The following is a 142254-nucleotide window of genomic DNA, read 5'->3' as shown; positions in this document are numbered from 1 at the left end:
CCTTAGTTTCATGCCCTGTTGTCTTAAACTTCCAAGTTTCCAATGGGTGGCACGGTAGCCCAGTGGTTAGCCCTGCTGCCTCACAGCACCAGGCACCCGGGTTCAATTCCACCCTCGGGTGACTGTCTGTGCGGAGTTTGCACATTCTCCCCGTGTCAGCGTGGGTTTCCTCCAGGTGCTCCGGCTTCCTCTCTCAGTCCAAAGATGAGCAGGTTAGGTGGATTGGCTAAGCTAAATTGCCTGTAGTGTTCATGGGTCTGTAGATTAGGTGGGTTACAGGGGGATGGGTCTGGGGTGAGATGCTCCAAGGGTCAGTGTAGACTTGTTGGGCCAAAGGGCCTGTTTGCACACTGTAGGGATTCTATGATTCAAACCAGTAGACGTAGTTTTTGACCAGCTACTCAACGATCTCACTTCTTACCTTTAAAAACTTTCAGATACGCCATCGTCTTAAATTCCAGTCCACACAGTTGTACTCTGTGTACTCATGATTTGCTTCAATCCTTAAGTCCAAATATTGTTCCCATAAATTTGCACCAATTTACATACATCCTAAAATGTTGTGCCTCGGCATGCCATAAGCAAGGTTTTGTAAGGCTGAAGTCTGATCTCTACCTGCACCCCCGCCCCTTGCTGTAGTCCTCCTGTCATGAAGGATGGTGTCCTTTGGTCCTTTGAGTTTTTTTGAACCTCTTCAGATTTTAATGGTCTGTGTGTGGGAGCCCCTAAATTCCTTTGATCTTCTGCAGATTGTAGTTTTTCGCCCATTCAGAAAGTACTTTCTGCTGTTATCTGAATCCATTCTCCAAGGTTCAGTAGTAGGGGCCGAACAGCTTCATCCTGTTCATTCATTCTGTTGTATGTGTTGTTGACTGGGATCTTGAACTTTTGGAGGCATCACCAGCCAAGACTGATTATCAGGATCACTCTGGATATTTACACATGTTCAGTCCCGATTTGGATTGGGGGTTGCAGTCCATAAGACCTTAAACATTGGAGCAAAAGTAGGCCCTTCAGCTCATTGAGTCTGCTCTATCATTCAATGGGATCATGGCTGATCTGATAATCCTGAAACCCATTATCCTGCCTTTCCCCATAACCATTGATTCCTTTACTAATTAAAAATCTATCTGAACCTTGAATTCGTTTAATGACTGGCTTCAACAGCTGTCTACAGTAAAGGATTCCACAGATTCCAACCCTCAGAGGAGAAATTCCTCCTTATCTCAGTCTTAAATGCACACCCCCTTATTCTGAGATTACACCCATTTTTGTCCAAGACTGTCCCATAGTGGGGGAAAGTAGCATTTCCATATTTGCTCCAAGAAATCAAGTCCTTTAAGAATCTTGCATCTGGTTTGTTTTTGATTCTTCTAAACTCCAATGAGTACAGGCCTAACCTACCCAACTTCGTCTCTTAAGAAAATCCCTTTCTAGTGAACAATCTTTGGAATGCCTGAATGAAGTATACTTTTCTTAAATAAGAGGACCAAACTTTATAGCATTCAGCTGTTTTCTTACTCGTCCCTTGTCTAGCTTTAGCAAAACCTCCCAGCTTTGATACTCCATTCTGTTTGGAAAAACAATCCAGGTGTCTCGCCTAATACCTGCTGAACTTGTATGTTAGCTTTTTGTGATTCCCTCTCTAGTGTTCTGCAATCTTTCTCCATTTAAAAAAAAATTAAGGTCTTCTATTCCTCCTACCAAAGTATTTAACCTAACCCCAGTATATTCCATCTGCCCAGTTTTCACCCCACTCTCTTAACCAGTCTGTTTCCTCTGCAGACTACTTATGATCGTCAGCGCTCGGCTTCTCTGATTTTTTTTTAACCATCTGCAAACTTGGCTGTAGTACATTCAGATTGGACCGTGGAACGCCAGGCTGGAATTTATCCCTGGTCTGCATGGTGGTTCCACTTTCGCCTTAACGGTGCCCCAGCCTGATGTATAGCGGCTGTGGAGCAGCTGAATTTCTGGTCAGCGATGCAGTGAGGCACTATTAGTTCTTTGGTTGCAGTCACACAGAATGCAGATTGTAGCACAAGTAAACTACCATTAGAGGTCAGTGTTACATTAGTGAAATTGAGATATGCCAACAGAGGTAAAGATCATTTGGTACTTTTTCTTTCTGGCATCAGGGAGGCAGCACACCGTCCAGATGCCTCATTGTCGGCTGCAGCCTGTTCCCCAGGTTACAGAGCCCCCTGTGCAATCGATTGCTTGGAACCTGGTATACCCTCATTACAGTACAGCCAGTCTCAGTACCAGAAACCTGGCTATCGGTACTAAACTCCCCCAAGAGGACACCCCCACCATCCCCTAAAACACCATACCTGTTTGAAATGGGGATAGCCACTGGAGACTTCTGCTATAACTGGCTACCGCTCCTATCATTCCTCGCGGTCAACCACTTACCTGCCTGTATCAGTGGTGTCTCCACCTTTGTGAAACTGTCATCCATCACACTCCCCTGCTGGTGTGACCTTCTCATTGCCTCTCACTGCCATTCCATCCAATCCATGCGATCCGGTGGGATTCGAACCCAAGCACACACGTAATCATCAGTAACATGGAAATTCTCCCACAACTGACCGGAGGAGCACGCCATTTCAGCCCCTTTAACAATCCACAGACCGTGAAATTACCTAAAGCCAAACACGTCACACTTTGCCCAAAAATGCAGTGTTGGCACAGTCTTACTGCTCTGGGATAACTTAATACCAATCCTTAATATTAAACGTCAGTCAAGATACAGATTGCAGAACAAACATAAGAGCAAAATGCCTTCACCGTATTCACTATTATAGATTTTCAAAAACAAAACAGATTAAGATTTAGAAATTTCACAAGTCTTAAAAATCAAGCACTTAAAATACATGAAGGGCAATTTTTTACACACAGGGTGGTCCGTGTTTGGAACGGAACTTCCTGAGGAAGTGGTGGATGTGGGTAAACTTACAACTTTTAAAAGACGTTTGAATATGTCAGGTTCGTTTTCAGAGACCCTCATGGACTTGATGCAAAAACAAGACACTGACCTGTTTAGAAAAACACAAATCCTTTTTATTACAAAGCAAGTACAAGCTGTGGAGAATCACTACTTAACCCGGCACAGAGTGGAGTCTCATAAGTAATTCTCCCTGAGCAGCGGACAGTCCCCGCTTTTTATACTTTAGTAAGTGCATAATACATAAAACAATTTCACATTTCACAATGACATGATACATGAAACAATTATTACAACAGATAAAGACAGGATACAAAACAATTATTACATCAAGAACATGAAAGACCAGGATATAGTATCGATTGTTTGTGAAATGACTGCTAATGGCAGGAAACAATTTCAAGTTGTTAATGTGACAGAATGTAATTTCAAGTTGCTGATTTGTCTGGCTAGAACAAAATCAGTGCACTGGCCGCTTTGTCAGAGACAGAAGTTACATACTTCAGAAGTCTCACACCTTTACAAATGTTGCTCACTTATCCTTATTTGAGACAGTTTAACTCTAATTCTATTCAGTCAGGAAGCTTAAGGCAGTGTCTGCATACCGATGTGAAGGAAGATGAGTTACAAAGCCTTACACCTAATTCCTAGCTGGGCAGGAAGTTTTAAGGCAGTGCCTGCATACCTATGTGTCAGATAAAGGACATTAATTTATAGAAGTATAGAAATCAATGGGATGTTATCCTAATAACATCTCAGATAGATACATGAATAGGAAAGGTTTGGAGGGATATGGGGCAGGAGCAGGCAACTGGGGCTAGTTTAGTTTTGGATTACATTCAGCATAGATGGGTTGGACCAAGGGTCTGTTTCTGTGGTGTATGACACCTTGACATAGTTAATCAAAAACCAAAGATCATCATCTTCTCCTGTAGTTTTACAGTGATTTTTGTTTTTACGTCCTTTCTTTTATGTTAAATTCCTCTCATAATAAAGGATAGCCTTCTCGATTATGTAGTGTGCCTGCATACTGACTTATTGTGACTCATGCACTATAAAACCTAAATTCCTCTGCACGTTGGAATTCTGCAGCCATTCTCCATTTAAGTGGTTGACTGCTTTTTATTGAATGAAACTCTGTACTCTGTCCTTCCAAAGTGAGGAACTCCACATTTTTCCAGATTTGTGCCCCCTCACTCAATATTTTGTCTGCCTGCAATTCGATTATGTCCTCTTCACACCATTCTGTCTTTGTTTAAATTGTAAATTTATCTACCATACCTTCAGTCCCTTCATTTAACTCATTGAAACCAATTGTAAATAGAAAATTGAGACCTGAGTTCAGGCCTCTTTAGGACTGTACTCACCACATCCTGCCACTCAAACAAAGACCCGTAGGTGCATACCCTCTGTTTCTTATCCGCCGACACATCATCTAGCTATACTGGTATGCTCCTCCCTACACAATGAGGTCTCATTTCCTGCAATAACATTTGGTGTCACACCTTATCAAATATCTTTTGAAATCCAAATATGGTATGCCTACATGCTCTCTTGTACCCACAGCATATGCTACTCATTCAAAGAACCCAGTCATACTGCTTCCTTAGCCAGCCTATTCCAATACAGTTACAGCACCAGCATTTACCTGACAATGTGGAACATTGCCCAGGTAAGTCCTGTATACACAAACTGTGATGAGTCTAACCCGGCCAATTCCAGCTCCATCAGTCTACTCTCGGTCATCAGTGAAGTGATGGAAGGTGTCACCAACAGCATTATCAAACAGCACCTGCTCAGCGATGCCCACTATGGGTTCTGCCAGGGACACTCAGCTCCTGACCTCATTACAGCCTTGATTCAAACATGGATTCCAGAGGTGAGGTGAGAGTGACAGCCCTTGACATCCAGGATATATTCAACAGAGGGTGGTATTAAGTAGCCCTAGCAAAACTGGAATTAATAAGAATTGGGGGACAAACTCTCCGCTGGTTGGAGTCATACCTGGCAGATAGGAAAACAGCAGGTCGTGGTTGTTGGGGGTCAGTCATCCCCACTCAGGACATCTCTGCAGGAGTTCCTTAGGATAGTGTCCTAGGTCCAACCATCTTCAGCTGTTTAATCAATGAAAGTCCCACCATCTGAAGGTCAGAAGTGGGGATGTTCGCCGATGATTGCACGATGTTCAGCACCATTCGTGACTCCTCAGATACTGAAGCAGTCCATGTTCAAATGGCCAAATCCAGGCTTGAGCTGACAATTGGCAAGTAATACAAATTCCAGACAATCGTGACATCTCTAATAGGAGATAATCTAACCACCGCCCATTAACGTTGTTCTAAGAAAGACACAGTTAAACTGGAAAGTGTGCAAAGAAAGTTTACGAGGATGTTGCAGGTAGTCTAGTGGATGAGTAGTCCTGGGTTATAGGGAGAAATTGGCCAATAGACGACTTTATTCCTTGGAATGGAGGAGACTGAGGGGTGACCTTACTGAGGTGTATACAATCATGAGGGGTATAGATAGGATGCATGTATATAGTCTTTTTCCCAAGGATGGGGAATTGAAAATTCGAGGGCATAGGTTTAAGGTGAGAGGGGTTAGATTTAAGAAGGACCTGAGGGGCACTTCTTTATGCAGAGAATGGTGGGTTTGTAAAATGGGCTGCCAGAGAAAGTGGTTGGATCAGGTACAATAGCAACATTTAAAAAACATTTAGATAGATATATAGATGGGAAGGGTTTTTAGGAATACGGACCAAATATGGGCAGTTGGAACTAGCTGAGTGGTTAGTCAGCATGGAATAGTTTGGGCTGAAGGGCCTGTTTCCATGCTGTATTGCTCTATGACTCGATGACTTTAAGAGTAAGTCAGAGAACAAATTACTCTGAAGAATTAAACTGCATTTATTTTCATGCAAAGGGGGCTTACAGGTAGGCTGATAAACTCAGGGCATATTTGGAAACAGGAGACTGGGATGTTATAGCTATTACAGAAACCTGGCTGAAGGATGGAAAGGACTGGCAGCTCAATGGTTTCAGATTCTATAGGAAGGATATTTCTGAAAAATCGTCTAGTGAAAATGAATGATTTGAAATTAGAAGTAAACAGGAAATGATCACCTTGATGGGATTGTGCTACAGGCTCCCCCAGTAGTCGGAGGGAAATTTAAAAATAAATATATAGAGAGATCTCAGATGGATGTAAGAATAATAAGGATGTAATAGTAGGTGATTTTAATTTTCCTAACATTGACTGGGTCTACCATACTGTTAAAGTTATGGATGGTGAAGAATTTGTTAAATATGTTCAAAAATTTTTTCTTTATCACTATGCAAATATTCCTATTACAGAAGGAGCAAAACCTGACCTCTCTTGGGTAATAATGCAGGACAGTGACTGAAGAGGTCTAGTTTTTAAATAGTTGTGGAAAAAGATAAGCCTTCCATAAAAGTTAGTTTTTAATTGGAATAAGGCAAATTTAATAGAATGAGACAAGAACTTTTAACAATTGATTGGAGTAGCCTGCAGGTAAAGAGATGTCTGATAAGTGTGAGGCTTTCAAAAGTAGATAATCAGAATTCAGTGTTAGTCTGTTCCTGTTAGAGTAAAAAGATAAGGCTGGGACGATTAGAGAACAATGGGTAAATAAAGAATTGAGGTTAATAAGAAATAAAAAGGAAGCATGTGTAAAGTACACACATAGGGGCCCCCTTAAAGATGCACAAGGCCCCCTGTGTGATGAACTGCAGGGGATGGGGGAGATACTAAATGAGTATTTTGCATCAGTGTTTACTGTGGAGTAGGATATGGATGATAGACAATATGGGAAAATAAATAGTGACCTCCTGAAAAGTGTCCGTAATTCAGGGGAGAAGGTGCTGGACTTCTTAAAATGCATAAAGTTGGATAAATCCCTGGTACCTGATCAGGTGTACCCTAGAATTCTGCAGGAAGCTAGGGAAGTGATTGCTAGGCCCATTGCTAAGATATTAGAATCATTGATAGCCAAGGAGACTGGAGGTTGGCTAATGTGGTGCCAATATTTAAGAAAGGTGTTAAGGAAAAGCCAGGAAACTATAGACCGGTGAGCCTGACATCAGTGGTGGGCATCCTGAGGGACAAAGAGACAGCTGCACTATCAGGACCAACAATACTAATACTTTAAAGATGAGAGCAAGTGGATAGTGTGGAGCAGTGTTGTCTAACCTTTTCCACATGGTGATGGAGGGGGCCACACTTCAATTTTTCTCTCTTTGGGCGGTGGGTGGCAAACAAATTTCAGAAAGTTAAGGTCTGGCATAACTGTAAACAAGACTTTCAGAAGAGTAGAAAAATCTAAGCAATAAACTGCTAGCATAATTGAGCAAGTCATTAATAAAAATGGCTAATAAAAGTGTCAAATGGCATGACTAACATAATTTTTGCATTTTCAGTTAAAAAGTACAGTTAGAAATATACAAACTAGACTCTCCATCCCCAGTTCTAATCACCGGGAATGGCAAAAGCACTAGAGAGTAGTTCAGGATTTGGATGTAACATTGACCTGGTAATTACTCCCTGGTGACATAAAGCTAGCCTCAGGAGAGTTTATAGAAATGTGAAGATTAGAAATGGGCTGTCTTTCAGCCTAGGTTTTCCTCCTCTCCCAGCCTGCTTTGTGAATAGACTTCTGGGGAGAGAGAACGACTGGGCGCATGTCTATTCGCTCTCAGTCGTGGTGTTTATGCATTTTCTCTCTCTCTCTCTCTCTCTCCCTCTCTCTCACTCTCTCTCTCTCCCTCTCTTCCCCCCTCCCCACTTCAGTAAACATTCTCTCCCTTTCTCGTTCACCTGCATACTTTTTCTCTCACCTGAACACACATTCTGTCTGCCATTTGCTCACAAACTTGCTCTGGCTCTCTCGTGTTCTCCTTCCCTCCCATACTCTTTCTCTGTCCTTCCTATACCACTCACCGTTTCCTTTTTTACCATTCTCCCACCTCCATCCCATTGCTACACAGTCTCTTTTTCTTTCCCACCCCGTTCCCCTCCCATTCTCTTTTGCTCCTCCCACCCTTTTACTCTGCCTCCAAATCTCTCTCATTCCCTCGAACCATTTCTATCACCCTTCCACCTTTATCTCCACAGGGCTAGAGAACTGATGGAAGGAGCGCATCATAATTCTGAGGTAATGGGACCAGTTTTGAGGCAGATGGGAGGGTTTCTCCTTAGCAGGACTGGAATTAATATTTGCACAGGCTGATTTGCTACTGCTGTTGGACACGTTGAAAACTAGATTAATGGGCTGATGGGAACTTGAGCATAAGCTCAGATTCAGGGGAAGAAAAGCTAGTAAAGGGAAGTAAAAGTGTAAGAAAAAATAGAAGATGGATAAAGTGAAAGGATTTATATGTATTTGGAAAGGGCAAGGAGTGATTAGGGACAGTCAGCATGGCTTTGTGTTTGGGAGATCATATCTCACTAACTTGATTGAGTTTTTTTGATGAAGTAATGAAGACCATTGATGAGGGCAGAGCGGTGGACATGATCTATATGGACTTCAATAAAGCCTTCAACAAGGTTCCTCACAGTAGGCTGGTTAGCAAGGTTAGATCACATGGAATACAGGGAGAACTAACTATTTGGATACATAACTGGCTGGAATGTAAAAGACAGAGGGTGGTAATGGAGAGTTGCTTTTCAGGCTGGAGGCTGGTGACCAGTGATGTGCCACAAGGATTGGTGCTGGTTCCACTGCTTTTTGACATTTATATAAATGATTTATATATGAACATAGATATGATTAGTGAGTTTGCAGATGATACCAAAAGTGGAGGTGTAGTGGACAGCAATGATGGGCCAATGAGCCAAGGTGTGGCAGAGGGAGTTTAATTTAGATAAATGTGAGGTGCTACCTTTGGAAAGGCAAATCAGGGTAGGACTTATACACTTAACGGTAAGGTCCTGGGGATGTCCTTGTTGATGAACGAAGAGATCTTGGGGTGCCAGTTCATAATTCCTTCAAAGTGGAGTCGCAGGTAGATATGACAATGAAGAAGGCGTTTGGCATGCTTGCCCTTATTGGTCGGTGCGCTGAATCTAGGAGTTGGGAGGTCATGTTGTGGCTGTATAGGATGTTGGTTCGGGCACTTTTGGAATATTGTGTGCAATTCCTTTTTCACTCCTATGGGAAGGATGTTGTGAAACTAAAATGGGTCCAGAAAAGATTTATAAGGAGCTAGGGTAGGAGGGTTTGAGCTACAGGGAGAGGGTGAATAGCCTTGGGCTATTTTCCCTGGAGCATCGGAGGCTGAGGGGTGACCTTATAGAGGTTTATAAAATCATGAGGGGCATGGATAGGGTGAATAGCCAGATCTTTTCCCACGGTAGGAGAATCCAAAACTAGTGGGCATAAGGTTAGAGAGGAAAGATTTAAAAGGGACCGAAGGGGCAACTTTTTCACACAGAGGGTGGTGCATGTGTGCAATGAGCTGCCAGAGGAAGTGGTGGAGGCTGGTACAATATTTAAAAGGCATCTGGATGGGTATGTGAACCAGGAGGTTTTAGAGAGATACGGGCCAAATGCTGGCAAATGGGACTAGATTTATGTAGGACAGCTGGTCGGCATGGCTGGGTTGGACTGCAGGACCTGTTTCTGTGCTCTGTATCTCTGTGACTCTGAAGTTCTAGTGAAGAATAAAAGAGAATCATATATTAGACATGAACTTCTTGAGCTGTCTTAAGAGTGTAGGTGCATTTTTAAGGAAGACAAAGAGAAGCTATGAGATAGCCTCAGCAGATTAGGTTAAGGATAATCCAAAGAGATTCCACAAGTACATTAAGAGCAAGACAGCAACTAGTGAGGAAACAGGGCCCCTTAAAGATCAATAGGTTGTCTTTGTGTTAAACCTTAAAAGTTGGGAGAGATATTAAATGAATATTTTGCGTCAGTTTTTACTGTTGAGAAAGAAATGCAGGCCAGAGAACTCGGGAAATAAGCACTGATGTTTTGAAAATTAGTTCACATTACAGAAGAGGATGTGCTGGAGGTCTTCAATGATATAAATCTCTGGGACCTGGTTTAGTGTATTCTGGGATGTGGTGGGAATTTAGAGAGGAAATTGCAGGGCCCCTCACAAATATTGACATCATCAGTCACTATGAGTGAGGTACCAGAACTGGATAGTGGCTAATGTCGTGCCTTTGTTTAAGAAGGGAACTATAGACCTGTGAGAGTTTGGTGGTGGGTAAGTTGTTGTCTGAAAGGTAGGATTCATATGCATTTGGAGAGGCAAGGAATGATTAGGGATAGAAAGCATGGTTTTGTGCAAAGTGTGAGGGTTGGGTGGGTGTGGGAATCATGTCTCATAAATCGTATTGGGTTTTCAAGGAAGAACCAAGAAGATTAATGAGGGCAGAGTGGTAGATTTTGCTTATTTAAACTTTAGAAAAGCCTTTGGCAAGGTTCCGTGTGGTAGATTAATTAGTAAAGTTAGATCAGGCCAAACTTGCCAGTTGGATGAAGAATTGGCTTAACAGCAGGAGACAAAGACTGGTGATAGAGGAAGTAGGAACTGCAGATGCTGCAGAATCTGAGACAACAAGATGTACCGTTGGATGAACATAGCAGGCCAAGCAGCATCAGAGGAGCAGGAAGGCTGACGTTTCGGGCCTAGAAGGGTCCAGCTGTACACCTTGTTATCTCTGTGATAGAGGGTTGTTTTTTGGTTCTGGAGGCCTGTTACCAGTGATATTCCACAATGGGATCAGTGCCAAGTCCGCTGCTTTTCACCAATCATGTAAATGACTTAAAAAGCATATAGGAAGTGTGGTTAGTAAGTTTGCAGATGACACCTAAAGTGGTGGTATAGTGGACAGTGACAAAGGTTTCTAATATTACAAAGAGATCTTGATCAATTGGGTCAATAGGTTGAGGAGCGGCAGACACAGTTGTATTTGAATAAATGCATTGTATTGAATTTTGATAAAACAAACAAGGGCAGAACTTACACAATTAAATGTAGGGCCTTGAGCAGTGTTGCCAAACAGAGACGTCAGGGTTCAGGTAGAAGATTATTTGAAGTTTGTGTGACATGTCGAGAGGGTGTTTAAGAAGCACACTTGCCTTTATTGCTCAGACCTTTGAGTATAGGAATTGGGACATCATGTTGAGGTTGTACAGGGCATTGGTGAGGTCTCTTCTGGGGCACAGTGTCTCGTTCTGGTCTCACTAAGCTGGAAAGGGTTCAGGAAAGATTTACCAGAATATTGGAGAATGAGAGATGACCTTGCAGAGGTTTATAAAATCATGAGGGGTACAGATAAGGTGAAAGGCTGGTGTCTTTTACCCACGGTAGAGGATCTCAAGACTAGGGGACACATTTTTAAGGTGAAAGGAGGAAGATTTAACAAAGCCATGGGGGCAATTATTTTTTATACAAGGGGTATAAATCCGGAGGAAATAGCGCATGCGGGTACACTTGCAACGGTTTAAAAACTTTTTACATAAGCACAGTATGTAAGAAATGTTTGAAGGGATGTAGGCCAAGCGCAGCTCGGTGGAATTAGTTTAACTTGAGGAAATATTCGGCATGGACTGGCTGGACCAAAGACTCTGTGCTGTATGACCCTCCAATTCTACATAACTGCCTACCTGCCCCCGCTGCTGTGTGGGTTGTCCCTCACTCCAAACAGGGGTGTGAACTGACAAGCAAACTGATGGGTATTCGTCCAGGTGATGCCACTGTTTACATTTTGCAAGGACGGAAGCTTCTGTTCCTGGAATTAAGCGTGCTCCCAATATGACACAGTGTTCCGTGTCGTTGACAGTGTAGAGGGCTGTTGTAGGCTGCAGCGGGACATTGACAGGATGCAGAGATGGGCTGAGAGGTGGCAGATGGAGTTCAACCTGGATAAATGCGAGGTGATGCATTTTGGAAGGTCGAATTTGAAAGCTGAGTACAGGATTAAGGATAGGATTCTTGGCAGCGTGGAGGAACAGAGGGATCTTGGTGTGCAGATACATAGATCCCTTAAAATGGCCACCCAAGTGGACAGGGTTGTTAAGAAAGCATATGGTGTTTTGGCTTTCATTAACAGGGGGATTGAGTTTAAGAGTCGTGAGATCTTGTTGCAGCTCTATAAAACTTTGGTTAGACCGCACTTGGAATACTGCATCCAGTTCTGGGTGCCCTATGATAGGAAAGATGTGGATGCTTTGGAGAGGGTTCAGAGGAGGTTTACCAGGATGCTGCCTGGACTGGAGGGCTTATCTTATGAAGAGAGGTTGACTGAGCTTGGACTTGTTTCATTGGAGAAAAGGAGGAGGAGAGGGGACCTAATTGAGGTATACAAGATAATGAGAGGCATAGATAGAGTTGATAGCCAGAGACTATTTCCCAGGGCAGAAATGGCTAGCACGAGGGGTCATAGTTTTAAGCTGGTTGGTGGAAAGTATAGAGGGGATGTCAGAGGCGGGTTCTTTACACAGAGATTTGTGAGAGCATGGAATGCGTTGCCAGCAGCAGTTGTGGAAGCAAGGTCATTGGGGACATTTAAGAGACTGCTGGACATGTATATGGTCACAGAAATTTGAGGGTGTATACATGAGGATCAATGGTCGGCACAACATTGTGGGCTGAAGGGCCTGTTCTGTTCTGTACTGTTCTATGTTCTATGTTCTATGTTCCGGATGTTTACCTGTCCTTTTCCCACGAAAGTTGAGTCAGCTAAGAGGCGGCTGAGCGTCAGTTCAGGGGGAGGACTTGTGTCACTGAAATTCACCCAGAAGCGAAGAGGAAGGAAGCTGACAGTCAGGAGGAGGCGGGGACCACGCGTCAGAAACAGTATAAAAGGGCGGCGGGTTGCGTGCCTTTAGTCAGCATCCACTATAAATCAGAATTTACCTTTTTGGGGTTTCCCCCCCGCCCCCCACCTTCTGGTTTTTGCGTTTTGTAAATTTCACACCCTCGTTCCTTCGCTAACCTCCGTGTTATTTGGGAAAAGCCGGGATAATCATGTGTCTGGTCAGACCACACACGGGAATCCAGGCTGGCAAACTCCCCGGGGGTCCCAGCCGAAAAGACCCGGCGCTGGTTTTTACTTTCGAGCCGATCCCGGAGCGTGAATGTAAACTGAGAGTGCAGAAGAAACGGGCTCCTCGCGTCCTCTATCCGCCACACCAGGTACCCACGGCACCACTAATATGCCATTGGGAATACTGTGGGTTTTCGGTGCAACTCAACGCCGTAACAGGTTTGACAATCTCTCATCTAACGCATTCTGTTTGTCCCCTCTCTCTCTCTCTCTCCAGGTTAGGAAACCAGTTCCTCCCAAAAAAGATGCCCCCAAGAGGCTGCTGCTGCTCTTCCTCTCCATCGTCCTCCTCCAAGTCTACACTGCCACCGAAGACGAGACTCCGGACCTGAAGGTGGCGGAGCAGCTCGGTTTTGCTGCGGCTCCCCATCTCTCCTCCGCGGACGACCGGGCTCTCCCTCCCGCCTTCCCGGGCGCCGAAGGTAACTGCAGCCGGCAGCAGCCCGCGGGAGGGTTCTCCTGCCACGTCGTGGTTTGTCCCAATCCTCTGCGGCCGTCCCCGTCCCGCCTCGCCTGGGGCGGCTACCCGATGACTCTCATTGCCGTGTACACTTCAACTGGTCACTCACGCAAGTGAGACAAGATAAGGACTTCAGGAACTGCAGCAGGAGAGCACCAGTCTTCGACTTGACACCGAGCCGTGTTTCATCCTGGGGGATCTGGCGAGCTGGAAGAGAGCTTGGGACTGGGTTATGGAAGCAAATGTGCTTCTAAGGCTCCTCCGTCTGATTTCTCCGGAGTCCTAACGGAGTTCAGGGCTTTAAACAGGATCGGACCTTTTTTTTTATTGCTGATGTGACTACCCTGAATGGCTCACTTTATTTCCGTGAATTGCAACTTTTTTAAAAAAAGTTTACAATTATTTATTTATTATTTATTTATTATTTACTACGGACATTGCTGTATTTATAAAGATGATCTCGACACGTCCAGTAAACTGTCTTCACAGATCTTTGTGATCTGACCAATTACGTGAGGCTCGACACGAACTTTGTGACAAAGTTTCCGATTGCAGATAGGTCAAACCACACAAGCCCTGAGGCCTCTGATTTTGTTTTCTATCTGATGCTATGTCCTATGAATATTATGACTCAGTATTGCAATAAATGGCAAAATGGATATCACTTAGTGGTATACTGTCTTCTGTAAAGGGGCAATGTTTTCATATCCCCTAGTAATATCATCACAGTCCCAGAGGACCGGAGGCTGCTCTCATTAGACCGAGAGACGACTGGTGGTGGTTTAACCCGAGGGTCACCACGCCTCAGGCAAGGGGAGAGAGGTAGACTAATAGGGTGCCGCATGGTAATCTCAGCTAATGCAGGAATTGAACCCACGTTGTTCGAGTCACTAACCAGCCCACTGAGTTTTAGGGGGGGAAAAAGCACAAGGGGTCTCTTTCTGAGTTTTGTAAATAGAGAATGAGAGTGTAGGAAGTGAAGGAACCGTCCAAGTCACTCACCATCCTGAATCGGAAATATATCGCCGTTCCTTCACTGTCGCTGGGTCAAAATCCTGGAATTCCCTCCCCGATGGCATTGTGGGTCAAACTACAGCAGCATTCAAGAAAGCGGCTCACCGCCACCTTCTCAAGGGGCCTACGAGGGACAGGCAATAAACCCTGGGCCCAGCCAGCAACACCCACATCCCACAAAAAATGAATAGAAAAGTTACATTAACCCCTTCCGTATGAGTTGGTGGTTAGACTCTCCATTCCTTATTCAGTTCGGGCCACTAGACTTTCAGAAGGGGCAACATGGTGGCCGAGGGGTTAGCACGGCTGCTGCACAGCATGAGGGACCCAGGTTTGACTCCAACCTCAGGTGACTGTCTGTCTGGAGTTTGCACATTCTCCCTGTGTGCGGGTTTCCTCCTAAAGTTCGAAGATGTGCAGGTTAAGTGGAAGGGTAATGGTGTCCAGGACATGTAGGTTGGATGGTTTAACTGTGGGAAATGTGGGGTTTAATGAATAGGTCTGGGTGGGATACTGTTTGGAGGGATGTTGTGGACTCGGTGGGCTGAATGGCCTCCTTCCACACTGTAGGGATTCTATAACAATGCCTTGGGCAAAATGTGGGGAAGATTTATCAGCAGCATTCCTAGTGATGAGGTATTCCAGTTATTGAGAGGGGCTGGAGTTGTTCCCATTGAGCAGGGATGTTCAGGAGGTGGTTTGAGAGAGGTGTTCAGCATTATGAGTGGCCTTGACAGTCTGAGGCATGTGGGTAGGTATTTTCAGGATATACGTTCCAAGGTCAGTGCCAAAAGTCACGAATGTTCAAATTCTAAATGGCCAGTACTCACCCTATGCCTCTTTCAACAATGCAGGAAAATGGATAGGCTAGATGAATGGGCACAATTTGGCAGACAGAGTTGAATATAAGTATAAGGTTCTCAATTTGGTCAGAAGAATAGAAAGGCACGGTGGCTCAGTGGTTAGCACTGCTCCCTCACAGCACCATGGACCTGGGTTGGATCCCAGCCTTGGGGGTCTGTGTGGAGTTAACACATTCTCCCCATGCCTGCATGGGTTTCCTCCGGGTGCTCCGGTTTCCTCCCACAGTCCAAAGATGTGCAGGCTGGGTGGATTGGCCGTGCTAAATTGCCCGTAGTGTTCAGGGGTGTGCAAATTAAGTGTGTTAGACGTGGGAAATGAAGCACTAGGGGGATGGGCTTGGGTGGACCTGTTGGGCTAAATGGCCTGTTCCCACACTGTAGGGATTCCATGCAACTTAGCTATCTAATTGGATAGAAAATACAGATTGCTTGAGTATGGGGGCATCTGGGTGTCCTTGCGCATGAACTGCAGATAAATGCCAGTGGTAAAATTCCTCTCCATTAAGTAGCATTAACAGTCATAATCAAATTTATCTCAGGTATAAAATTTAGTTTGAGATGAAACTAGAAATGGATGGCTGAGTGGAGGAGTAGTTGTTGCTTGAATGGCTGTGTCCAGAAGTTTTCAGTGGACCATGAAGCAAGCTGCCAACTTGCCACACATTTTCAGGAACAAAAACAGAAGTTGCTGGAAAAGCTCAGCAGGTCTGGCAGCATCTGTGAAGGCAATAAAAAAGACTTAATGTTTCGGGTGCAGTGACCATTCTCAGAACTACTCCCATGCATTTTCATCTTTTTGAGCAGGGAGGGTCAGCAAGGTTCAAATCCACTCCAACCAAAACAGGGTTGATCTGTACCAGCTGATTGAGACAGCCAACCAAGGAGCTCAGGCTGCTGTGGTAACATACACTTTCACTCACTAAGTTGTGTTGGGGGGTGGGGGGTGGGGGGGGGGTGTTGGTGCGGGTGGCAGCATAGTGGTATGATCACTGCCTGTTGATCCAGAGCCCCAGGTAATGTCCTGGGGACCCAGGTTCAAATCCTGCCATGGCAGATGCTGGCATTTGAATTCACTTAAAAAAAAATCTGGAATTCGAAATCTAATGATGGTCATGAATCTGTCATCAATTGTTGATATCTGGTTCACCCTGGGTTTATGGATAGTGGCAGCACAGGCTCTAATTTCTTTCCAAAAACTGTTGCCCAGGAATCTCTTCCACACACATTACTGGCTGTTAGCGTATGGAAGAATTTGTAAGTTGATATTCAACCAAGTTTGGCTGCATTACAAATTCACTTCTTTTGATAATCAGGTGCAGGAACCTTGCTCTAGCTGAATCTGAAGCATCTAGCTCTGAGGCAGGGACACTACCCACTACGCACAGGATCTAATGGAGAGTAGGGACATTCTTTGGTAGTTCCCATAGCCCATGTTGCCTCCCTCTAGAAGAATGTGAAGATTCTTCTTTTTCTCCAATTTTCAGGGACAGCTGTTGGAGATGACGGCTGGACTCTGCTCCTCCAAGTTTAATGATCTCCACTGGAATCCCCATATGCTGCTGCAGGTTTTCCATTCTTCATGTATCTAACGGTGGCTTCAACTTTTGCCACACGAGGTGGGAGTCCATGATCATCTTCAATGGGGCAGCCGTGCGATTTCCTCAAACATGTCCTCGTCGATGAATATATCGAAGTTGAGAAGTTCTTTGAAGTGTTCTCTCCATTGGTGCATCATGATTTCTCTGTCTCTCGAAAGAATGCTACTCTTAGTCTGCACCAGACTGAGGCTGAGGTTGTTGTATTGTATATTGCCTTGGTGGCCCCAAAGAAACCCAAAGTGTTGTCAGCAGGTAGGTGCATCTCCTTAGCTCTCTCAGTCCATCATTCATTCTTGATACCCCTACTTTTCCTTTGTAACATTGCCTTTGCAGTTTGATGTGTTCTCCTCTTTGTCTCAGAATCTCTACAGTGTGGAAGCAGGCCATTGAATCCACACCAATCTTCCAGAGAGCATCCACTGCACCCCCCCACCAACCGCCCAATCCCTATAACCCTGCATTTCCCATGTGCTTCCCTGGACACTATGGGACAATTTAGAACAGCCAATCTACCCTAACCCACACATCTTTGGACTGTGGGAGGAAACCAGAGCAGCAGGCAGAATGTGCAAACTCTGCACAGACAGTTGCCTGAGGTTGGTATCAGACCCAGGTTTCCCTAGCACTGTGGTACAACATTACTAACCACTGAACCACTGTGTCACCCGCGCTGGCCATGTTGTGTGCCCAGGCATGGAGAGTTTTCCTCTTCTTGTTGATGAGACCGTTTTGATGTGGCCATTCTTGACAAGCCAGTCCTGGTGTTTCCTGGTCTTGTAGTCAATTATTTAAAGTCAAAACTAAGGATTCGCCAGAAGATTGGCTAAAAAGTGTCAGAACTGGGCAGTATTTCGGATGTGGAATTGACAGTTATTGATAGGCAGATCAGTGTGTGTGTGTGTGTGTGTGTGTGTGTGTGTGTGTGTGTGTGTGTATTCATCTGTCTCTTTAACAGGATATGACACTTTCAAGATTCATATCTATTTTCTTCAGAATAACTTCTGTGTCAAGCTGACTAATATCCTGTCTTACATGACTTCAGGCCTTCTGAGCTCAACTGTCCACATCTTGAAATATGCACCAGCCCCCTGAGAGGTGTAGTGGATTGTTGTAACCAGGGTAATTCTGCGCACGTTGCTGGTGGGAAAGTCCACCATCATGGAAAAATTAACAAGAAATTGTAAGGGTCTCAGAAGACAGTGCAACCGACATTTGGACAATGACTATCTTGCACTCAATCTTCCACCAGCTCTAAGCATTTGTTGCAATTGTTTCAGTGTCTTGCAAACTGCAAATTTATCTCAGATGTGCATCAGTGCCAAAGGGGTTATCTGCAGGAAGGTGACATCTATACTGTGGCAAGTGAGTAGTATCAGGCATAGTTACAAATGGAGGATTGTGACGCCTAGGCCCCAGATTTCAGTTCCATGTTATCCAATACCATGTTGGCAAAGCTTCTTTTGCAGGTGGTCATTTCAGGTCTGGTCTCCCAGCTGTAGGAAAGATGTTGCGAAACTTGAAAGGGTTCAGAAAGATGTTGCTGGGATAGGAGCGTTTGAGCTACAGGGAGAGGCTGAATAGGATGGGGCTATTTTCCCTGGAGCGTCGAAGACTGAGGGGTGATCTTGTGGAAGTTCATAAAATCATAAGGGTCATGGATGGGGTGAATAGTCAAGGTCTTTTCACCAGGGTAGGGGAGTCTAAACTAGAGTGCATTGGTTTATGGTGAGAGGGGAAAGATTTAACAGGGACCTAAGGGACAACTTTTTCACAGGGAGGTTGGTGCGTGTATGGAATGAGCTGCCAGAGGAAGAGCTGGGCGCTGATTCATTTACAGCATTTAAAAGACATCTGGATGGGTATATTAATAGGAAGGGTTTAGAGGGATATGGGCCAAAAGGGACTGGATTAATTCAGGATATCTGATCGACGTGGACAAGTCAGACCGAAGCGTCTGTTTCCATGTCATGCATCTCTACGACTCTATACCCAGAGTACTGTTTCAATTCCCCTTACTCTATGTCATCCCTAGGCTTTTTTTACAGTAACCCTGATGATCATAATATTTAACTGTAAACATTTAGCACTTTTACAACTTTTTTTACACAGTCATTGTCCACTTATCCTCCGTGAAGCCACAGATAAATTGTGCTTGAGAGGCTAATGTTCCACAAAATGTATGGTTCTTCTAGAGGAGTGATTGATTGATAAGTCCCCAGGGCCAGACCAGATTTATCCTAGGTTGTGCCAGGTAGCGAGAAAGGAGGTTGCTAAGCCGCTGGCGAAGATCTTTGCTTCCTCACTCTCTACGGGAGTTGTACCGGAAGATTGGAGGGAGGCAAATGTTGTTCCTCTTTTCAAGAAAGGGAATAGGGAAATCCCTGGAAATTACAGACCAGTCAATCTTATCTCTGTGGTCAGCAAGGTTTTGGAAAGAATTCTGAGGGATAGGATTTATGACTATTTGGAAAAGCATAGCGTGATTAAAGGGAGTCAGCATGGCTTTGTGAGGGGCAGGTCATGCCTTACAAATCTTATTGAGTTCTTTGAGGAAGTCACGAGACAGGTTGACAAGGGCCGAGCAGTGGATGTGGTGTACACGGACTTCAGCAAGGCATTTGATAAGGTTCCCCACGGCAGGCTTATTCATAAAGTCAGGAGGTATGGGATACAGTGTGATTTGGCTGTCTGGATTTAGAATTGGTTGGCTGACAGGAGGCAGAGAGTGGTTGTAGATGGTAAGTATTCTGCCTGGAGGTCAGTGCTGAATGGTGTCCCACAGGGCTCTGTTCTTGGGCCTCTGCTCTTTGTAGTTTTTATAAATGACTTGGATGAGGAGGTTGAGAGGGGGGTTAGTATGTTTGCTGATGACACAAATGTTGGAGGTGCCGTTGATAGTATCGAGGGCTATTGCAGGCTTCATCGAGACATTGACAGTATGCAGAGCTGGGCTGAGAAATGGCAGATGGAGTTTAAATGCGAAGTGATGCATTTTGGAAGGTCGAGCTTAAATGCTGAATATAGGATTAAAGGCAGGATTCTCGGCAGTGTGGAAGAACAGCGGGATCTTAGTGTTCAAGTGCATAGCTCCCTCAAAATTGCCACCCAAGTGGATAAGGTTGTTAAGAAAGCATATGGTGTTTTGGCTTTCATTAACAGCGGGATCGAGTTTAAGAGCCGCGCGGTTATGCTGCAGCTCTACAAAACCCTGGTGAGACCACACTTGGAATATTGTGTCCAGTTCTGGTCGCCCTATTATAGGAAAGGTGTGGAGCCTTTGGAGAGGGTGCAAAGGAGGTTTCCCAGGATGCTGCCTGGACTGGAGGCCTTGTCTTATGAGGAGAGGTTGACTTAGCTTGGACTTTTCTCTCTGGAGAGAAGGAGGAAGAGAGGTGACCTGATCGAGGTGTACAAGGTAATGAGAGGCAAGGATAGAGTCGATAGCCAGAGACTTTTCCCCAGGGCAGGATTGACTGCCACGAGGGGTCATAGTTTTAAGGTGTTAGGAGGAAGGTATAGAGGAGACGTCAGTTCTTCACCCAGAGAGTTGTGAGTGCATGGAATAGTTTGCCAGTGGTAGTCGTGGAAGCAGAGTCATTAGTGACATTTAAGTGACTGCCGGACATGCACATGGACAGCAGTGAATTGAGGGGAATGTAGGTTAGGTTATTTTATTTTTGGATTAGGATTAATCCACGGCACAACATCGTGGGCTGAAGGGCCTGTACTGTGCTGTACTTTTCTATGTTCTAGGACTTGCATGTTGTAGGTGATGTCTTGCCATTTCATTGGAGGGTTAATACATTAGCGAGAGTGGAATGGCTACTTCTGTTGATGGCTGATTTTTGATCTGTTAACCACACAAAGACTTGAAGATGTGAAAACTTCTCCCTCTCTTTTCGATGTGCTTCATCTCTCTGATCCAGAGACGAAGATGAAGATGGGAAGATGAACAAAATAGTACACCGGGGACAAGAAGATGAACTATTCTGTGGCAGGAATTACTCTTTCTAAAGGCAATGGCATCACATAGAGTTGTACAGCATGGAAACAGACCCTTTGGCCCAACCAGCCTGTTGTCTGATTTGCCTGCTCCTAGCCCATACCCCGACAATCATTTCTTATTCATGTACTTATCCAAATGTCTTTTAAATGTCGTAACTGTGCCTGCATTCACCACTTGCCCAGAAAGTTCATTCCACATGCAAACCACCTGCTGTGTAAAATATTTGTCTCTTGTATCTTTTTCAAATTATTTTCATCTCACCTTAAAAATATACGCCCTAGCCTTGAAATCTCCCTTCCTAGACAAAAGACACCCACCATTAATTGCAGCTATGTGTCCTATGACATTATAACCCTCTATAATGTCATCTCTCAACCTCTTATTACCTTGAAACTTGCTTCAGTGTGAGCTTGAGGCGGGGTGCAGGCAAGATGACTCCATGAGAAAGTCAGATGATACCATCACACGGAAACAAAATACATGGAAGGTAATACTCCGATTTCAGAGCTATATGAAAAGCCACAGCATATCCCTATCAGTTAAAGAAGGAGAGAAGGTTCTTGTCTCCAAAATTTCTTTGTGACAGATGATTAGGTTAGATTCCCTACAGTGTGGAAACAGGCCTTTCGGCCCAACACATCCACACCGCCCCTTGCAGCATCCCAACCAGACCCATCCCCCTATAACTCACACACCCCTGAACACTATGGGCAATTTAGCATGGCCGATCCACCTAGCCTACACATCTTTGGACTGTGGGAGGAAACCGGAGCACCCAGAGGAAACCCACACAGACACAGGGAGAATGTGCAAACTCCACACAGACAGTTACCTGAGGTTGGAATCGAACCCGGGTCCCTGGCGCTGTGAGGCTGCAGTGCTAACCACTGAGATGCCGTGCCACCCTATTACACCATTAGTAGTCTACCATTAGCAGAGAGGCTTCTTCAGCTAGTTGTTCAACATGATCCTGGAACCTGTCAGCAAAAGACTTCTTCCATTTGTGAGAGACTTGAGTGAATAGCTTTTCTGATGAAGGGTCTAGGCCTGAACCGTCAGCTTTCGTGCTCCTATGATGCTGCTTTGCCTGCTGTGTTCATCCAGTTCCACACCTTGCTATCCTGGATTCTCCAGCAACAGCAGTTCCCATTATCTCTGATGTTTATTTTCCTGGTGTGAGATATCTGCAAATCTTCTGCAAGCTCCTCATTTTCATGCTGTAAGGTATATTGTGCTATTTGACTGCTAACAGCTGGACTTTAGTAACTTCACTGAGGTAGTTAGGCAATGCTATTCTTGCTACAGAGTCATAGTGGTGTGCAGCATGGAAATAGATCCTTTGCTCAACTTATCTATACTGTCATGATATCCTAAATTAATTCAGTCCCATTTGCCAGCATTTGGCTGGTGTCCCTCCGAACCCTTCCTATTCATAAGTCCATCCAGATGTCTTTTAAGTGTTGTAATTGTACCAGCCTCCACCACATCCTCTTGCAGAGAAAAAAAATTAATCAAGAGGCAGATCTCAGTAAATCATGAAAAACAATTACCCTCATCCTATTCATTATTGTAGATCTGCAAAAGACAGATTAAGATACATAAGTTTTATTGGCCTGAGCTGCTCAAGCTCATTGCCATGTTGAACACAATGAGTCACAAACACATTCTGTTATCATCGCTTGTAATCTCACTGCGTACGTGCAGTTATATAAAGGAATAGTAACTGATGAAGCATAAATCTGATTTATGCCAGACAACAATTAAACATGCAGCTATGCATTGAGTGGATGTAGAATAGGCTGATATATTATTTCCAGATGCACATAAAGATGTGGTGTGTGTGATGGGACGATGATAACAGGCAGTTCTAAAATGGACTGCTGCGTAACATTCAGTTGTTTAGGTATATAATATTCATATGTGCAGTTACAGACGTGTGAAGAGCAAGAACAAGCAGGGGAGTGGTGTAAAACAGGTGAGCTCATAGAATCTCTACAGTGTGGAAACAGGCCATTTAACGCATCAAGTCCACAGCAACCTCCAATACTATTACTGTATTTCCTACAGGTAATCCACCCAGCCTATACATCCCTGGTCACTACGAGCAATTTAGCATGGCCAATCCACCTAACCCACACATCTTTGTACTGTGGGAAGGCACCATAGCCCCTGGTGGAAATCCACGCAGACAGGTGGAGAATGTGCAAACTCTGCAGAGACAGTCAGCTGGGGCTGGAATTGAACCTGGGGCCTTGGTGCTGTGAGGTGTCAGTGCTAACCACTGAGCCACCATTCATTACCTGCATTGCCCAAACCGGGGTGGGGGGGGGGGGATAAACAAAAGCTAAAAACAAGAATTATGGTGAAAGTGACTCTACTTGACATCCAAGTAGCACTTAGTTAACTATGGCATCAAGAGAGCCAAGCAAAATAGAACTCAATGGGAATCACGGAAATCTTTCCATAGTTTGAAGGCATACATAGCAGAAAGGAATTTGATTGTGGCTGTTGGAGGTCAAAGATATAGCTTTAATATTAATTCATGAGATGTAGGCATCATTGATTAGGCAATGCTTATCGCCCATCCCTAGTTGCCCTGGAAGAATTCTAGTAGCCTTCGCGAACTGCTGCAATCCATGGGGAATGTGAAGTAGGTGCACCCACAATGCTGTTAGAGAAGGAATTCTAGGACATTGACTCAATGACAATGAAGAAATGACAATATCAATCCCTGGCAGGATGGTGAGTGTCTTGGAGGGGAATCTGAAGATGGGTGATGTTGAAATGGATCTGTTGCCTTGTTCTTCCAAAAGGAGAGCTCCAGGGCTTGAGAAATGCTGACTAAGGAGCCTTGGTAAAATTTTGCAGAGGAAATGGGTCATTTGGTGGCTCCGTGGTTAACGCTACTGCCTCACAGCATCAGGGACCCGGGTTCAATTCCACCCTCAGGTGACAGACAGCCTGCGTGGAGTTTGCACATTCCCTCCATGTCTGTATGGGGTTCTTTTGGGTGTTTTGGTTTCCTCTCACTGTCCAAAGGTGTGTAGATTAGTTGGATCAGCCATGTGAAATTGTCTGTAGTGGCCAGGGATGTGTAGGCTGGGTGGATTAGCTGTGGGAAATATGGACTCACAGCGATAAGGTAGTGCTCTGGGTGGGATGCACTTTGGTGGGTCAGTGCACACTTGATGGATTGACGGGCCTTCTTCTGCACTGTAGAGTTTCTATAGGACAGTGGTCAAGTGAGTGAATATTGAAGATGTTAGATGGGGTATTAATCAGCTGCGGTGCTTTGGTCTGTCTGGGATCAAACTTCTTCAGTGTTTTTGGAGCTGCACTCATCCAAGCAAGTGGGGAATTGTCCACTGCACTCTTGCCTTGTGTCTTGTGGATGGTGGATAGGCTTTGGGGAATCAGGAACTGAGTTACGTACTGCAGAATTCCCAGCTTCTGACCAGATCTTGTAGCCACAGTATAATTCAGTTTAGTTTCTGGTCAATAGTAACCATCATCATGTAGATATTGGGAGTTTAGCAATGGTAAGACCATTGAGTGACAAGAAATGATAGTTTGATTCACTTTTGTTGGAGATCGTCATTGCCTGGCACATGTGTGGTGTGAATGCCATTTGTTTCTTACCTGTCTAAGCCTGAATATTCTCCAAGACTTAGCTATATTCAGACACGGACTGCTTCAGAAGCAGAGGAGTAGTGAATGGTGCTGAACATTGTGCAATTATCAGAGAACATCCCCGCTTCTGACCTTATGATGGAGGGAAGGTGATTGATGAACCAGCCTACGATGCTACCCTCAGGAAGTCCTGCAGAGATGTCCTGTGGATGAGATGTTTGACCTCCAACAACAACCACCGTCTTTCATTCGAAGCATGACTCTAACAGATAGATTGCTCAACTCCCACTAACACCCAGTTCCAGTTCTGCAGCCAAATGAGGTTATACTCAGTCAAATGTTGTCTATATGTCAAGGGCAGTTACCCTCTTGAGTTCAGTTCTTTTGTCCATGTGTAGTACAAGGGTAGCGCTGAGATCAGGAGAGGAATGGGCCCGATAGAACTTGGGATATTGATGAACGAGCATCTCTTGACATTATCAACAACAACCTCCATCACTTTGCGGACGATCAAGGGCAGTTTGACGGGGCAGCAATTTGCCAGATGGGACTTGTCTTACGTTTTTGTGGCCAGGACATAACTGGACGATTTTCCACATTGCCAGGTAGGTGACAGTTCCGTAACAGAACAGCAACAACCCGGACAGCTGTACGGCTAGCTCTGGAGAACAGGTCTTGAGGACAGTCCCTGGAATGTTGCCAAGGCCGATTGCCTCAGCAATATCCTGTGTCTTTAGCAATTCCATGAGGGGATTGAACTGGCTGAAGACCGACATATGTGATACTGGGGCCTTCAGGGGAGCTCAAGATGGATCTTCCACTCAGGTCTCCTGGCTGCTTTGGCCCTGCAGTATGATGTACTGCCCTCCCCTATCACTGAAGAGGGTGATATCTTTAGACCCTTCTATTCCAGTGAGTTGCTGGATTGCCCACCACCATTCATGGCTGGATGTGGAAGGACTGCAGAGCTTAGATCTGAATTGCTGGCTGTGGGATGGCTCAGCTTTGTCTATCATTTGCTGCTTGACCTGCACCCTCACCAGGTTAACACCTGATTTTGAGTTATGCCTGGCATTACTCCTGTCATGCCATCTGTCACTCTTCATTAAACCTGTGTAGATGCCCAGGCTTGATGGTAGAATGTGATAGAAGAGAGAATATGCTGGACCATGATGTTACAGATTGCTTTAAGAGTACAATTCTGCTGCTACTGATGGCTCACAGTACGTCATGGATGCCCAGTCTTGAGTTGCTACATCTTTTTGAAGTCTGCCCCATTTAGCACAGTGTTGGTGCCTCACAACAATGTGGAAGGCATTCTCATTGTGAAGGTGAGATTTTATCTTCATGAGAATGGTGTTGTAGCGACTCCAATCAATTCTGGTGTGGGCAGATATATCTGTTTGGTGGCAGATTGGTGAGGATGAGGTCCCAGACAATTTTCCCCTGATATTGGTTCCCTCACCATCTGCCTCCAGGCCCAGTCTAACAGCTATGTCCTTTGGTACTCAGTCAATAGTGACACTACCGTGCTGCTGTTGGTAATGAACATTGAAGTCTTCCGCCTGAGTGTATTCTGCATTGTTGACACCCTCAGGGCATCTGCCAAGTGCTGTTTGACATGGATTCATCAGCTGAGGGGGACAGGGTAATTGGTATGTTGATAATCAACAGGAGGTTTCCTTGCCCAAGCTTGACCAAGCATCAGGAGATTTCATGGTGCCCGGAGGTAACGTTGCGGGGACAATTCCATCCTGACTGTACTCCACCGGATTCTGCCACCTCTGCTGGGTCTGCCCTGCCAGTGGGACAGGACATATCCAGGGATAGACATGTTGGTGTTTGTGACATTGTTGGCAATTCAGGATTCTATGGGAGTGGCGCTGAAAGGCTGACGTTTGACTGATCTTTGAGGCAACCCTCCCAATATCTGACACTATCTTCTTTATAAACAATACACCTTACAATGCACACACTTCTGCTTGTTGTGAGAAAGAACATTTCTAGATAGTGAAGTCATTTTTAAAAAAAAAAATGATAGAACTCTTCTGAAGCTCAGCTTTTGCAAGTAGCATTGCTCTAGCAATTAAGTGTGATAAGTGAATGTCCTTAATATTTGTTCCCACTCCTGTTAAACATTCCGAGATATTTTACTGCATTAAATGCGCTTAGTGAAGGAAAGGAATGTTCGAGTAATGGGTGTGAGTTTGTATTGTGCCATCGACCCTGCTGTTTCTGTTTTGATTTTCAGTGAACAAACTTCCTCATACTCAGAGATAGTTCGGAGCTGCAGATGCTGGAGAATCTGAGATAACAAGCTGCATTCCTGCTCCTCTGATGCTGCTTGGGCTGCTGTGTTCATCCAGCTCCGCACCTTGTTTCCTCAATCTCAGCCAATTTTCAACACAGCTTTTGCCAGAGTGCGGCTAAGATGTTGTCAATAGATGTGGAGTGCGAAAAGCACAGCAGGTCAGGCAGCATCCGAGGAGCAGGAAAGTCAACATTTCGGGCCAAAACCCTTCATCAGGATATAGGGAGGGGAAGGGGCTCCCAGAAATACATAGAGGGAGGGATGGGGCTGGTGGGGGGGAGGGTGGGTAGATGCAGATAGGTGGATGCAGAAAGTGGATTATTATGGTTGGTCAGTGGGAAAGGTAGAGTGGACAGGTGAGTAGGAAGACGGACAGGCTGGGGGAGGTAAGATTTCGAAGCTGTTGAAGTGGATATTCAGGCCATTGGACTGTAAGCTTCCAAGGCAAAATATCAGGTGTCGTTTCTCCAGTTCATGTTTGGCCTCACTCTGACAGTGGAGGTGGCCGAGGATGGACATGTCGCCAGGGGAGTGGGAGGGGGACGTAGTGTGGATGACAACCAGAAGGTCAGGTTGGTGCGAGGATAGCGCAGATGCTCAGCAAACCGGTCCCCGAGCCTGAGTTTGGCCTCCCCGATGTAGAGGAGACAACATCGGGAGCTACAGATACAATAGATGAGGTTAGATGAAGTGCAAGTGAATCTGGATGGATTATTTGGGGCCACGGATGGAGGTGAGAGGGGAGGTGGAGGGGCAGGTGCTACACGTCTTGTGGTTGCAGGGAAAGGTACTGGCCAGGATGGAGGGGATGGTGGGCAGTGTAGACCTGACAGGCTAGTCACGGAGGCCCCTGTGGAAAGCAGACAGGGGTGGGGAGGGAGAAATCTTTTTGGTGGTGGGGTTGATTGTAGGTGGCGGAAATGTCGGAGGAAGATGTGCTGCATTCGGAGGTTGGTGGGGTGGTACGTAAGGACTAAGGGGATTGTATCTTTATTGTTGTTGGGAGGAAGGGTTTGAGGGCAGAAGCATGGAAAATGGGGGAGATGCAGTTGAGGGCATCCTTAATAACAGAGAAGGGGAAACTATGGTCTCTAAAGTAGGAGGGTATCTGGGAAGTAGAATGCCTCATCCTGGGAGCAGTTGTGGCAGTGGCAGAGAATTTGGGAGTATGGGATAGCATTTTTGCAGGAGGGTGGGTGAGAGGAGATATAGTCGTGGTCATTGTGGGAATCAATGGGTTTGAGACGGATGCTGGCGGTGAGTCAGAGATGGAGACGGCGACGGGGGTGTGGGGTCCCGGGAGGAGAGGCAGGGGTTGGAAATGGTCCTGGTGAATTTGAGGGCCTGATGAAAGGAGTTGGTGAAATTGATGAACTGTTCGAGCTCCTTGTGGGAGCAAGTGGCATCAGCGATACCATCATCAATAGAGCGGAGAAAGAGGTGAGGGATGGTGCTGTTATAGTTGTGGAAGAGGGACTGTTCCATGAATCCTACAAAGAGTCAGGTATAGCACCGGCCCTTGTGGGTGCCCACAGTTACCTCTTTGGTTTGTAGGGAGCGGGAGGAATCAAACAAAATTGTTGAGGGTGAGGCCCTATTCGGCCAAGTGAATGACAATGCTGGTGGAGGGGGATCTGGGTGGGCCTACGGGACAGGGTGAAGCGGAGGGGCTTGTAGGCCCTCCTTGTTGGGGATGCAGGTGTACAGGGACTGAACATGGTGAAGATGAGTTGTTGGGGTCTGGGGAACTGGAAGATGAGATGCTCTCTGACTTCCTTCAAATATACACGTTCTCAGACTCACAAAGTTAGCGGCTGGCCCAAAGTCCTGTACTGGGACACAGTGGGACTCTGGAACGGACTGCACTGGGGCTGGATTGCACTGGGAACGGCCGTGTGGTATGAATCCATGTGGCATAGATTTAGGCACATTTCTTCCATTGAAAAGTGGAGTGAATCGTGGGATATTTACCTGCAATGTGGAAAGAAGCCATACAGCTGTTATGCTAATGCTGGCTCTTTGAAAGAGCTTTGCAATTCATCCCACTGCCATTTTTGAAGGATCATAAAGAATAGGAGCAGAAGTTGACCCATGGAGAGAGCAATGCCATTTATTTACACTATGGGTGACATGGCTATGGTGGTTCTCATTCCAGTTGCCTGCCTTACACACCATAAATCAACATTCTCTCTCAGTCAAACGTCTGTTTTAATGTTTCCTTGGATGTGTCCATTCCATTATTCTCAGGGGTCAGAATTCTAGATACTCACAAGCGTTTAAGAGAGGCCATTCCTTCTCATTTTTTCCTAAATTGGAGACCTCCCCACCTCAGTTTAAAAATAGTGTCTGCCAGTTCTAGATTCCCCTCGGAGGAGAAACATCACATTGGCAGCCATCCTGTCAAAAGCCGACAGAATCGTAAATGTGTCAAAAATACTATCTCTCATTCTTCTCAATTCCAACACCATACAGACCCAATCTGCTCAGTCTTTGCACCTAACAAAACTCCTCTTAAAGAAGGGCCTAGGCCCGAAACATCAGCCTTTCTGCTCCTCTGCTGCTGCTTGGCCTGCTGTGTTCATCCAGCTCTACACCTTGTTATCTCAGATTCTCCAGCATCTGCAGTTCCTGCTACTTCCTCTTAGGGTCATTGAAACAGACCCTTTGGTCCACCCAGTCCATGCTGAACATAATCCCAAAAGTAACTTGTCCCACCTGCCTAGTCCCTTCAAACCTTTCCTACTGTACTTATCCAAATGTCCTTTCAACTTTGTAATTGTGCCCACACCTCAATCCAGGAATCAGCATGGTTAACTTCACTGAACTGCTTCCAGTGCAACTATGTCTCTCCTTAAGGTGACTAGAACTGCACAAAATTACACACCTAGGTGCTGTCTCACAAAAGCCCTGTACAGTTACTGTAAGATTTCCCAGCTTTTATACTCCATCCAGTTTGCAATGAATACCAATTATTTGTTGCAACTGTACATTCTTTTCATTACACATACTTAATCAAATCCCCTTTCTGAAGCTACGAATGAATTAGTTTCCACCAACCTTTCAAACAGACCAAAACAAGTCACTGTTAAAAAAAATCTCTTTTCTTCCCTTTCATACTTTTTAATCAATCGTTCACAGATGCTAGCGCACACCTCTGAGGCAGATGGGAGCCCCGGCCTTCTGGTTGAGAGGTAGGGACAATACCACTGTGCTACAGAAACCTCCCCTTCTCTGGGTCATTAAGCCTTAAATCAGCAGTCCTCGCACCAAATGAACAAACTTTTCCTAATTCACTTGCTTAAAGCCACTCTACAATTCTACCACCTCATAAAGTCCTCTCTTAACCTTTTGTGTTCTGAAGAGAACAATCCCATTTCTTCAAATCTCTCCACATTAACTGCAGGACCACGTTCCTGGTACCACCCTACCAATTGTATCTCAGAAACCTGTGGGAAGCTGGGGAAGTGATTACTGGGCTCCTCGCCTAGATATTTGTATCATAGACAGCCATGGATGGAGTGTTTGTGGACTGGAGATTGGCTGATCTGGTGCTAATATTTACGAAAGGCTGGAAGGAAGGGCTAGTGAACTATAGACCGGTGAGACAGTACATTGTTGGAGGGAGTTGTGAAGGACAAGATTTATTTGAAAAAGGAAGGGCTGATTAGGAATAGTCAACATGGTATTGTGTGTGGGGCAAATCAGTTCTCACTAACTTGATCGAGTTTTTTTGAAGAAGTGACAAAGAAGATAGATGAAGGCAGAGAGGTAGATGTTGTCTAATAGGGCTTTTGTAATGCATTCGGCATAGTTCCACAAGGTAGTCTGGTTAGTAAGGTCAGATTACATGAAATCTAGGGGGAGCTCACTAATTGGATACAAAATTAGCTCGAAGATAGGAGACAGAGAGTGGTGGTAGCGGGTAACCTTTTGGACTGAAGCCCATGGTGTGCCATATGGATTGGGCTGGGTCCACCACTTTTCATCATTTACATATATGATTTGGACATGAGAAAAGGAGGTACGGTTAGTAAGTTTGCACATGGCACCGAAATAAGTGGTGTAGTTGAGAGTGAAGAAGATTATCTCAAGATCCAACAGGTCCTTGATCAGATGGGCCAATGTACCAAGGTTTGGGTATTTAGTTTAGAGAAATGCGAGGTGTTGCATTTTGGTAAGGCAAACCAGGGCAGGAGTTATGGTGTTAATGGCAGGATATGGAGAATGCTGCCAAGCAAAGAAACCTAGGGGTGTGGGAGTGTATTCCTCGAAAGTGGAGTCAAAGGTCGACAGGGTTGTGAAGAAGGCATTTGGCACGCTTGCTTTATTCATCAGAATGTTGAATATAGGAGTTGGGAGGTCATTTTGTGGCTGTACAGGATGCTGGTGAGGCCCCTTTTGGAATACTGCACACAATTCTGGTCACTCTTCTACAGGAGGGATATTGTTAAACTTGAGAGGGAACAGAGTAGATTTACTAGGATGTTGCTGGGACTGGAGGGTTTGAGTTACATCGAGAGGCTGAATGGGCTGGGGCTTTTATCCCTGGAGCATTAGAGGCTGAGGGGTGACCATACAAAGGTTTTTACAATCATGAGGGGCATGATTGTATATATATATATATATGCAAGGGTGTGGGAGTCCAAAACTAGATGGAAAAGGTTTAAGGCGAGAGGGAAAAGATTTAAAAGGGACCTGAGGGGTAACATTTTCACACAGAGGGTGATGGGTGTATGGAACAAGCTGCCAGAGGAAGTGGTGGAAGGTGGTACAATTAAAATATTTAAAAGGCATCCGATTGGGTTTATGAATAAGAGGGGTTTAGAGGGATATGGACCAAATGCTGGGAGATGGGACTAGGTCAGATTGGGATGTCTGGATGGCCCGGATGAGTGGATTGAAGGGTCTTTTCCAAGATGCATTACTCTATGACTCTAATTCTGCTCTGCACTTTCTGCAAGGCTTTGATATGCTTCCTGTAGAGTAGAGGAGAAACCAGAATTGAATGCAATATTCAGGCTCAGACTCAATACAACTTCCTGCATTAATAAGCTGTTGTACTTATTGAACTTCCTTCTCATCTGATGGTGGCATCTTCAAAGATTTGCACGCACAGATCACCAGGTGCACTATGTCTAAAACTGTACCATCCATTTAATACTGTCTTTGCTCACAAAATCTGAGCAAAACCTTCCACTGAGCACTTGACTGCAACACATTATATCCGGCAACTATCAGTCCATTTCATCAGTCTCTGTCCGTCCTCTTGAATTTTGTTACTAACCTCCCCTTCCTAACTTCTCCTCATTGTTGTCAGCATTCTTTGAGTTAAATATCATCTGCAAACTATGATGGTCTGCATACCCAAGCCCCTGTCATTCTTATGGACCAAAATAGCCAAGATTTCTTGATTGACTGCCTGTGAACTAGAACAATTTGCCTTCCTTCCATCTGAAAAATAAGCATTCAACAATACTTTTGCTTTCTGCCTCTTCGCCACATCCATACCCAGACTGTTACTGACCCCTGGGCTTTAGTTTTACCTACAAAGCTTCTGTTACACAACAAGTTATTATCTGCTTTCAAAAGTGTATGTGCAAAATGTCAACTGTCAACAATTTTGATTCATCATCTCTGTTACCTCATCGTAAAACTTGGGTCAAGATTGTCAAAGCGGATGTATCTAGATTAATTACTTGCTGATTTGAGTTCGCTAACCTGTATTTTACTCATTAGTTATGTCCTCGACTATTGCCTTTCAATGTCCCTCAATATTGACTTGAAGCTTACTGGTGTGAAGTTGTCAGGTTTATCATTCTCCATGTTTTTGAACATGCTCACAAAACTTTTGCACTCCTCCCAGTGACTGACCCTGCTCAAATGCAATGGCAGTTGGAAGAATGTATCCCGAGCCATCACAATTTCCACTCTTGACTTCCATCATCATCCCTTCCAGGTGACCTTTCTATTTTGAGCACTGTCAACATTTTGCGTATCTCTTTTATCTGTTTTCATCCTGCCCAGTAATACAACTGTCTCCCTCCTATACTGCCAGACTGGCAAAATACTTCAGCACATTAGCCTTGTCCCCTGTCTGCACAGGACGATCTCTTTCTCATGACCTAATCATTTCCCAATTTTCCTTTGACTGCCCTTTTGCTCATTATATGCATTTCTAATCTGTCCTCATACTCTCCCTTTGGATCCACATATTCTCTTTTGTTAAAATCTCCTCTGTGCATTCTGTATTCGGCATGGTTTTCAACTCTGTTATAAACCTTAATCTTCTATGTTTCATTCTCATTTTAACCCATTTAGATCTTTGCTCATCCAGGGAGCTGCAGCTTTAGATGCACTTTCTTTCCCCTCATGAAAATGTGACCACCTTACATGTGAACTACTTCACTGAAGGTCATCCTTTATTCAATCAGTCTTTTCTCCCTCCATGTTTGATTCCAATGCAACAGATAAAGATCTCCTTTCAACTCATTGAAACTTGCCCCGGGTAAAAGCTACTCAGTTAATCGTGCTTGATCTTTTCCATGATCGCTCCAAACCTGATGATATTATGATTGCTATTTCCTAAAAAAAAACTACCTGAAGCATACTTCACTTAGCCTGACACTATTGCCCTGAGCTATTGCCAACAAGACAAAACTAAAATTACATGGGCATTTCAAATTTTGGTGGTGAGGTTCAGGTTATGAGTGCAAAGAAACTTTAGCCTCACATGCATCCCCAGTCACCAGGCACCCAATTATCTGGTGTAATGGTTTGCACTATGAACTATTACAATGACAATGAACTGTGGCGATTTTTAAATGATTTTTGTTTGAAAGAAAGCATATAAATGTGGGTTAGTGCTGTGAAAGTTTTGTCTTTTATTTAGAAAGGTCAGAAATTCCTTCTGGAACAGTAACTGCCATCAAGGGCTGGAAGAACACTGGAGTATCAGTGGAATAAGAGTTTTATACCTTTTGTTTGTGACCAGTAGTGCTAAGCTGTTAGTTTTGTTTTCAGTTCAATTCAGGAGACACTAGAGTTTTAGTTGAGATGAACCAAAAGTTAAGCTTTTAAGTTTAGCTTTTATAAAGCAAATTCCAGCTCTATTCATTTAAGAGGAAGCGAGCAGCAACACACTCTCTAGTTTTTGACATTTTCAAGCCAGGTCATTTTGGGACAGAAATATTCAGACTGCAAGATTTGATCAAAGTTAGGCTATGAAATCTGTAAAAGGTTCATACTGCCAGATGCTGAAAAGAATAATAAAATTGTCTGTTGAGTTCAAGAAGCAAAAACTGAAAAGAGGCAGTTAACTGGAAGCTTAAAGAGTTGAGATAAGAGTATAATTTCTCTGCAGCTGAGTCTTTGTAATGGTTGTGCTGAGAAATAGGTAGAATTTAATTTTAATGGTTTTGAGAAGATCTTTCTAACTGTAATATATAGTCACTATACAGCATGGAAACAGACCCTTCGATCCAAACAGTCCATTATCCCAAACTAAGCTAGTCCCAGTGTGGAGCTTAAAGAACACAGCTGGCCAGGCAGCATCAGAGGAGCAGGAAAGCTGATGTTTCAAAGAAGTGTCCCGACCCAAAATGTCAGCTTTCCTGCTCCTCTGATGCTGCCTGACCTGCTGTGTTCCTCCAGCTCCACACTGTGTTATCTCTGACTCCAGCATCTGCAGTTCTTACTGTCTCTAAACTAGTCATTTACGCAATTATCTAAGTGTCTTTTAAACACTGCAACTGTGCCCACGTCCACCACTTCCTCAGGAAGTTCATTCTGCATGCAAACTGCTCTCTGCCCCTCAAGTCTTCTTAAAAACCTCTCTCTTCTCACCTTAAAAATGCACCCCCGAGTCTTGAAATCTCCCACCCTAGGAAAAAGACACCTACCGTTAATGCTATCTGAACCCGTAATTATTTTATAAACTTCTAGAAGATCACTCCCTCAACCTCCCATGCTTCAGTGAAAAATGTCCCGGCCTACCCAGTCTTTCTTTATAATTCAAATCTTTCATTCCAGGTAACATCCCAGTAAATCTCTTCCGAACCCTCTCTAGCTTAATGATGTCCTTCCTGTAATGGGGTGACCAGAACACAGTGCACCAGAGAGGTCTCACCCATGTCAACATGACATTCCAACTCCTATACGCAAAGGTTTGAGCAATGAAGCTTTGTTGTCTTCCTTCTGTGTCACAAACCTATGTGCTATTGTTTGAAACAACTGCGCAGCCTCATGCTGATATATTTCAGAGACTAACCACAATGCTAACTAACAAAAAAAAGTCATATGATCCACCTAGCCAGGTTTTATTCTGGCATTTGGGTACAAAATCACAAGTTGCTGGAAAGGCTCAGCAGGTCTGGCAGCATCTGGGAAGGAAAAAAATCTGAGTTAACGTTTCTGGGTCCAGTGACCCTTCCACATTCTGGCATCTGACCCATCCATCAGCTGAGATCATAGCAGGACTAAAAAGGAAGCTGTGCATTAACTTGCTGAGAACCACATGCTGGAGAAAATAAGCAAACAAAAAAGAGAAGAGATAGTGGGAACTGGCGATGCGAGAGCATCTGAGATAACAAGGTGTACAGCTGGACGAACACAGCAGGCCAAGCAACACCAGAGGAGCAGGAAAGCTGACGTTTCGGGTCTGGATCCTTCTTCAGAAATGGGGGAAGGGGAAGGGCCTCTGAAATAAATAGACAGAGGGGTAGGCGATGATAGAAGGTGGATAAAGGAGCAGATAGGTGGAGAGGAGATGGACAGGTCATGGAGATGTGGATGGAGCTGGTAAAGGTGAGTGTATGAGGGGAGTTGGGATGGGGGTTGGTCAGTTGAGGGAAGACGGACAGGTTAGGGAGGCGGGGATGAGCTGGGCTGGCTATGGGATGCGGTAGGAGGAGGGGAGATTTTGAAGCTTGTGAAATCCACATTGATACCATTGGGCTGCGGGGTTCCCAAGTGGAATATGAAATGCTGTTCCTGCAGCCTTTGGGTGGCATTGTTGTGGCACCGCAGGAGGCCCAGGACGGACATGCTGTCCAAGGAGTGGGAGGGGGATTTGAAATGGTTCGTGACTGGGAGGTGTGGTTGTTTGTCATGAACTGAGTGTAGGTGTTCCACAAAGCGGTCCCCAAGCCTCTGCTTGGTTTGCCCGATGTAGACTAGGCCATAACGAGAACAGCGGATACAGTATACCACATTAGCAGATGTGAGGCTCCAGCATATATGTAGCCCCCAGCCCTGCCATGTCTTCACTATCCCCCCAGGCCTTCCCCTGACTGAGGAAGAATGGTCAGTTCTCAGTGAAGGGCTCACCTTTGCCCCCCTCCACCCGCACATCAATGAATACCACTCATGCCTGGACATCAAACAATTTTTCTGCCTCCACGCTTAGTTCTTTAACCATGAGCCTAACCTTCCCTCTACTGACCCCTTCTCCTACCTCCAACACATCCCCTCCTCCTGGACACCACTCCAAGGCCTCCTATCCTGCCTCGACCTCTTCATCTCCAACTGCCGTCGAGACATCGATAGCCTCAACCACTCCACCCCTCTCACCCACTCCAACCTCTGCTCCACAGAACGGGCAGCCCTGCGCTCCAATCCCAACCTCACCATCAAACCTGCAGGCAAGGGGGGTGCAGTTGTAGTATGGTGCGCTGACCTCTACGTTGCCGAGGCCAGTGCCAGCTCTCTGACACCTCCTCCTACCGCCCCCTGGATCATGACCTCACCCCCGAGCACCAAAACATCATCGCCCAGACCATCCACAACCTCATCACCTCAGGTGACCTCCCACTCACAGCCTCCAATCTCATTGTTCCCCAACCTCGCATCGCCCACTTCTATCTCCTTCCCAAAATCCACAAAGCTACCTGTCCTGGCTGATCCACTGTTTCCGCCTGCTCCTGCCCCACAGAACCTATCTCCACCTATCTCAACTCCATTTTCTCTCCACGGTCCTAAAGGCCTAGAGGCCCTCTGCTTCCTCCTGTCCCTCCGGCTTGACCAGTCCCCCTCCACTGACAACTTCTGCCTAGCCGAACTCGTCCTCACCCTCAACAACTTCTCCTTCACTTCATCGGGGAAACCAAGTGGAGATTTGGAGTTCACTTTGTGGAACACTACTTTCGGTTCGTGACAAATGACTGTACCTCCCAGTCGCGAACCATTTCAACTCCCCCTCCCACTCCTTGGATGACATGTCCATCCCGGGCCTCCTGCAGTGCCACACTGATGCCACCCGAAGGTTGCAGGAGCAGCACCCCATATTTCGCTTGGGAACCCTGCAGCCCAATGGTATCAATGTGGGCTTCATCAGCTTCAAAATCTGCCCTCCCCCTACTGCATCCCAAAACCAGCCCAGCTCGTCCCCGCCTGCCTAACCTGTCCGTTCTCCCACCTATCCCCTCCTCCCACCTCAACCGCCACTCCCACCTCCGACCTACCAGCATCATCCCACCTCCTTGACTTGTCCATCTTCCCTTAACTGATCTATCCCGTCCCTAACTCCCCACCTACACTCACCTTTACTGGCTCCATCCCTGCCTCTTTGACCTGTCTGTCTCCTCTCCACCTATCTTCTCCTTTATCCATCATCTATCCACCTCCTCTTCTCTCTCCCGATTTATTTTAGAACCCCCTTCCCCTCCCCCATTTCCGAGGAAGGGTCCAGACCCGAAACATCAACTTTCTTGCCCCTCTGATGCTGCTTGGCCCACTGTGGTCATCCAGCTCTGCACCTTGTTGTCTCAAAAAGAAGAGAATCCTTGTTTGATGACTAAAATTGAAGGATCGATGCTTTGGGTTACAAAGGAGATTACAGCAAGTTGGTCGCGGTATTTCTGTGCATCTCTGCCAACTTTTGTACAGAGGTAGTACTGCAGCCTCCGAAACACAACTGACAAATGTATCGACTATACAATATCCAAACAAGATCGGAAATTAGAGAGTCAAAATTTAACACATTCAGCTGCTGGGTGTGATACTGCTGAAACCTGCTGGGGTTCACTTTAATTGTAGCCTGTCTATAACCTAACACCTGTTGGGTTACAGTTTTAGTAGCCACTGTTGTAGTACAGAACGGCTAACTCAATATAGGGATACATTGCACTGCCTCATGTGTGCATTGTCACCGAATCCTCCTGGGGTTTAATATCACTGATGCGTTTTGGGTTACAGTTAGATTAGATTAGATTCCCTACAGTGTGGAAACAGGCCCTTTGGCCCAACAAGTCCACACTGCCCCTTGTGGCATCCCACCCAGACCCATCCCCCTATAACCCACATGCCCCTGAACACTGCGGGCAATTTAGCATGGCCGATCCACCTAGCCTGCACATCTTTGGACAGTGGGAGGAAACTGGAGCACCCGGAGGAAACCCACGCAGACACGGGGAGAACGTGCAAACTCCACAAAGACAGTCGCCCGAGGCTGGATTTGAACCTGGGTTCCTGGCACTGTGAGGCTGTAGTGCTAACCACTGAGCCACTGTACTGTCCACTGTCTCCAAAACTTTCTATCACTATTTGAGTAGGACTGGTTAGGCTTTTAATTTGCCCATTGTTATCATTTTAATTACCAGCTTTGCAGTGTCCTTGGATATTTCTTTTGTGACCTAATTCTTACCTCTGTTGCTATAGCCGCGCCTAAAGATAGTGTCCCTGTCTTATTCAGGGAGTAGCCATCCTTTTAGCCCCTGTCTTTTTCTAATGCTATTTCATCCTTGGAACCCCATTAAGCCTCATCTAAACTTACATCTTCAGAAACTTTTTTGCGACTCTTTTCAAAATGCAACCCTCTGATGAGCCTGCTATCACACTGTCCCCTGCTGTAAAACCCAGTTTAACACCCTCAGCCCTGGCCTGTGACCTGTATGTGACCGAATTTCAGCTCCTGCTCACAGAATCAGTGTGGAAGCAGGCCAATCGGCCGATCACAATCACACCAACCCTCCGAACAGCATCCCACCCAACCTCAACCTATCCCTGTAACTGGCCTGCACATCCCAGGACACTATGGGGACAATTTAGCCCGGCCAATCCACCCTAACCTGCACATCTTTGGACTGTGGGAGGAAACCCGCACAGACATGGGGAGAATGTGCAAACTCCGTACACACACACACACACACACACACGCGCAGTCACCCGAGGGTGGAATCGAACTGGGATCCCTGGCACTGTGGGGCAGCGGTGCTAACCACTGAGCCACCCTGGAAAGGAAGGACTACCTATGTTGGCAAGAAATCGAAGCTGGGCTTCCTGTGATTGGGGGCTAGAATTTTACCACTGAACTACCAATGTGGCCACCAATTTTGTGGAGCATAAAACGGGTGGAAGAGAATAATTGAGTGATAAATATTGAAGCGAGCCATGGAGCTGTTGGCACATCCCCAAGGCTGCAACTCCTCAGTGGGAAGGCCCTGAACAGTGACTGAGTGAAATGGAAGGGGCAAACATGCTGGTCGAACTGGGAGTTGCACCCCTCGTAACACTTCCTCTGTTGACGAAACCTACTGCACAGCAGGAGAAGTAGTTTAACTTCCTTTGGTTGATTATTCAAGTAGTTTCTCCTAAATGTGCAGAAGAAGCACCAACATAGATACAGCACCCTTTGTTCTGTATTTTAAATTGATGAGGAACGGAGACTAATGCGCTGATGCCAGCTCTTTGGCGGAGCGATCCAATTGGCCCTGTTTTTCTCCAGTTGGAGCTCAGGAGATCAGTCTCCAGTACGGGAAGAGGCACGATCCTGGACCAAGAGAAGCCCCATGTCCTTTTTCAGGTGGGAATGGGGATGTTCACTGGGGAACATTGACCGGGGCAGGGGGTGCTGGTCTGACAGAATAAGCGTTGCAATTAACTTGGCTTAGCTCCATGTGGCAGAATGTGCCATGCACCCAGTTCATTGCTATGCCTTTTTAAAATGTTTTTCAAGATTTGAAGCAAAATTTAGACTCTCCTACCAGGCACACTAAAGCAACACGCAAAATGCATTCAAGTTCAAGGTTTATGACAAAGACTTTGCTGAAGCAGTTCGGAGATGCAAATCGATTAAACATTTCTCCTATATATATGTGAGCTGTCTTTCAATGCTATTTTGCAGTCGAACAGGTTATCAAATGGAGCATGCATCTTGCAGTGAGGAAGCAGCTCGAGGGATGAGCAACAAAATGTTCAAATGTCGTTACATTTGACAGCCTTCAATTTCAAGGTTTTCAAGGAACTTGTTTAAATCTTCACAGCTTTTCCTGAAATTTGAGCCCCTGCATCTTTCTTCAGAGGGCATCTTTTCAATCCATGATTCTGAGTCAAGAATATACTGTATGCTGTTGGGGTGGTGTGTGGGAAAGGGGAAGGCAGATAGAGCAGGAGAATAATTTAGGTTAGTATAACTTCCAAACACTTCTACGCATGTAAAATAATGTATTATAATTAATTGACAATAATGTTATATTAAAACATGAAGCTTTTCGCAGAGGGAAGATAAAACTTACAATAAAGAAATATATTTTGTCATCTCAGAAAATCCTAAAACAGGCTACAGCTAGTGAAATCTTTTGAAGTACAGCCTGTCTTGCAATTGCTGAGTGTATTGACAATGCCATTGGACTAGCAATCAAGAAGCCCCAAACAATATTCTGGGGTCATGAGTTCAAGTCTCTCCACTGGTTTGGAATTAAACATTTGGAATTATTTTAATTTTTATTGATCAGAAACTTAACTGGACTCATCACATAAACCCTGTCGGTACATGAACAGGTCATTGCGAGGAATACTGCAATGATAGCCCTCCTTCCGACTCCTCAAAGCCTGTCCACTATCTACAAGGCACAAGTCAGGAGTGTGATGGGATACTCCCCACTTTCCTAGATGGCGGAAGCCCCGACAACACAGAAGGAGCTTGACACCATCCAGGACAAAGCAGCCCGCTTGATTGGCACCACATCCGCAAGCATCCCCTGCCTCCACCACTGACGCTCAGTAGCAGCCATGTGTACTATCTACAAGATGCACTGCAGAAAAATCCACAGATAGCACCTTCCAAACACATGACCACTTCCATCCAGAAGGACAAGGGCAGCAGATACATGGAGACACCATCACCTTCAAGTTGCCCCCCAAGACGTTCACCATCCTGACTTGGAAATATATTGGCGTTCCTTCACTGCCGCTGTGTCAAAATCCTAGAATTCCATCTCCAATGGCATTGTGGGTAAATTTGTGGACTGCAGCGGTTCAAAAAGGGTCAAAAACACCACCACCTCAGAGAAAGTCTGGATAGGCAACAAAGACTGGGCCCAGTCAGTAATGCTGATGTCCCACAAATGAGTTTAAAAAATCCTGTGCATATGATTCAGAAATGTCCTACAGGGAGGGAAATGTATCCCTTCTTACTCAGTCTAGCATACATGGAACTCCAGAACCACGGCGATGTGGTTGAATGGCCCTCAGATAATTAGGGATGGGTTCTAAACGCTGGTAATAAATCCCATGACTGAGTGAAAAATACTTGGAAATTTTGCAGCTAACTGGGGTTCAGGTCCCAGATGTGCAACACGAGGGGCATGGATAGTGTGAACAGCCAAGATCTGTTCCCCAGGGTGAGGAGAGTCAAAATCTATTGGGCGCAGGTTTAAGGTGAGAGAGGGCAAGATTTAAAAGGGACCTGAGGGGCAACTTTTTCATGCAGAGGACGGAGCGCCTCTGGAATGAGCTGCCAGAGGAAGTGGTGTAGGCTGGTATAATTACAACATTTAAAAGGCATCTGGATGGGTACATGAATAGGAAGGGTTTAGAGGGACATGGGCCAAATGCTGGCTAATGGGACTTGATTAATTTAGGATATCTGGTCAGTTGAACTGAAGGGTCCAAGAAGGGTGAAGTCACATGGTATCAGGGGTGTGCTGCTGAAATGGATACAGAACCAGCTTAAGTCATCTGTGACAGAGAGTAGCAGTGGGTGGATGCTTTTTGGAATGGAGGGCTGTGACTAGTGGTGTTCCACAGGGATCAGTGCTCCGGAACTCTGCTGTTCCTGGTCGACATAAATGATTTGGAGGAAACTGTGGCTGGTCTAATTAGTAAATTTGTGTATGTTACAAAGATTGGTGGAGTTGTGGATAGATTGTCAGAGGATACAGATAGGCTGGAGGCATGAGCAGAAAAATGGCAGATGGGGTTTAATCCAGACAAATGTGAGGTGATGCATTTTGGAGGATCAATTACAGGTGGAAATTATACAGTGATTGGCAGAACCCTTAGGAGCATTAATATGCAGGCCCACAGACCACTGAAGGTGGTAGCACAGGGAGATGTGATAGTAAAAAAAGGCTTAAGTCATGTTTGCCTTCATTAGAAGGGCATTGAGTATAAGGATGGACAAGTTATGTTGCAGCTTTATAGATCTTTAGTTAGGTCACACTTGGAATATTGCGTACAGTTCTGGGCACTACACTACCAGAAGGATGTGTTCTGGGCACTACACTACCAGAAGGATGTGTTCTGGGCACTACACTACCAGAAGGATGCGGATGCTTTGAAAAGGGCACAGAATAGGTTGGTCTGGGGGGGGATTTTAGCTTTGAAGAATGGTTTGGAGAGACTGGGTTTGCTTTCACTGGAATGCAGGAGGTTGGGGGCTGACCTGATAGATGTTTGGAAGGTTGTGAATGGCATGGATAGAGTGAAAAGTATGAGGCCTTTTCCAAGGGTGGACGGGTCAATTACTAGGGGACACAGGTTCAAGGTATAGGGGAGAAAGTTTAAAAGAGATGCATGTGGCAGGTTTTTCACACAAAGGGTGGTGTGTGCCTGGAAAGTGTTGCTAGAGGAGGTGGTGGAAGCAGACGCAATTGCAGCTTTCAAAAAGCACCTGGACAAATACATGAACAGGACGGGAATAGTGGGATATGGATGCTGTAAGTGAAAACAGTATGGAAGGGGAAAATGTGTTAGTGCAGGCATGGAGGGCCGAAGGGCCTGTTCCTGTGTTGTATTGTTCTTTATCCTTTTGTCTGTTTCCATGCTGTATGACTCTAACATGTGAAAAGGGGTTTGGTTAAAAATGTCTTTCATAAATGTGGGGATGAAAGCTGGATGTAGTATTCCAGATGTCATCAAAACCATGAACAATTTTAGTTCCTCCTCGGTTGGTCTGCTCCACAGCACACTGCCATGAAGCAGCTGTGGAGGGTGGGGATTGAGACTCACACATCTCCTGCTGGAAAGTGCCTTTGCAAAGGAAGTCTGGAGAGAGATGCAGTGGTTATTGTCAAGGTTCATCCCAAGCAGCTCCATGATGCGAGTCTCTGTGGTCTATGGCCTGTTGCCCAGGACGCAAACCGAGACAAACATCAACTGCGCCTGGAGGACCATCAACTCAGTCAAAGACACTCTCTGGTCTGCCCGAACCTTGCTGGCCTTCCAGAACAAGGAGTTAACCCTCACCAAGTGTTAGGACTGGCACATTCCAACGTCCAGGACTATGCGCTGAGGGATGTACTAAAGCTTGGGGCAGCTCCCGCCAAGGGCCAGTGGGTACATACCACTGTCTGAGGTCTTCCTGCTGAAGGTAAGTGGGGGTCCACTTAGTTATCAGACCCTCTTGTGCCTCAAATGCATACAAATATAGTCTGATATATGTAAGTGATGCCTTTGGCTTGTTTGGATAGGGTCAAACTCCAATGTCTGTTTGTTTCCTTGATATGCTACTGTACGGAACCGAACTGTGTGACTATGTATATATACTGTTTTTTTATGAATGAAGTATACTTTTGGAATCAAAACAAAGCGCAATTTAAATTCCTTTGCTCCTGTAGCCTATGCCCTTGTGATAACACCCACCGTGCCAGTTGCAATCCTCACTGTTTGCTGCACTCAGAAGTGGGTCCTGATTCTGATGCGAGATTGTTGCGTACTGAGCCACAGTGGACATTCCACATTGTGAGAACATTCTCAGGCACTTGCAGCCGTGAGGAAAGGGAGAGGGAAAGCTGCTATCCCGTAAAGCTGCCACCTTTACCATTGATCATGACTTAGTGGTACTTACTTTCTGTTCAAATCCTGGGTCTTGCCATCCTTCCCCATCAGGAGGTATGACTCCCCAACCTCCAGGTTAATTGAACATGCTTTCCGTTTCAGTACATGCCGGATGTCATTCATCATGATGTCCTCATCTTTTGCTGTTTTAAAGAAGGGAAGGCAAGGCGCTGTAATTTCTATCTTCATTGGGAAGCAAAAATATAGCCTTCACGGTCTCAGCAACATGCTGAAACGATGAACCCTTGCAAACTTGTACTGGAGCGAATTTATGCTTAACAGCGCGAAATAACAAAACTCTTCTTAAAAGAAGAAAACAAAACTGTAGACGGGCAAAAAAATGCGGAACTTTGCGCTGTTGTTGTGGCTTCTGCTTCCCAGGCTCACAATGCTACTTTCTTTTAGGAGCTGGCTGAGGGACTGGACTTGATGTCAGACCAACTGAGGCACTAAAATTCATCTTCAGAATGAGGGTGCTGCTGGCTAGGCCAGTGTCTATTTGCTCAACCACTTTGCTGCAGGCCTGGAGTAATGTGTGGGCCAGACCAGGTGAGAATGGCAGCTCAGTTCCCTAAAGGACATGACTGAACCAGATGGGTGTTCTTTCTCCCTTTTCCCTCTGACAATGGAGTCACGGTCATCCCTAGATTCTTAATTCCAGATTTTATTTTTCCTTTATTGAATTCAAATTCCACCATCTGCCATGATGGGGTTTGAACCTGGGTCCCCAGGATACCCCCAGGTATCTGGACTAGCAATCCAACGATAATGCCACTAGGCTGCCACCTCCACTTGCCTTGCAAAGCAAGGACAGCCAACCCTTCAACCTTGCCTTTGGCCTCGTCTCCACTCTCCCTGTGTCCCTCTTCCCTGATCTCCTTATCCCACCTGCAATTACTTCTCCTCAGGAATCCATGGTTAGTTGCTACTGGCAATCAGACTGCAGTACCAATGATGGCCATCTCTGCTTTGGGCACAGTTGGCGGTGGAGAATTGCCTTGACCTGATACCAGCTCTCAGGGTGCAGGGAATTACTCCCTGCCCCTGCAGCTTAATGCGGTGGGATGACTCAAAAATATCTGCAGCTGGATCGCCTTGGAATGGCTTCCCTGGGGAAAAGCGCTATTTTTATAGTGACTGGTCTTCCAGCCTCTGAGTGGCTTGTCTACATACACCCAACATTACAGCCTTTTGCCACTCATCAGGATGAAGTTTTACAGCCAGACAGCGGGCGAGCCTGACACAGAATAACCACACAAAGCTTTGGGTTTCGATTCAATGCTCTACACTTATCATGCAATTATTCCAATTGCTCAGAGCAATTCATCAAGTAGTTCGGGCTGATAATGGGGCCCAAACTGCAAAATCCATGGAGAGGAAATGGAGAGGCTGTATTAAGTTTACTTACAACGTTTGACGGGCCTCGTAATGGAGACTGTGTAGACTATGAAACTTCCTTTTGTGTTTATATCGGTCACCTGGACTATATAGGCTGAAAGAGATCCATCATCAGAAGGCTTAGTTCAAAGGTTCAATTTCTTTTAAATAGAGGTTTAAGTCATTAAAATCAGAAAAGGAACGCTACAAGGAACAGTGCTAAGGAAGGGTCACTGGACCCAAAATGTTTAACTCTGTTTCCTCCTCCACAGATGCTGCCAGACCTGCTGAGCTTTTCCAGCAACTTTATTTTTGTTTCTGATTTACAGCATCTGCAGTTCTTTTGGTTTTTATTAAGGAATGCTACAGCCCTGAAGGAGTCCATTTGGCCCATCTGGCTGGAGACAAGATGACCCAGCCAGCCCAATCTACTTAATCCCATTCTCCATCTTGTATCCGACTTTTGGATATCTACTTTACTTGGCTATCTGCCTCTTTTTTTGTGGCAGGTAGTAACTTCCAGGTGAAAATGAGATAGTCCCCAATCTCCTCTCATCCGATTGCAAATTAGATACAATGAGGTCATTTAAGGGGCTTTTAGATAAGCACATGAATATGCAAGGAATGGAGGGACATGGACCAAGGGCGGGGAGAAGGGATTGGTTTAAGTTGGCATCATGTCCTGTACAACACCATGAGTTGAAGGGCCCGTCACTGCGCTGTACAGTTCTGTGTTCAAAATTCCATTAATATAAATCTGTGCCCTTTGGTTATTGTCTCCTCTAATAAAGGAAGAAATATCCTTCTGATTTTATTCTGGGAAAGCCAGTCACATTTCAATTTACATATATAGACTATCCATATACATGTACAATGAACCTTTATATATACAATGTCAACTGTTTCTTTTTTATCTGTCCATTTAACAAGCGATTATAGATTATTTAACACCTCCCTCCACTCCCTGCCTCAAAACCTGGTACCCCGCCAAGATAAATTGGGAGGTTAGTTTATTTTGATGAGCTTCGATTACACTGGTTACACATTCCTCGCTTTCAGTGAGGGGAGTCTGATTGTGATAGATAGATAACCTCGGCCCTCATTCAGTCGTCACACCGATCAGCTGATCAAATGCACCCAACCAGAGACAGTGGGGTGAATCTTACTTTTCTTCTGGCCAAGTGTCAGTTTTGGTGAGTTTTTAAAGAAGGAGATTTCTCGCTGTAGACATGGCCGAACCAGTTACCTATCTCTCCCCTATTGCCAGCTTTTAGCCCATATCGATCACTCGCCCTGGCTGAGAGATCTCACTACAGCCCAGGTATCTCGGATAGGACTAAGATCCCTGGCGCCCAGGTTTAAAAGGCTGTCATGCACCTAGAAGCACACTGTCTGCCCGGGGACGCCAAGCATGGTCCGTGACCTGACCTGGATGTGGCTGGCAGGTGGGATTTGGCATCCACTTTGCAGGCAGGCACCCAGAGGTGGTGTAGAGGAGAAACCTCCTCATCCCCAGGGCTGCCGGAGGAGGCCACAGTGCCAGACCCTGCCAACTTGGTCGGAATCTGGTGGAGTCTCAGCCTTTTGGAGGAACACCTAGCCGAGTGTGAACCAGATCAATGGCTTTGTCCATTCTGACCGTGTTTAGCGCCACTGTCTCCTCTCTGCCACCTCACATCCACTCCATATTCTCGCTCCAAGCCTTCAGAGGGAAGTTAGAGATAGCATCAGATGCAAAAATGAGGCATACACATTGGCAAAAAAAAAACCCTGAGAAGTGGGAACAGTTTAGAGGTCAGCCAGGGATTGATTAAGAAGGAGGAAATAGAACGCTAGAGTTCACTTGTGGGAAATGTAAGAACTGACTGTAAAAGCTTCTTTAGGGTGTGTAAAAAGCAAAACTTTTGATGAAAACTAATGTAGATCCCTTACAGTCAGAAACAGGGGCATTGATAATGGGGGCAGAAAAATGGCTGACAAACTAAATGCTTACTTCGCTTCTGTCTTCACAAAGATGGACACAAATAACATACCAGAAATGATGGGGAAACACAGTTTATAAGATGGAGAAACAGAAGCAAATTTGCATTAGGAGAGAAATGGCTTTGGGGAAATTGATGGGATTGGAGGCTGATCAATCCTCAAAGTCTGATAATCTGCATCCCAGAGCAATTAAGGAAGTGATACAAGAAATAGTCCTTTACGGTCATCTTCCAAGATTCTGGAACAGCTCCTACAGATCAGAGGGTAGCTAATGTAACCCCACTATTAGGCAGGGAGTTCCAGATCTAGAGGGCATAGGTTTAAGGTGAGAGGAAGAAAAGATTTAAAAGGGAACTGAAGGGCAACTTTTTCACACAGATGGTAGTGTGTGTATGGAATGAGCTGCCAGTGCAAGTGGTGGAGGCTGGTATAACTACAGAGCGAGACAGGAGTCATGCAAGCCTGGCATCTCTCTGGTTGAGGGGGCAAAATGTAAAAAGGTGAGGTGAGGTCAGGGGGTGCCATGAGCATCCGGGCAGGCTCAAAGTGAGACACTAAGAGAGCCCTGAGATGTGGCCTGGTCCAATCTGTCTGCCAGGTGCTATGCCTGAAAGCAAAGAGTCCTTGGAGCAGCATTGTGAATGACCATAGTTGCAGCGGTCTAAGGGACAGCTTTACAGTGCAGAAGGGTTCCCAGTGGCCCTTGGAGAATGTCTTGACATGTTGGCCTTGGGTGACCTGACAAAAGTTTTGGAGGAGCAAGGTGTGAACTGATGCTCTGACTTTCATGTCAATGAGTAGTTCCCTCACATCAGACAGTAGGAGAGCAAGCATGTTGATGAAGTGAGATAGGCAGTTAAAAATTTCGGCAGCAAGCAATAATCCTTGTTTATAGGCACCTCACTATTGCTGAGATGCCTCGCTGCACAGGACTTAGTTGGAAAATTTCTCCTGATATGGAGTAATGTCCCTGATTTATCACCATAGCCCATTTCATTCAGAACCCTGTAACATTCTGCCTTCTGAATCCATAACTTATGTGTCTCCTTCCAACTGTGTTAGCAAATCAAGTGCTTTATAGCAGAGCGCTAGGAATTATGGTGCAGGAGCATCCCATCTCAACACTTCCACACTGACAAATCTGAAGCATTTACCGTATTCTACAATTGGGCTGTAGCAGGCAAAATCAATCCGTCTGTCATCGACCACATCCGAGGAAAATGTTCTCTTCAGGCGAGGGCAGCTACCTGAGAGAGATGGGGAGACAGAGAGAGTTAAAGAGATCCGTGTTTACAGCCTCCGACAGATTGTGAAATGGGACAGATTATTTGGCAAATGAATAGAGTGTGGCAATAACTTAATGTTGTGTGAAATAACGGTGAGTATGCTTAAAGTGTCCAGGTGTTGCAGTTGATCAGAAACCAAACTGGTCCAACCATAATGTGGCTCGGTCAAAGCTTAGCAATCCTACAGTGAGTAGCTCACTTCCTGATATCCAAAGTCTATCCATCATCTTTAAGGCACAACTCAGGAGTGTGATGGAATACTCCCCACTTGCCTGGATGAGTGCAGCCCCAGCAACACTCAGGGAGCTTGACGCCGTCCAGGACAAAGCAACACTCATGTAACATTCAGCTCCTTCATGAATGATGCACAATGTGTGTGCTGTCTACAAGATGCATTGCATTAATTCAACAAGGGTCCTCCAACGGCACCTTCCAAACCTACCACATTGAAGATAAGGACAGCATGGATATACCAACACCTGCAAGTTCCCCTCCAAACCACACACCATCGTTGGAAAATATCTTGCTATTCCTTTCAGCGTCATGGGATCATCAAATATAGACAGGGTAGGAACTCCCTTCCTGACAGCATTGTGGTTGCTCTTACTCCCCAAGGACAGCAGCGGTTCAAGAAGGCAGCTCACCACCACCTCCTACAGGGCAATTGGGGATGGGCAATAAATGCTGCCCAGACAATATTGCCCACATCCTTTGACCAAATTAAAAAATTAAAGTTATGGGCCCAGGCGAAAAGTAGTACTTATTTTAAGAGTAATCCAGATTCCACCTCTGGATACCAGTGTGTGGTGACTGATGGGTCAGATAAACCCATTCAAATAATCCAGTTAAAGGCTACCACTGCCCCATGTTCAATTTTATTTTGAAAGTTATACTCAAATTTCCTGCCACTATCCTTTCAGCTGACACAATCCAGCCAGCAGAGAATTGCTGTGATTTTGGTTTGTCAATTGTAGAGTCATAGATTCCTGCAGCATGGAAATACACCCATCAGTCTCACCAGGCCGTGCTGACCATAATCCCAAACTAAACTAGCCCCAGCTGCCCGCTTCTGATCCATATCCCTCCACACCTTTCTAATGCATGTCTTTATCCAAATCACTTTCAAATATTATAACTGCGCCCACATCCACCACTTCCTCAGGAAGTTCATTCCACACGTGAACCACCCTCTGTATAAAAAGCTGGCCCCTCATGTCTTTTTAAATCTCTCTCTCTTCTCACTTTAAAAATGGATCCCCTCGTCTTGAAATCTCCCATCCTAGGGAAAAGAGACCTACCATTTACCATATCTATCTATCATGACTTTTTAAACTTCTACAAGGTCTCCTATCAACCTCCTATGCTCCAGTGAAAAAAGTCCCAGCCTATCCAACCTTTCTTTATTTGTCAAACCTTCCAAACCCAGCAACGTCCCGGTAAACCTTCTCTGAACCCTCTCCAGATTAATAATATCCTTCCACAACAGATTGACTAGAACCAGACACAGTACTCCAGAACAGGCCACACCAATATCCTGTAGACAGCACATCTCAACCCCTCTACTCAAAAGACTGAACAATGAAGTGTGTTAAATGCCTTTTAACTACTCTGTCTATATTTGATGTAAACCTCTAGGAATTGTGTCTGGTAACCAGGTTTCTCCTCCATTACACAGTGACTGCCATGTACGAGTTTGAGTAACTCGATTAATGCACTCATCACCTTCCCTGCTCTGATGGAAAATAATTGCACTTCACCAGTCTCTCTCAGAGAAACATCATTCAATAATGTAGGCACTGCCAGATCTCAGAAGGTTAAACACAGTTGCTAGTCATCATTGACCTCCTGCAGTGCGGGATTCAGCCCAACACAGCCAGACTGCCCCTCCGAAGACCATCCCACCCCGACCCACTCCCCTACCCCTGTATGTCCCATCTCTAACCCAAACATTCCCCGGACACTACAGGTACGGCCGATTCACCTATGCCGCACATCTTTGGACTGTGGGGCGAAATCAGAGCACCCAGAGGAAACCCACGCAGACACAGGGAGAATGTGCAAACTCCACACAGACAGTCGCCCGAGGGTGGAATCGAACCCGGGTCCCTGGCGTCGTGAGGCAGCCAAGCTAACCTCAGAGTCACCAATCTTTGGAATTTCTCACGGAGGAATAGAAACTTACCTTCAGCACATTCACAAACTTCATTCTGGCAGAGCTTTGATACGATGGTGCTTTGTTCTGGAGCATTATAAAATATGGCGCATTTAATACCTGCAACCCAATCAACAAATAACAAGAATTAACTCACCTGCAATACTTGTTTTACTGTTAGTTGCAATGGTCTGACATTCTAAATGCTAGTGTCTGCTAATTGTACATGTTTGTTTATTGCAATCATTTAGCCAATACGCAGAAAGTGAATCAGAGACAATTGCATTAGAGTCAATTTACTCTCTGCGGTATCGTACTGGCACTGGAGGGGGTGCAGAGGAGATTCACTTGGTTGATTCCAGAGTTGAGGGGGTTGGCTTACAAGGAGAGATTGAGTAGACTGGGACTGTACCCACTGGAATTTGGAAGAATGGGTTGGGGGGGGGGTGTTGTGGTGGTGGTGGATATTATAGAAGCATATGAAATAAAGAAGGGAATAGAACATAGAACATAGAACATAGAACAGTACTGCACAGAACAGGCCCTTCAGCCCACAATGTTGTGCCAAATAGATAAGATAGAAGCAGGGAGGTTGTTTCCACTGGTGAGTGAAACAGGAATGAGGGGTCATAGCCTCAAAATAAGGGCAAGCAGATTTAGGACTGAGCTGAGGAGGAACTTCTTCACCCAAAGGATTGTGAACCTTTGGAATTCCCTGCTCAAGTGAAGCAGCTGAGGCTACCTCATTGAATGTTTTTAAGGCAAAGACAGATTTTTGAACAGCAAAGGAATTAAGGGTTCTGGTGAGCAGGCGGGGAAGTGGAGTTGAGTCCATGAAAAGATCTGCCATGATAATTGAATGGTGGGGAGGCTCAAGGGGCCAGATGGTCTGCTCCTGTTCTTTATTTCTTATGTTCCTTCCTGTATGGTTCAAATGTGCCCCTTCCAACTTTTATGTACGTACAGAATATACCAGATAATAGGGTACGATTGATGCCAGTCAGCGTGCAGTGTGCCCCTTAGTGACAGCTCCAGCTCAAATACAATACTCCACAAATGTTCAGCAATGATTTACTGCAACCTGGTAGTCAACAGCCTGGGCATATCTCAGGTTCACTTTTGAAAACTATAAGGGCACAACATGACAAAATGGCAAACTAGTTGTAACCGTAATGTACAACTAGTGTGCTTCACTGTTGGTGTTACAGAGCCCAGTACATAAAATGGAATGGTTTTCTCCTGTCTGGCAATCTCTATCCCCAGTATCAATCACAAAATATCAGTGTCCACTCCTGCATGCGTCCAGTGCACAGTGAGTAAAAGGGAATGATTCACTCTAGTCTGGTGTTGTATTGTGATGATGCTATGGCTTTAAGGGGTATGTTTTGTCCCGGTTTCTTTTAGACAGAGTTTGGGAGACAGAAGCAGCCTGAGTGTGTGTAGTCAAGTTCCCACAGCTCCACGATTTTTAGGTGTAGCTTTCGGCAGTTGTTGCTGGGATCTCAGCAGGTTTGGAAGGCACTGCATCTCTCCCAGTTGCTACATTCTCTCACTCAGGATTGCTTTGTTAATACTCTTTCCTCCTGGATTGGAGAACTGCATGTGAGACAAGCTGTTTTCTGAATGTGCCCTTTGCCAAGGGTGTATTTATGGGATGTTACTATATTAGCATGGTTACTGTTTGGTGGTAAAATAATCTATTGTTTGGATACGTTTTTCCAATAGTTAAGTTGTTCCAAGTTCCTTTTTCTTGTGGTATGTTAACTGTTGTGTTTGAATAAAACATGGTTTGCTTAACGTCCAGCAGTTTGACCAATCGAATTGCATCTGGAACATAGCACCTCACATTTACTTTTCAAATACGAAACTGTTAGGGTCTAGGCTACCTTTTCATTATGCTTTGAGGGAGTCTGGGCTGATTCATAACAGTATGACCAGTATGAGTCTCAGTGTCAGCACCTCAGGCTGCACCTTACATGATTTTTGGCTAAATGCACTTAAAATTTTATAAGGTTTTTTTATTTTTGCCATGCAGTGTAGTGAGATTTCTCACTGCCTCTTACCAAACTCACCTAATCAAGCTACATCCATGCTCCTCATGTCCAATTCCAGCCACATTTTCCCATGCACTGCTGCCAGAAGAACTTGCCACTGCTAGGATATTCCAGGCTTGACTGGCACTCCTGGCACCAGTGCAATCTTTAGATATGAAACTGAATATTAAGGAGGCGAGTTGTGGCTTTTAACAAGCTTTAATACCCCTTCCACAGCAACTTGCTGCTGGATAATATGAGACATGTTTTGTCACTTGACAAAATGTAAAAGACGCAGCAAGATGCTCATGATATTGAGAAAAGCCTTGTGGGTCTCCTCACATAGTTCCACCACTAAATCTCCTTGATATGTTTGGAGGAAGTTTGGACACGCCCAGAACAGTCCACATCACTCAAAGCCTTATTATAGAGTCCACAGTTGGGAAGTGAATGTTCCATGTCATGAAGCATCAACTCAAGAGAAGACCTTGCTATTAATATTCAAATGAAACAATATATTGAGGCAGAGTCTGTACTCACTTGGGTTGTAATAATCATAAAGTGTTGCGCTTGCTGGTTGGATTAATCCAATGGGAATTATTTGCTTAGCACCGAATACAAAACATTCTTTCTGTTCTGTAACCTAGACAGGAAACAATTGACAAAGCAAGTTCACAAAGAGACACATAAAATGCACTCTCCCATGAATTTAAATAGTAATTCTAGGATTTAGACACATGAGGAGATGACTTGCTAATTGAACCTTCAACTCCATTTAGTCTGATCCCAGATCATTGATAATCCCATTCCGCTACCTTTTAGGAACAGGTTCTCTGATATCCTTCCCCAATGAAAAGAAATCCACCGATGTCTTTAAAGGTCCAAATATCTACAGTTCTGCTTTCTTCAGTGGGAAACATTCAGCCATCTACCACACTATGTGTGATAAGTTACTTTCAGATTAGATTCCTGAAAGGTTTAGCTCAAACTTGAGAAATAAAATGTCACTTTGCACTAGGCTCCCCCACTACACAAAATAATACCTTCCTCTCTATTGTTCCTGCAAGAGACTAAAAGCTCAGATATTATTTTTGATGGAACAATAGAGTACAATTCCATCAACATTATTCACAGTGGCCATCATAGCATTGCTGGTGTATAAACTCATGATTCATAAAGCCTCCCTAGTAATGTGCTGACATCTTTCATTTGAAATTCAGTTGTAGATGAAAGCTCCATTTGGTTTGAGGTGAACAGGCCAAGAGGTCACTAAGCTATGGTACTTTGGCCCAAACATTCAATTCTGATAGATTTGGCTCATACTTCCTTATTATCCAGTTATAGTCAGCAAAGAGAGAATGAGCATACATAACATTATTGGCAAACTGTGACATTACCGTGTCCAGATAGAGGAGCATCCTCCCATCTTTGAACTCATATGAATCGATGTACCTGTCAGTGAGATCTTTCAGCTGGAAAGAAACATATTTCCAATTACCACCATTACAAACACTCTTACTCCTGATTGATACGGACACTTTTCATGCTGTGCACTCTAATAAAGGGACGCCACAATAGTAGTTTTTGGGGTCCACATGGTTGCAACAAGAGAAAACTCTTCATTTGGGAAAGAATATTTAAATTTAATTTTGGCCCTCATATACAAATGTTGACAGTTAACGATCAGTCCTGTTCATCAACGCAGATTGGAAAGTAGAGATAACAAAGAAGGAGCTGCAATAGCAGGGGTTGAGCAGAACCATTTAGGAAACTGATGTGGCCTAATGGTGGAACTGAGCATTGCATTGAATGCCACCATTGTGTCTCTGTCCAGTAGTTGGCCAAGGAAAATTAGCCAATCCTTATCATACCTTTGTGCTGTCTCCATTAATTGGAAGTCAATTCTGATTTAACAACTATTTAAGATTTTCACCATCATCTTTTATTGAGTTTAGTCAATCCTGGAGATATGCAGTGCCACTAAGTAGCAGATGTACATACAGGTAGAAAAGACAGGGCTGAATCTTCCCACATTTAAGCAGGTTGTCATTTTTGTTGAGTTTCATGCAGGGTTTCCCCCCTCAAGGCCAAAACAGGGTCCTCATGCAATCATCCCAAACTTATGGGGTGACATGGTGGCTCAGTGGGTTAGCACTGCTGCCTCATAGCACCAGGGACCCAGGTTTGATTCCAGCCTCTGGTGACTGCCTGGGTACAGTCTGTGTGTTCTCCCTGTGTATGTGTGGCTTTCTTGCCCCAGTCCAAAGGTGTGTCAGTGGACTGACTGTGGGGGAATGCAGGGTTACAGGGATAGAGTGTCAGTCTGTAAAACACTTCATGGTTTGAAGCATTTTCCCCAGACATATTTGGTAAGGGGAAATTATGAATGCAGCTGTATCTCTTTTTTTTTGTTAAATGAGTTAACCATTGCACGTCAATAACCTGCTCGCTGATGTTTAGTTTGGGTCTTGCCTGGATCTTTCAGTGGGCGAAAAGGCTGGACTCCAGTGAGAGTGTCTGTGAACTGTAGCATCATGGAGCCTCTCGTAATTGAAGCCAACAGGACTCACTGGGTTATAACTAGTACAAAGGAAGATGGTTGTTGTTGGTGATCAATCACCTCAGATTCAGGGACACAGAAACATAGGAACAGGTCTGAGCCATTCAATCTCTGTTCTAGCATCATAGATCATGGCCGATCATCTATTTCAATGACAGTCTGAGATCTCCATCTCCAGAAATCTATTGATTTCCAGCCCAAGCTCCCACAATACCCTTTGAGCAAGATTCACTACCCACTGAGTGAAGAAATTCCTCCTCATCTCTGTCTTAATTGGCCTACTTCTTATTTTGAAGCTGTGGTCCCTGGCTCTTGGCTTACCACCCCAAGGGAAACATTCTACCTATATCCAGCCTGACTTGCCCTGTTAGAACTTTGTGAGCTTCAATAAGGTTGTCTCTCTAGAGTATATAGGCCCAGCTTCTTCAATCTCTCCTTATAAGGCTTAGAAGTTAATCTGCTAAATCCATGCCAATCTATGGTTACTGCATCCTCCCTTAGACAATGGGACCAAAGCTGAACATATTACTCCAGGTGGTTCACGAGAAGTTCCAACTTAATTGCACAAAGATATCTTTACTCCTGTACTCAAACCCCTTCCTCAAGACAGTGCCATATGTCCAACTGTATTCATTTGCTTTATCAGTGACTACTCTTCCACTGCAGAAACATAGAGACCTAGAGGATTGGAACAGGAGAAGGCATTTGACCTTTAGAGCCTGCTCCACCATGCAAATAATCATGGCTGATCATTGAGCTCAATCCCGTCGTCCTATTCTCCTTGATCATTTCACCCCAAAGGCCTTTTCTACTTCTATCTTGCAAACACATAATATTTTGGCCTCAAATGCTTTTTGTAATAGTGAATTATACAGTCCCTCTAAGTGATGTAATTTTTCATCTTTGTCCCAAAATGTCTACCCCTTAATCTTAAGCTGTGACTAGACTCTCCCATCACCGAGACATCCTTCCTGCCTATAACGTGTCTAATCCTTTTAGCATTTCATAGGTTTCTATGAGATTGCCCCTTCACTCTTCCCAACTCCAGTGAATACAACCTTAACTGACTCAAGTTCTCAACACGTCAGTCCTGCCATCCCAGGAATCAATTCGGAAAACCTTTGCTGCACTCCTATAGAAAGAGGATCCTTCCTCAGATAAGGAGAACAATACTGCACTTAATATGCCAGGGGTGGTCCTACCAATTCCCCGAAAATTGCATGATGTGGAGGTGCCGGTGTGGGACTGGGGTCGACAAAGTCAGGAATCACACGACACCAGGTTGTAGTCCAACAGGTTTATTTGAAGTCACAAGCTTTTGTAACGCTGCTCCTTCTTCAGGTGAAGTCCTAGCAAAGGAGCAGCGCTCAGAAAGCTTGTGATTTCAAGTAAACCTGTTGGGCTATAACCTGGTGTTGTGTGATTCCTGAGCTGATAATTGCAGCAAGACATCTTGCTCCTGGACCTGAACTCTCTCACAATGAAAGCCATGATTTAGTTTGACTTCTTTACTACCTGCTGCACTTTCTAACTTTCAGCGACTGGTACAAAAGGACATCCAGGTCTCACTGGACATTCTCCCCTTTCGGTTTACAAACATTCAAAGAACAATCTGCCTTCATAATTTTGCTACCAAAGTGAATAATCTCACATTTACCACATTATACTTCATCCACCATGCATTTGCCAACTCACCAAGCCCGTTCCAAATCATACTGCAACACCTCTGCATCCTCCTCACAGCTCACCCTTCCCACATAGCTTTGTGTCATCTACAAATTTTGAGATAATATATTTAGTTCCCTCATCTAAATCATTAACATCTATCATGAATAACTGGGGTCCTAGTACCAATTCCTGTGACACCCTACTAATCACTGCCAGCCATTCAGAAACAAACCCTGTGTGCCTACGCTTTGTTCTCTGTGTGCTAACCAATTTTCAATCCAAATCAATACATTATTCTCAATTCCATGTGCTTTAATTTTACACATTAATCTCTTATGTGGGACTTTCATCAAAAGCCCTTTTGAAAATCCAAATAAACTACATTCACTGGCTCTTCCTAATCAATTCTGCCAGTTACATCTTTGAAGAATCCCAGTAGATTTGTCAAGCATGATGTCCCTCTTGTGACTGTGTTAACTCTACCACTGTTTTCTAATTGCTCCGCTATAAATTGCTTGATATTAGACACTAACATTGCTCCCACTATAGACATCAGAATCACTGGTCTATAATTCCCTCTTTTCTCTCTGCCATCCTTTTTAGATAGTGGGATTACATGAGCTACCCCCCAATTTGTAAGACCTGTTCGCAGAGTCTAAAGAATCTTGGAAGATGCCCGCTAAGATATCCACTGTATCTAGGGATATTCCCTGAAGAAGTCTGGGATATAGATTATCAGGCCTTGGGGATTTATCAGCATTCAATCCTGCCAATTTCTCCAAAACTATTCAATAATAAGGTATGCTTCATTTCCTCAATCTTCCTAAATCCTGTGTTCTCCATCACTTCTGGTGTATTATTTGTGTCTTCCTTTGTGAAGACAGAAGTGAAGTACGAATTTGGTTTGACAGCTATTTCTTTGCTCCCTGTTACAAATTCCCCTGTTTCTGACTGTAAAAGGCCTACATTTTTGTTCTCTTCACATACCTTTTGAAATGTTTATAGTCAGCTCTTAAGTTCACCACAAGCTTATACTCTATTTTCCCTTGATTAATCAATACTTTTGGCCTTTTTTGATGACTTCTAAATGTTCTCAATTCTGTAGTTCATTTTTCTTTCCAATTTGTTTGCCTCATGTTTGCATCTAATATTATTTCTAACTCCCTTCATAAGCCATGGTTTGGCAACTGTTCTCTTCCCACTCTCGCTCATGAGAGGAATAAAATTTTTGTGTTGTTTGCCCATTCACTTTTGGAATGTTTGCAATAGCCTATCCACTGTCATTCCTTTCAGTAACATTTCTCAATCCAACCTCACACCATTGTAGTTTCACTTATTGAGATTCAGGACATTAAACTCAGAATTAACTACTTCCCTTTCCATCTGGATGAAAGAGTCCATCATATAATGGTCACTATCCCAAAGGGGTCTCTCACAACAATAATTACCAATTATTCCTTTCTTATTGTATTATACCCGGTCTAAGGCGTTCTGTTTTCTAGGGATTTCCTTTGCTTTGGTCCAAAAAATGATCCTGTATACACTTTAGCGATTCCTCCTCCAACGTATTGACTAATTTGATTCTATATGTAGATTAAAGTCACCATAATTACACATTTTCCATTATATTTTGATGGTTTTTCACGTTTTTTTTTAATCTCTTGATATTTCTTAATTCTACCCACACAGACGCAACATTATACGAGTCCTAGTATCTTTCCTTAATATCCTCTTTAACCAAAATGCAACACTTTTCCACTTCTGTCCTAAATACTAAATTTCCCTGGGTAACAGTTCCCATCCCTGGTCACCCTTGCAGCCATGTCTGCATAATCCCAGCTATACCATACCCATTCACATCTATTTGCATGATTAATTCATCTACTTCATTTTGAATGCTCCATGTATTCAGATATGAAGCCTTAAGGCTTGTCTCTTTTTACATTCCTTGTCCCATTCCCATTTCTTATCTTCTTTATTCATGGGATGAGGGCATCACTGGCCCAACCTCTTATTGCCCAGCAGGCAGTTCAGAGTCAACCACATTGCTGAGGGTCTGGAGTCACAGGTAGGCCAGACCAGGTAAGGATGGCAGTTTCCTTCTCTAAAGGACATCAGTGAACCAGGTGGGTTTTTCCCCTGACAATCAACAACGGATTGTCATAGTCATCATTAGAGTCTTAATTCCAGATATTTATTGAATTCAAATTCCACCATCTGCTGTGGAAGGATTTGAACCCGGGTCCCCAGAACATTATCTGGGTCTCTGGATTAACAACCCTGTGATAGTACCACTAGACCATTGCCTCCCCGCAGTATAGACTTCCTTGATTCTAACCCTTGATCCCTTTGTCAATCACTGCTCTTGCTCTCCTTTCTGTCATTTGTCATTGCTTCCTGTGATGCCTTGTTGCCAGTTTAGTCTAAACCCTTCCCAACCACCATAAAGTTGGAAGTGGGGATGTCCATTGATGACTGTGTAGGGTCCAGCTGTATTTGCAATTTGTATGTAATGCGGCAATCTGTGTCCATCTGGAGAAAGACCACTAAGTCTTGCATTAATAAATGGCAGCTCATATTCTTGCTACACCACTGACAGGAAAAGGCCTATCTTCAAAAGAAAGATGTCTGTTAGCTTATTTGAACTCACTGCCCGGATTGCTGGCCCATTCTAGCATTGGAACAATTCTAACGTTTCCACAAAACAATAAGAAATTTAACATCTTTATCCCAGTTATTATTTCAGAGACTTTTTTCACCCTGAAGATACCCTGAAGATTTTTAAAGACTAATTTGATTTCATGATTCCATAAGAAAAATGGACTGTTTTGTTAATAATTACAATTGTTATCCAACAAGCAATAACCTTGTGAAAACAAAAAAGCCAAACCTTATCCAAATCTGCATTTTCTGGTTCAAAACCACTCAGCATTGAGATGTCCACAATAGCCATTCCAGAGGGTCTCTGTCCATTCTCACCATCTGGCTTATGCCTTTGTGAAAGAAAACAAATATCTCAAATCACACCAATGTAATCAGTTAGCTCCCAGCATACTTAAAGTAAGGTGAATGCAAGGTTCCATTTTAATGTGAGCATTGTTGAAGTATTTCTTTTTCATTCATTCATGGGATGAAGGCATCGCTGGCTAGGTGAGCATTCATTGCTCATCCCTAATTGCCCAGAGGGCTGTTTAGAGTCAACCACATTGTGGTGGGTCTGGAGTCACATGTAGGCCAGACTGGACTGTGGTGATTGTAAAGAGGTCAATTAGGTTAACCTCATAGAATATTGGTTCCCTAATTGTGGCTGTTAATCTCATCCAATCAGGGAGCCCTGGCTGACAGATAGAAACAGCAGCGTCAGAGGTTCTGTTCACACTAGGAACCAGCTCCGATAGAGCTGGATCAGCATCAAGGACCCTGCATGTGTTAATAAAGGGTGACTTGATGACAGGATACTGACCTCTGTGGAGTTATTTCACAGTCAGGTAAGGATGACAGCTTCCTTCTCCAAAAGGACATTACTGAACCAGATGTCAAAAGCCAACAATGCATTTGTGCTAATTATTAGATGTTTACTTTCAGTTTTTTTAATGAATTCAAATGCCACCATCTGCTGTGAAAGGATTTGAACCTGGATCTCCAGAGCCTTCCTTGGATCAACAGTCCAGCAAATGTACCACTAGGCTGTCACCTCCCCTTAATAAGTAAGAGTGTACAAAAACAGAAAAGCTCAGCAGGTCTGGCAGCATCTGTGAAGAAAAAGCCTGAGTTAACGTTTCGGGTCCAGTGACCCTTCCTCAGAACATGTAAAAGTGAACATTGCCAGAGCAACCCGGGCTCCTTCTTTGGTAAACTCAGTTGGCTGGTATGGAGCAAATCAGTGCCAACAACATGAGGCTCAATCGCCATTTTGGCTGGAGTGGATCCGAACCTTACCTCCTTTCCATACCCCTGATGGGTACATAGCTCAAAAAGGTGTGGCAGTAAGATTGGCAGCTTGTTTTGCAGTCAGTTCAAGAGAAAAGACGTTTGGATACATGGTCATTCAGCCACCATCCAGCTGCCTACCCCCACCATCCATTTGTGGTTTCATCTCAGACTAAATTGTGTGCCAGAGATCTGGAGTCATATGTAGGCCAGACCAGGTAAGGATGGCAGTTTCCCTTATTAAAGGACAATAGTGAGTCATAAGTGGGTTTTCCTGACAATTGATATGTTATTAGATCCCTAATATTAGGTTTTACTTTAATTTGGATCCACCATCTGCCGTGGTAGGATTTGAACCCAAATCTCCAGCACATTACCTAGGTCTCTGGATTAACAGTCCCCAGTGATAATACCACCAGGTCTTCACATTACCAGACGAGCAAGTATCTGTCGGGGTTATTTGATTATGGATGCTTATCATTCCAAGCATTAATACATTGTTTAAAGTGAATTCCTTGAGTGCGGTTGGAGCTGCCATCATCCAGGTAAGTGGAGAGCACTGTGTCACACTCCTGCACTGGCGGCTGTACACACACCAAGAAGCACAGGCTAATGTTTGGGGATGGGCTTTCAGAATCATGTCACAGGAGCCAAAAAAGTTCAAATTCGATTTTTAAAATAAGGAATTGAGAGCTACACTCTGGAATGGTGACCGCGGCAACCAAATGATTCACTTGTATCCCTTAGGGATGGAAATCTGATGTCCTTTATGGAGTTTGGCTCCAGTGGGAGTTCAGGTTTGCTAGAATGTGGCTGGCTCTTTACTGCCCGCTGAAATGATTTTGCAAGTCGCTTAATTCAAGGTGGGCAACAAACACTAGCGTTGCCATTGATACTACATCCCATAGAAAAATATCCATTAAAACAGACTTGCGCTTTGTCGGTGATGGGCTGAAGGTTGCAAGGTAATTTGCCCACTGCAGAATTCCCAGACTCTGTTCTTCCCTTGTATCGCTAATATAGCATGAATAATTAATTCAAAACGGTATCTGCAATGTCTGTAATGCTTTCACAGAAATGCACCGTTATTAGAGTCAGGGTCAATTCATGCAAACTTTTTGTACAAGATCAGATTTGATTTTGAGGACAGCAGTGAGGCAACAGGACTCACCACTGACCTTAAAGAAAGTTGTACACGAGCCTAGTGACCTTGTGATGTGGGTTACTCCTTTTCCTGATGATTGTTTAAAAATGACACATAGTCAAGGTGATGCCTTGATATCTATGGTGAGGGAAGCAATGTAAGTAAACTGAAGGATTCTGACACAATATACCAAGAAGTTATAAACTCTCACTATCCTTCAATTTTAATTTAAATATTCAGACTATGAAGTAAACCATTTTTGGCTGGCATTAGATAAAAGCAAGAATACTGACTAAGACTCAAGAAGGTTTGTGCAAAATTCATGAAATTGTGTCAAAAAATAGATTTAGATTTTTGGCACCAGTAAGATTTGCAGCAAGAGATAAACATTCAAACTATATTTCGTTCACCATTCTCATTTTCTCCAAGTATTTGATTTCCTCTAAGTGAGAACGTTCACGTCAATATCATGGCACACCCAGAAAGCCTCTACCATATATTTACTGGAGACATGTCGCATCACTGACAACAGGTACTGGGTTTCTGATTGCGGGGATGGCAGCACTGAGGTATGAGGAGAGACTGGGTCGATTAGGATTGTGCTCACCGGAGTCGAGAAGAATTGGGGTGAGGGAGAGGAGTTCTTATAGAAACATATATAATTCTAATAGGACCAAACAAGTTAGACTCAGGAAGGATGCTCCCGATGGTCAGGGGGCCCAGAACCAGATGTCATAGCTTAAGGACAAGACACGAACGTCTTACGACTAAGATGAGGAGAAATTTCTTCACCCAGAGAGCAGCGAGCCTGTGGAATTCACTACCAGGTTCATGGTTCCTTGAAAGTGGAGTGGCCGGTAGACAGGGTAATGAAGGTGATGTTTGGTACATTTGCCTTTATTGGTCAGTGCATTGAGTAGAAGGATTGGGATGTCATGTAGCAGCTGTACAGGACACTGGTTGAGCCACCCTAGGAACACCGCATTCAATTCTGGGCCTATTTTCGCTTGGAGTTTAGGAAATCATGAGGGACATAGAAGAGTGAATAGCTAAGACATTTTCCCCAAGGTAGGGAGTCCAAATCTAGAGGGCATAGGTTTAAGGTGAGAGGAGAAAGATTTAAAAGGGGCCTGGGGCAACTTACTCACACAGAGGATGATGGGATGGAATAAGCTGCTAGAGGAGGTGGTGGAGTCTCTGTAAAACTAAAAGGCATCTGGGTGGGTACATCAATAGGAACGGTTTAGAGGGATATGGGCCAAATGCTGGTACGGGATTAATTTAGGATATCTGGTCAACATGGACGAGTTGGACCGAAGGGTCTGTTTCCATGACTCTATGAGCGCAGGATGTTGTTGACATTAAAAACATCATGTGTTTTAAAGAAGGAAGTAGATATAGCACTTGTGGCTAAAAGAATCAAGGGAGGGGGCGAGGTTAGGGTATTCAGCTTGACTATCATAACGAGTGGTGGATGAAAACCGAAAGAACTGCGGATGCTGTAAATCAGGAACAAAAACGGAAGTTGCTGGAAAAGCTCAGCAGGGCTGGCAGCATCTGTAGAGAAAAAAAATCAGAGTTAACATTTTGGGTCCGGTGACCCTTTATCAGAACTCAGTTAAATGTTCACTCTGTTTTTTTCTTTACAGATGCTGCCAGACCTGCTGAGCTTTATCAGCAACTTCTGTTTTTCCTTTGTTCCTGATAACGAATGGTGGGGAACGTTCAAGGGGGCTGAGTGGCCTACTCCTGCCAAAGTGCATGCTCCAAAAGTTACACTGCATTTCAGTGAGAATAACAGCAATTATCATTGACAGCTTCACAAGACAACTGCAAATACCACAAATTAGCACTGATTACTGCAGAGGTTATCAGCACTGACCAAACGCAGACTTCATAGTAAAGAACTGTGGCTGCATTATCGATTGGAACATCCCTCTTTCTCCGAGAACGTAGATCAAACCAGCTGATCCCATTCATGGGCTGGTCTGCTGCCATTGGCTCGCCATATTCGCCATAGTCAGGGTAATCTGAATCTCCTGCAAGAATTGAAAATTTTAGCATTATTCCACTCCTTTATTGCATTCAGCAGTAATCAACTGGTCCTGTTCAATGGGACATGGCAAGGAATGACTTGGGAGCAGGGCAAGGTGATTTGGCCCTTCAGCCCTGCTCCACTATTTGGTAAAATCATGGATAATTTGGTTGTGGTCTCAACTCTACTCCCCGTAATGTTTCACATTCTGCTTGATCAAAAATCTATCCAACCCAGCCAGAAATATAGCCAATAGCCGAGCCTCTACTACTTACTGGTGAAGAGAATCCCAGGATCAGGAAAACCACCATGTTACTGGGTTATACATTCCCACTTTCTTTGACGATGTTTTGTTAAATTGCTGCATGAATTGGGCACTTGCATCGTTTTGAGTCTAAAACAGCATCTGCGCAATTCCACACGTTACATAATGAGTGACACAGAAACACGAACACCCAGCCTTCTGGGAAGCAAGGTAACATCCTTTACAGATGGACTTTTAATTAAAATGATAATGCAACATCGTTCAGCACTTGCTAATCTTCGAATGTGCTTTTGAATTGAAAAAATTTAACTCCTCTGCACATTGGTGAGTTTATCATGCCTTTGCAAGTTCTCAATAATTTAGTAGTTGGCGCAGTTGTAGATTTCACGATGACAGGACAGTAAAATTGAAGGAAAAATGACAGATAGCAATAAAAGTGATGAATCGCTTTAGGAGGCCTATTATAGATAAGCTATAGTATGAATAGAATGACTTCAAAAAATGGTAAATAAGTAAAAAAGCATTGATGTTCACAGACACAAACCATGACTGATGGCTGGATAAGTTGGTAGGGTGGTTAAATTGAAAGAAAATGGTGACATGACTTTAAAAAAAAGCTGTATAAAATAAAACCCAGAAGACCACATTAGAGAATTACAAAACATTGGTTAAGCATTGGTTGAAGTAATATGAGGAATTCCACACAGCATGCAATTGGGAAATTTGATTGAATGCAATATTGAGGTGAGTTGGTTGCAAGAGTAGGGAGGTTATGCTTCAGTGAGATAGGGCTTTGGAGAGACTGCAAACAAAGATACAGAGAGTGCTGGAAAAACTCAGCGGGTCCACGGAGAGAGAACCATGTGTTGAGTGTGGTAGAAAAACTGAAAGGAGCTTGAAAATATATTTTTATCACCAAGGAAGAGGAGGAGCAAGAAGGAAGATGGTGTTGAGATCCAGTGCAAAGGACAAGCTGGGTTGTAAATATTGGAAAAAAGGAAAGAAATGTAAAGTGGGTGGAAGTTAAGGTGTGAAAGGGAGCAAATTCGTCCTCTACTGAGTGCAAAACAGACAAGACACAGACATAACAAAGCTGTTGGTGGGTTGGGGAGGAGATGGAATACAAGGAAAAGTGAAGAACATTGGTCAGATTTCCACCATGAGCAGAATTTGCTTTCCTTGGTAAGACTGCATCTGGAGTACTGCGGTATAATACAAGTCACCACTCTTAAGGAAGGATATTCCTGCACTGGAAGCACTTTAAAAAGGTTTACTAGGCCAATGCATGGAACGAGCAAATAGCCTTTTGGGCAAAGGCTAGCAGGCCAGGAATGTCTCCTCTGGAGTTTAGAAGAGTCATAGGTGACGTAATTCAAACATGTAAGATTCTGAGCAGGCTTGACCAAGTTGACGTTGAAAGGACGTTTCTTCATGCGGGAGAACCTGGAGGCAGGGGCAATAGTTTGAAAATAAGGAGTCACCTACTTAAGACAGAGCTGAGGCAAAATATTCTTTCGGAGCTTTACACTAGAATTCCCTTTTTAAGGCAGACTGGATAGATTCTTGATCACCAAAGGGATGAAAAACTATCGGATTTGGGGTTAAAATCAGATTATCCATGATCTAAGTGAATGGCGAAGCAGGGTCAATGGGCCGAATGGCTCCCCTTGTTCCTTGCTTGTATATTTGTATACGTGTAATTTTAGGCACTAAACTACAGTTAAGACGTAAAAGCTTTTGATAGGGAGCGGAGGAGGTCTGTTAAGGACAAGGGATGATGGATTTAAGTCATTGGGAAAAGATTGAGATTGAGTTTTTCATTCAATGATTCATCTGAATGCTACTGTCCTGAAAAGATATTGGAAGAAAATTTCATGAACAAATGTGAAAACCACTTGTAAACTCATGAAGATGAGAAACTTACAAGATCACAAATAAAAGGTAGGATCTGGGCCTCCTTCTGCCTGGTCTTTCACAGTGCCAGCACAGATAGGGTGGTCCAAAAGCAATCTTGTGCTTTAGCTTTCTGCCATTCCATAATCCAAGTACATCAGGGAACTAGCCAATACTCGCCTTCATATTCCACTTTGCCCTTAACTGTAACCTCAAATCTGAAATAATCACAGGTGTCCTTGGGTTCCTCCAGAAGTTGGTACGTTTTCAGAATCTAACATTTTTTGGAGAGAAACACAAAATCTTGGTTAAAACAAAGAATTTGACAAGGATTGAGGGTGATGGTGATGTTTGAGAAACCAACATTCGGGTTAGGGTTAGATTTAGTTAGACTTTGAAGAAAATAGGAAACAATTATTTGGCCAGAATATTTTAGGGACACTGCGCAAAACACAAACATGAGGAGTACTGGTATGATTGCTAGAACATGCATAGAACTGATGAGAATACCAACAAGGTGGTGCCATACTGCATTTAAAAGGCATCTGGATGGGTACTTGAACAGGAAGGGTTTAGAGGGACATGGGCCAAATGCTGGCAAATGGAACTGGATTAATTTAGGATATCTGGTCAGCATGGACGAGTTGGACTGAAGGGTCTGTTTCTGTGCTGTATAACTCTAAGGTGGGAAAGTCTGTTTGAAAGTAAATCACCAACTTAATATTGAAAAGATATACAACTAAGGAAACCAAAGATCATAAGGACTTGGAAGGTGCAAATTGATATAACTGAATCCTCTCTGATGAAGGGTCTAGGCCCTGAAACGTCAGCTTTTGTGCTCCTGAGATGCTGCTTGGCCTGCTGTGTTCATCCAGCTCCGCACTTTGTTACCTTGTGCTATTGAATTGTGCGCCTTTATTCCTTACTCATAACACTTATATTTTCTTGTCTCCTGGTGTCTGTGTGGAACTGTGTACAAATGTGTAAGAAGGAGCTGAAGTCTGAGTTAGTAGAGATAAAAGTTGATCATTCATATTTTGTCTGCTTGTGGTTAGAACTGATAACAGAATCATAGAATCCCTACAGTCAAACCATTCAACCCATACCAACCCTGTGAACAGTACCCCACCTAGACCAATGCCATCCCTGTACTTCCCATGGCTAACTCACCTAGCCTGCACATCCCCTGGACACTATGTGCAATTTTGCATGGCCAATCCACCCACACTGCCCGTTATCAACCTGTGGGAGGAAACCAGAGCACCTAGAGGAAACATACATAGATATGGGAGAATGTGCAAACTCCACCCAAGGGCTGGAATCAGACCCGATCCTTGGCACTGTGAGGCTGCAGTGCTAACAACTGTGAAACCATGATGTCCCTTATATTTTCTTGCATCATGATGTCAAAATGAAATTGCGTATAGGGGTTTAAGCCAAAGTTAGTTGATCATTGATTTTTTGCTTGCTTGTGGTTAGAACTGAAAATGGAATCCCTACAGTGTGGAAGCAGGCCATTCGTCCCATCGAGTTACAGTAATAGTTCTTGTTAGGTACATAAGACCATAAGGCCATTCGGCCCATCAAGTCCACTCCGCCATCTAAATCATGGCTGATGGACATTTCAACTCCACTTCCCTGCACTCTCCCCATAGCCCTTGATTCCTTGTGAGATCAAGAATTTGTCGATCTCTGCCTTGAAGGCATCCAACGTCCCGGCCTCCACTGCACTTCGTGGAAATGAATTCCACAAGCCCACCACACTCTGGCTGAAGAAATGTCATCTCATTTCCATTTTAAATTGACCCCCTATAATTCTAAGGCTGTGCCCACGGGTTCCAGTCTCCCCGCCTAATGGAAACAACTTCCCAGTGTCCACCCTTTTTAAGCCATACATTATCTTGTAAGTTTCTATTAGATCTCCCCTCAACCTTCTAAACTCTAATGAGTACAATCCCAGGATCCTTAGCCGTTCATCGTACGTTAAACTTACCATTCCAGGGATCATCCATGTGAATCTCTGCTGGACACACTCCAGGGCTAGTATGTCCTTCCTGAAGCCTGATTAGTTAACCTGAACTGATCTGATGGGTAAACTGGAAACTTTTAGTAACTTGTGTGAATCTTTAACTTTACGGACAATGCTTGTGGGGTTCAAGGTATCAGTGTGCTTTTCCAAGTGGGTCATTACAGATATTTTTCCCCTGCCTTCTCTTCTCTAAAGAGAATAGACCAAGACTGTTCAATCTCTCTTGATAGTTATAATCCCTTTACTCTAGCACATTGCTTGTAATTGTTTTTTTTCCACGGAGTGACTCCAGTGTTTCTATAGCTGGGCAATATGGAGTAAGGATTGCTTTCAGTGCACATGTTGGGACAGGATTTGGGGGACTATGAACTGTGATCATATGGTGGGTTGCAGGACACAGTTTAAATTAAAGAGACATGGTACCATTTAGAAATTTGGTAATAGACTTGTCTTTGATTAACAACAGAGATAGCACTGATAAAAACAGCAGATGTTTATTAAATATAACATGCCTGCAGCTTAAGAATATAGGAGTGTAGCAAACGAGGAAATAGGAGCAGGAGTGGGCTTTTTGACCATCAAACCTGCTCCCTCATTTAATTAGAAGGATTATCTGCCTTAATTCTATTTTCCCACAATGTCCCCGATTTCTTCAATATCTTTACTATCGAGAAATCTCTTCATCTCTATCTTGAGTGACTCAAAGACTCACTCTCGGAATGAAGAAGTCCACCCTCAGCTCAATCCAAAGTGGTCTGTACCTCGTGTTGAGACTGTGTCCCTTGGTTCCTGTCCACCCAACACCTCCCAAAAACACCCCCAGGCTGGATGAAACATCCTTGTCTTGTTATATTTGCCGAACCTGATGAGTGTTTTGTATGGCATCACCCATTGTTTCTGGATTATCTTTGGCAAACGTCTTTCTGTGCTGTTCAGGGTGGCACAGCTCAAAAAATTACATAGAAGATACACTGTTTACGTATTTATTTAAATATTGAACAAAAATAAGTCTACTCACCGTGAGTGTTCCATTCCCTCTGCCTGATAGCTTCACATTAATGTTTTCTCCCAGGGGGAACTATGACAAGACATAACAAATTGTGTGTTATGGATGATAGCGCTGTTTCTAGTTCATAAGCCCGGTCTTTGAATACTGCTCGCTGATCCAGCTCAAGGTTGTGTTCATGTAACTGATACGTGTGCTGAGGGGTTATTGCCATTTACTGCATAAGTCATCTGATTACTTGACCAGATTTAGACCTGCACTGAACAGCCCAGCATGAACTGCTCGGGATGCCAAAAACAGACCTGAACCAGGAAACCAAAACAGGCAAAATCACATTCATCATTGGTTATATTCACTGGCCCAAAACTCATTCTGAATAACTTCAAAAGCAATGAATGCCTGAAGTATGTCATAGCACTGGGATTCAGCCTATTCTGCTCATCTTCCCATGTCCAATTTCATCTCCTCTGTCCATCCTGTCTTGTGATGAATACCAGCTTTCCTGTTAGGCAGTTTCCAAATGAGAAATATATCAGCAAACCGCAACAACTCCCCCAACCACCAGCCCACACCCCCAAATTAAATTCAGCTCTGAGCAAGATCAGTGCATCTGCAATTTGTAAACTAACTTCAGAATGCACATTTTGTTAAGCATTATCAATATATTCACACGTTATGTAGATAGATGCAATGCACCATTCATTAAGAATTGTATTGAAATCCCTTAAACATAGAATTGCCTTTCTATCCAATTCTTACCTTTAGATGTTCCTGAACCAGAGCATTTTTCCCGTGTATTGCAATTTTCTCTGTACCGCTTCTACTAGGGCTGCTGAAAGTGAATGTAATATCTATTTCTTCTGGTTGATAGGTTGCAATGCTGTATTCTGCCAGAGCTTCTAGGGCTAACACTGTGTCCTTTCAGCAGAAAGAAAATGAGGGTTAACTTTATTGTAATATAATCGTTATCAATTGATGGGTAGACATATGCTGATTGAATGATATGACTGTTCTTGTTTGTTTCACATGCAGAAACAAAGTATATAATCATTTCTGTGTTTTGCCAGCCCACCCAGTGATCTATGGATAAAGGGGCTCCCTTTCAGAGAAACCTCTGATAAGAAATTTCCTCATGTTTATTCCTTGAGATGGTAGCAATGTATTAAAAAGTCTGGAACACTAACCCAGAAGCCCAGGAGTTGGTGGAATTTAAATTTAATTGATAAAATATGCGATCGAAAAGTCATAGTGCTGGCTGTATACTTATTATTGATTGAGATGCTATGACCAGACACGTCAGATGTCTGACCGAAATACAACAATAGATTATATTTTAGTTTGCTTTTAAAGAGTTGGTTTTTCACTCTGAGAGAGGCATGCAATATTGTAGATTTTGATATAGAAATAAAAAAGGATTTATTCAGCAAAATGATAAAATAGAATCAGTCAATCTACTTATGTTTAACACAGACTGAAGGAGTTTTAAACACAGTAAAAACATTATCCCATGAGATTAAAACATTCCTTAACAAGTTCAAAAGCAATCCAACTGTTCACCTCTGTCTTTGGGCTTGGTCTCCACCTGTCGTTTACTCCTTATTCCCTCCTTATCTTCTGCATAAAAGTAACATTTTCCTGGCTACCATCAGTTCTGAGGGAAGGTCACTCGACCTGAAATGTTAACTCTGACTTCGCTCCACAGATGCTGCCAGACCTGCTGAGCTTTTCCAGCAATTTTTGGTTTTGTTTCTGATTTCGAGCAACTGCAGTTCTTTCAGTTTTTATAATCCAACAGCAACCTTTGTGCAGTGTGCACACTAGAATCCATTTCCCTAACGCCTTGATAAGTTTAATATAATTGTAACTTTGAAGCGTAGACAGGATTCACCAGGAGTTGTATGATCGATCCAGGAATAAGCTGAGCTTTAAAGAAGGTCAGCTTCAAATCCTCTGCAGTGCTTCATCTCAACATTTCTGGTCTCGAACTATCACTAACTCCTTACTTTCAGGTAAGCCAGTTGTCCTATATTCTCCCTTTCATCAGAGCACTGCTCATATACATGCATCTAAATGCGAGGAACAGAACTGCTCAAAACATGGTGAAACTGAAGCGAACAGCTCTCTCTCTCTCTAAGCTATATGTGTCTCACTTAAGTTTAAAAAGATTCACAGTGCAGAAAGTTCTAACAGAATACTTAAGGTGTGATTGTTTACTTTGCCAGATGGTAATTAAAATAAACAAAAACCCGTTAGGCTCCCAAACTCACTCTGACCGATTGTTTTAAAAGGAATAACAACGTGTACAAAATTACTTGCAATGTTAATTATTAACTTCAGACACACAACTAACTTAAAATTCAAAACCCAACCATAAAATTGCTGATGTTAAAATATATTTAACTCGGATAGTTTATGTCACAATTGTCATTGAAAAAAAAACCCACTCATTTACCCCAGCATGCTGTAGGGAAGGAAATCTGCTGATCTTGTCTGACCCAGCCTATGTTTGACTTCAGACCCACAGTAATGTGGTACACTCGTCACTCTCTCAGATAGCCCAGCAAGTCAACCAGGTTGAGGGCTTGTAGAAATGGAGAACAAATACTGGCATTGCCTGTGATACTCATGATGCGTGAACAAATAAATCAAACTTTCCAAGTGCTTCCAAATGTATTAATGTTCACAGAATGATGGGCTCTTTGGAAAAATTCAAAGTAAATTCAAAGCCATTCAGGATCAATTTTAACCGACTCCTGTGGGTATGACGAAAGAGACTAAAATGACAAGACTTAGAAAACTAATGCACTGGACTTGAACTGGACTGATTTCCAGCAGGTTAAAATTACATGGTGAGTCTGCAATCTCTTTGTCCTTTAGAGAGCAAAATACACATGTGAAAAATAAACTTCAGAAAGTGGCAGAAAAGGGCAGTGAGAGAGAGGGACACTTCAGAATATATGAGCAGTCAACACTAGATGTTACAAACGTGACATGAAAGCTCTGTAACTGAAAGTGCATGGCATTCCTAACAAAGTAACTGATTTGATAGCACACACATTGCAGTATCACAGCCATTACAGATACTTAATTGCAGGATGACAAAGGTTGTTTTCTAAATGTTGAGGGTATATGACATTCAAGAAAAATAAGAAGTTAGGCAAAGGGGGAGGGGTAGCAATGTTAGTCAAAGATGGCAGTGTTGCAATTTCTGGAGATGAACTCTACCCAGGAGATGAGGATGTAAAATCAGTTTGCGTGCACATGAGGAATAATAGGGGAAAATCAAATCACTAGTTGAAACGACCTACAAGACCCTGAACAGTAACAAGATACACAAGAATTAGATACTTGTGATAAAGGGATGACAATACATACAGCTGATTGTTGTCTGCATATAAACTGAAAAATCATAACAGTAATAGAAATCTCAATTAGGACCTAATGGAGAGCTTTCAAGATTTTTCAAGTTTCTTAGAATAGTACATTCCAGAACTGTCCAGTGAGCTGGATACACTACACTTGCTGGATATGGTATTGTGGAATGTGATAGTGGTAATTATTATCTCCAGAATAAATGTGCTGCAGGGGTGGCACAGTACCTCACAGCGCCAGGGACCCGGGTTCAATTCCACACTTGGGTGACTGTCTGTATGGATCTTGCACATTTTCCCCATGTCTGCTTGGGTTCCCTCTGGGTGCTCCAGTTTCTTCCCACAGTCCATAAGTGTGCAGGTTAGGTGGGTTGGCCATGCTATTTTATCCATAGTGTCCAGGCATGTGGAGGTTTAGGGCATTAGTCAAGGGAAATGGAAGTTCATATTGTAGGGTGGGAGGGGCAGTAGATCTGGAGGGTGCTGTTTGGAGGATTGGTATGGACTTGATGGGCCAAATGGTCTGCTTCCACACTGTTGGGAATCTCAGGAGCAGCAACCATAACATTATGGAATTTTACATCTAGTTTGGAAGGGAGAAGAGTGGGTCTGAGACCAATGGGTTAAACTGAGATGAAGGCTACTCGGTGAATGTGAAATTGGAGCTAGCTGAAGTGAACTGGGTGATAAAGGCTGAGAGATCAATCAGGAGAGAAGAAGTGGCAGACAAATAAAAGGAATATTTCAGACAAATTCGAAAAGAGGACCCATTTTCCATGACGAGTTAATGCATACGAGGAAAGCATTTGAAGTGGTATAGCCAAAACAAACTGCCTGCCATGTAAAAAGAAACACTTGCATTGCTGTAACTGCTTTCCAGGTCAGAACATTTCAAGGTACTTCAGAGTCTGTGAGGTGCTTGAGAATCATATTCCGCTGCTCTACTTCAAATATAGTGCCATTGGACCTTCACTTGAGGGGAGACAGGGTTCAATTAGGCTGGTGTGAATAAAGGCACACCCAGCTGTGCAGTGCTCCCTCAGTGCTGCACTGGGGTGTCTCTACTCTTGTACTCAGGTCTGTGAAGTGGACTCGCACAAGCTCTGAATCAGATGCCAGACAGCGAACCGCTTGGAGAGCGGCTGGTGCCAAAACTCTATCCGAATATAGCCCAAATCAAATCTGATCTGTCACGATGTCTGTAAAAGGTGTGAGGTGCATGCTGCTACAAAGAGAACGCACTTACTATTTCTTTTCCTGAATGTTACCACGTATCTGCAGAAGATATACCTGTGTGGAGCGGAATCCGCCACCGTAGTTCCTTTGTTCCGTTAGCCATTTTGCAATGGTACCCGCGTAGTGGAGGTCTTCCATAAGTAAGGCCTGAAGCAACGCGTATGAAGTGGCCTCGACTGTTATAGCGGAGGCTCGGGGGACCCTGCCCAGTTGGCTTTCTTTGATGTGTAACAATTTTTCATCGGCTCTCCAGTGACGTGTCCCATTTTCTATTTTTGCATTTCAAAACACAAACAGGTCAGAATTACTACCTGCAAATCAGATGGCAGGTTAGCTCACAGAATCTTTACAGTGTCGAAGCCGGATATTTGGGCCTTTTGAGTCCTCACCAACCCTTCGAACAGCATCTCCGCCAGACCCAACCACCTACCCTATCCCCAGTACCCTGCATTTCCCACGGCTAATCCATTTAGCCTACACTGTGGACAAGTTAGTACGGCCAACCTCTAACCTGCACAGCTTTGGACCGTGGGAGGAAGCCTGGAGGAAACTCACGCAGACACGGGGAGAATGTGCAGACTCCATACAGACAGTCACCAGAGGCTGGAATTGAACCTCAGTCCATGGCTGTGAGGCAGCACTGCTAACCACTGAGCCATCATACAATAGAGAAGGACAGTAATAATGGGTCAACATTGCTGGCTACACTATTCCAAATTGGATATAACTGGGATTTAAAATTGGACTGGAAATAGTTTGCTAGAGGGAATGCGTTAGGATGGGTGTGGCATCTTGTACTATTGCTTAACGCTGATGGTGGAAAAAAGTTCTTCAAAATGCATCTGAGGAGCAAGTTTAACCTTTATTTAGAAAGGCAGAGATGAATCAAGGACAGTTAGCTGGATTTGTTAATAAAAGGCCTCATGAAACTAATAGAAACTTTTTAGAGGCATCATTAGGGAGGAATGATGCCAACAGCCTATTCGCTGCACCCTGAGCGGATTTTTCAAGGTCCTTTACATCAGATTCATTAGAAAAGTTAAAATCCACTGGATCCAAGAACAATGGACAGTGAAATTAGATTAGTGGCTAGAAGCAAAGTGTTCTTGCTGAATGATGTCTTGAATGTTCTTGTGAATAGATAGCTGCTTCCACTAGAGTCTCAGGAGGTTCAGTCCTGTGTCCCATACTTATTGCTGTGTGCGTTAATGATTTAGGTGTAAGTGACTGAAATGCTTCATCTGTTGGTCATACTGAGGAGGAAATATATATCAAGTGTGACAGTCAGGATTCAATCTGGACCAGCATGACACAATTTCTTTGAGGAATGAAACAAAAGAGCAAAAGGGAATACTGAGAGGTGTTGAGAAGCTGATATACCTTGAAGTGCATGTCTTCAGGTCCTGAAGGTAAGAGGGCAGGTGTATGAGATATTTCAGAAAGTTTACAGGATCTTACTAAGAAGGGATGAACAGCAAAGTACCTAGAAGGGGGAAACGTTGCTCATTTTCTGCTTGGGATCTGTACAGCCATCTGGACTCAATGTCAAGTTCAACAATTTTAGGGCATTAGGCACCTTCTCCCACGCCCTTATCCCAACCCCTGCACACCAGGCCTTGTTATCACATGGTGTGATATTACATGCCACCCACTGTTAGCCACTATTGCCCACTAATTGCTATTCATTCCCCAAGGCTGATCATTATCCACTGCTCTGTCTGTCCAACTATTCAGTCTCTATGGGCTCTGTTTCCACCTATCATTCACTCTTTAGCCCCTCATGCAACGCCCACGCCCCCACCACCACCCTATCATCTGCATAAAAACTAAAAACTTTTCCTAGCTTCCATGAGTTCTGAGGAAGGGTCGCTGGACCCGAAATGCCAACGCTGATCTCTCTCCGCAAATGCTGCCAGATCTGCTGAGCTTTTCCACCAATTTCTGTTTTTGTTACTGATTTGCACAAGCTTTTCTTTCGGTTCTTATTCGGGCATGAGGATATACTTGTGGTGTGTTCCCTCCCCTCTACGGGTGTGGAAAGTGACTTAATTGAGGTGTTTAATATAGAAGGTAAAATCACCATAGTCCTGAAGGACATTAGGTTTCTCTCTCACTCGGGAGAGATGATTGGGGGTGATTTAACCTGAGGGTCACAACACCTCAGGTGGGAGGAGGATGTTGAGAAGGAGAGTTCTTCATGGTAACTTCTCAGGCACCTCAGTAGAATAGGAAAGAAGGAGTCACGCCTAATAGGATGAGGATGGAAACCGGGGACATAGATTCAAAGCATTTTGTAGGATGATTCGAGCAGGAATTGGGAAAAATATTTTCTGCTCTGACGGTGCTGGGCCTCTGGAACTCCCTGCCTGAAATGGTGAGAAAGGTTGATAACCTGAGCCGTCTGAAAAACACATGAATATGTTCTTACAATGGCACAATCTCTAAGGCTACATCTGAAAGGCTGCAAAGTTGTGTTTAGTTTGTGAGGCCTTCTTCAGCTTCCTTTCATGTGTCAAATTGCTAGTATTTTAGACAAAGATGTTAACATCTGACTGGATATGGAATTTGAGAAAAGCTATGTGCTGTGATATAAAAGTTTGTTGACCGTTTAGATAGAAACTGTTTTGTGGGAATGGACAAAGCCAGAGCGAATCCATGCATCTGCATATACTTTACCATCCTATGCATTCTTTGTGATCCAATCATCTCAATAATATTATTTACGACATACTTTTGCACAGGACTAAAACGCAACATTCAATGTGACTTAAAGAACAAAATGCTCCTCATTCAATATTTCCCATCAGCTCCGACCCCAGGAATGATTTTAACTGTTTACCTTTATCATAAATGTCAATTTCTTTCAGTTTGGCATTTGCCAAAAATGCCTCCGAACTCTCAGGGTCCACCAAGGCAAGAGCATATGCGGTGATGGCCAGTACATAGGGTCGCTTAATATTGGCAAGTTCATTTGAAAGGTACTTAAAAGCCCTTTTAATGCTGTTCACCTGAAAGTACAAGACATTAAGATAGAATTGTGAAGAAATAGATAGTCATAAACATTTTTCACCATGAGAATGCTTTCTCTTGGCAGAGACTTTGTGTTCACATACAGTATCCTGTAAAGTACGCTTAAAGTGGATGCTTCCTTTGTCTCTCGGATTCCATAATGCTGCCTGCCAGCACCTTCCATTCTGCAATCAGCTCATAAGAGGTACATTAGTTACTCTGGGGAAATGGCACAGTGGATCTGAAAATTATAGGGTCAGAAGTGTACAGTACAGAAACAGAACATTTGGTACAACTCTTCCATGCCGACCAGATACTCTAAACTCATCTAGTCCTATTTGCCAGCATTTGGCCCATATCCCCCTAAACCCTTCCTGTTCGTGTACCCAGCCAGATGCCTTTTAAATGTTGTAATTGTACCAGCCTCCACCACTTCCTCTGGCAGCTCATTCCATGCACACACCACCCTCTGTGTGCAAATGTTGCCCCTTGGGTCCCTTTTAAATCTTTCCCCTCTCACCTTAAAGCCACGCCCTCTAGCTTTTGACTCCCCTACCCTGGGGAAAAAGGCCTTGACTATTCACCCTACCCATGCCCCTCATGATTTTATAAACTTCTATAAGGACACCCCTCAGCCTCCGAAGCTCCAGGGAAAATGAATCCCAAACTGTTCAGCCTCTCCCTATAGCTCAAACCCTCCAACCCTGGCAACATCCTGGTAAATCTTTTCTGAATCCTTCCAAGTTTCACAAAGTCTTTCTGACATTGTGGAAACCTGAATTGAATGCAGTATTCTAAAAGTGGCTAATCCACTGTTCTCTACAGTTGAAACACGACCTCCCAACTCCTGTACTCAATACACAGACCAATGAATGCAAACACACCAAACGCCTTTGCTACCCTGTCAAGGAACTATGAACCTGCAGCCCAGGTTCTCTTTGTTTGGTATCACTCACTAGGACCTTACCATTTATTAAGCGTATAAGTCCTGGCCTGACATGCCTTTCCAAAACTGCAGCACCTCAAATTTATCTAAATTAAACTCTGTCTGCAAAGCATCTCTCAGCATTCCCTATGCCACTCTCCTGAGGTGAGACAACTGTATATATGAATTTGAGAGAAGTAGAGAAGGCTGTGGAGAGAATATTTTGCTGAGAGCTTAGAGAGAGAGAGACAGAGAGACAGACAGACAAAGAAATATCCTTGGGCAACTGTCATTTTCATGTGTATGTTGGGGCATGAGAAGCATTCTCAAAAAGCAAAGAAAGGCTAACTGGAGAGCATTGCAAGATGCCATTCTGTAAACAAGTGAGTTGTGTGATAACAAGGTGTGGAGCTGGATGAACACAACAGGCCGAGCAGCATCAGAGGAGCAGGAAGGCTAACTTTTTGGGTCTTCGACCCTTCTTCAGAATAAAAAAATCTATTGTTGCGTGGATTCAGTCATTTACGTCGACACTGCAAGGGCTGCCGAAGATTGGCCAAGTGTGACAAAAGGCTCGCACACTATACAACTGATTACAGCGTTTGGAGAATGAGCAGTTAAGGTGAAAATGTGGGAAATGTATCCCAGGCCTTATTTTTCATAATTCATTCACAGGACACAAATGTTACTGACTAGGCCAGCATTTCTTGCCCAGAGGACAGTTAAAGGCCAACCACACTGCTGTGGGTCTAGAAGCCTGGCCAGGTGAGGACAGCAGTTTCCTTCCCTAAAGGGCATTAGTGAACCAGATGGGTTTCTCACCAATAATTGAGAACAAATTCATGGGCATTATGGGACTTGTAATTCAGATTTTTGTTGAATTCAAGCTCCACCAACTACCACAGCAGGATTTGAACCCAGGTACACAGATCATTACCTGGGTCCTCTGGGTTAATAGACCAGCAATAATACCAGTCGGCCACTGCCTCCCCTTTTTGCAGCTATTACTTAGGAAGAGAAGGATGACAATTGTTAAATAGGATGTGTTTTATGAACCTTCATGCTTTCTTTAAGGGGTTTAGACTTTAATATTTATTCATCCAAAGGACGTGAGCATCATAGACTAGGATGCCATTTATTGTCCATCCCCAAAGGCCTTTGGGAAGTTGGTGGTGAGCCGTCTTCTTGAACCACCTCTGTCCATCGAATGTAGGTACAGCCACAGTGCCATTAGAAAGGGAGTTCAGGACACTGAAGGAACACTGGCATAGTCCCAAGTCTTCTTGATGGGAGAGCTGAGGGGTTTGAAACATGCTGCTGAAGGAACCTTACAAAGTTATTGCAGAGCATCTAACAGATGGCACACACTGTGATGTGTGTGTGCTGCTGCAGAAGGGAGTGAATATTGAAAGCGATGGTTAGGTGCTAATTAAGCAGCTGATTCTTCATGGAGAGTGTCAAGAAGTGAACACATCATAGGTAAGTGTGAATATTCCATCACATTCTTGACTTTATGTCTTGTAGGTGGCTCAGTGGTTAGCACTGCTGCCTCACAGTGCCAGGGACCCGGGTTTGATTCCAGCCTCAGGTCTGTGTGGAGTTTGTGCGTTCTCCCTGTGCCTGTGTGGGTTTCCTCCGGGTGCTCTGGTTTCTTCCCACAGCCCAAAGATGTGTATGTTTGGTGAATTGGCCATGCTAAAGTGCCCCATAGTGTCTAGGGTGGGGAATGGAAGGACAGGGTAGGGGGTGGGTCTGGATGGCATGCTCTTTGGCAGGTCACTGTGGATTTGATGGGCTGAATGGCCTGCTTCCACACTGTAGGGATTCTATGATTCTAGGTGTTGGAAAGGCTCTGGGCAGTGAGGAGATGAGTTACTAATTGCCTCAGACCTGCTCCTGTAACTGAGGTGACTGCTGCAGTCCAATGGTAAGATCCAGGATGTTGAGAGTGAGGGATTCAATTATAGTAGTGTCACTGGAAGCCAAGAGAAAATCGTTGGAGTCATTTTACTGTACAGAAATCACAGGTACATAGCTGCCTACAATATTTAACTATTTATGAGTTTGGTGATGTATAGAATACAGTATACTTTAGCAAGTAACTGACAAGAATGTTGTTTAGTAAAATAATAGCAGTATTCGCTTTCTGAAAACTTTAGAACTAAAGTGCAATAATTTTTGTAAATATTGAGATGGTCCATTGGAATAATTTGTAGCTGTGAAGTCAATGTCCTGAAGGGAAATTTGGAGACAGCTTAGAACGGGAAGCAGAACCACTACCTCCCATGTTGTGTCACAATCAGAGTAGAAATTAAGCTGGGACATCCCTCCTCCCCACATTTTATCTGCAATTGACCTCCATTTACATCATTGCAGCAAAGGCAGAAGTGAAAAATGGTTAAGTGAAAGATATGGGTAAATGAGTCTTACCACTTCCTGCACTTTTTCAGGCTCCAATGTAAAGGACGGCAAAGAGTGTTGCAATGCTATGGTAACAAAAGCCGTCAAGGAAATTTTGTTTTCTACTCCGCCAATTCCACCCTGAAACAGACAAATCAGAATAGAGTGCAGTTTAGATGAACGATGAAGCCCACTTCCCTGATTGTTAATACTTTATCATAATGTGTTAGGACATACATTCACAATTCCCCACATTGGTCTCCGAGTGTTCTCCCAGGAGGAAAGATTGAATAAATCTATTACAGAGTATGCATGAAGCTATGTTCAGCTGTTACAAATGGGAGGTGGTCACATTGAAACATAGGTATTGTTTCAAGGCCTTGTGGTCAGACAGAACAAGACCTAGTCTTCATAATTTCCAGGATACGGGTCGGACATTTGGATCACAGCACTGTGAACTTACTGAATTTTCAATTCCAGAGAGCAGTGGCTGCTCAGCCGAGAAGTGCTTCAAAAACTGAGATTTTAGAATTTGGTGGAATAAACATTTCTAGGGCTGGCTCAGGGAAGGAGAGTTCCGGTCAAAGATGAGCCATGATCTTAATAACTAGTTGAGGTGGCTGAAAGGAATGATAAAACCTACCCCTGGCAAGTTTGTTCTGTGTCCAGTGTTGCATATTGTTTCAGACCAAGCCTGGCTATATGTTCTGAGTGCTTAATAATAATTCACTGAATGTGTTACCATATAATAGTTGGAGCTAAGCAGGTATGGATACTGATGAGGGAATTGCTCCCAGCAGCACAACAATTTTCTAGGACAAAAATTGCCATGGAATTCAGTCTGGAAAGGCTTGACAACAATTGTTACTCATTTGAGTTTGGTTATCTGAATAAAGCACTGCGTATTGTTGAATGAATCACAATGAATATGTGAGTGAACTTTTAAGAGTCCTGCTCATCATCATTCGTCACTGCTTCATGACCTGAGGGTATGACAAATGCTAAATTCATCTTACCTCAGATCACTTGTAGCATGATAGCTTACTCTAAGCAGTTGCTCTGTTGTAACCTAATAATTTATACCTGGCCTAGACACTTATGTGCCTATAAATATAAAGTTTGCATATAATAGCAAGCTACAGTAAATGTTTGTTGAATTCTTCAATACCTGGCTATCAAACCTCAGTCCCTTGTTGTAATGGATGTCATTGCTGCATCAGGTAAAACATTTTACTGGAGGTAAACTCACACACTAACAGAGGAGTCAGGAGACAGGGCAGAGTTGGGAATCAATAGGCTTGGTGGAGAATTGACGTAGCTATGACAACCTGGATTTTTTTTTTTGCGAATAACCAGTAACTGTGACCATAGCAGCTATCACATTACAGAGATAATGGGAACTGCAGATGCTGGAGAATTCCAAGATAATAAAATGTGAGGCTGGAGAAGGGTCTAGGCCCGAAACGTCAGCTTTTGTGCTCCTGAGATGCTGCTTGGCCTGCTGTGTTCATCCAGCCTCACATTTTATTAGCTATCACATTACTCCTGGATTAATGGACTTGAAATCTCACGGGAACTGAGTGCCAGGTAGAAAGCAACTCAGACTATCTATCTGGAAGGTGAAGGGATTGAGCTCTGACACTATCCTGATCGATTTACAGCCCCCAGACGTTTTAATCCTCTGCTGAAATTGATGGAGACTGACAGCGAGGTGGAAAAAGCAGATAAAGGCGATGGCAGATGTAAATCAATGTAAAAGTTCACATAACCTGCATTTCTCTGTGTATCACCGGATGGGGATCAATAAAATATCCGGTTGATCTCTGATCTTTAATTAAATACAAGGCAGATTGTTGAATGTGCTCATCATTGACCTGAATCTGAGTCCGAGCAATCGAGAGTATCTTAACTACAAAAGCTGTTAGCCTGAAATGAGAGACATTAAAAAGAAACAGAAAGATCATTCAGAATGTGTTCAAAACTGCATTTGTTTAATTATTCTGTTGCAAGTAAGGCCAAAACCAGAACCTTAAAAATTCCTCTCTGTGATGACACCGTGCCTTTAAGAGACATGTGCTGGTTTGTTTCTCTTGCAGAGGTGGTGCAAAAATGTCTCCTTCAGACAGGGAGTTGGAGCTGTGAGATCTACCCTGGGCATTTTTTACAAAAGAATCATGAGTGGGCTAGGTCAGGCTCACACAAACCCAAAAGGAGTTTGGGATAACGAAGTGTGGAGCTGGATGAACACAGCAGCATCACAGCAGGCCAAGCAGCATCTCAGGAGCACAAAAGCTGACGTTTTGGGCCTAGACCCTTCAGAAAATCCTTTTCTGATGAAGGGTTTAGGCCCGAAACATCAGCTTTTGTGCTCCTGAGATGCTGCTTGGCCTGCTGTGTTCATCCAGCCCCACACTGTGTTATCTCGGATTCTCCAGCATCCGCAGTTCCCATTATCCCAAAAGGATTTTGGTTTTGTTTTCAGTTAGTGGGTTTTGCTGGCTACTGGAGCTGAAAGCTTGAATTCACTGCTGCTGCTGTGAAGTCTTTGACAGAGAGACTTTGTTGTAAAAAAATCGAGAGGGCAGACTACTTCTTATGGTTTTTATTGTACTGGTCTGGAGACAGACTAACAACAATGTTGCTGTATTGCTTTTGTCAAGGATGTATTTATGGGATGCTGCCTGTATGGGAACCATTGATGGTTAGTGGTTAAATATTACATTATCTTTTTAAGTGTTTCAATCAAGAAAAGTTATGCTAATTCTTCAGTATTTGAACTGAGAGTTGTATTGAGAGTTACAGACTCAGCACCAGAAGTATTTGAAGACATCGTAAGATGTGGTTTTGAGCTCTCCTAACCTACAGGGTTACAGGTCAAGTGCTGAAATTGGGGATTTGGCTGGATGGTTCTTACATTGTCGGAACAGACGAGATGTATTGAGTTTGTTTCTTTATATGCCACAAATCTCTCTATGTTTCTGTCCCTTATGGGAAAATTTGGGAACACTTTCAGAACCATTTGCCAGGGGCTACTGCACCCACTTAATCCCTGGTTGAATACGTTTAAATACAACTTTTTTTCAAATTGATGTTGTCATTAGTACAATAATTCAAAGCCTGATGTGAAATGATGTGCAAACCTATGGAAGAGGAGGTGATGGCCTCGTGGTGCTAGCTCTAGACTATTAATCTGGAGACCCAGGTAATATTATGGGAATGTCGGTTCAAATCCCACCATGGCAGATGGTGGAATCGGAATTCAATAATAAAAGTAAATCTGGGATTAAGAGTCAAATGATAACCATGAAACTGTTCTGACCGTCAGAAAAATCCTTTTGGTTCATTGATGACCTTTAGGGAAGGATATCTGCCATCCTCACCTAGCCTGGTCTCCAAGTGACTCCAGATCCACAGCAATCAATGACTACCCTTGTGATGGACAATAAAGACTGGTCTAGCCAGCAAGGACTGCATCCCATGAATGAATTTTTAAAAGATCACTCGAAATCTATGATCACCTACTTCAATTTCAATCCCAATTCATAGATTATGAAATTTGTTTTGGGACAGAACAAGTCTCGATCAATCAAGTTAATTAATACTGAATTTCAGACACTGAGTGAAATTAACAATTCCATTTGTTTAGTGAAATGAACGGGAAACATGTCAAACCCACCATGTACTGCTGGGGCGGTTTAGCCATGCTCCGTAGGAACCATCTTTCTTTTTGAACTCCAGTATTCTATTGTACCCTAGAAATAAAATGTCAGATTTAACACACACTCCAAACTAATAATGGCATCAAGCTTTTCCTTTTTCTATTTTAAGCAGGCTCTTAGGAACCTATGCATTAAAGGACAGTTATTTAGAATTAACTTAATTGCTGTAAAATATGAAGGTAGATTGGCGCCTGATGTCTGCACTGACTTTGCCACCATCATGCTGAAAATATAACAGCAACCCCTTGAACCTGATGTGCTATTACTTACAAGGACAGCTGATCTGAATCTCAACTTCTATGCCAGCAACCCTTAATGCTCCCAAGCAGCCAAAGAACATCTTTGGGCCTTAAGCTGAAAGTTCTCAGTTCCAAAGAATTGTAGATTTTCACTTGGATTTGTTGAATGGTGTTTTTATTTACTCATTCAGGCTTGAAATTTAATGCATCAGGCCTAATACTATACTCAGAAGCCCAAATCTAATTGAGTATAGGAGTATGGAAGTCATGCTGAGGACGTACAGGGCATTAGTGAGGCCTCTTCTGGGGTACTGTGTCCAGTTCTGGTCACCCAGTGACAGAGAGGATATTTTTAAGCTGGAAAGAGTTCAGAATAGATATACCAGAATATTGCTTGGAGTGGAGGGTTTGAGTTATAAGGAAAGGCTGGGACCTTTTTCGCTGGAGCATAGGAGGTTGAAGAGCAACCTTCCAGAGGTTTGTAAAGTCATGAGGGGCGTATATGGGGTCAACAGCAGGTGTCTCTTCCCTAGGATGGGGTTTTCAAGACTAGGGCATACATTTTTAAGGTGAGAGGAGAGAGTTTTAAAAAAGATATGACAGGCAAATATTTTGACAGAGAGGGTTGTTCGTGTACAGAATGAGCATCCTGAGGAAGTGGTGGATGTTGTAACATTTAAAAGACATGTGCATCAGTACAGGAATAGGAAATGTTCAGAGGGATATGGGCCAGGAGCAGGCAGTTGGGAATAGTTTAGTTTGGGATTATGTTTGGCATGGACTGGTTGGACTGGAATGTCTGTTTCTTTACTGTATGACACTATGAATCTATAAATATGAGTGCTTACTCTAGCTAAAATATAAATATAACTATTGTGGTTAAATATCCAAAATGTGCCTTTTGGACATGAGTAGTGTAGGCTCTACCTGCTTCAATATGATGAATGGCTTCATCTTTCCTTTCAGCTTTCAGGTTGAGCCACTGCTCACTTTTATCTAGATACCTAACAGCAAACACAGTCGGTGACATATACATTGATGTTTGCTCAGCGCATCCCTTGGGCTGTCGAATCAGCAGGTCGATTCCCTCTGGTGTTAAACAGTTCTCGACTGTTTCCCCCATCATTTCACCTAAGAGAAAGAATCAGAATGGAATCAGAAAGAAGCATGGTTAATCGCTGAGGGCCAGAGATCTTTCTAAAGACACCATTGAGGACAAGCAGGCTATCTGATTTAAACAGTGGTGGTTCCTGAATTCGCTCTCAGTCGCAGTCATGTGCACCACCTACAAAATGTGTGGCTGTAATTCCCAAAGGCTCCACTTTTGAAAGCATCTCTCAGACCTTTGAAGTCCACAGCTTATAAAGACAAGGGGATCCTATGCATAAGAACAGCACTGTTGGCAAGCTTCCCTCCAAGTCACACTACAGCATATCCATGAAATGTATCAGTGCTCTTTCACTGTCGCTGGGTCAAAGTCCTAAGGAGCTCCTTCTTTAAACCTCTCTGGTTATTCTACACATTGACCACACAGCAGTTCCTGAAAGTGGTTCACCGTCATATTTCGAAAGGCAACTTTTTTCTTTTCAACAGCTCAGAATCAGGCACCTCAGTCTATGCTGGCGAGGTTTCCTAAACTGAACTAGCCATATCCCTCAAAACCTTTCCTATTCATGTACCTGTCCAAATGCCTTCTAAATGCTGTAATTGTATCCACCTCTGCCACTTTCTCTGGCACTTCATTCCATGTACATACCATCCCTTTTTTAAATCTTACCCCCTCAAATTAAACCTAAGCCCTTGAGCTTTAAACACCCCTGCCCTGGGGAAAAGACTTTGGCTATCGCACCCTATCCACACCCCTTATGATTTTATAAACCTCAATAAGGTCACCCTCAGCATCCTACTCTATGGGGGAAAAAAATTCCCAGCCTACCCAACCTCTCCGCATAGCTCAAACCTTCCATTCTCAGTAACATCCTTGTAAATCTCTTTTGCACCCAAATTATACATAGGCAATAAACATTGGCCTTCCTAATGATCTCTATGTGCCAGGGATCTGCAAGTGTTGAAAAATAGCGACAATTGTAGATCTTATCACCTGGAGGCACCACATAGAAGTGTTGCAGTTTTGAGTGGTTTTCAGCAGGATATAAAACACATAATGTTTTCCAAACACGATATACCATTCTTTTCCTCCCCCGCATCTGCGTCATGTTTTTGCTTTCAGCTGAAGTATAATTATTCTTCTATTAGCATCTACTCTGGCCCCACACTTTCTTTTTTCTCCACAACCATTACCACCCCCATTTGCTCTGTAACTCCTGTGAGCTTTAAACTCCCTCATCTGCTGACCTGTCCCTCACCTTCTCTTTCACTCCACTTGTTCCTGCCCGTCTCTTACACCAGCGCAAACCCTTTGCTTTTTAACTGCCCTTCAGTTCTGAGCAAGAGTCATAATTGGGCTCACAATATTAACTCTGTATCTCTCCACACAGATGCTGCCAGGCCAATTGAGTTTGTCTAGCACTGTCTGGTTTTAGTTACCAGCTGACATGTTTTGGGAATGTACTAACTACAATTGGGAAGGATGCTTCTGGAAAGTTGATGTGATCTTCATTGGTGGTAACATGAAAACCTCACCTGATGATAACCAATTTGCAGAATTCCCTCTTCAAAAGGAAAAAAAAAGTGTTGTTTACCTCTTGCACGAATGTAAAGGTAGGAGTTGGTGTCTGGAACCATGTTAGAAGGTATATCTTCAAAAATCTCATAGGCACTCCTCCCTAATGATAATGAAGAAGATAAACAATTTCAGAAAGGCAGTCATAATGCAGCTTAGAGGATGTGATTTCCTTTCCTTGAGGTGAGGTTCCAGATGAGGGCCTGAAGGTCTACAGCAGCCCCCACCCATGATTTCCTGCCACAAGGGTTGGCGGCTCAGCGGCGTTGCCGGAGCCAGTGGACACTGCAGGAATTGCATCCCAAGGAAAGGATTCTGTTGAGGAACAACACCATCCCAACGAGGTAAGTGACAGCTCAAGGCTCTTGGCAGGGGGAGGAGGCAGCAGCTTTGCTGCCAGGGTGATGGGGCAGTGTCAATGGGTTAAATGAGATTCCATGGGCCAAAGCATGTTCTGACAGTACGCTCCCTCTGAAATCACTGCAAAGCTGCTAGTGCTTACCTGACAGTCTTCCCCTGTGGAACATGGACACTCACAATTAGTGGCAGAACTTGCCACTGAAGTTGCTCACAGGGAAGATGTCTGGCAGCTGGGATCAAGCCAGGGATATAACAGCTTTGTATCCTCCTCCTGAGCACCCAGGGCAGTCATTTGGCAGCCCATTCCAAGAATATTGGCAACATTCATTCAACCTGATGAACACCTCATTGACTCTTAAATGGCAACTTTAACACACTGGATGTGCCATTAGCCAGGGAGGTGCATTTCTGTTCGACTGTGGAGTAAAGTGATTTGTTGCATATGCCCAACGCTCACCGTGTGGATTTACTGGAATGCTTCTTTCTTCTGTTTTCATCACCCCTTCTCCCTAAATCAGCATAAGAATGGGCGCAAGTGAGTGGTATAGAATTGTTGGTGCAACATAACATAGACCTTGCTAACCTCTAGTGTTGCAACCTTGTCAAAAGTGACTTGAAATGCAAAGGCTTCTTGTGCTAACTGGTCAACAGTGGCTTCCAGTCCAGCAAAGCCTCAATTTTAACGCTCTCATAATTCTTCTTAAATCTCTTCACAGCCTCGCACTTATCTTTATTTCTGTATTCCGCACCCCCCCTTCCATTCCTATGAGCACCCAGTGGCACACCCCATCTGTAAAATAATCTCAGCCTTTCGCCAATGCTGGCCTCTTGTATGTCCCTGATCTTGACTGCTCCATCACTGACTGAAGCTCTCCGCTTTAGAGGTTTCTTTGGAAATTTCTTTGCATTGTTACCTCTTGCCTTGAGATGTTCCTTCCGACTCCTAAGTGACAAAGAATTCAGTCACCTGTGCTGGTGTACCCTTATGAGGGTCAGTGTCAAAGGTAGGCTTTTCACCTCCTTATGAGGAACTGCCAGAGCACTTTGAATGTGGTTGTTGACCTGAGGGTCACCACACCTCAGGAAAAGGGGCAAAAATGAGGAAGGGAGTCCTCCAAGGTAACCTCACTAATGTGGGAATTAAACACTTGCTACTGATATCAACTGCACTGCTATGGCAATGGTGCTGTATAAAGTCGGGTTATTGGGTGTTTCTTTCACATCTGTTGTGATTATTCATTCTTTCAGCATTTTTGCAGTGTGTCATCTTATTTATCAGTTATGCGGCAAATCTTAATACTTCATGGTGAAAATACAGTGTGAATTATATGTTGCATACTTGAAAGGGTTGCATGTTAGATAAACCAATTTTGTTGCTGATCGCTTTGCAATGGGCCAAAGAAATCTCATTCTTGCATCAGCACCTCAAGACACCGGTGTTCAGATGTCACTATGAATTAAATTTAAGTGAGCATAATTATTTAAGGCTGTGTAGGGGCTGATGGGTTGCTGGTGAGTTAGAGTGTAACTGAAATGTTCACATGTTTAGATTTCCAATCGATTCTTCAGTGAAGATGGCACTGTTAGTCTGTAAGAATGACTGGGATTATGGTATTGATGGTTCCAAAACACTCCCATAGAACATGTTCGTAAATAAAAATCAGAAAGTACTCTTGGAACTCAACAATTCAGGCAGAATCGGACAGGCCACAAATGTAAACATTTCAGTTCAAGCAGCTTGCGTAATGACACTTTCCAGTTTCTTTCAGATTCTCATATCTATGTTGATTTTGGGACAAGGAATACAAGTAAAGACTTTGCGTGGAAGGTGACCTTTATGACCTCAGGGCACTCCATTGTTTATCACAGCCTAATGGTATTTTGAACTGCAGGCACAGGTTTGAGGCGGGAAAAGTGGCAGCCAGCCCGTGCAGTGCGACCTCAAATGTTCACCAATACGTCAGCCCCTCCACCTCAGCTGATGATGCATTACACTGTGTATAGCTGTAATGTAACTTTTTCTTCGTTCCTCTATTCTGTAACTAAGAATTGAACCTAAGTAACTGTACCTAAGATGGCACTATAAACAGTGACCCACAAACGTTTCACTGGGCTAATTTGAGTACATGTGACAATAAAGCTAATTCAGTTCAATTCAATTCAGCAGCATATTCTGCACCAGAACCTGCAATTACACAGTAACAAGTGAGGGTTAAAACACTGTGGGGATACCGTGGTGGAACATTAACTCTGTTTCTCTCTCCACAGATGCTGCCAGGCCTGCCAAGTTCCTCCAGCATTCTCTGAGTTCCTTTTGGAGTTCCACACGACATTGCTTTCATTATTAAAAAAAAAAATGAGCGATTGCTGCTCACCACCACTCTGAGGTTCTTTGTAATAGCATCACTTATAAATCCAGAGTTGCTGTAAGCCACCACAGAAATTGGAATGGTGCCGATGGCTAGTGGGACGACAGAGAAGTAGATAGAGTAGGCGGAATTTGCTCCAACGATTACAGTTCTTGCATTTTTCTCGCCTGTAGCAGGACTGCAAAGGGAATCCACACGCTTCATGTATATCTTGATCTGTTTGCAACATAGATGTCGCAGGGTTAATGTCAACAAAGCGAAACAAGAACTGACCATGCATGCTCTGAATAAAGATATCCACTTGCCATGTTTTCAAAGAGACTGAAAGCCAATTGCTCACTGTGCCAACTGGGATTGGTAAAAGGTGAGGTTGTCACCGTAGTCTGACCCAAGCTGTGGAGCAACACTTTTGAGAGGAGTTGTGGCTGAACTGAGGCTCAGCGTGCCTCAGGTGAAGGGAGGGCGTGGGAAGGAAAGCCCTTTGTGATAACCTCAGCTGGTGCAACAATTGAACCCCAACCCTGTATTACAAAGTAGCTGCTGAACCAACTCAGCTGACCAACCAGGCCATCATCCTTCCAATGTCTGCTATTTCAGACTGAGGAATGCTAGACCCCCGTGGTGCTGTCTGCAGGTTAAAGCCTTTTGAGTCCACATTTCACAAGCTACTCCAGGCCACCACTATTGGAAAGCATGAGTTACCCTTTTAAGTCAGTGTTTCCAACCGATTGGCTATATGTTCTTAAATTTGCAATCTGTCTCTCCTGCTGCTTTGTCACTTTGTTACACTTCGAAACCTGGTCTAGGCATTTTGCTGGTGCCTTTTATGTAGCCTTGGGGATGTCAGAAAGCACTTCACAGCCAAGGGAGCACTTTTAAGATGCAGTCACTGTTTTAACGTGGGCAACACTGCCAGCAATTTGATTTTAGACAACATGATGATGACCTGCTAATCTGCTTCAGTGAGGTCGCCTTTAAAATGTCCCAACCTGCGACACCAACTATGAGTTCCCCTCCAAGCACACACCATTCAGGCTGGCAATGGTTTCACCATTCCTCGCTGGAGTCAAAATCCTGGAATTCCCTTCCTAACAGCATTGTCAATGCACCTACATCGCTGGGAATGCAACAACTCTAGAAGATGGCTCATTCCCACCTTCTCCAGCACAAACAGGGACTTACCATGTGCCCACACCCCAAAGGCAAAAAAAAACTGTACTTCGGATACTGGGAAGAACACTCGCATCCTTCGGGGAATAGCTCCATTGGACTTTAATGCATTCTGCCCAGTTGCCCTTTAAGTGAAATCCTCCCCCATTCTGCACCAACCCTACCCCCGGATACATCAGTTTATTTAATACTGCAGCATTTCTGACATCAAATCTTGTTCAGAGACATTTGCTGGCCTTGCGAGCCTCCACTGTTTTCCAGTGAAGCAATGCCTCAATTTTAAAAAAAAGTCTTATCTTTGTTTCCCAATCCCTTTGTACCTTGAGCTCAATCGATCTATATAATCTTTGTTAGCCTCACTCTTTGTTGGGCTCTGGAGCAGACTCAGTGTTAGCCTCTCCACTATCAGTGTCACCAGCTCTCTACAGCCTAAGCTCAGCCAACCTAACTTCTTTAAGACATTTGTTAAAGACAACGTTTTCTGACTAGGTTCTTGGTCATCTACCCTAAATGTTCCGTAATCGGTACAGTGTTGGATCTTGCTTTAAGCAAATGCAGCAAGTTCAAGTATAAAACATTTTTAACAGAAGCAAAGAATTGCTGAAGAAAGTCAAATTAATGGTCACAAAGTTAACGGAGGGACACAAAGTATCACTGGGCTCAAATTATTAACTCCCTTTTCTCCCTGCAGATGTTACCCAACCTGATGAGTTTCCCTAACACCCTCTTTTTGATTCAGATTTCCAGCGTTAACTGTTCTTTGACTTAAGCGTACAAGTTAACTTTTTTGATTTCTACATCCAGTTCATGACCTAGTGATTGCCCGTTAATATATAAGTGAATATTTAATATTGGCATGAGAAATTTCATTTTGGTAAGTCATCTGCCCCTTTAAAAATGTAGCTATCATACTCAGCAGACTTTTAAGGAGATTTCTCATAGATTTCTGTCAGAACATAGGACATTTGATCCTCGAGCCTGCTACATCATTCATTAAGATCATGAGTGATTTGGTTGTGGTCTCAGCTCCACTTTCCTATTTGACCCCAATAACCTCTTGTCAATCAAAAATCTCGGGATTAATCTAAAAAGTCCATCCAACTCGGATTTGAATACATTTAACAACCATCCTCCATTAGAGAACAAAATTTCAATTGCTAGCTGAAATGACTCCACAGAGGCCGGTATCCCATTAGCAAATCATTATTTATTTACACGTGGAGAATCCTTGACACCAATCTAGCTTCCTCAGAGCCAACTGTCGGAAAAAATGGAGTTTCTGACACTCCTGCTTATGCCTGTCAGCCAGGGCTCCCTGATTTGGGCCAGGTTAACAGTCCCAGTCGGGGAACTCATATTCTATGAGGTCTATCTGGCTGACCTCGTTACAACCACTACGCTAAGCACTCTAAAGCAGAAAGATAAAACTCCTCATCTTTGTCTGGAAACATTTTATTCGTTATTTTGCTCCTTAATGTTCTAGAAGAGGAAACAGGAAACATCCTCCTGGTATCCACTCCATCCAATTCCCTTAGGATCTTATATGTTTCAGTAAGATCAGGTCTTGTTCTTCTAAACTACATTGAGACAGGTCCGAGCTGTCAAACCTTTCTCATAAGACAAGCCGTTCAGCCTATGATGACAAAGTGTGAAGCTGGATGAACACAGCAGGCCAAGCAGCATCTTAGGAGCACAAAAGCTGACGTTTCGGGCCTAGACCCTTCATCAGAGAGGAGGATGGGGAGAGGGTTCTGAAATAAATACGGAGAGAGGGGGAGGCGGACCAAAGATCTCAAAATCTCCCCTCACCCCACTGCATCCCAAAACCAGCCCAGTCCGTCCCCGCCTCCCTAACCTGTTCTTCCTCTCACCTATACCCTCCTCCCACCTCAAGCCGCACCTCCATTTCTGACCTACTAACCTCATCCTGCCCCCTTGATCTGTCTGTCCTCCCCGGACTGACCTATCTCCTCCCTACCTCCCCACCCATACCCTCCTCTCCACCTATCTTCTCCTCTATCCATCTTCAGTCCACCTCCCCCTCTCTCCCTACGTATTTCAGAACCCTCTTCCCCTCCCTCATTTCTGATGAAGGGTCTGGGCCCAAAACATCAGCTTTTGTGCTCCTAAGATGCTGCTTGGCCTACTGTGTTCATCCAGCTCCACACTTTGTTATCTTAACCATTTCTTTGTCTTTTATTACCAGTTTCCTAGATTAACTCTCTTTTGATGAATGATGCCAATGTTCGTTATATGATTCCTTGTTAAGTATTTATAGTAGCTCTGTCTGTCTTTTTTATATTACTTGCTAGCTTTCTCTAAATCTGCTTTCTGTCCCTTTCTCATTTATTTTTAGTAATCCTTTGCTGGTTTTTAAAGAGTATCAACACCTCTGATCCTCACAGGCTTTTTACAGTGTTTCTTTAAATTTTATGTTCTCAATTTTGTTATTTTATGCTTCTCAAAGGCTGTTCTTTTCTCACTCTGATAAATCCTGCTAAGAGTTTTTAATTATCTCTTCAAAAGCCTACCACTCCCCTACCTTTTAACTTACTTTCCTCATTATTTTAGCCATCTCTGCCTTCATATCTATATTGATGCCTGTGTATAGTTTGTCGTGAGAGTCATGTGTGGGATTCCCAAACATCATTTGCTTTATCTATGAATGAGCAGGGCTCAGGGAAGCTGTTTAGAGTTTGTCAGTACAATTGAACAGAGCAGTCTTACATCCATTACATCTATGTCTTCGTGACTATCATATTTATGGGAATAATAACAGTTTTCCAGTCTTACCTCGACATCCTCAGGAAGGTAGTTGTACAATATTGCTCTGACTTCCAATTGTTCATTTCTTTTGACCGAATATGGTAGCCTCAAATGTATAAAAAATGGCCGGAAGACCTTCATTTTCTTAGGCTCCGCAATACAAAAACCTGGAAGTTAACAAATGAATGTCAAAATGTATGTGCTGATGTTTGGCGATCGTTGTGAATGCCACTTCTGTTATGCATACACTGGTGGAAGGAATGTTCTTGCTCATTGGTTAGTGATGTTTCATCATGGGCTGTTTTTCAGTGCTAGTTTACCAAATACCATCTTACATCAGGATCAAAACAAGGGAGAAGCACTTTACATTGGTGGAAATCGCTGTTTTAGAAATAATCTCTTGCTGAAACTCATTAAAATTTTCAACTTGCACCACCTGACGTGTCCTACAATGCATTGAGCTAAAATTCTAAACATTTTCCTTATATTTGCCCCAATATTGGACTCTTTTACAGTCCATACGTCTGCACAATTGATGTTGACTTGCATTCAAACTTATGAAAACTTCAGCCCTCTCTGAAGTGGAAAATTAGTGACAACAAACTGCCAATCCCTTTTACATTGCCGAAAATTAATATGGGTATCTATGTTTCACGTTTTCCTCCTCAAGACAAATACTACAATTGGTAGCAATCTCATACATGCAATGTGCATCCAACTTATAGAATCATAGAATCCATAGCATGTAGAAGCAGACCATTCGGTCCATCGAGTTCAAATCAACCTTCCAAGCAGCGTCCCACCCTGTTCTTGTAACCCTTCCTTTCCCATGGCTACCTCACCTCGCCCACACATCCCTGGTCACAATGGGCAATCCACCCTAACTTGTGCATCTTTGGGCTGTGGGAGGAAACTTTTACACCCAGATGAAACCCACGCAGACACAGTGAGAATATGCAAACTCCACACAGTCGCCTGTGGGTGGATTTGAACCTGAGTCCCTGCTGCTGTGAGGCAGCAGTGCTAACCCACTGAGCCAACTGATTCATTAATAAATTATTTGCAATGGAATTTAAAACCTCGCCGTAGACCAGACAGGGATGAGTTGAGCAGAGTTCAACATTCAACATTGAGCACATTAATTCAACACTGACACCATTTGACAGGAGTACATCAGAGCAGCAATATTCTCTACCTTTGTTCTTAAACATGCCGACTGCCTGAATTTCCCATGTTGTTATGGAATCTGGAAGGTGAAGCATAAACCTGGAAATACATGAGAATATGCATGAGTATCTGAATGGCTGTATACGGGATTGCAAATGATGCTGCACAAGTGTAGATTGTCACTGCTGGAGGTTAAAACTCATAATTGCTGTGCAGTATTGAGCTGAATTTCATCAGCAATTCTTTTGAATTTAAGATTGAACAGGGTCTCTCTCTCTCCCTCTCCCCCGAAGAGGAAGGTGGAAATGAACTGACCTTTAGCAGTGGATGATAGCTATTCCCTGAATTTACAGCTGGAGCAGGCATCAGTTATGTGGACACTCTTAGGGTTTTTTTAAGCAATGACATAGTTCTGGGACAGATGGGACCTGATCCCACACTTTCTGGCCCAGAGGGAAGACATGGCCACTGCATCACAATGGGCCTCCTGTGGGAACTCGTACAATGATAATAATGACAAATTGCAGCAAATCTTTTAGAATGAGCTGCCACAGACTAGAACTTGTGAAAAGTTAGTCAACCCTTCAAAGCCTGAGTCAGTACTGGTGACCTGAATGACAAGGAGTCCAAATCCAAAGAGATGTTGGCATACAAGAATTGCTAAAAGCTACCATGATACATAGCGTAGACAGGAAGAGACTTCTGTCCTTGTTGGAGGGATCAGTTTCATGGGGGCATAGATTTAAATTAAAGGGCAAATGTATTCGAGGAAAAACAGATTAGCTGTCTGTTATTCATCCAGAGCATGGTAAGCATCTGGAACTCACAGCCTGTAAGAGTGGTTGAGGCAGAAAACCTCAATGTTTAAGAAGTATCTAGAGATGCACTTGCAATGCCAAGGTATATAACACTGCAGGCTGATTGCGATTAGAATAGTTAGGCAGTTATTTTTGATTGCTGCAGATGCAATGGGCAGAATGGCATTTTTCTGTGATCTAGGCCCCAAGGCTCTGTACATTGCTGGGGGTTCAGGAGGGGCTGAGGAAGAACATGTGAAACTGAAATGGAATCTAGGAGGCAGCCTCAAACTGAAAGCCTTAGAAAGGGAAAAGTTCAAGAGTATATTGTGTTTTTTCCCCATTTCCCCACCCAACAGCAGTGATATTAAAAGTTCCAGACCTGAATATCAGTGATGAGAAATGGGGGAGCTTTAAAGGTATATGTGATCTACCATTGAGGAAGGTGCAGGGGCAGGAATGGTGGCCAATGGTTCAGGTCAAGGCAGTGAGAAATAGTTGTCATGGACAAAGTGACCTTGGACAGCATGAATGTGCATGAATTGAAGAATCCTGTCTATTAATTTATTTTAAATTATTTGTTGGGAGTAGCTGACAAAATATTTCATATCGACATATACATTCATATATTGTATTCCATCATGTAAATTGAAATGTGAATGGACAGAAATAAGTTATACTATGATTAAATATTAATTCCTTTGATGATTAAGCTACAATTAAACTACTCGACCAATCAGCTTTGGAGCAATGGCACAAAATACAGCAACTGAAGTGATTAGAAACTTGCAACAAACCAGATAAAATTTGCAAGAAATGTATATTTCTGTAGGTTTACAGAGAACGTAAAGCACAGAAACACATCATTTGTCTACACCATTGTTCATGCTCTGTGGAATCCTCTTCCCAATGTTCTTTAGCTAACTGGGTGATCACAAATTCTTTGGACCTTTCACCTCCACTTGTTTACCCTCTCCCTGAGTTCTGTGCCCATAGGCATATGTGACCCACCATATCATGATATCCTTTGTGGCTGGAGCAAAGAGGTTGGTCCTGAATCCAACCTAACCAGAACGGTGATGGAACCATCTATTGTGACATGTGTTTGTTCCACTGCCGCCAATTGGATTGCCTTGTATCGACACCACTACCACCCCCATGCTATCGTCTCACCTTAATCATGTTTTCAATGTACTTACCCATGCATGTTACAGTGCCAAACTCTGAATTGTGGTGGCGGAGGCTTCAAATTTCTTTCTAAAGCTAAACAAGAATCTCTTGTTTTTGATCAGCTTGCAAGTTGATACTCACCGTTTTTGGCTGCATTATGAACCACTTTCCTTGACTACATCCAGACCATCATTATTTTTCTTTCTTTTTCTCATTGTCGACTTGGAACTGTTAGTTGACATTAGGAATTGAACTTTGAAAAGTAGCTTTTTTTTTCAGAAAAGAGAGAGAACAAAAAACAGGTGCTTGTTTTTTGGCTGCTGGCCTGGAAAGATAGTGCAGGCTTATTACTGCTCTAAGAACATTGTACATGACTTAGCACCGAGATGTGGTGATGGCCAGGGAACTCTTGTTGGATGCTGAATTGGCCAATTGAGAGAGTTAGATTAGATTCCCTACAGTGTGGAAACAGGCCCTTTGGCCCAACAAGTCCACACCGACCTTGAAGCATCCCACCCAGACCCACCCCCCTGTAACCCACACACCCCTGAACACTACAGGCAATTTAGCAAGGCCAATCCACCTAGCCTGCACATCTTTGGACTGGCCAGTGCTGGACAGCTGATCAATCACACAGAATATTGAAAAAGGAAGAGAAAACAAAGTCTGAACTTGTTTTCGACTGGGCTTTGAACAGGAGGTAATGTTGTGACGTAAGCTGCTAGACTACTTCCTTTACTTTGTTCCCTCGAGTTACTCTCCAGATATTGACTTGTTGAAAGTCCTGAGAAAAGAATCTCAGCATATAAGAAATCAGGAAATGTCTCCAAACATCTGCGGATGCTGTTTGCATTAGCTGGTGACTTCGGAATTCAAGCAAGATACAATCCTACAAGCCTGCAGCACATCCCATCGTGTTTCATGAAGGCTTGGCAACCATCATTGAAATGCTTATCAAACTGGGAACTTATAATTCCTTTATTTGCAAAATATTATCTCTTAACTGCGTCTGCCTGTGAATTGGGGTGAGAGTGGGAGTTAATATTTAATGAAAATTGAGTTTAGATCCTAAATATTAATGTGGCTGTCTTGTAGTTCATCTGTGTGCTGCTAAAGTTATGTTCTCAATAATAAATTGTAAATATTTGTTAAGTTATAAAATGTTGCCCAACATTTGATATTTGTCAAAGTCCAGTTAGGATAAACTGAACAAATTTGAGGGTCATTAAATGTCTTAATTTCAATGTGTTGTGAATCCAGTGAAAGTGGGCTGATTTGATCTGGCTTGCTGTTGTTGAATGGTAACAGCTATGAAGGCCTGGCGTAGGACTTGGATCTGGATCGCTATCTCCAAGGCAAGGACCACATGATATTCCACTTAATTCGATATCACCTAACGAAACATTTCCCAAAGTTTTTCTGGGATGTCTAAGAGTCTCTGGGATGTTTAAGAACATAGTTTAGCCAGCAAAGAACTTGTTAACAAATACTTACTATTGCATTATTAGGTAAACAGTGGAATCACATCTAACTGAAGTAGCATCATTCATTTTAAACAGGGGCAAAAGGTTAAACTTACCACCAACTGTACCTCAGAAACCCACACATTGAGAAATATTGATCTTTAATCTTACTTATTGTCTCCTATTTTTAAATTCGAGTAGGTTCTCCATTGCCAGGTCTGTGGGAAGTTGCTGCGAATACGGACATTGGATTCGTCAAAGAAGTCATCTTGATAATCTCCAATGGCTGAAGAAGAACAAAATGTTCAGTAATGCAATTTCAAATTTCGGAAAACAGCTCAACCAAGTTCATTCCACTGAATTGCAAACACAAGTTGCACAACCTTATAAGACAAATAACATAAATGATTTTGGTTTGCAAAAATGGCCCGAGTGGGAGGTACCTGGGGAAACTACGTTGTATGGTATGTATTGGGGAGCAAATGTTGATTTTTGTGCAAAGCTATAAAACATTGAGTAAACAGCCGGTAATGCATCTCTCGCAATATTGATTCCATTGACTTCTCAGGCCACTTTCCTCAAGGTAACTCACTCAGTAGTGAGGGCATCAATAGGAAATGCAAGTGTCTGTAATGTTCAGCAAATGAGTGGGCCCAGTCCAGTGATTTATGATGATGCCACCTTCTTCCTGAAACCTGGCACAATTCTAATGTTTCCCCAACCTAATTAAAGGTCTTGGCTCTTTTCCTTTTCATCTTCACAAATAAAGGCTAGGCCTGCTAAACATTGCCAGCCGTATCTGTTCTTACATTGGCACCCAGAGTGTTTGGCTATTGTCTAACATAATGCAATTGCAACAGATTGGTTTCCTTCGTGTTCCTGAATGCCAATTTTTCATCTTGGTTACTGTCAAGGATAAACATGGGTAGCTCCCATTTAATGGACTTGTGATAAACACTTACTCCTTCCCACTTGGTTGGCCTTCTGTGAATAGTTCTTCCTCAGTTCCACACCAAAGTCGCAGCAAGTGAGGAACACCTTTTTGCATTCTTCGTCCCTGATACGCGTTGCTCGTTCCTCACAGGTACGTTTCATTGGAATTTGCATAATTCCGTCCTTGCAGCATTTCCTTAGACTGCTGTCTGTATAGTGGCTCACTGTTAAAAATAAATAGACTGGCAAATGAAGTTCTGCACTGGGCATGGTTTTCCAACAGGCTTTGCATTTCAAACTACAGAGAATATCACGCTCACTAGAACGCTGCCTGAATACAAAATTGTTTCCATGCAAGTCAATGTAACATTAAAAGACCCAATATACACATACCAACAGATTCAAGAACAGAGGAGTATTGATATAGCAGATAATCTCAGACAATGACATATTGAGATTTTTCAAAGAAGCTTTGTTCAAGAATAAGGGCGACCTGCTGAAATTCTAAGGCTAAACCTGGAGAATTGAATGAACAGGTTTGGTGGTCTTGCCTACGAAGGGATTTGGTTGCCTTGGGAGAGGTTACAATGAAGATTCAGTGGATTAGGAAGTGGGATGAAATGTCAGTCCTATGAGGAAAGATTGAGTAAATTGGCCCTACATACTGAGATATTGAGAGAGAAAGACTTGGTTAATTGAACCATATCATCCAAACAGGATTTCAGAAGATTGATGCTGAAAGGCTGTTTCTTGCAGCTCAAGGCATAGAGAACATAATCTTAGACGATTGAGAGTCTCATTCTGGATGGATCTGAGGTGAAACTTGTTGACTCAGACTGTTGTGAATCTTTGAAATGCTACAGGCCACAGGCATGTTGATGCTCAGTCATTGAACATATTCAAAGCTCAAACCAAAAGTTTTGAACATTACGAACATCAATGAATTTGGTGGGCTGGCAGAGGAATGAGCTCGAGACCAAAGATCAGTCACAATTCCCTTAAATGGCACAGCTTGGTCAAGTTGCTTTGAGTCAAACCGTGTTCATACTTCTTATGCTGTCATAGTATTTGCAAGTTTTTAGCAACATAACTTGTTTAGCAGAGAATGTCAAATGTTAATACATTGTGATCCTCAACGATAAGTTTAATTATTTGTAAAATTTTAAAATGGATGATATCTAATGGATGAGCTGTTATATGTCACATCTAATTTTTCTACTCATTAAAGTAAATTGAAGGCTGTCTTGATGGAAGCACACAAATCTTTTTTCGAGAACACACAAATCATTGACAAAAGTAGGCTACTCTGCCCCTCAAGTCTGCCTCATCATTCAAATAATATCACAGCTAATATCATTCGGCCCTCATTGTCACTTTCCATATCCCATAACCATTGATTCAATCTTAAAGCAAATAAAAATTGTGTCACTCAGCCTTGAATATATTCGACCAACCAATCTCAACTGCTCTTTGGGAAAAGAGATTTCTATGAGTCTCTGAGAAAGAGAAAAAAAAATCTTCTTAAATGGTACGCCTCAATTTTCTAAATTGCCTGTTGATTGCACAGCCTCCTTCTCATTTTTCTAAAGTCCAAGATACATCAGAACAGCTCTCATTTTAATCTGTCAATTGAACTCTCTACAAACTGCTTTGAAAGTGATTACACTTTTTCTTCAGTAAGAAGACCTAAACTGTATACATTACTCCAGATGCAGTCTAACTAAAATCCTGAAAAATGGAAAAACTACAAAAAAAATCAAAGCTTCCCTGCTTTTGACTTCAATACACCTCACAAAAAAATCTACTATAAGCGATAACAAGGTGTAGAGCTAGATGAACACAGCAGGCCAAGCAGCTTCAGAGGAGCAGGAAGACTGATGTTTTGTCCCTTCCTGCTCCTCTGATGGTGTTTGGCCTGCTGTGTTCATCCAGCTCTACACCTTGTTATCTCAGATTCTCCAGCATCAGCAGTTCCTACTGTCTCCGATCGAATTTTCTACTTACCACCTGATCATTTGCTGCAGCTGCACTCCAGTTTCTTCTGTTTCATCTACCAGGACATCCAGAACATGCTGTATCCCAAAATTCTGCTGTCTCTCTGTATTCCACTGATATACTGTTTTCCTACTCTTCATCAAAAAGGGACGAGTTCATATTTTCATGTATTGTAATCCACATCCCAAATTTTTTGCACAGTCACCAAAGACATCAAAATCCTGTTGCAAACTTCATCTGTCCTCTTCAAAATTCCTAGTTACCCTTATGTCATCAGTAGAACTCAGAAGCTAACATTCTCTTCCTTTATCCATGTCATTAAAATAGTTTGTAAATCATTGTGGCCATAACACTGATCCCTGTGCCACTACCAAAAGCTTGCCAACCTGTAAGTGAGCCATTGATCTGAGGTCTCTATTAGAAAACCCATCCATTTTCCATGCTAACGTGTTACCCCCACTTCATGAGTTCCTATTGCGTATAATAATATTTGATGTGACCCACTTTGTTGATTGCCATTCAGAAATACAATTTCACTACAACTACATGTTCCCCTTCATCCACCTTGTTCCTTAAAAAATTCTGTTAAATTAATGAAACATGATTTCACTCTCGCCAAATGAGGATGATTCTATTTGATTACATTATGATGTCTACAAGTCCTGCCATCACCTCTTTAACAATAAATTCTCACATTGTTCTTATGAGTTATGTTGCATTAACTTGCCTATTGTTTCCAATTTACAATTTCCCTCCTGTCTTGAAGAAAGGTGCAACATCAACCATTTTCTAATCTGCTGTGACTTTTCCAAAATGTAGGGAATGTTTGAAGATCACAGCTAATGCACCTCCTATTTCCGCAGCCACTTCTTTCACCACTCGAGGATGAAAACCACAGGACCCGTGGACCTTTAGTTCCATTCGTTTTTCCAGATCCTTTACCCATGACAGTGATTTAACTCCCTTCTTAGGTTAAGGTTGTACAGGACAATGTTGAGGCCCCTTCTGGAATGCTATGTCCCGTTCGGGTTGCCCAATTATAGGAAGGATATTATCAAGCTGGAGAGGGTTCAGAAGAGAATTACCAGGATGTTGGCGAGTATGGAAGGTTTCAGTTTTAAAGAAAAGCTGGATAGGCTTTTGAGGTCTAGAGGTACCCTATCGAAGTTTATAAATTAATGAAAGCTATAGACATGGTAATGGTAGTTGGCTTTTCTCCAGGATGGGGGATTTGAAGACTAGCAGGAACTCTTTTAAGGAGAGAGGAGAGAGATTTAAAAAAAAAGACAGGAGAGACTGATTTTTACACAGAAGGCAGTTTTTGTGTGCAGAATGAATTTCCTGAGGACGTAGTGGATGTTGGTACAAATACAACATTTAAGAGGCATTTGGATAATTAGATGAATGAGAAAGGGCTGGAAGGATATAGACCAGGAGCAGGTAGGTGGGACTTATAGTTTGAAATTATATTCGGCATGGGTTGGTTGGACTGATGGCTCTGTTTCCATGCTGCATTACTCTATGCCTCTGTCTATGCATAGTTTAGTTTAGTTATAACAACACAACTGCCCCAGAAGGCAGTGGAGGCCAAGTATCTGGATAGTTTCAAGAAAGAGATAGATAGAGCTCTTAAAGATAGAGGAATCAAGGGTTGTGGGGATAAGGCAGGAACAGGATACTGATTGTGGATGATCAGCCATGATCATAATGAATGGTGGTGCTGGCTCAAAGGGCCAAATGGCCTAATCCTGCACCTATTGTCTATTGATTGATTAATCTACTGTATTATTCTGCTCAACTTTAACCAGTGTGGATTTTAATATTTTAATATCATGTAACTCTGTTTAGCCTCAATTTGACAAAGAAATGCACTTTTGGATTCAAACATAATGAAGACAGAACACAATTGTCTTGGAGTAACAGCTACATACTGACAAGAGACCAAGCAGCATCTTGGGAGCACAAAAGTTGATGTTTCGGGCGTAGGCCCTTCATCAGAACCTCCAGGCTCGAAACTTCAGCTTTTGTGCTCCTGAGATGCTGCTTGGCCTGCTGTGTTCATCCAGCTCCACACTTTGTTACCTCAGATTCTCCAGCATCTACAGTTCCCATTATCTCTGACATACTGACAAGAACCTGTTTAGCTTTTTTGATTTCATGGTTGTGAGAACATTCAGATTTTCAATGTTGAATAAAGTATAGTTGGTGTCCTGCCAGCTTGTTTGATCCTATCAAGGAATCACAGTTTTAGCTGTGCTTCTGCACTTGTGATAATTCAATTTGTTCTTGATGTGACACAATAATACAGACCTAAACTTAATCTTTTGATGAGATGTAATCTTGGTATTACTGTTAACCTATACCTTTTAAATTGTAAACTTTCAACACCTAAGCCTGTATATTGAAGAATACCTCACTACTTCACACTTTTTACATGGTCTGTCTGACAATTTGTATAGATTGGTTGTTTGTCATGTCCTGCATTAGTTTTATATTACTTTGATGTTATAAGTAGCTTCTCTTACATGATATCTTCAGTCCATTCTTTTAATAAATGAGTCATAAAAACTCTTTGAAGTCATTAAACAGCACAAACAAAACCTCATTTAACAAATAGCTCTAAGAAGAGCAAACAGTCAATTATAAGAAAGTGTCTGATCAAATGTGAACTTCACCAACCCAGTGAGAATTGACACACGAATGTAAGAATATCAATCATTGGGTCCTGCCTGCACATATTGTCCTTTTCTTAAATAAAGTGGTAAATGACACAGTAGAGAACCATTCATGAGATGATATCAATAAACGTGCATCACCTTTGAGTGACAATTAAAGATTGATCATATGACCCTTAAACCAATCAGCATTAAGCCTTGTATCATTAAGGCCAATCAGATTGTAATGATGCAATTGATCATGCTTTGGGCTGTGGCTTGGAAAGAGTTAATATGCAATATACAATGGTAACTAAAGTGCTCATTAAGATTTAAAATGAAGTTATGTCCAAATGGAGACACAAAACCCTTGAGATGTTGCTGAGAGACCGAGGGCTGAGTATCCATCCATGCCCTACACTTGACTGGGAAGCAAGAGCCATTGTATACCCATAAAGTCACTGCTGCCCTTTAATAGGTATTATATATAACTTAAGCAAAGTTTTATGAGGTCCTGCAGCAGCCTGTCTCCTAGCAAGTTACAGTGTCAAAGGGAAAAAAATGTTACTGGCAACTGAGTTTGAAATATAACCCAGAACTCACACTTCCGTTTCAAAATCTGATTCTGAAGAATTCTGTGCATGATTTATTACAATGAAGACAAGCACAAAATATTCTTTAATTGCTCCAGCCATTTCATTGCTTCCCATTATTAATTTGCCATTCCCAGGAACCAACTTTCATTTCAGTCATAGGTAACAAGGTGTAGAGCTGGATGAACACAGCAGGCCAAGCAGCATCAGAGGAGCAGAAAAGCTGACGTTTCGGGCCTAGACCCTTCTTCATTTCAGTCGCATGGTTTCTTTTATTAATATTTGTAGAAACCCAAACAATCAGCTTTCAAATTTATTTCTAATTTCTCTCACACCCTAATTACTCCCTTTTTAAAAAATTTAAAAATCTTAAAGTCTTCTGGCCTAGCATTCAGTATTGTAGGTATCCAATTTTAATTTGATATTAATCTTAATTTCCTTGGTTAAGCATGGATGTGCAACCTTCTTATGGACTCTTTCACATTACAATGTGTTTCATGGGGATTTATTGAATTTACCTAAATATCTACCACAGGTTCTGTACTATGCTACATTTAATTTGTTTCCCAGTTTGCATTAGCCGCTCTGTCTTTTACCTTATTTTGTGCTCATTTCAGTTGAAAACACTATTCATCTACCTGTGTTAAATATTTAATCTATAAATGACTTCTCATTTAAATTTCGAATGAATTAATGCTGCTGGAGCTTAACACTATCTCAATGCACAATTGTCACGTTGCTGTGATGCAGAAACACGGGGAGAAAAAAAACTGATCACAAATTCTGTAGCTTCAAAATTGAGCTATGCTAATGCCAATAAATTGTTTTGTTTATTGCTGCATTGGTGGTGACAACACTTACTGTAAAACGGATAACCAAACCACTTAACTTGCAAAGAAATTCCAGGCATAACAGGCAATAACAACACAATTTCAAATCTTGTGACCGTTATAAACCTCTCTAAACAAATCTTCAAATCAAAGTGAAAATCAAAACTTCTTTCTTACATTTTCCCATGGACTGTGTTTGAATGTCCAAATATCTTTTCATCCTACTGCTGCTTGCTTTGCAGGAATATCCTGTGAAGAGATTACATTGTTGATTAATAATGGAAATTCTCGCACTTCTAGATGCTGACAGGACATCATAGCTCCAGTGACCTTGTGTAAATCAAATATTTACTGATTATTGATTATCTACTAGCATCTTTCTTGTTGGTTACAGCGCAACTTAGTTCAAAAGTAGGGTTAGGGTTAGGGTGAAGCTAGGGTGATGGAGTGCAAGTGAAAATGTAAATAAAAATGAAGTACTCGCTGAAATCTCGATATATAATATCATAAGTGCCATATCAGGTTCAGAGCAAAACTCATTTTAAATAGCTTTTTGGCTGAAATTATATTGAGAAGAAATATGGCTATCAGAGATATAAACCACTCAATTCATTCTAACATTGTACATACATAACATTCCAATGTTTTTCATTCAGCGCTGTATCTAGCATTAAGAAAAGCATGCACCCATTTGGCTATTTTACATTTTTAGCAATACTGAACAAATAGGTCATGTAAAATTATCCCCACCTTCTCCACCACTTTGTGTTTTCCCTTCTCAGGTCTTCACTGGAAAGTGCAATCAACTGTGGTGTTTAATGGATGGCAAATACAATATTGCATATTTCTTACTTTTGGACAGAATTGAAAGTTCTCCAAGGATCTTATTGGGTTCAGGTAGGGCTGAGATTTTAATACAGGAGTGTACAAATTCAACCCAACTTTAAAATGACTTGAGCCTGTACTGGGTGGTCTTGTGGCACAGTGGGTAGTATGCCACTCTTTAAGCTCGGAACTCCAGAAGCCATTAATGCCAAACTTATCGATAATATAAAAATATATGGGAAAGTAAGTTGTAAAGAGGACATTAGGAGGCTGCATATTAGTTAAGTGAGCGGTAAAACATTTCAGAAATGTGAAATTGTCAAGTTTGGAAGAATTTATTTTTAAATTACCTAAATAATGAGAGGTTTCAGAACTCTGAGATGTAGAGGTATCTGTGTGTCCTAGCGAATAAATCATAAAGTGTGACTATTCACAAACAGAAAATAATGAGGAAATCAAACAAAATGCTTCTTGTGAGGGAAATTGAACACAAAAGTAGGGAGGTTTTCCTTCGTTATGCAGGCCATTGGTGAGACCACATCTGGAGTATAACATACTGGAGTACTATGTTCAAGGGGAAGTGACGGCCTGTAGTATTATTGGTGGGCTGTTAATCTACAGATCCAGGTAATGTTCAGGGGTTAAAATTGTTTCAGAGATAGTACGAACTGCAGGTGCTGGAGAATCTGAGATGACAAGGTGTAGAGTTGGATGAACACATCTGGCCAAGCAGCATCATAGGAGCAGGAAAGCTGACGTTTTGGGCCTAGACCCTTCTTCAGAAAAGGGTCTATGCCCGAAACATCATCTTTTCTGCTCCTATGATGCTGCTTGGCCTGCTTTGTTCATCCAGCTCTACACCTTGTCATCTCTAATGTTCAGGGGTCCTGCATTTGAATCCTGGCAGATGGTGGAATTTGCATTCAATTTGTTTTAAAAAGTCTAGAATTAAGAATCTAATGATGACCCGTGAATCCATTGTCAATTGGTGGAAAAACTCATCTGGTTTACTAATGTCTTTTGGGGAAGGAAACCGCCAACCTTACCTGGTTTGGACTACATGTGACTCCAGACCCACAGCAATGTGCTTGACTCTGAACTGGGAAATTAAGGATGGGCAATAAATGCTGGCCTAGCTGATAATATCCTCATCCCATGAATGAATAAAAAATGTTCACCTTATTTAAGGGAAAATGTAATGTAGTTGCAATAAGTTCAGAGAAGGTTTTCCAGAGTAATTCCTGTGATGGGCAAGTTTTCATAGGAGGAAATATATTGGAATGGGAAGCCTAGGAATGTATCTGCTGAAGCTTAGGAGAGGAATATTGACTAATTGAAGCATTTAAATCTTAAAGTGGCTTGACAGCGTGGATATGGACAGGATGTTTCTGTGTATCGGAGAATCTAGAACTGAGAGTGTCTAGAGAAAGACAAAGGGCGCCCCATCCAAATCCGAGATGAGGTGAGCCTTTTTTTCATTTTTCACCGGGGACCATGAGTATTTGGAGTCTGTTCCTGTGAAGGCATTGGGAGCAGAGTCTTTGGAAATTTTTCTGGCAGATGTAGAAGGGTGAATGGCAAGCAAGTGGCTGAAAAGATATCAGGGATAGGAGAGAGTACAAACTTTGAGGTTATAATCAGTTCAGCCATAATCTAATTAAGGGACTGATAGCCTAGTCTTGCTCATTTTTCTGATGGTCAAATATACAATCACATGATAGCTTCTGACTTCAGGTGAGGACCTATTCCAGAAAAGTGAGCTATTGAAACTGATGTAAGTGCATGTTTCATCTGCCCATGTGTCCCGAGATTAGACAATAAAAATCTGGCATTTCATCAGAAAATTCTTATAAACTTCAACTTTACATTTCACTGCCTGCTCTCACGACAACTTTCAATATGAAATCTACCTTGAGGCTTAGCTAGTTCAATTGATCTATTGTAGGTACACGCTATTTAAAGGAGAATAAACGCTGTTTCAAGGACTAAATACTGTGTTAAAGGTGCAGCTGGGAATCTGATTTTGTCATTTCAGGTTGAACATCAAAGACTAAGTTTCATAAATATACTCTGTGTGTCCAAAATTGTGCCTGGATCTGTTGAGCTCCAATCAATATACTCTTTTGGATAATAACTCAAGTAAGCCAAATATGCACAGCTTAACTGATTACAGATGATTGATTCCAGTAAAACCAAATTATAGAACTTGATTGTGGTGACTGCTCCTCATTAAGAGCAACACTATGTTTACAAAATGTAGTCGTTTTCACGTCCAAAGGGAAGCATCTAAGTAAATGTGACTTGTAGATGGTAACACAGTGATAATGTCACTGGGCCTGTCTCCAGAGGCTTTAATAGGTGCGAATCACACCCAATGGTAGATCTTGACTCAATATATTAGCTGTGCAAATTGACTTCAATTGTTGTTTCTTCAAAATATAAAACATTTGGTTCATTGTTGTCTTTTAGGAAACAAAATGTGGAAGAATGATCATGTCTATGTGTACCTAGGCTACTGGCTGCAAAATGCCCTCTGCACTGGCCTATTAAGCCATGCAGTTCAAGAGAAATAGGATGGGCACAAATATTGATCCTTTCAGTGCTAATACAGAGCATGATAATGGGTGGTGCAAACCTTATTGTGGATGTCTATGAAACGCAGCTTTCATTTTGCTTACTTATGATAACACACACACACGCACACGCACACACACACATGCATGCACGCACATGCACACCAAAAATCTGGCCCTGTTTCCAAATGTTTAGCTTACCATCTCGATATTCTGCAGTGTCCACACTGGAAATAAAAGTCAGCCCAGCGTCCTTGAAAACATTTTTGCTATCAGCACCACCTCCAAATGAGCAGCCAAGGTCATAGGAGTTCATCTCTTCAAAGATCTAATCACAGCCAAAACTCAAATAAGAAAAGTAGCTCAACAAAGAAGGATCTTAATTATCACTATGAACTACACAAAATTATTATAACTTAAAACATAGTCCCAGTTTCTGGGATAAATCCAAATGAATTTTGTTTAAAATAGTAATCCTCACGTTTTATCGTTGGGTTACTAAGTGTTCTGTTAGCTGATCTGAACGGGAGGCTTATAGGGAGAAAGTCTCTAAATCAGTTCCTCTGGCCTGTTGGTGAAAGTGGCTTATAATTTGGCCTTTTATTAGTCACAAAGTTGTCAGCGTTAACTGACAAGATTGTGTAAAACTCACACATTAAAAGAATGTCTGGGACACCCACAAGTGTAATGATCGGAAAATGCAAGATAACCCACTGCCCTAAATGGTGCAGAGTTTCAGTCTATGTAACAAACATAGAATGTTTATCTGATGTGTTTGTCAAGAATTGGATGGTGCAACTACATTGCTGAGTATAATACTGGACTACCAGCTAGTTGAAAGGACAGGTAGGAGTAGATCCGCAAGGATATTACTGAAATGTTTAAACATCATGGGGAATTCATAATGTGGAATATTAATTAACTCTATAATGACTGGAATAGTGGTATTTCAAGGGGCAGTGAGGGGCAAGCAGTCCTAAATTTTCTACAACAGTGTGTGTTTAGTCCACCAGACAGGAAGCACTGCCAGACCTGACCCTTGGGAATGAGATGGCTCTAATAGATCAAGTGGTAGTGGGAGAATATTTAGGAACAGTGATCATTGTGTTTAAGGTCTAGACAGCAAAAAAATGATCTTGCTCAACTAGATTAAGAATAAGCAACAGACAAAGCATAGACTTCAAGGAGGTAAGAACAGAACTTGCTTTTCCTTATATATATAGACTTTGGTGCGCAGAGGAAAATTTTAAAGTTTTGGATGAGACAAGATTTGAGAGAATTGTAAACTAAGAGTTGGACAGCATACAACAGAAGGATATTAATGCATTCGTGGAGTGGGCAAATAGGTGGTGGATGGAGTTTAATCTGGAGAAATGTGAGGTGATGTACATTGTTGTGAAAACAGTGAGAAATAGCACAAAGTAAAGGGCATTTTAATGACTCAGGAAGCCCGCTTGGAAAGGAACATCGATTATTATTAGCATAAAAATTGGGTCACTACTTGTGACATACAGCTGTTTGTCTGAGCCCAGGATAGCTATTTCTGTAGAGCCATCCCTGAGGCTGCTTTTTAAAAGGCTCAGATGATGAACTCCAGCTGGATAGGCCATCGTATGAGAAAACTCATACTCAATCAGATCCACAGGGAGATTAATTAAAGATTCCCCATGGGTCTTGTAGCAATTATCACAGTACAGTTTTAAAGGGTGTGCAGGAGCATGTGTAAATATGTTAATAAAGGTGGCGGATCAGGTAGCAAGATCTGTTAATAAAGCAGAGCGCATTCTTGGTTTCGTGACCAGTGGCATAGAGTACAAGAGCAGGGAGGTTATAGTGAACTTGCATAAAATGATGGTTAGGCCCCAGCTACAGTATTATGTACAGTTCTGTACACCAAACTATTGGAACTATGCAAATGCGTTGGAGAGAGTGCAGAAGCATATTACAGGAATGTTCCCAGGGATGAGACACATCAATTATTAAGAAAGACAGGAGATGTCGGGGCTGGTTTCTTTCGGGAGGGGAAGGCTGACAGAAGAATTGATAGAAATTTTTGTAACTATGAGGAGTGTGGTCAGGATGGACAGGGAGAAACTGTTGCCACTCATAAACAAATCAAGAACCAGAGAACAAAGTTTTAAAATATTTTCAGAAAAAGAATCTGATGTGAGGAAAATATGTTTTTTCTCACATTAGTGAGTAGTTAATCAATGGGATGCATTTCATGGGCATTTGATGAGGGTAGGTTCCATTAAAAAGATATTGGATGGTTATTTGAATAGAAAAAGTGTGCAGACTTATGGGGCAGGAAATTGACGAGATGTGAAAAGCTCAGAGCAGGCTTAAGGTAGATGTGTTGGGCTGAAGAAGGAGAAATTTTATCATTGAAATGGTTACGTATCATTGGAATTTTCCAGAGCAGTGTGTTGCGAACGCTATATCTTTGGGCATATTTAAGACTGAGATAAACACATTTGCAGTATATCAGTGATTGAAGGCATGTGGGGAGTGGATGCGAAAGTGTATCCGAAGTGCGAATCTGATCGAAACCCTTTTGGTTTGTAGACCAAGTTCAATAGTCCATTGAGTCTATTCCCTCCCCTATTCCTTGTATAGGTACGTAAGAATAACCTCGCTCAGAGAAAAGGAAATGAACATACAAGCTTATTCACTCAGCATCAAATGGAATCAAATCTTGATTTTTAAAATCGTCCAAGCGTGTTATGAATTCAGACCACAGATCAGTTATGAACTCATTGTATGGGTGAACAGGCACAAGGGGCTGAATGGTCTACTCTTGTTACTATGTTGGTCCTTGTCATTTGCTTCCCGCACTTAAGTATTTCCTGTAATTCCCACGTACAACATCCTAACCTTTATTTCATTTTTAAATTGCTACTCTTTTCCTTGCCAGATGCTTCCTGTACATAATCCCTAATTCAACATCATGCTAGAGTAGAGGAAGCGTAGCTCTAGACGGCACTCAGTGTATGCTCTAAATCTTTCTTTAAATTAATAATGAATACTGGTTCTTTGAAGACTAACTAAAAACTGTTGTTACTGCATGGTTTTAGAAATTTTCCAGTCGACTTGTTCAGATATGTTACGCCTCTGGAACAGGTCGGGCTTGATCTTAGGCCTCAGTGTCCACAGGTGGGGACACTACTGCTGCACCACCAGAGCCCTTTCTAGTCTGTGCTGCATCCAGTGACTGGCAGATCAGTGGTGCTAGTGGCACATGGAGGATGTGTATTTGGAAAAGTCTCCGAGCACATACATTTCATTGAGTTTGAAACATACAGCATTTGTGGACTTGAATTCGAGTTAGCTATTCCAGCTCGACGCTGTGAGATTACGATCTGTGCCCAACTTGCTTTACAAACTCTCTCTGAGAAGGAAGGGAGCCTAGTTCGGACTAAATGTTAATGTGAAACAGCCTATAACCGTTAGATAAAGTATTCGAAGTTGATAAACTTTGAATCTTTTCAAAGCACACGCAGCAAACCACTTACTTTCTTTTCTGTAAGTTTGTGCTTGTTGTTAAGGATGTAGATTGCAGTGTCAACAATAGCAACGTACGCTTTTCCGCTGTCATCAGTCTCAATAACCAGGTTCATTTCTCTTCCTGGGCTATAATATTCCTTAGTCATATCCTTTATTGTAATCTGGAGAAAGCAAGAAAATGCAACCAAAGTCAATGGTGAATGACTCTGGTCTCTGAAGCATGTAGTGACTGACTGTGATCATTGCTAACTGATATCTAACTTCTCAACTTTACAATTTAAATACTAAGTAAGTGTATCCTTGTACACCCAAAGGGGAAATGCATAAAATCAATACTGTGGAATTTTTAAAAACTGTAAAGTTTGGAGATCTGAAATACACAAAAACAGAGACTGCTGGAGAAACTCAACAGGTTTCAAAGTTTAAAGCATTGGTTATGGAACATAGAACAATACAGCGCAGAACAGGCCCTTTGGCCCTCAATGTTGCGCCGACCTGAGATCTAATCTAGGCCCTTCCCCCTACACTATCCCATCATTATCCATATGCTTATCCAAGGACTGTTTAAATGCCCCTAATGTGGCTGAGTTGACTACATTGGCAGGCAGGGCGTTCCATGCCCTCTGAGTAAAGAACCTATTTCTGACATCTGTCTGAAATCTATCACCCCTCAATGTGTAGCTATGCCCCCTTGTACAAGCTGCAGTCATCATCCTCAGAAAAAGACTCTCACTGTCCACCCTATCTAATCCTCTGGTCATCTTGTATGTCTCTATTAAATCCCCTCTTAGCCTCCTTCTCTCCAATGAGAACAGACCCAAGTCCCTCAGCCTTTCTTCATAGGGCCTGCACTCCAGGCCAGGCAACATCCTGGTAAATCTCCTCTGCACCTTTCCCAATGCTTCCACATCCTTCCTGTAATGGGGCGACCAGAACTGCACGCAATATTCCAAATGAGGCCGCACTCGCGTTTTGTACAGTTGCAGCATGACATCACCGCTCCGGAACTCAATCCCTCTACCAATAACACCTAACACACCGTAAGCCTTTTTAACAGCATGATCAACCTGGGTGGCAACTTTCGGGGATCTATATACATGGACACCAAGATCCCTCTGCACATCCACACTACCAAGAATCTTTCCATTAACACAGTATTCTGCCTTCCTATTATTCTTCACAAAGTGAATCACATCACATTTATCCACATTGACCTCCATTTGCCACCTTTCAGTCCAATTCTGCAGCTTACCCAAGTCTCCCTGCAACCTGCAACATTCTTCCACACTGTCCACCACTCCACCGACTTCAGTGTCATCTGCAAACTTACTAACACATCCACCTGCGCCTGCGTCCAAGTCATTTATAAAAATGACAAACAGCAGTGGCCCCAAAACAGATCCTTGAGGCACACACTAGTGACCTGACTCCAGGCTGAATATTTTCCATCAACCACCACTCGTTGCCTTTTTACAGAAAGCCAGTTTCTAATCCAAACTGCTAAATCTCCCTCAATCCCGTGCCTCTGTATTTTCTCCAATAGCCTATCATGTGGAACCTTATCAAAGGCTTTACTGAAGTCCAGGTACACCACGTCAACTGCCCTTCCCTCATCCACATGCTTGGTCACCTTCTCAAAAAACTCAATGAGATTTGTGAGACACGACCTGCCCTTGATAAATCCATGCTGACTATCTCCAATCAAATTGTTAGCCCACAGATGGATTACTGTGAGCAGTTCTGGTCGCCACACTATTGGAAAGACATGATTATACTGGACAGGGTGCAAAGGAGGTTCACCAGGATGTTGCTTTGGATGAGAAGTCGCAGCTATGAGAAAAGGCTGGATAGGCGGAGTTTGCTTTCCTTGGAGCAGAGGAGGCTGAAGTTTGAGGTGCACAGAATTATGAAGCATGGACAGAGTAATCGTGAGGGTAATGGGATGAAGGGCCTGTCTCTATGTTGTATGACTCTACAACACAAGCCATATTCGATTTACAGTAAGTTGCAGAGTAACTTTTGGTCATGCATTTCTACTTGGAACCAGCTGAGTGGGCACTATGTTCAGCATTGACCAGTTTGGGCCGAGTTTCCATGCTTTATTACTATATGACTCACTTCTCCCAGGCAGACTGCTTCTGGTATCTCAGGTTAAAGCTCATTGTCTATAATGTTTTGAAATTACAACAAGTAAAACCACACCTTGCCTTCACAGACATCCTTAACATCGATCCAGGCAGAATTTGCCACCATCTCTGTTTTGCCCCCGATATTGATGTAGTAGTAGATGACCAGCCGGAACGCAGGAACCATGTCAATACTCAGTGGGAGGGTAAGTTTTGTGTATTCTGTTTTCTGAATCCTGTCCATTTTGAGAATATTGCCTTTGCTTATGATCTGTCAGGGACAAGAACAGCAGACTCAATCTGTATAAGCAACATCTCACAAAATGTATACAGAGGAAGATGACTAAATTTCAATGTGCATTTAAGAGTGCCTGTGTAGGTGTGCTTCTGTGTCCAAGTGCATATTTGTACTCCTGTACGTATGTGTACACGTATCCTATATGTGGCTTTTCAGATAGCTGTGTATATGTAAATGTGTAAATATGCAGCTGTCTGTATATTTGGGAGGTATTTGGGTCAGCCTCTTGACATACCAGATCGAATCATCATGCTCATGTGCGCGCGGCTCAAGGGTTTAGATATATCCTAAACATACCCCAGCAGCAGAATTGGGTGCTTTAATGTGGGGTTTGTGTTCCAACTTTGCGTGTAATGACCTAACTTGCTGGTTTGGGGTTATTTCGAGGTTTGTCTACAAGGTACAGTAGTGAGGATCAGGTGGCTCAGTTGGCTAGAGGGATGGCTTGCGATCCTGAGTGATGCTAACAGCATGGGTTCGTTTCTCATACCAGCTGAGTTTATCATGAAGGACTATGACATAGTAAAATGAGTCAATACCACCATACACTACGTGGTGCTCAGGCCTGAACGTCATGATAATGTCATTGTAAACAAATCATAGGAAGCCAGTAAAGTAATTAATTGGAAAGCCAAAAAGAGCATTGTTATTTACTGTAAGGAGAACAGAATGTAAATGTAGGAAAGTTCTCCTGCAACTGCACAGAATCTTATTTAGGTTGTAATTAAAGCACTGTGTACTGTTTCCACTTCACTTAGAAAGGAGGGTGTAACTCTATGAGAAACAGCTCAAAGAAGATTCACCCAGCCAATGCAAATGTTTAAGCGGCTGTCTTGGAAGTGGAAAAAATTAGGCCTGTATTCATTGGAATTTATAGGAATAAGATACGATGTAACTGAAACATACATGACAAAGATGGGTGCTGAAAAAAATGTTTCCCGGGGTGGAGGAGTGTAAAGCTAGGTGGGAGTTTAAAGATCAGGCATTCGCCATTTAAGGTTGAGGTAGAGAAATGTATTTTATTTCTTAAGTCATTGCTCTGGCATCTTCACTTTTGCTGAGAGCAGTGAAGGCAGGGTTTTTGAAGATATTTAAGGCTAAGTTAGATTTTTAATTGAGAAGGGAATCCAAGCCAATGGGAACCAGACAATAGCCAGAGATCACCTCTCCTGTTGTTGAACAGAGAGACCCAGGGGGACAGGTACGTGGGTAGACAGGTTGGTGAAGAAGGCATTTGGCATGCTTGCCTGTATTGGTCAGAGCACTAAGTACATAAGTTGGGATGTCATATAACGGCTGTACAAGATATTATAGTCGCCCATTTATAGGAAGGATGTTGTTAAATTAGAAAGGGGATAGAAAAAAATTACTAGGATGTTGCTGGTACTGGAAGGATTTGATTTATAAGGAGGGGTTGGATATCCTGGGACTTTTTTGCCCTAGGTATCAAAGGCTGAGGGGTGGCCTTTTAGAGTTTTATAAAGTCAAGAAGGCGACAGATAAGGTGGCGAGTCAAGGTCTTTTCCGCTGGGTAGGGGAGTCTAAAACAAGAGGGATAGTAATAAGGTGAGAAGGGAAAGATTTAGAAAGGATCTGAGGGGCAACATTATCAAACAGAGAGTGGGTCATAAATGGAGTGAGCTGATAGAGGAAGTGGTGGAGGCAGATACAATTACAACATTTAAAGGACATTTTGACAGATACATGAATAAGAAAGGTTTAGTGGGTTTGGGCCAAATGCAGGAAAATGGGTTCAGAGATAATAGGAACTGCAGATGCTGGAGAACCTGAGAATACAAGGTATAGAGCTGGCCGAACACAGCAGGCCCACAACATCAGCCCTCCAGCTCCTCTGATGCTGCTTGGCCTGCTGTGTTCATCCAGCTCTACACCTTGTCGTCTGCAGGAAAATGGGGGCTAGTTCAGCTTGGGAAACCTCACCAGCATGGACGACTTGGGCCAAAGGGTGTGTTTCCATGCTGTATGGCTCTATAAAGTTGAGTTAAGGGCCAGAAGTCGAGCAGCTCCCATTTTATTGGGTGTTGATCAGGCTCTAAGAATGGAATATTCTTCATTCTTGTGTCCTTGTCAATATTATTTGCCATGGGTCATCCCAGGAAGAGGAAGATGGAGCCAAAAATTTGCATATCTGCAGGTGAATAGAGCTCAGGATCAATTGTGATATCGTAATGCACTTACCATGTAGTAGTAATACTTGACATTTTCACCGCCTTGAGAAGTGACCACTTTTAGATCTGCAGAGAATGACCCACTTGGATCCAATACGCTTTGTGGCACATTGACATGGAGGTAGCTCTTGCTATTGGAACGGTAGATCTGCACAGTTTTGCTTGCTTCAATGCTTTCTGTTCCTTTCCCAGCTATCACCTGGCAGTGCAATGCATACACAGGTTATCCCATCTTTCCTCATTAAGTTCACCTTGCCTGATTTTGTCCGATTAGATATCTGATTATGGCTTTATGATGAAATGAACCCAAGTACCGTTTGATCAAGAATGCACGGATTTTCATGCGTAATGCAATTTAAGTATTTAATACTTTGGATTCTGTTTTACATTTTTGAAAGCTATTACTCCCAAGTTAATTACTTTTGCCAAAGGCACACTCACGTTTTTGCAAGAAATTGACGTATGAATTCTTAAACATTACAATTTTGAAAATCGTCTGTTCTCACCTTAATTTCAAAATGGTCGGTATCCGCAGGAGATTGCATTGTTAACACGACTTGGCCATTTTCCTGCGTATGTTGTGAAAGTTGTCCTTCCAATTTCACAGGAATGCCTGAGGCAGGAGACCCATCAGGGTATGTTACCTGTGCCTGGTAGTGAAAATGAAAGCTATTCAGGAAGAGTCATAGAGTCATTCAGTTCAGAAACAGACCCTTCAGTCCAACTGGTCCGTGCTGACCATAATCCCAAACAAAACTAGTCCCACCTGCCTGTGCTTGGCCCATATCCCTCCAAACATTTCTTATTCATGTACTTATCCAAATGTCTTTTAAGCATTGTAACTATACCTGAATCCACCACTGCTTCTGGAAGTTCATTCTACACATAAACTCCATGTAAAAAGTTATCCCTCATGTCTCTTTAAAATCATTCTTCTCTCACCTTAAAAATAGGCCCTCTGGTCATGAACTCTATGGAAAAGGCACCTGCCTTTCAGCTTATCTATGCTCCTCATAATTTGATAAACCTCTACAAGATCACTTCTCCACCTCCTACACTCCAATGAGAAAAGTCCATGCTTATCCAACCCCTCCTTATAATTCAACTACCCCAATCCCAGCAACATCCTGGTAAATCTTTTCTGAACCCTCTCCAGCTTAATAATACCCATCCTAAAATTGGGCAACCAGAAATGGCACAGTACTCCATAAGAGGCCTCACCAATGTCCTGTACAACCTCGACATGACGTCCCATCTCCCTTACTCAAAGAAATGAGCAAGAAGGAACGTGTGTCAAACTTTCTTAACCACCTCATCTACATGTGATGCAAATTTAAAAGAATTATGTACCTGAACTCCTAGGTCTGCCTGCTCTACAGCCCTACCCAAGGACTTACCTTTCACTGTACAAGTCCTGCCCTTATTTGTCTTACCAAAATGTCCAAATTAAACACCATTAGCCACTTCTCAGCCCACTGGCCAAATTGATTAAGATCTCTTTTTGTCTTAGATAGCCTTCTTCACTGTCCACTGTACCACCCATTTTGGTGTCAAATGCAAAGTTATTGACCTTGCCTCTAACATTCCACAAATTGTCTTTTTCCTGTTTTCTTCTGCTCTTAGCTGTAAGTCCTGAGCCTCCAGCTCCTTTCAGCTTGTAAGTGAAATTTGGAATTCTCACTCAATGCTTTTATCTGTGATTGCTTTCTGGCCTCGTATATCATTTCCTTCAGTTCCTTTTGTATCATTTAATTAATTCATCTGGTTCGGGTTTCAACCACATAAAATGATCACAAGCTAAGGGCTTTGCCCATCATTGGTGTATTACCATCAGCCCCTAAATGAAGCCTGAAAGTACTGCCTACTCCACAATAACATTGTAAAGTATTTAACTTCATAATTTAACTTCTATTAAGCAGACATTGAAAAAATTCCAAGATAACATGATGGATCCAGATTTCCTACAGGAATCATAACAGTAGAAGAAATGGAGTAAAGCCAAGTGGGCGGCTGGGATTTTTGCCACATTGCTGACAGTCTTATGGTAATGATATTTCTTGTGGAAAAGTCAGTGTAATGGGACCTGAGGTTAAGTGATGCGTACAGTGTGGAAGAACGCAGAATTGCCGAACATAAGACCCTTTCTAGATAAGCATCATTTGATACTAATTAGCTTGAGAATTAGTTCCCGAGCCAGGGTCCTTCCTCAAATCCTGTCCCCCCATTCCCCATACACACCAACCTCTCTCCCAGATTGCAGAACAGGAGGGAGCCCTCAGCCACTGACATGGCAAGTGCCACACCTTCAGTCGCAGTTAAGAAGCCTGGGTGAGGAAATAATGGATGAGGGATGGTTGGAGAATTGGGGAGATAGAAACCAGGGAGAGAACAGCTTTTGAGCGACAACAGGATGGATTATAACAGGCCAGTGAGAGAGAAATACTGATGATGGAGAACATGAGCAGTTGAAAAAGTATTATCAGCTTCTTTTCCCCTAAATTCATTGGATCCGGGCATTGCTCGCTGGGCCAGCATTTATTATCCATCCCTCATTGCCCAGAGGGCAATTAAGAGTTATTGTAGGCCTGGAGTCACTGTAGGCCAGAACAGGTAAGGGTGGTAACTTCCTTTCCTAAAGGGCATTAGTGAACCAGATGTGATGTCCCGCCCAACAATTGTTCCAGCAAGGATTTGTTGTTCGACTCTGAATTCCAAATTTTTATTGGATTCAAATTCTACCATCTGCCACTGCAGGATTTGAAACCTGATTCCTACAAAGTTACCTGGGTCACTCGAGTAACCGTCCGGTGGTGATACCACTCGACCATCTCTTCCCCCAAGCATTTTCTGTCTCTCCTGGTCGTGCTATCATTCATCTCTTTGCCTAGCAGTTATTTTTTTTTCTCTCTCTCTCTGGGTTCCATCACTGCCTACCCTCTTACCCCCACCCATTCCGTCACCCACCCTACTTTGACTTCAGCGTATATGCCATCTTCTCTAGCTGCTAGCAGCTCTGAAGATGGGTCACTCGACCCAAATGTTAACTCTGCCTTCTGTCCACATGGTCCCGGACTTGCCGCGTTTACCCAGTAATTTCTGCTCTTGTCTTATATGTCCTCGCGTGGGTCTGTATTATATCAGATGCTATACACAGAGCTGCTATGTCTGTACATACCAGCACAATGAATGGAACTTTGGGAATGAAGTAACTGCTGGTCTTTGATAAATCGATTACATACGGTGAGGAAACAAACTTGATGTTTTTGATTTCGATTTCTTCCATTTCTCCACCTGTCAGAAAATAGAAAGTTGTTTCACTTCCTGGGTTTATTTGTTATTTTACAAAGAACAATGCAGCACAGGAACAGGTCCTTCGACCCACAAAACTGCACCAACGCATGATGCTAAAGTGAAATCATTTGCCTCTTCACTATCCACGTATTCCCTGCCTATTCATGTCATCTGTCAGGGTGCCTCTCCTGTATTTGCCTCCACAAACGTTTGTTTGATTTCAAATTTTTGATCAAGTTTTCTTTCATTTCCATTCTTCATGTTTTATTGCAATTATTTTAATTCCACTTTGTGATTCCGGCACGACAGTCACCGGCAAAGGGAGCAATGGATATGAGCTTGATAGGACCATTTCAGAGGGGTATGAGTAAGCTCATTGCTGTGGTCACGGACTCATAATTAGACCAGGATGGGTAAGAATTGCCTCCATGAGCCAGGTGGAATTTAATAACAGGTCACGCTAATATTACTGCAACTCCAGCCTCTTAACAAAACGTCTTTTTAAAAATCTGCATGCGTGAAAAGAAATAACAAAGGGCATGTGGTAAATCATAATTTGTTAATGCAGAGTAAAATAACGGCACAGGGGCCTGTCACCAAGTCACCCTGTAGTTACACGTGCTCAGGGCACCCGCTGTGGCCATCTGGCTCTGCGTCAGTCCCCTGAGATGAGGAAATTCTAAAATCCCCTGGCAATATTGGTCAGCCAGGGCTTCCTGATTGACCAACCTTTACAACCCCGATCAAGGTCTCGTAGTCAATAACATCCATTTGGTTCTAATCATTACACAGTGTCAATCGGTTTAATAAAGCAGATTGTGTTGAACACACCAGTGGAGGTTTTCAATGGTGTAACTAGGAAAGTAGTTGAGGGTAGACAGTAGCTGTAATATGTTGGAGTTTCCAAAAGACATTTAATGAGATGCCACATAAGATTTATTTTACTTGGCTCTGATGGAATTCGATGCATTTTATTTTGCATGAAATGAGGTTAAAATGTAAATTAGGAATAAATGGATAATAGGATATAACTAATGGAATGTAAGGCTTAACACTTGGAGCTCAGTTGTTTATAATATATTAACTGTGACCAGGCCTTGTTTCCTTCAGTTCGTTTTGACTTGCTTCATCTGATTTGAAACTCATGACATTCAATTATGACCAAAATTGATGAGGTGCTGAGAAAGTGTCTATTGAAAATTACCTACTGAGCCTAGATTTAGGCTCTGCCTAATACTGCTGAATTTTAAATTGGATTTGACCAATTGCTTGTTGTAGGACTCTACTCCGTAGATCCCCAGAGAGAACGAGAAAGAGCGAGCGATGCAGACATAATTTTAAATCAATAAGGGAGCAAGAGTTGTAGTTGTAGGGAGGGAAGGTGGACTTGACGATGAAGAGATCAGCCATTGACTGGCGAAGCAGACTCAATGGGTCAAATACATATTCCAATTCTCAAGTGTTTAAAATAGTAAGCCGAATGTCTGGATTAATCCTATAGCGGCAGCTTTGCCGTCATGCCATCGTCCACTCTGTTCATCCGATAAAGTTTTGGCAGAAAAGTTTTGGGGTCGCATCAACCTTAACTAGTGAAGTCAACCTTTCTGTCGAATAAGGATTGCTGCCTTATACAGCGTATATATCATATATACAACATGGTATTTTTGCCAGGGCTTGAAGGGACGATCATTTTCGCTTCAAATATGACAAAAAGCGCTACAGGCAACTATACAATCAACAGATGACACCATGGTAAAAACGTGATTTTATTTCTTGTTCCTGAAAATTAAGTTGTAGGTAATGACTTGCGAGAAGATTGCATTTTCCCTGCTAGGACTAAGGCTGCAGTCGTCTTGTCCCCAAAGCTGTAGCGGCAGTATCCCTACCTCTGAGCCAGGAGGCCCGGATTCAAGCCCTCACTTTTTCCAGAGGTGTGCAATGACATCAGTGAGGCCAAGCGGAGGCTCGGAGACCGTTTAGTAGAGCACTTGCATTCTGTTTGTGACAAACCACAATGCCTTCCAGTCGTGAACCATTTCAACAGCCCCTACCACTCCCTGGATGACATGTTCATCCTGGGTCTCCTCCCAGGTCACAACGATGCCACCCACAAACTGCAGGAGCAGCACTTCATATTCCGCCTCAGGACCCTGCAGCCCGATGGCCTAAATGTGGATTGTACCGGTTTTAGAATCTCCCCACCCCCGGTCTCATCACGCGACCAACCCCCCCTCTCATCCCCACCTCATTGGCCTGGCACCTGCCCATCTTCTCTCCCACTTGTGCTCCTGAGATGCTGCTTGGCGTGCTGTGTTCATCCAGCCTCACATTTTATTATCTTCTCTCCCACCTATCTGCTCCTCCCACCTCACTGACCTATCCCCACCACAGCCTGCCTGCACTCACTAATCATCATCCCACCTACCTTCCTCGGTCCCACCCCTCCACTCTATTTATTACCCATTTCCCAATTCCCTTATCCCTCCTGCTTTTCTGAAGTAGGATCCTGACCCGAAGGTCAGCTTTCCCGCTCTAAGTGCTGTGTCCCTGCAGCTCCACGCTGTGTTATCTCTGACATCTCTGAGCAGGCTGGTTAGGAAAATCTCGGGAACGGTAGGTTCCATGTTTTGCATGCGACGCCGAAAGGCCAAAGCAAACATTGCACCATTCAAAGACAGTAAGAACTGCCGACGCTGGAAACAGAGATAACACAGTGTGGGTCTGGAGGAACACAACAGGCCAGGCAGCGTTAGAGGAGCAAGAAAGCTGACGTTTCGGGTCGGGACCTGCGAGAGGATTAGGGTTAGCGCTGCGCAGTAAATCACAGGTCATCCGGCCGAGGTAATTCTGCCACAGTCATCAATTTGTAAAGAAGGCCGAAAGTTGGGAAGAGGCACTTACTGGATGTTTCAAAAACAGTGACCGCCATATACAGATAGTGACCCACAAGCTCATTCATCGGTTGCAAATGTTTGATTCTTTCCTGGAGATTTGCCGTTAATAGAGAGATCTCCGCCTCTCCGTGTTTGATCTAGAAGTGAGAATGAATACATAGTTATATCATCCAATTTAAATCCGGTGCCTTATTGTTTCCGGTCTCGATGTTATCTCCTGTCCTGGGCTTTGTTTACCAGAATTTACTCCTGATCTTGGAATACTGCGTTCGATTCTGTTCTCCCTGCTGTAGCAAAGATGATGTGAGATTTGAAAGCCAAAGGCTAAGGGCAGACCTTCTTTAAAAAAAATTGTAAAATCACAGGGGGCACACTAATAATGGTGAGAAGAGGCAGATTTAAAAAAAAGACATGGACTTTTTTGTACACGGAGGGTGGTGTGTGTGTGGAATGAACTAGCTGAGGAAGTGATGGATGCTGGTGCAGTGATAATATTTAAAGGGCATTTGGATAAGTACATGAACAGGTTCAGAGGGATAGGGACCAGAAGCAGGCAGGTGGGACTGGTTTAGTTTGGGATAGTGTTGGGCATAGTCTGGCAGGTACCGAAAGATTGTTTCCGTGCTGTATGGCTCTGTGAAGGCCATGGACAGGGTGAATAGTAAGGTCTTTTCCCTAGTGTAGGCGAGTCTGAAACTAGAGGGTATAGGTTTGAAGTGAGTGGGGACAATTTTAAGGGGCAGCGTTTTTCAGGCAGAGGGTGGTACGTGCATGAAATGAGCTGCAAAAAGAAGTGGCGGAGGCTGGTACTATTGCAATATTTAAAAGGCATCCGATAGGTAAATGAATAGGAAGGGTTTAGAAGGATATGGGCCAAATGCTGGCAAATAGGACTAGATTAATTTAGGATATCTGGTCCGCACGGACCAGTTGGACCGAAGGAAATGTTTCCGTTCTCTACATCTCTATGACTCGATCTTAGCATTCGGATTTCAACTGGAAAAAAACAGTTAAAACAAACCAGAGACCATGTTGGAATCGATTGTCCTGAAAAATTGATTTGGTTAGGCAAACTAGCCAAAGAAACGGTACAGATTAATAGGAACTGGACTACCACCGGTAAGGCAGTCCGAGTATGGATCTCAATTACACCAGCTGGCGTGAGGGAAGCCATGTGCAGCTGAAAACTGAGAACAGCGGAGTGGATTCTTGCTCTGTACCCGATTTAAAAAAAAAACGAAAAAAAAACTGCTGATGCTGGAAATCAAAGGCAGAAACAGCATTTGCTGGAAAAGCGCAGCAGGTCCGGTAGCATCTGAGGGGCGAAATCAGTGTTGACGTTTCAGTTCCAGTGACCCTTCCTCAGAAGCGCTGGCAGCTAGGAACATGTTATTTATTTTAGGCAGAAGAGGGGAGGGGTTAAGGTGTAAATGGTGGGTGGGGATAGAACCCACGGAGAGAGAACAGCAGTTTGACAGACAAAGGAGTGGCTGACGAGCAAGGGCGAATAGCTGTTAATTGGTACCATTTAGTGGTCAACGACAAAATTCTCCCAATTGCAGCCAGTGCTGAGGAAGGGTCACTGGACTCGAAACGTTAACTCTGATTTCTCGACACAGATGCTGCCCAGACCCTGCTGAGCTTTTGTTTGTTTGCCAGCAATTTCTGTTCGCTGTACAGCCCAGCCTGACTTTATTACTGCATCGAATTCAGTGAAAGTCAGGCGGAATCTAAAACAGGCTAGGCCCGAAACGTCAGCTTTTGTGCTCCTGAGATGCTGCTTGGCCTGCTGTGTTCATCCAGCCTCACATTTTATTATCTAAAACAGGCGGCCGGTTTGTTATTAGGATCAAAAACATCCCCCACCCCCACCCCCGGCTTGTGTTCAATATCTGCCATTCCCGATCAGCACTTTACGAGCAACGTTATGTTGGGAGTGCAGATATGCTCCAGATCTGAAATTTCACAGCCTGGTTTATATCAGTGGCTTGAAATGCGTGGGTCTGGGAGATGATGATCTTTCCACACGGTGCATAAGATCCTTCTGTGTGGGTGCTGTCACGCTTTATCATGACAGCTTCTCAACTTGCCTTTGAATTCTGACAATGACATTTACTCATTGCGGTCGCCGTATCAACAAATCGCTAAAACAGTGCCAATTCACGACACAGGTATTCCGAATTGAGAAAAAAGAATTAACACGCTCTTTCATGCCTTTCTAACTGCATATCGCCACCATTTTCTGCCGGCTATGGAATGTTCTCACCTGCTGTGTCTGTTCCAGTCCCCGAAGGTATTCATTCTTGTCCGTTTCGTTAATGATCCCGAATCTCACATAAGACATTCCTTCCACAGGTTTCCCGAATGTGTATCTTTTTTTAAAAAAAATGGCCAAAGTGGAGCAACATTATTTGAAGTAAACCAGATGCCGGTTGTAAACTTTTGTAACAGTGCCGGGCAACCCACAGATTTACGAAATCAACATTTCTGATGTTGCAAATTAGGAATGATGAAATAAGATGTGTTTTGTCAAGTGTGCTCGTCCGGAAAATGCACAAGAATACCAGGTCAATGGGAAATTACAATTTCTCCTGCGTGAGTGTTGGTTGGCCTGCAATTAGAATCTGCGTGGTAGAAGCATTCCCAATGTGTTTGCGCCGATTACAGTCGATTGACACTGAACTGCTAGGCTATGCATACATTTTAAACTAAGTTAGGGATTTTTTCTGAGAAATGAATCAGCAAATGGCTGTCATTTAGTTTGTTAAGCTGAAACAAGCTGCGTGTGTCTACTTAAGATAATAAAATGTGAGGCTGGATGAACACAGCAGGCCAAGCAGCATCTCAGGAGCACAAAAGCTGACGTTTCGGGCCTAGGCCCCTCATCAGAGAGGGGGATGGGGTGGGGGTTCTGGAATAAATAGGGAGAGAGGGGGAGGCGGACCGAAGATGGAGAGAAAAGAAGATAGGTGGAGAGGAGAGTATAGGTGGGGAGGTAGGGAGGGGATAGTTCAGTCCAGGGAAGACGGACAGGTCAAGGAGGTGGGATGAGGTTAGTAGGTAGGAGATGGGGGTGCGGCTTGGGGTGGGAGGAAGGGATGGGTGAGAGGAAGAACAGGTTAGGGAGGCAGAGACAGGTTGGGCTGGTTTTGGGATGCAGTGGGTGGGGGGGAAGAGCTGGGCTGGTTTAGGGATGCGGTGGGGGAAGGGGAGATTTTGAAGCTCGAGAAGTCCACATTGATACCATTGGGCTGCAGGGTTCCCAAGCGGAATATGAGTTGCTGTTCCTGCAACCTTCGGGTGACATCATTGTGGCACTGCAGGAGGCCCATGATGGACATGTCATCTAGAGAATGGGAGGGGGAGTGGAAATGGTTTGCGACTGGGAGGTGCAGTTGTTTGTTGCGAACCGAGCGGAGGTGTTCTGCAAAGCGATCCCCAAGCCTCCGCTTGGTTTCCCCAATGTAGAGGGAGCCACACCGGGTACAGTGGATGCAGTATACCACATTGGCAGAAGTGCAGGTGAACCTCTGCTTAATGTGGAAAGTCATCTTGGGGCCTGGGATAGGGGTGAGGAAGGAGGTGTGGGGTCAAGTGTAGCATTTCCGGCGGTTGCAGGGGAAGGTGCCGTGTGTGGTGGGGTTGGAGGGCAGTGTGGAGCGAACAAGGGAGTCACGGAGAGAGTGGTCTCTGCGGAAAGCAGACAGGGGTGGGAATGGAAAAATGTCTTGGGTGGTGGGGTCGGATTGTAGATGGCGGAAGTGTCGGAGGATGATGCGTTGTATCCGGAGGTTGGTGGGGTGGTGTGTGAGAACGAGGGGGATCCTCTTGGGGCGGTTGTGGCGGGGGCGGGGTGTGAGGGTTGTGTTTCGGGAAATGCGGGAGACGCGGTTAAGGGCGTTCTCGATCACTGTGGGGGAAAAGTTGCCGTCCTTGAAGAACTCGTGTGTCTATTTGATTTGTCTGTAAGTTTAGAAATAACCAAAATTTAGCAAATATCCGCGGATAACCCAGCACGTCAGGCATTCATTGTAGAGAAAAAGACGAGAGTTGAAAATTTCAGGTCTATGTCTTTTCTTCAGGGCCCGTTCTCGACCACTCCCAGACAACCCCCACATAAAGCCAAATGAGAGATATCTTGAACTCTGAGATAACACGGTGAGAGGCTGGATGAACACAGCAGGCCAAGCTGCATCAGAGAAGCTCCCCTGATGCTGCTTGGCCTGCTGTGTTCATCCGGGTTCACATCGTTGCATCTCAGATTCTGCAGCATCGACAGTTCCTACTACCTCTGTAACTATTTTGAACTCTCCTTTGTTTGAGAGACCTGAGTTGAGAAATGTTCGCTGGTTGCAGAAGCGGCCTGAATTTTTGTTTGTCGAGCCAAAGCAAATAGAACAACAGACAGAAATGTAATATGATACCGAAAGTGTTGTAGGAGATAACGATATTGTACTCACTCTGCCGAAATTTTGCACGTGAATTTGTCCTTTGTTATCAGGTAATATGTTTCCTGGCACCCAACTTCAACCTTGAAACTGGGAAGAACTTTAAAATATGTTTTTAATTTTTAAGATTGAAAGTCTGTGATTTGTTTCCATTTCTTAGTTGGAAAGTTAACCATAAACTGACAGGACATAGCCTCAACTTTCGCCAAAAAACAAACACAAATGAATTTGGATCTGTCACAGTTTAATACCTCTTTGGCGTTCCTTTACTTTTCTGACGGACGTTATATACCTCACACTTTACCTAAGATTGCTCATGCACTGCATTAACACACCCACAACAGATGTTTAGAATCCAAAAGCTTTGTGTGATTTCATTGACTTTCCATTTGGCAATATGCACAATTTTTTTAAAAACAGAGATAGACAAATGAGCAGATACAGTTAGATTAAAGATAGATGTGGATGGATGAACAGAAAGACAAAGAAGAAAGCAGACAAATGCTGAGTGAAACAATTCGTATTGCTAGTGCTACCCAACCAATATCGTCTTCCAAAGACTTAGCTGGAAGTGAAAAAAATTGCCTGCTCAGTTTTCCAGCTGTTTATAAATTACTTGGATTCATTTCTTGCTTTTGTGGATGGTTGGAAAATAGACCAGGAATGAATTATACGTCTTTAGAATTAGAATTGGAATCCCTGCAGTGTGAAAACACGCCCTTCGGCCCAACAAATCCACACCGAACCCCAGAGCATCCCACCCAGACCCTTCCCCTTAAACCCACCTAATCTGCACCTCCCCGAACACTACGGTCAATTTAACATATTTCCAGATCTACATTTCCATTTACTTCATCTGAGATGAACATATGGGGAGAGGTGACACTGCATATTTTGTACCATGCAGTATGTATGTATATACTATTTTGTACCATTCAATACAAATGTGATCCATGATCTTTACCAATCGAGTAACAAAATTTGAATTTAGCCCTATTCAAGGCTATCAGCAGAATATCAGTTTGATTGAAATTATTCTCTCCTTCAATTTTATAGACTGTGCACATAAAAAGTACTTTACAAAATCATCTCTCGAACAAGATCCTGGGATAATGAAAGTTAGTATTAAAAGACAGTCAGGAAAAAATGAAGACAATCCATTATATTCCTTCCCTCAATATACAAGTGTTAAAAATGTTACCGAATTCCTTGACCTCAAATTGTGCGGATTCCATGGACATTGGTGAATCCTCAAATTGCGCCTCAATCCTCCAAATGCCAGGTCTGTTTAGAAAAGGTTAGCAGGGCATTCTTTAGAGCTTCTCTCGACTATATCTTGGAGCGGTTCACATGAATGATAAAAAGTACTGAAATTCGATTTAACTGTTGACACGAGATAAACATGTTGTATGGGACACAGCTAGCATTCTGCCTGATAGTTGAATCTAGGAACTTGTAAAACATATTTTCTTTGTTCCTGGAGTTTAAAGACACCAGTTGTCTGACCTATCTTTAAGTTTCAGTCAGACACCAACTAGTCGGACAATTTTCTAGTTACCAGTTCAGGTTAAAGTGAATATTATGACTGGTCAAAATAAATGGATAAAGAAAATATTTTTTAAAGAAGTGAGGGACTGAACTGAACAAACATTAAAAAAACAGACGACTTCAGCCAAACACATTTGAACAAATCCGAATGGATGCTTGTATTTTAAATGATTTTTTAAAAAAACTCTGTCTGAACAGTATCTACTTCACTCAGTTTGGGGCTGATGGCCTACTTTCTGTGCCACAAAGACATCTGGGCATAACAGTGTTGTACCTTGGGTAGTATGCTTGTTTGTCTTGTAAGAATGGTCTTATTGAAACTTGAAGTCGAACATCACAGATTAAAAGCGATATTTTCACTTCGGTTTCTGGTAAAACTGATTGATGTAAGGTTCTTTGCAAGCTATTCTTCCAGACAAACACTCGAAGTGTGTGATCTTGCTATAGTCAATGGCCTCTGATCTTTCTTTCGTGCTAATAGTGTCTACACTTTAGATGCGACCTGTTCTGGAACTTCCGGCATTCTGAAAGAAACTGGGCCAATGCCAATCATAAGCGGAAGCGGGCCATTCGACCCCTTGAATCCACACAGCCTCTCCGAAGATCACCCCAGCCAGCCCCTACTTCCTACCCTATCCCCGTAGCTCCACATTAACTATGGCTAACCGACCTAGCCGGCAAATCCCTGGAATATGGGCAATGTGTCATGGCCTATCTCCCGAACCTGCACACCTTTGGGTGTGGGAGGAAACCGGAATACCCTGCTTGTTTACAAATATTTTCTAGCCTGGCAGGCCCCTGTGAGATGCAAATGTTGCTAGGTCCTTGCCATCAGTTGCTAGATTGAATGAATGTATGTCCAAGTATCGTCAGGCTGGTATGAAAAAACTTCAGAGCCATGCAAAGGACATGCGGTCATTGTTTCCAGGCAGATTTGTAATGAATCATAGATTCCCGACACTGTAGAAGCAGGCCATTCAGCCCATCGACCACATGCCGACACTCCGAACAACATCAATCCAGACTCATTCCACCACCCCGGCCCTGTATCCCTGCATTCTCCATGGTTAATCCACTTAACCTGACATTCCTGGACACGCTGGGCAATTTAGTACGGCCAATCCACCCTAACCTGCACATCCTTGGCGCCCCAGATTACTGCAGAGCTTCCAGCCTTCGAGAAAGAAGCAGATTCGTGACTGCGTACCACCACACACGCTAAAGATATCATTTAACCCCTGGTAACCTTGTCGAGGGCTAGGAGGAAGCTGGGTCCCCGCATTTGAGCACCGCGGTGCCCAATGGAATTTATCCCCCGCCCCAGGGCGGTATTGTCGCACTGTAGGTCAGCACGCCTGTCTCACAGCGCCAGGGAGGCAGGGTCAATTCCAGCCTCGGGCGACTACCTGTGTAAAATTTGAACGTTCTTCTCATGTCTGTGTAGGGTTTTCCCCCTCAGGAGCTGGCTCACGTCTGACTTTTAGGATGAAGGCTTGGGGAGAGAAAAGGTGAGATTCGCAGAATAGAGGCAGTGTTACAGCGTTAATGAAATGTTCTTCTCTAGCTATCTATCCATCTATCGATAAATATATATAAACATAAATAATGCTAAATCATTTGCAAAAGTTTTTTTTCTAGCCCTATTCACAATCTGAGTGTTCTTTACAACGCTTAAACTCAATCTGTTGTGGTAATGCATTGTACATCTTCTCACTTTAGATTCTATTTATTATTGTCACATTTACCTAGGTACAGTGAGAAGTCTTGTTTTGCGTACAATACAGGCAGAGTTCAAAGTGCATCAGGCTGATAGAACTGATGGAGGAATACAATATTACGGCTGCTGGAAAGGTGTACAAAAAGCGAGACCCAAGTTACGTTTAAAATTCAAAGGTATTACACGATGTGGTGCAGATACTTAACGGATAGTGTCGAACTACAGTTTTTAAAGCGTGAGTAATTTCTATGGATCTGGATAGCAGGGAAGTCTCCGTTCTCGCGGACAACAGCTGGCAAATTCTGTCCATGGTGATATGATTATCTGGGGCTCCACCAGCGAACTGGTTGAGAAACGACCACTAAGGGGTAGGGGGCGTGGAATCATCACCGGATCCGCAGAAACGGTTCGACTTCCCAAGAAACGGAAACGTGCTCCGAGAACGGTCAGGTTTCTGCTCAGGGTAAAAGGAACCTATTGGCAAAACAATTCCATGAACTTACTCGGCGATATCCGGGATTTTAATCTGGCGACTGAACACTTCTCCAGACCGTCTGATCATGCTGGGAAACTGCACATTTCTGGAATTCTAGAAGGAGAGATCGATGTATTCAATTCGACAATTGACGGTGATGTGCTGGTTCAATTTTCCATTCGATTACATGCAAGTTGAGAGCGGCCGCAGAACTCGCGTTACCTCGCTGTGCTTTTGGTGCATAATTCACTGAATACAACTCAAAACTCTGTTCATTGTCCATTTTGAATTCTGTTGTGTCTCGCTATTTTACCAGAAAACGGAAGAGCAGCACTGGTGTAATTCATCAAGGTCACATGTGGAAATTGAAATTAATTAAATTAATCAAAACATCGTAAAGAAATCGGTGATGCATAATTCCCGATGTACTCACATATACAGTTATTTTAATCGTCTCGCTCACTGGTCTCATGTATTGATCCAGAGTAAAGATCCTGTAACGCACTGTACAATAAAATAAACGGACATATCACTGCGCTTGAATAATAATGTTTGTTAAATGAAAAGAGTTACATAAAACATAACGTGGCGGAATTGCGTTTGTCACCAGCTACGATTTCCCTGGGTGATCAATTCCAGTAACTTCAATAGGACGGAGCAGAAAGCAGGGCTCACCGAAGATTTAACCCTTTAGTATGCAAAACTGGGTTTTACATTTTTGAAGATGTCTTGAAACACCACCGGAGTAGATGGGAGTTGAACTCAGATCTCCCGGCTCAGAGTTAGGAAGACTACCACGGCGGCACAAGAGCCCTAAAACTGATTCTTATCTCGATATTTGCGCAGTTGGACATGAGTGGGGACTGTGAACAAATATGTTCGCTTTTGATGCTGGTGAATCACAGAAATTGCAGAAATCTTGTGGTCTGTGCCAGCTTTCCAACTGAGTCAAATCTTCTGCCTCTACCTACCCACACTGCATATTGTTCCCATTTATGTTCCCATCTAATTCCCATGTGAATAGCTAATAACCGTGTAATTCCTCCTCTTCTCTAATGTCAGTTGGGATTTCCTTTAGAATTCGAATATTTGTTCATTTAAAAAAAATAGAAATCGTAGTCAATGGAACTGGACATGGGCTGAGGCACAAACGTTCACCACAAACATGACAGCGTCCATCTTGTTGTCCCAGCTTTGTCCTGTCGGTTCCACAATTTCAAACCACGTTGCAAAATAAAATCTTCGAATGGTGAAAACGAAGTAGCTCTGGCAGCAGCAAGTTCTAATGACAGAACACAGACCTGAGCCACTGAGGTTTTTCTTGCTCCTTTGTTGTTAGCACAGCCTTTTATTTTCCTTCATCGGATGCCAGTGTCACTAAGAAGACTAGTTTTGTTCCCAACCCTTCAAACTCCCCACTAACATGGCGGGGAACTTGCCAATTGTTTCTGGTTTCAGGCATTCCGCGACAGTCGGACTTTGCTTTATACTTGAATTGTGAATTGTGAATTTGTCTGGCTGGGAGGAGTACCGGAGAGAGTGGGTTGCCCATTTCACACCAGCCCCACTCTCCTGTCTATTGGCTTCATGTTTGATGGAATGACCTTTAAGATGCGGCCTAGGATTAAATTAGGACCAGTTGTGTGGTCGCCGTTGTATGTGAGCATTTCACTTGGTAATATGTGACAGGATTGGCAGTAGCTGGGTGAAGCCTCATAGGTGCCATCCAACATTAACGCAAACGGGTCACATTCTTTTGCAAAAATACAGAACCCGTTTCTTTCCAATTTCTCCCAATTGTACTTTCCACCCGGTTCCCCTGAAAGATGTCCATGGTCCTATTTATGTTCGTTTGAAGTCCTGCATTGAAATGTGTTTGGTGTGTGAGTAGGTGTAACCGTAACACATTTCACAAAATAATATGTGTTGGTATTTTGCTGTAATGTTCAGCTATGTTATCCAAGCAGACATTCATAGCAGAGCCCTGCTGATGTGGTCATTATTGACCTCGGCTTTATGGCTAATTCTATTGAAGGCATTGGACCTTAACAAGTTTTATAACATCACAACTAAAGTAGATGATTCACCGCTTAAACGTTCATCCCTTCATCACCAGCATACGATGGCAGCAATGTGCACCATCTCCAAGATGCACTGCAGCAACTCGCCATGTTTTCTCTAACACCATCTTTCAAACATGTGGCATCTACGGCTTGGGAGGGTAAGGGCAGCAGGCACAATTTCATCTCTAAGTAACACACCACCTTGACATTGAGCCAGGTTGTTGTTTGTTTTCACTCGTGCTGTCCCAAAACCCTGGACTCCACTCCCTAAAGACACAGTGGATATTGCTACACTCCAAGGATTGGAGAGGGTTAAGAAAGCAGCTCAGTGTCATTTTATGCAGGTTAATTGGGCAAACGCAATGAATGCTGGCTAAACAAGCACAGCCTGTGAAGGAACATCAAAATCAGTCCAAGGCAGACTTGTACCAAAATCCTTTCTTATGTCGAATTATAGTTGGGCATTCATGTTTTGAAAGGTAGATTAATAACTATTCTAAGCCATTTAAAACGATCACGTCACTTGCTGTTTCACACGTGCTGAAATTTATGTGTTGTAGAAGGCTACCACTCACCATTTTCACTTGGCGTGTATATTGGCTTGTCAGTCTGAATGAATATATAACCCTTTTTTGAGGAGAGTAGGATTGGAACCATTCTCCTTTCTGAAAACAGTTGTGGGCATTCAGCAGCAAGAGAAATGTATTTGTCTTTACGTCCCATAATTTTAGCCTCCTTGATGTGATCAGCAGAAGCCTGCAGGGTTTGATAACATGGAGATTAGCAGTGCTGTGTCTAGCTATTTTGGATCAAGATTAATTGAGCCATATCAGTGTGAATTTTTCACTTTGCTATAGAAGTAGAAATACAAAATTAGATTTGATTCGAAAGTATGGTATTCGTATATTATGATGATCAGAGAGACTTGCTTGTATTTGTACTCCAAGGCAACATGTAGATGCGTTAAGCAGTTAAAAATGGATTTGCATTATGAGTTTTATTGCAAAGTGATTGGAATACGAGAAGTAAATTTCCAGCTCTAATTATAGGGCTTTGGTTGGAAACCCCTGGAAGACTGTGCAGTTTTTGTCTCCATATTTAAGGACTGACATACCTACATTGGCAAACACAGTGAATAAGCATAAGATTGAGTCCTTGGGTGAGAGGGTTGTTTTGTAATGGGCGGGCTGTATGATTTAGGAGCACACACTGCGCAATTTTGACGAATGATGGATGGTCTCATTTACAAAATGCAAGCACTTGGAAGAACTTGATAGGCTAGACAGTGAGTGGTTGCTTCTCCAGACAGGGGAATCTGGAACAGTGTTCTTCAAGACAGACCAGAGACTAGGTGTCAACAGCACACCACAAGTTGAACTGGGAAGCAAGAACTCTAATAAGCCTGTAAAGATACTGCCCTACTTTAATAAGTGTTACTTTGTGACTAAAATGGAGCTTCCCAAGTTAAGGGATCAATTTGCTTCCTGTTGGCTGAACGATTAAAGTCTCAAACAAACCACTGTGTTTTGAAATTTTAATTTGTCGCATAAATCTCACAAAATTGACAGTAATCTGAGCGATGGATAATTTTCTGTTGCACAAAAGACCTGCAGGTCATATTGCTTTGCCTTTTCACTTCGGTCCAAGTTGTGTAGTCAGTATTAAAATGATTGTATTTAAATCTACTCTTGTAGACATTGTCCATACATTTTTTTCAGCAATCTCTCTGGCACAGCTTCCCATTTCTCAATGTCTGTTTCACAAGGTCAATCTGGTGCCAAGCCTAGGGATTCTCAAGGCATCCAGCAGCAGGTATGCTGTCCAACATATGAAGCAGCCAACCATATCAAAGTATGCACACAAATAGCAAATCAGAAAAATGTCAGTTTTTCATTTCAAAAATGGTTTTCCAGCCAACTTTGGTGGAACAGATAGGTTGAATTAAGGTGGGGGTTGAAACAGAATAAACCAATATTTTCTAAGATTTTTAAAATATGTGTTTCAATCATAACAGTGAGAGTTTGACATTCCACAAAATCATACATCATTTATTTCATTTCTCAGAAACACTGAAGCTATTTTGTTGTAATTCAAGGCTTAATATGCTGTTAGACACAAGGTGTGAATTTTCATTTTTTTTAATTCAAAAGAAGACCAGTGACGTAAAGGGGAAGTTTATTGTCAGGTCATTGTAGTCTACCTGAAGGAAGTTTGGGGAACTTCAAGAGTGCAACATATTGGAAAATACAGAACCCGAGGCAACAACTTTTTTTGTGTGTCAGTTGCCCTGCATAGTAGGATCACTAATTTCATCCTTATTAACCTTAGTTTCAAATGGGGATAGTGGCTATAAAATATCAATGAGTTCAACTATAGAATAATAACCAAGGATTTCTTTCAAAAGCTAAAGCCATTTCTAAGAATTGAATCATTCACTTAAAAATAGCCCCAATCACAACTAGGATAGGCATCGATATGCATTTTTTATGAGCTCGTCTATAAATGGCATCAACCAGATGCATTAATCATGGCTGCAAGGTTTGTTTTGCATGCACAGCGGTACAGATATAAAGCAACATATTTCAGATCTATCAGAGCGTGGCTTATGGTGGAAAAAATGCAAGAAGCAGGCTGTGAAATAGTGGTGCCACTTGGGTAGCAATCTAAAACGCCTAAAAGTAATGGTGTTTGGACCTTGGTTCAAATTCCATCACGGTTCCTGCTGGCGGTATTCGCATTTAGATCATAAAATGTGGAATACTGAACCCCTGAATGGTGACCATGGCAGTTGTCGCTAAAGACCCATTTGCTTGAGTCGGATGGAAATCTACCATCTGTTCCGGACACACAACACTGTAATTGTAAATGGCGCAACACGCCACTCAGTTCAAAGGATGAGAATGTAACACTGGCTTGTGAGCGACATCACCATCCCATGAAGGAGTAAAGGAAAGGACAGAAACCGTTTTCTTTTTTATAGCTTTGAAGATCAACTTGTACTTCATTTAATACGCCACTACACATGTTATCTGCATTTATTATGACGGTTAAGTCAAGAATATCTTAAGGATCTAGTATCAACGCTAATATGAAAAGCGTAGCTAGACCACATTTAATTAATTGCCAGGTTTTTAGGAGACTAGTGTCCTGAAACTATAAGCATAAGCTCAGGGAGGCTTTCACGTTGTATCAAACCGAGAGTTATCATTGCAGCTAGAACGTACATTCCCCAACAGCTGTACGGAAGTAAATAAATGACAGATGATTCGCTATACGAACCCGGATGGCAGTACTTACCACAATTTGTTTGATTTGACGGTAACCATTTTCTGCCGTTAGATCAAAATCAACATCCTTGGAATACTTTCTGAAGTTTGCCGCATCGAATAGATAAACCTTGATTTTGACCGGTTTTTCTGCTCCCTCCAGCTGGATAGCGACGCTTTCATTTACCCCGATGTGAATGATGTTGGGAGCGCTGATCAAGTAGCTACGATTAAAAAAAAATTATAAAACGAGAAGTCGAAGAATTGGTTAACCAGCATATCAAGTATTAGTAGCCATTGAGGACCCGCGCCAGCAAGTGGCCGAATGGCCTTGAACGTCCCAGCACCAGTCCGTGTGAAATTGACACAATTCGCGCCGTTTGCTCATCTGAAATTGACCACGAAGCGTAAATGTGTGAGTTTCCACCACGCGCTGTGTCCTGTTGCAATCCTCCGCCGGTGCAACCAGCATACATCACTGACTGGGTGTAAACATCAACTTTTTTATGCTATAGTGTCACTGCAAAAGTCCCTGGAAATGTTTGCCAAGTATTCGGCGAAAAAAAAGTTAAATTATGATTCAATGAATTCCAATCAAAATTTAACTGTCTTTGATTTCCATTATAACGACATTCCTTTAATATTTATTTCCCTTTCCCTCTGCTTTGGAATCCGCTAAATGTGATCTAGTTCTGTATGGAATATTCCACTTTTCGCCGTGATGGGGGCTTCCGTACAATATTTCTATGGAAGCCAGCCAGGTGGCATTTGGAAGCAGGAGTATCAATCCTCTTGTCGTATTAAACTAAATTAGTGCTGGGGATCTTCAGCCTGTCGGACAGTGTCCTCGTATAGAGAAGCACACTTAACAGGACAATGGTTAAGCTACTACTTTTGTTTTACCTGAGACGTGAGGGCGCATTCAGAAAAAATGCTAAATTCGGAAATGAATTCTGTTTAAGCCAGCTGGCGCGTTCTGGCCAATTCATCAGCTGAAAAATTGCCTGGGATGTTTCGTGCCTTAGGGGCTCTGCTAACTATCAAGCAGAGCAAGGACACTCTTATCACTCTAATGCAAAATATATACCTTCAGACTACTAGATCCAAATACTGCACTTGTCACATTAAAGTTCCCAAAATTTCGGAAGCTCTACATCAACGATAGTAAACGTCTCATTCTGTATCACGAGGTGAAATTGTTGACAAACATATTTTCATTTCGTTTTTTTATCGTTGACCACTCCTGTGAAGGAGATTAAACCTGCCATCTTAAAATCAAAAGTAACCAATGTGCTTGTGTTTCACATCGGCATGGTATAATTTCACTCAGCTTTTTGTCTTTTTCTGAAGGCTGTGACACAAGACAGATTCAGCCCTGCTGGTCGCTGACATGTCTAATCTACAGTCGGGAGGATTATTTGAAATGATTTCAAGGCGTGGAGCTGGATGAACACAGAAGGCCATGCAGCATCAGAGGAGCAGGAAAGCTGACGTTTCGGGCCTAGACCCTTCCTGCTCCTCTGATGCTGCTTGGCCTGCCCCGTTCATCCAGCTCCACGCCTTGTTGTCTCCGATTCCCCAGCATCTGCAGCTCCTACAATCTCTGTTAAAATTACTTCGCTTGAAATAGCAGACACAAGCATGCCCACACATATCGGCACACACACAGAGGCATACACACGCATACATATGCGTACACACGCACGTACACACACTCTCGCACAAACACACATAGACACACAGAAACAGACACACACACACACACACACACATTCCGCAAATTCAGACTCCCTCACACGCAAGCACTCACTAGCACATGTACATAGATCTGAACACACTCTCATCACAAACGCGGTTACAGACATACAGTCTCACAGGCTGGCACACGAATACGGGCATGCACGTACACAGGCCACATGCCTACGGGTACACAGCTGCACACAGCAACGTTTCTGCACCCATTCAATTCCCTAGCCAATCTCCTGCCATTCCGCTACATCCCTGCTTACCATCTCTAACTAACCATTGAAGGCTCATCTTGAATGCATCGCAATCGAGCCTGCCCCCACCACGTTCCCAGGCAGTGTATTCCTAACGCTAGCCATTCGCTGTGTGAAAAGATCTGTCACCCCCGCCCCCAATCACCGTTTCCTCGTTTGCACATCATTTATATCCTCCCGTTCTTTTTTTAACGAATGAAAACGGTTTCCCCCTACCTACTCTATCAATTCAATAAACAACTGCACCTCTCAGTCGCAAACCATTTCCACTCCCCCTCCCATTCTTTAGATGACATGTCCATCATGGGCCTCCTGCAGTGCCACAATGATGCCACCTGAAGGTTGCAGGAACAGTAACTCATATTCCGCTTGGGAATCCTGCAGCCCAATGGTATCAATGTGGACTTCACCAGCTTCAAAATCTCCCCTTCCCCCACCACATCCCAAAACCAGCCCAGTTCGTCCCCTCCACCCACTGCATCCCAAAACCAGTCCAGCCTGTCTCTGCCTCCCTAACCTGTTCTTCCTCTCACCCACCCCTTCCTCCCACCCCAAGCCGCACCTCCGTCTCCTACCTACTAACCTCATCCCACCTCCTTGACCTGTCCGTCTTCCCTGGACTGACCTATCCCCTCCCTACCTCCCCACCTATACTCTCCTCTCCACCTATCTTCTTTTCTCTCTATCTTCGGTCCACATCCTCCTCTCTCCCTATTTATTCCTGAACCCTCACCCCACCCCTCTCTCTGATGAAGGGTCTAGGCCCGAAACGTCAGCTTTTGTGTTCCTGAGATGCTGCTTCGCCTGCTGTGTTCATCCAGCTTCACACTTTATAACCTCAAAGTGAACTGGTCCCACCTGCCTGGTCCTGACCCATGACCCTCTAAACCTTTCCTATTCATGTATCTATCCAAACGCCTTGTAAGCATTGTAATTAGTCCCATATCCACCACTTTCTCAGAAAGTTCATTCCACGCGCAAACATCCCGCGTAAAAAAGTAAGGCTGACGTCCTTTTTACACCTCTTTCCTCTCACCTTAAAAATGTGCGCTCTCGTCTTGAAACGCCCCATGCTGGAGAAAGGACAACTACCATTAAACCTATCTATCCCCCTCATTATTTTTATAAACTTCGATCAGATCGCCTTTCAACCTCTTATGCTCTAGTGGAAAAAGTCCCAACCTATCTAACCTTTCTTCACAAGTCACGGTTCAAGAATTTACACAAAACGCACACACATACTCTGAGAGAAGAACACCAACGTAGACACATATTCCCAATGATATACAGTATGTATGTGACATACTGACACAGGAATACCGACACACACACACACACACACACACACACACACACACACACACACACACACACACACACTCATTCACTCTTTCTCTCACACACTCTCTCTCTCTCACACACACATTCTCTCTCTCTCTCTCACACACACACACACACACAGGCACACAAAGACAAAAGCACTCCCAAAGACAAAATCACACACGTATACACATGCATGCAGATGAATGCACATACTTCCGCACACTGACGTTAGAATAACGACACGCAGCCATATACACATAGAGACACATTTACACACACATTTACACGGGGGCGCACACTGACATACAGACATGCACAAATACACATACACCCGCACACACTGACGTAAGAATATCGGTCCACATACACTGATACCTGGTCACAAATTCACAGACATATGCATACAAAGAAGCTCACTGACACACTCACGCACACACAAAGAAATATACATACATGACACACTCTGACATAAGAATCCTGACACACGGAGACGCAGGCACATAAATACATACACACATAGAGACTCAGAATCACAAGCACAAACAGATGCAAAGTACTAAATTGATGCTTTTTTTTAGAAAAGGAGCTGGGTAGAACATTCTGCCCGTCAGCTGAACCTTGGCATTCAAGAGGGGATCATTGCTGATCTGTTGTGTTCGGAATCCCACAACCCATTTAAAGCAGGATAACTTTTGATTCCCTGCCCAGCAAGAATCCATCCATCCCTAACTATTTAACGTCCCCATGTTCAAGGCCTTCTGAAGCAGAACATTCCAAAGTTTAATAAAACATCGAACAAAAATAACTGCTCTGACAGGGTGAGTACTAAGGTCTATCCAACTTTCTCGTATGAGCAAACATGTTCATTTTCAGGTTTCAATCGAATAAACTTCCCACCAATAGCCCCACATCCACTCCTCAATAAGACCAACAGCACAATCCTAGGAAGTCAAATTCCTTAACCACCTACAAAGCACCTTTCAGATTGACTGGGCCGCTCAAATTTACCGGCAGCAGAAATAAAGTTTATCAGACAAAGAATTAAAACGTGTTGAACGCAAGAATTCAGAGCCACTGCAATCCTAGCTTACATCGCGGGTAGTTGCGTATGACGGATGGAATGTGGCAGACTATTTTCACAAAACATCCTACACACACACACACACACACACACACACACACACACACACACACACACACACGCGTATACACACACAGACACACACAGAGACACACACACACAAACGTTGGGGTGAAAGATCAGTATTGAGGGCGCTCCACCGTCCTTGGAAATATGCACAATCCAACTGAGGGCGCGGGGCGTTGCGGGGAAATGGGAACTCGGTTTAGCGGCCTGCCTAAAAATCCACCAATTCGCCCCATTAAAATCTATGGTAGCATTTATGCTAGAATCCACGCCGCTGAATTGTCTTCGCTCCTTTTTGAAATGGGCGAAAGAGCGCGAACATTCTTGACATTACACGCTCAGTCATAGCTCCAGAGCATTCGCATTAAAGTCGCTTACGATGGTGCTTGTTCGGTCACCAGTATCAACGCTGACAGCCAGAACAGGAAGAATTCCCGTGCCATTGTTAGAAAGACGGCCCGCTGCCGGTGGGAAGGTCAGCGAAATGACAACCTAAATGCGTTGTGTAAAGTTCTAGAGATGTGAGACAGTCAGAATATTGACTCAATAGTTAATGATTTACATTATTGGATATTTGAGTGGACTCGTGTGCGCAATATGAATTGCTACCCCAACCAGCCATCCACCAACTACAAGCACACATACACACACATACATACATATACAAACCCATACACATGCACACACATACGCACACACAAATACATTCACACACATATACCCACCTACACACACACAGACACTACACACACATATGTATATACACACATACGCATACACATACATACACACACATACACAACTCACATACACGCACATACACAGATACACACACACACAAACATATACACACACATATACACATGCACACACAAGCGCGTACACTCTCTCATACACACGTACACACATACACACACATACACACACACATACACACACACACACATACACACACACACACACACACACACACACACACACACACACACACACACACACACCACACACACACAAACACAGAAACACATGCACACAATTAATCCAAATTTCTCCATGGATCTTGTGCTGAGGTTTTAGTAAGGAGAATAAAACGATGACATAGCCCATGGACAGAAAGACTCCCAACAGGATTAGTTACGGGTGTGTTGTCATTCAATTTGACAAACTGATAAGTGACTGAGATTCAGGCTAACAACAGGTTTTCGGTGTATGCTCAAGGGAATCAGTCTGAGCAGTTATAAGGCTAATTAAGGAAAGTTTCACATGGTTTATGTTTTCATACATAAAACATGCACTGAATTTGTAATCTGACTGTCTCGCACAGTATTTCAACGAGCTGTCCCAGTAGTAGAATACTCTTTTCCCACAGCCTGCAAGAAAGCAACGTTTGTCATAGGAA

The 142254-nt window shown here is 43.2% G+C and overlaps 1 protein-coding gene across 2 annotated transcripts; it reads right to left on the bottom strand.

The window, feature by feature from the left end:
• Positions 1-39915: 39915 nt before the first annotated feature.
• Positions 39916-141342, bottom strand: LOC125467691 (complement C4-like). 2 transcript variants are annotated; one of them, XM_048563854.2, is made up of 41 exons: positions 141234-141342; positions 136417-136609; positions 133695-133875; positions 131490-131560; positions 131085-131170; positions 128518-128600; positions 127329-127416; positions 125135-125240; positions 122876-123005; positions 119859-119974; positions 117190-117333; positions 116694-116882; positions 114273-114467; positions 112079-112231; positions 108768-108894; positions 105346-105417; positions 99126-99320; positions 98335-98449; positions 94762-94832; positions 93594-93733; positions 89637-89846; positions 87719-87770; positions 86921-87004; positions 85146-85349; positions 83937-84012; positions 82030-82186; positions 80291-80401; positions 76766-76934; positions 73981-74195; positions 70079-70237; positions 69332-69391; positions 66465-66558; positions 63974-64130; positions 59908-60010; positions 54187-54261; positions 53330-53432; positions 50787-50876; positions 48473-48565; positions 45367-45450; positions 43969-44101; positions 39916-40246 (listed from the first exon to the last, which is right to left on the bottom strand). In XM_048563854.2, the coding sequence occupies exons 1-41, from the start codon at positions 141296-141298 to the stop codon at positions 40105-40107; spliced, it is 5091 nt and encodes a 1696-aa protein (XP_048419811.2). In that variant the 5' UTR covers positions 141299-141342; the 3' UTR covers positions 39916-40104. The 2 variants fall into 2 exon arrangements, with proteins under 2 accessions (XP_048419811.2, XP_059495621.1); XM_059639638.1 differs by lacking the exon at positions 45367-45450.
• Between the last annotated feature and the right edge of the window lie 912 nt (positions 141343-142254).

The sequence above is a fragment of the Stegostoma tigrinum genome, chromosome 34 (genome assembly GCF_030684315.1).
Source record: "Stegostoma tigrinum isolate sSteTig4 chromosome 34, sSteTig4.hap1, whole genome shotgun sequence".
Classification (NCBI taxonomy): Eukaryota; Metazoa; Chordata; class Chondrichthyes; order Orectolobiformes; family Stegostomatidae; genus Stegostoma; species Stegostoma tigrinum.
Note: the sequence above shows the minus strand (reverse complement) of the source record. Positions and strands in the feature narration are given on the sequence as shown.

Bases quoted from the DNA above. Each gene is read 5' to 3' on its own strand.
- LOC125467691 (XM_048563854.2), bottom strand. From the start codon at position 141,298: ATGGCACGGGAATTCTTCCTGTTCTGGCTGTCAGCGTTGATACTGGTG. The intron at 133,876-136,416 runs GTAAGTACTGCC...CAAACCCTGCAG, and splicing joins GTCAAATCAAACAAATTGTG to GCTTCTGCTGATCACATCAA. The intron at 84,013-85,145 runs GTAGAGCCTACA...TTTTATTTCTAG, and splicing joins CATTCATCATATTGAAGCAG to GGTACAATAGAATACTGGAG.